The sequence below is a fragment of the Phacochoerus africanus genome, chromosome 7, assembly GCF_016906955.1.
Source record: "Phacochoerus africanus isolate WHEZ1 chromosome 7, ROS_Pafr_v1, whole genome shotgun sequence".
Classification (NCBI taxonomy): Eukaryota; Metazoa; Chordata; class Mammalia; order Artiodactyla; family Suidae; genus Phacochoerus; species Phacochoerus africanus.
In genome coordinates this window covers 55,587,682-55,730,330 of record NC_062550.1, presented here as the reverse complement: position 1 = coordinate 55,730,330, position 142,649 = coordinate 55,587,682, and the positions used below count along the sequence as shown (strand labels likewise).

Below are 142,649 nucleotides of genomic sequence, written 5' to 3'. Positions count from 1 at the left end.
ATATAGTACATCTTTCTAACCTTCTCCTCTGAGCTGAAAGGTTCCAACTTCTACCTTTTTGCTATCTGCATCCTCATAGGAGATTGGACACAGAAGCAGTGTGTCCCAAACCCTTCACCAACTGACACTTTTCCATGGCCTTACCTTTACTAGCTCTAAGGGCTATTAAAACCTCCTCTATCATATTTTTTTTAATCTTTTTACAGCTGCACCTGTGACCTATGGAAGTTCCTGGAGTTGGGACAGAAACAGCAGCAGCTGCCAGCCTATGCCACAGCAACACTGGATCCAATCCACATCAGCGACCTACACCACAGTTTGCAGCGATGCTGGATCCTTAACCCACTGAGTGAGGCTAGAGATCAAACTCGAATCCTCATGGACACTATATCGGGTTCTCAACCCACTGAGCCCCAATAGGAACTCCTATCATATCTTTCCTGACTGACTAGGCTCAACAGCTGGTCCTTCCTTGTCCTCTCCTTCCTCTTTCCACTTATTTTGTATTTACATGGTTTGGAAAAAGCGATTCTTGAGGCTCAAAGCTTTAAATAAAGGATGGTGAGTTCCCGTTTTGGCGCAGTGGTTGGCGACTCCGACTGGGAACCATGGGGTTGCGGGTTCGATCCCTGGCCTTGCTCAGTGGGTTACCGATCCGGCGTTGCCGTGAGGTGTGGTGTAGTTTGCAGATGCGGCTCGGATCCTGAGTTGCTGTGGCTCTGGTGTGGGCCGGCGGCTGCAGCTCCGGTTCAACCCCTAGCCTGGGAATCTCATATGCCACAGAAACGGCTCTAGAAATGGCAAAAAGACAAAAATAAAAAATAAATAAAAAAATTTTAAAAAATCTATAAATAAATAAATAAAGGATGGTGAAGACACTGGCCAATGAGTGAGGAGTTTTATTTTGGATAGCAGGTGTCCACGATGACCCTAGATCTCCTCCTAAAACTGCTAGCCCTTTGGGGAAATGACTTCTTCCACCTGTTTCGTGAGACAACTGGTCTGTGGGGCTGACTGGTCCTGGCAGAGAATAAAGCCAAAGTAGCAACTGAATCCAATGACCTCATCATCCTCTACGGAAAATCCTTTATTTCTGTCACTAAGGATGTAATTTGGATATTTTAGCGCCACGTCCTGCACTGCAGGTCAACGGGAGATCCTGAAAGAGGGACAGTGCGGCATATAAAACAAGACTCTTACATTTTAAAAGGGGTCGACAAGGATGCACTCTGTTTCGTTGAACAAAGGCCCCTAGGCTTTAGCCCACAAGACTTTTTATTAGAGAAAGTGACCTGTTTAGGTTAGTGAGCAAAAGCAGGTATAGGGAGTGTCAAGCAGGCATAGGGAGTGTCGAGGCTATCTCTTAGATTTAGGAAGACTGCTAGCAGTAAAAGTCACAGATGTATACATCTAGGATATATAATGTAGCTGTCTAAAGACAGCATTGTTAATGTATAAGCCCCTTATTTTATTTTGACAGGAGACCCTGCACTTTAAAACTCTGGTTGGCAGACACGCTTATCTGGCTTTTGCCATCACAAGCATTCCTTGGCTTATGCTTTTGCACGTACCAAGTTTGCTTTCTGCAGAGTTCAGCAGTTCAGTGGTCTCCAATATTTTAGTACCTTTTTCTTTTTTTTTTTCTTTCTTGCCCACACCTGCTGCATGTAGAAGTTCTCAGGCCAGGTTCTGACCCTGTTCCACAGCAGCAACCCGAGCCACAGCAGTGACAACACTGGATCCTTAACCCACTGTGCCACAAGGGAACTCTTGATATTTTAGTGTCTTAATAGCCACATTGTCCAGGTAATCTTAACCAAGATAGGAGCTGTTTGAGAAAGACGAATATTCTATCACTTATATGTAGAATCTAAAAAGATATAAATGAACCTAATAACAAGACAGAAATAGACTCACAGACATTGAAAACAACATCATAGTTACCAAAATAGGAAGGGGTGGGGTAGGAGGTATAAATTAGGAGTTTGGGATTAACAGATACTTGCTACTATATATAAAATAGATAAACAACAAAGACCTACAATATAGCACAGGTGAGTATTTTCAATATCTTGTAAAAAGCTACTATGGAAAAGAAACTGAAAAAGAACAAATATATGCGTATAACTGATGCACTTAGCTGTACACCTGAAACTAACACACATTGTAAATCCACTATACTTCAATTTGAAAAATATAAATACATACATAATTTTTATATGATTTTTATTTTTTCCATTATAGTTGGTTTACAAGTGTTCTGTCAATTTCTACTGTACAGCAAAGTGACCCAGTCATACATATATTCTTTTTCTCACATTATCATGCTCCATCACAAGTGACTAGATATAGTTCCCCATGCTATACAGCAGGATCTCATTGCTTATCCTCCAAATGCAATAGTTTGCATCTATTAACCCCAAACTCCCAGTCCATCCCCCTCTCTCTTGGCAACCACAAGTCTGTTCTCCAAGTCCGCAAGTTTCTTTTCTGTGGAAAGTTTCATTTGTACCTTATATTAGATTACAGATATAAGTGATATTATATGGCATTTGTCGGAGTTCCTGTCATGATGCAGTGGTTAATGAATCTGACTAGGAACCAAGAGGTTTCGGGTTCAATCCCTGGCCTCGCTCAGTGGGTTAAGGATCCAGCATTGCCGTGAGCTGTGGTGTAGGTTGCAGACGTGGCTCAGATCCCGCGTTGCTGTGGCTCTGGCGTAGGCTGGTGGCTACAGCTCCCATTAGACCCCTAGCCTGGGAACCTCCATATGCCGCAGGAAGTGGCCCTAGAAAAGGCAAAAACAAAAAGATAATTAGAAAAGATATGGTATTTGTCTTTCTCTTTCTGCCATTGTTCAGTAGAAGTTCTGTGCGAATTGTTCTACATGTAGATGTGGGTTTTTTTAATGTGTTTGTGGGAGAAGGTGGGCACGACCTCTTACTCCTCTGCCATCTGATCCTTTCCTAAATTTTAAAAATAATGTTTTAAAAGATATGAGCTGTTTTCCGTGTAAACACAATAATCACTAGCCTTGTAAGAATGCAGTTTAAATTGTGAGAGTATTGTTTGCGTGGGGCCTGGGAACCCTATAGTCAACCAGAAGAACTAAGATAATCTCAGTAATGCAGGCAAAATGGTCTCCATTGAATATGCCTTTAAAAAAAGGTTTCAGATCTAATATGGTCAATGCCCACTGCCTGGTCATAATGTGAACAGAATAAAATTTAATTATTTGAAGCATCAATTTTTTTAAGCAAATAAGTAATTCTGCTTAGCCCTTCTCTAGGTTTAGACCTATAAAAATCTTAAAATTTTGTAATTTAACAAAAGCATTCTATTAGGAGTCAATGCCCTTTTGGAACAAACACATTCTGGCATGTTTCTTTTGATAAGACTACAATATTGATAAAATGTCAAAGCCATTCTCTTCACTTGTGCATAGTATACTGAAAACGGCAGCTTTGACGTAAAACATCTGCTTGTGAATTCATTAGCTAAACTGTTATAGACAAACCATATTAATTTATTTTTTCCTTAAGATTAGAAATTCAAAACACGGTTTTATTGGCAATTCCTTTTTCCTTTCTCTCTTTATAAAACTTTTATGTGTTTTTTGGAATGGAGAGGGGAAGAAGGCATAGATTTTATGCATAAAATGACATAAAATGTTAGAAGGCATAAATTGTTAGGATAACCTAATAACTGGATTTCATCTATGAGCTCATTTAAAATATAAACACACACATAATCTCCTTTCTTTTGTTCCTGTTTTTTTTTTTTTGGAAGTTGCTACAATCCCTGAAATTAAATTCTAAATCTAAAACCTAATATTTAAAGGAATGTTAAGATTTTTCCCTAGATATGGTGATAACTTTTTGGTGCTTAGTTTTTATCTTCCTTCTCTCCTAAAACTGGAAAACATTACATTAATGGTTCTGGTTCCTTCTTGATTTACTTATTCTTTAAAGGGAGTAAATTGTCCTCAAGTTTCTACCTACAAACTGCTTTTTTATTTTTTATTTTTAGGGCTGCACCCAAGGCATATGGAAGTTCCCAGGCTACGGGTCAAATTGGAGCTACAAGCTGCTGGCCACAGCCACACCCACAGCAACGTGGCATCCAAGCTGAGTCTGTGACCTACACCACAGCTCACGGCAATGCCGGATCCTTAACCCACTGAGCGAGGCTGGGCTCGAACCCAAGTCCTCATGGATACTAGTTGGGTTCATTACTGCTGACCCACAATGGGAACTCCCAAACTACTTTCTATATTGCATTCTCATTTACTAACTAAATGTCAGTTTTCTTGTCTGCACATGATCATCAAGTCCAAATATCAGATGCCCAAACCCCGATCTCTCTTAGACAAGGATTTGCAGTTAAATACAGATAGCATCACCTCAAACTTCAATCCCAAACCAAATTCATCTCTTCTCTCTCCACTATCTCCCTGATATTTCTATTGCTGGCCATTCTCTCAGGATGCAGACTCTAAGCTTTAGTTTTTAGCACTCTTTGTATCCTCTAATCTTTTTTCTTGGCCATGCCCTTGGAATATGTAAGTTCCTAGGCCAGGGATTGAACCCAAGTCATGGCAGCAATCTGAGCAGCTGCAGTGACAATGAAGGATATTTAACCTGCTGTGCCACAAAGGAATTCCTAATATCCTCTGCTCTTTACTACTCAAAATGTGCAAGGATCAGTAGAATAGCATCCATCAGAATCACCTGGGAATTTATGAGAAATGCAGACTCTCAGGCCCTACCCTAGCTGTACTGAATCAGAATGTACATTTAAACAAGATTTCCAGGTGACTCAAAAGCACATCAATACCTGTGGAGCCCTGCTGTAACATTTAGAAGAAAGAGACCATCTCTCCTGACCGTCTCTCTCATCCATGGTACCTTAGCCTATGGTGGCCACTCAGATCCTTTCTCAGTGTCTTCCTATGTGTATAACTCTTTCAACTGGATATTGACATATTTGGGTCCTATTCCTCTTGCCTTCCACAAATTCCCCTTTGCAGTTCTCTTCCACACCATCAATTGTTCCTTCTCTACTGATCATCCCCATCAGCACATGGGTTCTGCAAGTGGTCACCCAGAGAAACCAACAAAGCTGGTTAATTTAGGCAAAAGAGGACTTCATTAAAAGGACACTTCAGGTCATATCATCATTCTCCAGCATTGGATGCTGGAATCTGTCACTAGTGTGTAGCCATCATTGCCCCATAAACTCAAGCGTCCTACAACCTCCGCTGCACCAGTAAGTGTTTCTCTTGACACTTTCTTCCTTCCCAGCTCCAGTCTCCTTCTGAGTAATACATCTGAGTGTGAAGCCCACGTTCCATGCCCACACTCTACTTGGTAGGGAGGCTGGAAAAGAGTATCTGGTATTTTTAGCTTCTACAATAGAAGGAAGACTCTGCCTTCCACCAAAGGTCATAATTTATAGTTTATGGAATTTCAGAAATTCCCCCAAATAAGAGGGTATCAATGTTGCTGAAAAGCTAAAAACCAAACAAACAAACAAAAAAACACCACACTCATACATCTTTTTAAAAGTTCATTTTTCCAGAGTTGCCCTTGTGGCTCAGTGGTAACAAACTCGACTAGTATCCATGAGGATGCAGGTTTGATCCCTGGCCTCCACTCAGTGGGTTAAGGGTCCAGCATTGCTGTGAGCTTCGGTGTAGGTCACAGATGTGGCTCAGATCCTGAGTTGCTGTAGCTGTGGTGTAGGCCTGTAGCTACAGCTCCTATTCAACCCCTAGTCTGGGAACTTCCACATGCCTAGGGTGCGGCCCTAAAAAGACAAGGAAAAAAAAAGTTTGTTTTTCCTTTCCACCTCTTAGTGAAATTTCTTCCAAAAGCTTGTCCATGGTTGTCTTTATTTTCTCATATCCTATTCAGCCCACTCCAATCTAGCTTCTGTCCCCAAAAGCCATCATAGTCCCAAATCCAGGCACACTTCCTAGCTTGCATCAGTTTGACTTTTCTATATTAGTGGATAGTCTCCTGGATCCCATGGCCTCATGGTCTCCTGGAATTTCTCCTTTCTTTCCAATTGCTTCATCTCAACCTCCTTTGGTCTACTCATTCTCTGTAAGTTTGCTTTTTTCAAAATTCAATGAATTTTATTATATTTATAGTAGTATAACCATCATCACAACCTAATTTTAGAGCATTTCCACCCCAAACCCCCAATCCATTTCCCCCCACAACCTGTCCCCTTTTGAATCCATAAGTTTGTGAGTCAGTTTCTGTTTTGCAAATAAGTTCATTGTATCCTTTTTTTAGATTCCACATATAAGTGATGGCATATGATATTTTGTGTCTCACTGACTAACTTCACTCAGCATAATAAATTCTTTGTCCATCCATGTTGCTGCAAATGTCATTTCATTCCTTTATATGGCTGAGTAATATTCCATTGTGTGTATGTACCACATCTTCTTTATCCTTTATCTTTGTCAATGAACATTTAGGTTGTTTCTATGTCTTGGCTACTGTGTATACTACTGCAATAAGCATTGGGGTACATGTATCTTTTTTGAGTTATGGTTTTCTCTGGATAGATGCCAAGGAGTGGGATTACTGGATCAAACTGTAATTCTATTTTTAGTTTCCTGAGGGATCTGCATACTTTTTTCCATAGTGGTTGTGCCTGCTTACATTGCCAACAGTGTAATAGGGTTCCTTTTTTTCCACACCATCTCCAGCATTTATTGCTTATAGACATTTTGATGATGGCCATTCTGGCTGGTGTAGGGTGTTTTGATTTGCATTTTTCTAATAATTAGTGAGTTTCTCATCTTTTCATGTTTGTGTTTTCTTTCTTTTTTTTTTTTTTCTTTTTTGGTCATTTGTATGTCTTCTTTGGAGAATTGTCTGTTTAGATCTTCTACCCATTTTTTTAATGGGGTTGTTTTGTTTTGTTTTCAGTATTGAGCTGCAAGAGATGTTTATATATTTTGGAGATTAATCCTTTGTCAGTCACTACATTTGAAAATATTTTCTCCCACTCTGTGGGTTGTCTTTTCATTTTGTTTATGGTTTCCTTTGCTGTGTAAAGACTTTTAAGTTTAATTAGGTTCTACTTGTTTATTTTTGTTTTTATTGTCATTATTCTAGGAGGTGGATCTGACAAGCTATTGCTGTGGGTAATGTCAGAGAGTGTTTGGCCTATGTTTTCCTCTAAGAGTTTTATAGTATCTTTATTTCATCCTCATCTTTAAGTTTTCAGAATACAGGTCTTTTGTCTCTTTAGGTAGTTTTATTCCTAGGTGTTTTATTTTTTAATGTGATGGTAAATGGGATTGTTTCCCTAATTTCTCCTTCTGGTCTTTTATTGTTAGTATATAGAAATGTGATTGATTTCTGTATATTAATTTTGTATCCTATCACTTTACCAAATTCACTGATAAGCCCTAAGAGTTTTCTAGTAGCATCTTTAGGATTTTCTAGGTATAGTATCAAGTATCGTGTCATCTGCAAACACTGATAGTTTTACTTCTTCCTTTTCAATTTGGATTCTTTTTTTTCATTTTTTCTTCTCTGATTGCCATGGCTAGGACTTCCAAAACTATGTTGAATAGTAGTGGTGAGAGTGGGCATCCTTATCTTGGTCCTGATTTTAGCAGGAATTCTTTCAGCTTTTCACTATTGAGAATGATGTTAGCTCCGCATTTGTCATATATGGGCTTTATTATGTTGAGGTAGGTTCCCTCTATGCCCACTTTCTGGAGGATTTTTATCAGGAATGGGTGTTGAATTTTGTCAAAAGCTTTTTCTGCATCTATTGAGAGGATCATATGGTTTTTTATTCTTCAGTTTGTTAATGTGGTGTATCCCACTGATTGATTTGGGGATATTGAAGAATCCTTGTAACCATGAGATAAATCCCATTTGATCATGGTGGATGATCCTTTTAATGTATTGCTGGATTTGGTTTCCTAGTATTTTGTTGAGGATTTTTGTGTCTATGTTCATCAATGATATTGACCTATAATTTTCTGGTTTTGGTGGTATGTTTATCTGGTTTTGGTATCATGGCTCGCAGGCCTGTCTCTTCCTCTCTTTAACTCCACTCACATCCTAAGCTTTCGTTCAATCCCTAATCCTGCCTTAATATTCTTAGAATTCTCACAAAATAAAAAAGAAAAAGAAATAAAATAATTTAAAAATAATAAAAATTCTTAGAATTCTCAAAATTCTTAAATCTGATCATTCCTCCCCCAATCTCCTTTTTCTTTTTACGGCCTCACCTGTGGCATATGGAAGTTCATGGCAAGGGTCAAATCAGAGCTGCAGCTGCTGGCCTACACCACAGCCACAGAAATACCAGATCTAAGCAGCGCCTGTGACTACACCACGGCTTGCAGCGACACTGGATCCTTAACCCACAGAGAAAATCTAGGAATCAAACCTTCATGTGATGGACACTATATTGGGTTCTTAACCCACTGAGCCAGAATGGGAATTCCCATTCATCCCTTTAGAAGAAATCTATAGGCTGGTGATCTCTCTGCCGAGTGCCACAGAGTTTTGCATCTGCAAGTGCCTACTTGACCCTTCTCCTTGGATGTCTAATATAATTTTAATTTCAATATATACAGATAAAACTCTCAATTTCCCTCTCTTAATTCGTTCCTTGTGAAATGTCTCCAATCTCAATAAATAGCTTCATATTCACCCGGTGTTTAAACCAAAAATCTACAAATCTGACTTGATTTATTTTTCTTAAACTCTCATATTCCATTTATCCACAAGTTCATATTTTCTACTTCTAACATGCATCCCAAATTCATTACAGCTCTTTATTCCCTGAAAGGACTTCTCTTGCCTAAGTCATTATCTTTTGCTTATAATCAATTTCCCCCATTTGAACTGATGCACATCTTCCTCTCCAACCTCAATTCACAGTGCTCTCCTCTGTCATCCATTCAGCTTTGGCTCTGCTGGTCTCCTTCTTGTTCCTCAAGCAAGCTAAACTCTTTGCCATCCCAAGAGTTTGCTTTTTTGCTTCTGCCTGGAATGCCTACAATACTAAATCCCACCCAGTTTATCCCAGGTCTGACTCCACCTTATCCTTCCAGACTCCCTTTGATTTTTAACTTCCTAGAGCCTATCTTATCACATCTTTTTACTTATTTTCCTTTATAAAGCTTAAATATTATATTTAAAATTCTGTAATTACCAGTTTAGAGTGTTTCTCCCCTGACTAGAAGATAAACATGACCAAACCAGAGATCTGTCTTTTTAATACATGGCTGTGTCCCTTGAACTAAAGGGAAGACGGATACACTGTAGGCATTCCATAAATGTTTGTTAAAAAATTGAATGGCTAATTAAGTGAATGACTGATGTCAAATCCACTGGGATTCTCTAACCTTTTTGTTTCTACCCAAATGATTCATCCTTAGTCATCAGTGATAGCTTGATAGCTAGTTCCCAAAGATGAGTTTTCTTACTTTCTTCATTTACTTTTGATTCTGCCTGGAGTTGTTAATCACTTTCTTTAATAATAATAATGTAGTAGTGGTAGTACTAGCAATGCCTTGGGAAGCTAGTAGGAAAAGGAAGGCTATGATGCTAATATATTCAAAATTATTTCCTGGCTGATGTGGGCAGTAACTGGTGTTTACCCATCAATCTTTCCTCTGCTTCTTGCAACTGAATCTCCCTGGAGGAGTCATCAGATCCTCTCAATCTTGAAGACTGACATGAAGTCCCTGTAGACACTCTCATTCAAGGGAAGAAAAGGAGGAGTCCTTGACACTAAGATTTAAAAGCCCCACCCTCAGAACAAGATCAGAAATTTCACAGGTAAATCTATAGGTATTGCTGTTTCCACAAAGGAGAACATGAAGGTAAGTAAAGGTTTTATTAACTTGAGGATTTTTTAGCTGTTTTATAAAAAGCTGTATAGCTTTTTACCTATTTTATTTTATGTTTAATAAGTGTTTCAGGGACTAAAGAGTAGTTAAACATTATGCCTTTAAAATATCACAATCACTTAATTCCGCTAAGAAAAAGATGCACTTATTCACCCCAGTCCTCATTTGGGTTAAATAATGAAAATTATATATTTCTTAAATAATTTTTTAAAATAACTCTTTGAAGATTATCTAGAAGATAAACTGGGAACCCCCCCCCCTTTCCCCCACACACTGAGTGCTGAAACAGAACATAGCAAAAAGTAAGGGGTTTGTAATTGTCCAGGTGCCAAGGAGGGAAGACAATCCTACAGGCACAGAGATGACTTTGATCTTTTCCTGTAGGGATTCAGAAGTCTGGTGGTAACAACCTTGGCTCTTTTCCTGGTATTTTCTTTCATGGGACATTCCAGCAGTGCTCCACAGGTAGTCAAATGTGAAAATTGGGGCTCCTCTTCTAGCTTTGTGACCCCTTCCTTCCTCCCTCCCTATGTCTTCTTTTCCTTCTTTTTTCTTCTTCTTTCCCTTCTCTTTCTTTTCCCTCCCTTCCTCCCTCTGCCCCCTCCCCCAATAGAGAGAGGGTTGAGCAGCAGCGTCTTACTAACTGCTTTGCTCTTCTCCCGGGTTGTAGAGACTCTTTGAGAGAAGAAACTGGACTCCTCAAGCTATGCTCTACCTGAAGGGTGCACGTACGTACGAAATTCTCTGCTCTTCTGAGAGCAGTAAAGGGAATCTTAGGGGTGCTTGAATTTGTGGAATAGATGGCAGAGTTGACGGGAGAGAATGGAGTTTGTTCCCCTAAATAATCGAGGTCATTCCGGTCTCAGTTAATCTTTGGAAAAGGACGAGGGAAAGAAAGGGAGGCAGTGAAAGGGGCGGGGGAGAATTCTGGTTCGATAGCGATCCTCCACCCTAAATCAGAAGGCTGATAGGTCCCAAAGGAAGCTGGGGTTTCCGGGTACACCCCGCCCGGGCTGATGAGCGAGACCCGGGGGCACTTGGCGGCCCCGCGGCGAGAGGCGCGCGGACCTTCCCCGCGGTCTCCTCCATCATCAGCGCCGGGCACCGGAACCACGGCAGCTCAGGCGCGCACCGGACCAGGGGCCCGGATCGCCGGGCCAGGAGGGAGATGAGCCGGTATCTCTCCTTGGCAGAGGGGCGCCGCTTCATCTCCGACCAGAGCCGGAGGAAAGACCTCTCCGACCGGCCGCCGCCCGGTGAGTGCCCGGGAGCCAGGGGTCAGTGGCGATCGAGGGCGGCGCTAGATGGGAGGGCGCGCTCCGCCTCCGGAAAGGCGGGCTCCCCGGGCGGCCCCGGGGAGAAACAGCCCGCCCAGACCCGCAGGCCGCGGGCGGAGCTACGGGTCGTTGTGCCCGGCACTGATGGGTGTCCCGTGGCAGGAGCCCGGGTCCTGTTCCAGGGCGTCTGGACGGGTATGAGAGCTGCGAGGCCGCGCCTAGAAATATGCCTCCAGTTTACGGCAGGATCTTTACAAGGTTTCTCTTAAACGCTGTTGTTGCCAATATTATTGTTATTAAAATAGAGATTTGTCTAAAAACGTCAGACATCTCTATTATATTACTAAAAAGAACTATCAAAAGGTTCAAAATCAGAAATAGTTAAGACATGGCTTTTACGAGAAGAGCCAGGGGACTGTTCTTTTTCATAATAAACCTTTCCATGTTGTTGGTTTTAAAAAAAATCAAATGCCGCTCATGTTGATGAACGTTCAAGACTGAAATGCTAAAAATACCAAGCCTACTCATTTTGAAAAATACCAAACATTGTGTTGGGCACATGGTAGGGCTTATCAAAGTTTTATTCACCTTCTTCAAGCCTGCAGGGTAATTAACCTTATTTACTTTAGAATGGTAAGGTTTATTTTCCCCACTTCAGCAGCTTCTAAATTAAAGCTCATGGTTTATGTTGAATCAGAACCTTTTGTCTTCTGTCAACCTAGATTTGAAATAGTTGTGAATATTTTGCAGATACTCCTTTAGTCAAATAATTGCTTTACACGTGGCCAAGAATGCAGGTTATTATCTCAAACTGCTTGGGAAGGAACAAGAGAAGACATAGTCCAGGCTTCAGGAAGAAGGCCATCTAAACCTTTCTGCCCAAACATCCCATTTTAAGCTCTGAGGGGCAAATTTCTCATGGGTTCTTTATCTTAATCCTCCTTTCTTCCATGAAATTCTCTGTAGTACATGGTTTAAATTCTCTGCTAGTCCCTATAATACACATTATAACCAAGTGTAAGTTATGTCTAAGGGAAGTGTGAAATAGTTTACAAAAATGATTCTGGTAAGGGGGGTGTTCTTTGCTGAGGGATCAAAAAGCTGTTTCGCAGAGGTTTTTCTAGTACTGTAGCATCCTGGAATAGGATTTATCTATATGAATATTAAAATGCTAATAGAATCTCTGTATATTTTTATTTCTTCAGAAAGACGAAGCCCAAATTCCCAACTACTAACTCTTCCAGAGGCAGTAGTTGTGCTGTTGGCTTCCTTGAGGAAACCCCAAGAAGGTACAAGTATAGTGACCTCTTTTAACTGCAGGACAGAGAAGCTTTGAGTGCTTTGGGGATTCTGTGTTGAGTACAACAGAGTTGCTTTTATTTATTCAGGTTTTTAAAAATAATTAACACTGCCCACCCCACCAGAAGTTCACAGAGATGTTTATTATTTAAAGAGTAGCAGAGAGTTCCTGTTGTGGTGCAGAGGAAACAAATCCTATTAGTATCCATGAGGGTGCAGGTTTGATCCCTGGCCTTGCGCAGTGGGTTAAGGATCCGGCATCACGGTGAGCTGTGGTGTAAGTTACTCTGACCCTTCATGGCGGTGGCTGTGGTGTAGGCTGGCAGCTGTAGCTCAGATTGGACCCCTAGCATATGGGAACTTCCATATGCTGCAGGTGTGACCCTAAAAAAGCAAAAAAAAAAAAAAAAAAAAACCACAAACAAACAAAAACCAGCTATAATGATGCCATATTTATGGCATAATTTCAATGTTAAAATGTATTCAAATAATACAGTGAGTGGTCTGGTGGTCAAAAGATAGGTTGCTGGCCTGGTACTCTGACACTTGTGCTAATGGAGAAAACCTATTGCTCTCTGCCTGGTATTGGGTGGGCCAAATGGGCGAGGGGAAGAGAGCAGGAGGTACTTTCTGCCTTCAAGCTATGGCTTTGTTGTGGGGGGAAAAAAAAGCTATGAGTAAATAGAAGAGAATAGGATAAAGAGGTTTTTTGAACTCGGAGCAGGGCCAGGGATGATTTGGTTGAGTAGAGGGGATTATAAGGCTTCATTCAGCAAATATGCATTTCCGCCTGCTATGTGCCAGGCACTGTGACAAGTAGCGTAGAAAGCAGATAAAGCAAAAGCAAGAGTGAGAATGGCCTTTGCCAGAAAAGGGAGGGTGAACAGTCGGGTGAACAGCAGAATGTGAGAGTCATGTTCATGCTAGAGCTATAACTACAACTACTACCACCTCTAGCTAATAACTATGAAGGTTTTGCTATAATGCAATGGTTCAGATACTGTTCTAAACACTTGATATGAGGAGCTTCTGTTGTGGCTCAGTGAGTTAAGAACCTGACATAATGTCCACGAGGATGCAGATTCAATCCCTGGCCTTGCTCAATCGGTTAAGGATCTGGTGTTGCCACAAGCTGTGGCATAGGTCACAGATGCAGCCCTGATCCGGTGTGGCTGTGGCCTGTGGCTGCACTTCTGATTCGACCCCTATCCCAGGAACTTCCATCTGCCACACACGTATGAGGCTGTAAAAGGTTAATTAATTAATTAAACACTTGGTATGTATTAATATATTTATAATCCATAATAAATGGATTACCTCCTAGGGTAGTACCATTATCATCCGCACTTTACAGATGAGGAAATAGAGACACAGACTGAGTAACTTGCCCACTGTCATATAGCAGGTAATTATCAGAACTGGGATGAAGAACAGGATGTAACTTATTCTTTGTCTGAGCATCAATCAGATGGTCTATGGATTTTCAACAGAGAGATGACATGGTGAAGGAAGATGAAACAATAAGAGCAGCAACAGTAACTACAATATGGAACCATCTTCTGTGTGTCAGATATTAATACTGATCTTTATAGCTGAGGAAACTGAACCTTCCTGAAGTGTATATATTTTCCCAAGCTCGCACAGGAAGACCAGATATGGGGAGTTTAACTCAGAGCTGTGGGACTCTGAAGCTTTTTCAGCTGTGCCCTGCCACATCTCAAATTGACTGGGTTGAAGAGGAACGCCTGTGGGAGGGGGTGGAGGGTCAGTGAGAAACTAAGGCAGTAATTCAGGAATGAAGTGATGAGGTCCAGTTAGTCAGTGGGACTGGAAGCTCAGTCCTAAGGAAGAACAGATAACATGGAGTAACTATTTCCTAAATGTGTAAAAGAGAATCCAGCATCAAGCACATTTTTAAAGTGTTGTGTGTGAGAGTTTAAAATGGTGCTGGAGTTCCCTCATGGTACATGACCAAAAAAATTTTTTTAATTAAAAATAAATATAATGGTGATGCTGATAAAGTGTGCAAATTCCTGTGGATATCATTAAGGTTCAGTTGGAGGTGACAGGGACATTTCAGTGGATAAAGGTGTCTAGATCACTGGTTTTCTGCTCTCCCTGTGTGAACTGGTTCCATCAGAGTTCACTGGAGAACTTGCTGAAAATACAGATTTCTTGGTCTTAGGTCCAGAGGTTCTGATTCCATAGGACTTGAGTGAGGCCCCAGAATCTGTATCCTTAAGTTCCCCCACATTATCCTGATGATTCAGGTTTGGGAAGAACTGGAAATTCAGAGTCATTTAATAAAGGTTGAAAGTATGAAAACGGAAATCTCTCCTAGGCCTCAGATACAGTGGGAGAAGGGCAAATAGTAAAAGATTTGCCTTGGAGAATAGCCAGAGATCAAGGGAAAGAGGGAAAATCCTCTCAGTGAAGGGACATTAAAAGGGGCAGGCAGAAAGGTAACAGAACCAGAATAAGACTCTCCCAGAAGTCAAGGATAGACAAGTTTCAAAAAAAAAAAAAAAAAGAGTAATTAGAAGCATCAAACATGGCAGAATGCTTCATACAGAAATCAAAGTAGAAAATGCTTAGAGTACAGAAATCAAAGGGGAAAGAAGATTGTGTAGAATAGGAGGATTAAATCACAGTTTGCACGTCTTTCCCTCAGCCCCTGGCCAGTCGTATGATTTGTGACTGCCATGCCTGTTCTGAAGCCATGTTTAGAGATAATTTTGGGGAAGAAAGTAAGTTAAGGGAAAGTGGATGCTAGCTGGTATGGCTCTCAGAACTCTTGCAATGAAAAGGCGAGAAAGAGACAATCATGGGTAGAAGATGCTGCCTCCAAGGCGATCTTCTAAATTTGACATTCAGCCCTCTTACAGATTTTTCAAGTCAGTGGAAGGACAGCACTGGTGGGGGCTGGGTGATAATCGAGCTTTAGAATTGATGCTGGGAAGACGTGCAGAGCCAGAAAGGAAAGTGAGCTGGAGTGGAGAAGAGAGAGCTAAAATTTTTTTGGGGTGGGGCGGGCAGCACGTAGAAGTTCCTGAGCCAGGGAGCGAACCCGTGCCTCAGCAGCAACAAGGAGCACAGTAATGACAATGCCAGATCCTCAACCCACTGAGCCAGGAGGGAACTCCTGGGAGAGCTAATTTTAAAGAGGAGAGGGATTGTCATTCAGAACTTTACAGAAAGTTGTGACTATATGTTTCCATTTCAGGGTTGTTTTTTTTTTTTTGGAAAATAAATTCAAGTTTTTAACCATTGAAGTTTCTGACGTTCCCAAGTGGCTCATCTCTAAAGATAAAATGAGGAAACAAAATTTTATTAGTCTGAAGTGATGGAAAAGATTTGGATTTTCCCATATGACAGATTAATCACTAGCCATCTCTAATCTTTTTATTGTGAAGAAGTTCACAGAGTTCCCGTCGTGGTGCAGTGGCTAACGAATCCGACTAGGAACCATGAGGTTGCGGGTTTAGTCCCTGCCCTTGCTCAGTGGGTTAACGATCCGGCGTTGCCGTGAGCTGTGGTGTAGGTTGCAGACGCGGCTCGGATCCCGCGTTGCTGTGGCTCTGGCATAAGCTGGCAGCTACAGCTCCGATGAGACCCCTAGCCTGGGAACCTCCATATGCCCCAGGAGCGGCCCAAGAAATAGCAACAACAACAACAACAACAAAAAGAAGTTCTTAGGTATCATTTGGACTTATTTTATGTAGTGCACTCCTATTTTATGGAGTGGATTGTTATTTTAGTGGAGGATATACAGGGATGGTTTCTTTCTTGCTGAATTCTTTTTCCCCTCCCATATTTTTAAAAATTTTCAGCTGTGCCTGCAGCATGCGGAAGTTCCCTGGCCAGGGATCAAACTTAAGCCACAGTAGTAACCCACACCACAGCAGTGACAACACCAGATCTTTAACTACTAGGCCACCAGGGAACTCCTTACTTCCCTTCAAACAGATCAGCTGATTTTCTGCCGGATTTCAAAATCTGCCAGCAATTCAGGTTAGAATATAACTCAGATATTCCAATTATGTTATAACTAACTGGGGGAAGTGGTTTTCTCTAGAGATAAGCTTAGAGAATATCAAAAGCAGCATTTTGCCTCTGACGACTTCTCCCTTCCCCATTGTGAGTTTTAACCCTTTGACCCATTTTCAATCCCAGGAAGCTTCTGTCATCTCAGTCTGCTCTCCCCACCCAGAGATAATTCTTCCTGCTCTAAAGTTTTGCAATTCCATCCAGCTAACAAGTTTCACTTCTTTTTGTCTTACTTCCGCCCCAGGCCCAGCTCAGCTAATAAGAGAATATGTGCAAATGTGTTCCCCTCTCATCTCTCCCAATTCAAATGCATTTTAACTGGAAATATAGAAACAGTACCTTGATGCAAGTGAATGATTCTATGGGTGGGTGTCTTAGACACAAGGTATATTGAGAGCAAGTCATGTGGCCTTTGCAGCTTTCTATCAAACACACTCATTATAGTTTCATTCGCTGTGGAGATTCACATGCCAGATGTGAATTCAATCAAATCAAAATCCAATTTTTTTGTTTATTTCAGTAGCAGAGTGCATGACTTGGCATAACGTAGGGGGGTCCATGTTTATTACCTGAGGTTCTCTTCACCTTATCTTTTCTTCTTGTAAAACACAGGATGTGTGTTGACTTTATGTAATTTTTTTTTTCTTACAGCTGGAGAAGAAAACTTCGATCAAACCAGGTTCCTAGAAGACAGTCTGCTAAACCGGAGAAAATAGACCAGATTCCATTCAATTTCAGTTCTATGCTTGTTGAACACATGAATTATGTGAAAAAAGTCTATAGCCGCCTTTTACCTCCTTTGTGATTTTAGGGACATGCGCTGCCAGTTTTATCCTTCCGGAAGCAAAAGCGATGTCCTGTTCTTAGTGAGCCCATTGTTCCTCCATTGCTTCAGATCCTGTTTAGATCTCCCTGTGTCTTACGCTCGAATTTTTTTGGCGCATTTGTAATTGTAAGGCTGAAGACTCTTTAGAGGGTTCTTCTGTTTTTGATCTAACCATTCTTAGTTGATGGTGTTTTCTTTCTGTTAGCTACCTGCATTGTCTTGTTACTCAGTGGTGAATCCCTCTCCTTTCCCCCTTTGCCCCACCTCCAAGGAGGGTGAGGTGGGGAAGCCAGCAAGATGGGAAAGCGTAGAATGTGATTCTCCTTGAGTTCATCCAGGAGAGCTAAGTTATGAAGGGTAGGGTGAGCCGATGCCTAGGAAGAAACCCGGTGATCAGACCCTGCAGTGTGGTTCTTGGGAGAAGGGACCACTGGGGAGGCTGGAGCTGAAGGTTCTATAGCTGCCAAAGCTCCACTTTGCGCTTTCTGGGGATCTCCTTGAATTCAGTTTAGAAATATGGACCTAAAAGTTACTAGGAAATAAGCAAATGGAGACACACTCCGCTCTTGGGTACATTGTGCAAAAGAAACCAGTTTTTTAGAGGTAACCCATTTTCCATGGCTAAACAGACTTAAAGACTGCTTATTGTAGTTGACTAGAATTCTAGGCTTTCTTTGGCATAAAAACATAACATAAAATGCACCCTGATAATGTAAGTACAGGGTAACATGCCTAATTTATTCTTTTTTTTTAAGTCAACTAGGGTTCAATACTATCTGAAAAATAAAATACATGCACATATGCATGCGTATACACACACACAGATACACCGCTACAGTGAGCACATAGTATTTTTATTTGGAATTACAATTTTATTTGGAATTACAATTATAATTTGAATAATGTTAGTTATTTTTGACTTGAGAATTGTTACTGATAAATGTCATAGGTGTAAAGTATTAATTCTTATTTTTATTATATAGGTATTATTAGCTAAAAAATGTCATTATGTGAACATCTCTGTAACTTGAAATTACAATTTTACTGTGTTAAGTAACCAAAACCAGGCTTATAAGATTTGCTTGTATCCCGTTTCATAATTGAATAATGAAACTCTATTCAAGTTTATACAACATTGATCTCTGCCAAAAAATAATATGCTAGCATTAAAAAAATCTATGTGGCATTATAATAGGCTCCTGTCATTAATTTAAAGTGGATTTTCTAGACAGTGTATATGTCCAGCTTATTGAGAATTATTTACTTACCTGACATAGACTTGTACATATTGGCTAATTAAATATTATGTCTATTTCAGGACACTTTTACAATCTGTCTTATGGAGGTTGTCTTCTCAAAGCTAACTAGAAAAATCTCAGTTATTTCACACTGAAACAGTTTTTAAAAGCTGTCTAAATAACCAATAGCTGGAGTTCCTACAATGGGCTAAGAATCCAACTCTGTGGATGCCTAGCCTGGGAACTTCCATATGCTGCAGGTGCAGCCCTAAAAAAACAAACAAATAAAAGAATCTGACTCTGGTGGCTCCAGCAGGGGAGGAGTTCCCATTATGGCTCAACGATAAATGATCCGACTAGTATCCATGAGGACACGTGTTCTATCCCTGGCCTCTCTCAGTGGGTTAAGGATCCAGTGTTGTGGTGAGTTGTGGTGTAGGTCGCAGATGCAGCTCAGATCCAGCATTGCTGTGGCTGTGGTGTAGGCCAGCAGCTGTGGCTCCAATTCAACCCCTAGCCTGGGAATTTCCATGTGCTGTGGGTGGAGCCCTAAAAAGACAAAAAAAAAAAAAAAAAAGAATCCAACTCTGGTGGCTCCAGTAGGGGTGGGTTAGATCCCTGGCCCTCCCAGTGGGTTAAGGCATCTGGCATTGCCACAGCTTCAGCTCAGGTCACAGCCGCAGCTTGGATCCCTGGCCAAGCAACTTCCATATGTTGCAGGTACCCCCTTAAAAAATAAAGAGAAAATAATAACCAATAGCTGTTCAAATCTGATCGGCTCCAGGTATTAGAAGTACTTGAATTTCTTGAACACTTTCTGCCATACCGATGTGCTGATTAACACAATGGTTGCATAAAGATCCCTGTGCCCAGTTTGCCATAGCTTTCTTTTCTTTTTTCTTTTTTTTTTTTGTCTTTTTGCTATTTCTTTGGGCCGCTCCCGCCACATATGGAGGTTCCCAGGCTAGGGGTCGAATCGGAGCTGGAGCCACTGGCCTACGCCAGAGCCACAGCAACGCGGGATCCGAGCCGCGTCTGCAACCCACACCACAGCTCACAGCAAAGCCGGATCATTAACTCACTGAGCAAGGGCAGGGACCTAACCCGCAACCTCATGGTTCCTAGTCGGATTCGTTAACCACTGCACCACGACGGGAACTCCTGCCATAGCTTTCTATCAATCCTGGAATGTCTTTGCAATTCTCCTTATTTCTATCTTTTTCAAAACTTAAATGAATAAGTGATCAGTGGTCCAACGCTTTCACATTATATGTGTGGTATTTTAAAATTAAAATTGGGGAGTTCCCTGGTGGCCTAGCAGTTAAAGATCTGGCATTGGTCACAGCTGTAGCGGGGGTTCAATCCCTGGCCAGGGAACTTCTGCATTGCATGGGGTGTGGCATAAATAAATAAAGTAAAATTGGAAAATATCTGCCTCCAGGGCATGTCCATATGCTTAGAACCCTCCACCTCCAGGTTGGACATGCAACCATTTCCACACTGTTGCAGTTGCTCTTCCCTGTTTTGCCTCTGTATCCTGCCTCACCTGTGGCTACGTGGCCTCCAGCTACAACTACTCTGCTTCCCTGGGTTTCCCCAATGGATGTGTCCTCTGCCCTAACACCACCATTGTGATTCTGAGAGAGGGGAGATGGTAAAGGGTCCTGATGTGTTAAAACCAGCCTCCAACTAGCATTTCTTTGTTATCTGGTCATGAGAAATGAAAGTCTATGTCCTATCAACCTTGAGCTACATTATTTTACTCTGGCCTCAGGAGAAAGAGGAGTTGGGAATGCAACTTGTTGGTTTCCTCCTACTGGACTGTAAGTTCCTCTAGGAAACGTTCACATCTAATTTGATTCGATCCTTACAAACACAATGTGAAGAGGGCAACTGTATCTCCCACACTTAAATTTAGGCTTATCCTAGGAAGACTCTTTTAATCTCCTCAAATACTTTTTTGGGTTTTTTTTTTTTTTTCAATCTCCTCAAAAACTATTCCACAGCCACAGCAACACCAAATCTGACCTACCACAGCTTGCAGCAAGGCCAATCTTTAACCCACTGAGCAAGACCAAGAATCAAACCCGTATCCTCACGGAAATGTCAGTCCTTAACCCACTAAGCCACAATGGAAACTCCTCCTCAAATACATTTTACAAATCCCTCTTCTGAGATGTCCTTGTGTCCCAGAAAACTATTAGTATAATACTTCTAATATTTTCTATTTCCATTTGTAGATATAAAGCCAGCTCTGTTCACCCTACCTCTTAACAGGAAAGGAAGGGTAGTACAAGTCCCAAAAGAAGTCTTGCTGTCAGCTGGTCAAGCACACACAGTTGTCTATATTTCCTGTCCTTCAACTTATGGATACATATATTCTTTTTGTTTGTTTTGTTTTATACATATATTCTTTTCATCTGGAGGTGGGGCATATAGAGGTTTCCAGGCCAGGGACTGAACCCTCACCACTGCAGTGACTACATTGGATTCTTAACCCACTGAGCCACAAGGGAATTGCCATACATTCTTTTTTTTTTTTTTCTTTTTAGGGCCACACCAGTGGCAAATGGAAATTCCCAGACTGGGGGTTGAATTGGAGCCACAGCCGCCCAGCCTAAACCACAGCCACAGAAACATGCATCTGTGACCTACACCACAGCTCATGGCAATGCTGGATTCATGACCCACTGAGTGAGGCCAGGAATTGAACCCACATCCTCATGGATACTGATAGGATTCACCTCCTCTGTGCCACAACGGAAACTCCCCGTACATTCTTTTAAAGCATCATTTTTTTGTATCTCTATTTTTCTCAATAAAACCATTCATTTATGCAACTACTGTGTATAAGGTGCTGTGCTAGACAGAGTCATCTGACAGTCCTCTTAGTTGTTCCTCATCGGGCTTTGTCAGTCTCGGAGGAAGGACAACTGAGTAACTGGGGCCAGCGGATGAAGTCAGGTGGCAGAAGCTGTCTGAATAGAGGACCAAGTTCAGGGTAGAAACTGATTCCTACACATACAAGGCAAAACCAAGTGTTTGTAAGTCCATCATTTCCATGTGTCCTATACTCATTTCTAATCAAGGAACTATTCTTTCACTTAAAAAAACCTTGAATTTTAAAGCTTTGTATTGAGAAGTTATAGCTTCTGTATATAGCGCATGCTTACAGTAGCGGTGGATCAACCAATTACCCATCAAGAGTGTCACTTGAATAGATATATTGTGCCACTTTACTAGGGATATATTTTCACAGTTATTGAAAGAATGAGACCCATTTTTATCATGAGCTCTTTCTGGCACTTTAGCAAATGAATATTTGTATTATATTTTGTATTTTGTATTATATTTTATATTTTTTTCTTATCTCCTCTGCTCCTCTTTTCAAACTGCTCTGGTTTTAATCCAGTCACTGGGTTTATTGGTAGCCATTGGACATTTTTCAAGGATTAGGCTTTAGGTAATTTACTTTCCTTCCTCCCAAACCTCTAAATGAGAAGAGTTTGCAACCATCTTACATTTTGGCCTGATCTGTTTCTTTAAAACAATTTTTTAAAATTAAAGTACAGTTGGTTTATAATGTTGTGACAATTTCTGCTGTACAGCAAAGGGATCCAGTCATACATACATATATATACCTTCCTTTTCTTATGCTATCTTCCATCATGGTCTATCCCAAGAGATTGGATTTAGTTCCCTGTGCTGTACAGATTTGTTGCTTTTATCTGCCACTTTTCTACTCTTTCATAACAATGGGTCAATAGGAGGGCTGGAGTACAGTTTTTCACTGGTCCTGCACCATCTGACACCCCCTCATTGTTACCCTTCCCTTGCTGCCATCAATAACCCAGCACTGAGAAGACCTCAACTTTTTTTAGAGCCTCTACACACATATGCCAACCAAGGTATTCACTGTGATATAAATGTAACAATACTCAGTTGTTGGAAGAACCATCCCAGAGTGAATATAGGGTTTTGAGGGGTGTTTTGTTTTGTTTTGTTGCCCATTTAGGTTTAACTACATTGACAACATTAATAGGTTTAACTACAACCGTTCAGCAGTGTCTGAGCCACAGCCCTTCATATATTTAAGCAGACTCTATATTTTCTTTTTGCTAATTTTTGTAAAAGATAGATTTAAATGTTCTCCTTCATAAGGCACTATTTTATAGTGGATGTTTTTGAATATATTATCTTAATTAAATTTTTGAAACACTTTTAAACAAGACAGTTTAATGCAGTTAAATCTTTACATATGATATGTTTATTCATTCAAATTTAACAATTTATCATCTATGGAAGATTGACCAAGTTTTCAAAAAGGCTTTCCTTTTTTTTTTTTTTGTCTTTTTGCCATTTCTTGGGCCGCTCCCGCGGCATATGGAGGTTCCCAGGCTAAGGGTCTCATCGGAGCTGTAGCTGCCAGCCTACACCAGAGCCACAGCCACACAGGATCCGAGCCGCGTCTGCGACCTACACCACAGCTCACAGCAATGCTGGATCGTTAACCCACTGAGCAAGGCCAGGGATCGAACCCGCAACCTCATGGTTCCTAGTCGGATTCGTTAACCACTGCGCCACGATGGGAACTCCAGGCTTTCTTTTTAAACAATAGAAAAATTGTAACAGTCAGATCGTACAGATGGTAACATCTTCCAATCGTTAATTTGAGACGTGACCTTGGACAAGTGCATAAATATGCATCAAAATCTCAATTTAGGGTAGTTTTTGTTTTATGGATTTTTGATTGTCTGCAAAACTAGGTATAAATTCATGGCTCTGCTTCATGTGAAAAATGAAAATAATCACTAAAGACCAGGTTATTCGAAATACAAAGGTAGAGTAACTTAATAGCTAAGATCAGGATCCTTTTGGGGTGGTGAGAATGGCTGACTTGTATAGGCAGCAGGGCTAGAAGCTACATAAACTTTAATCAAAGGATTACGGTGATGATAATTAAAAAATAAACATTAGGAACTGAAAATTCCTATGGCTTAAAATAACCCTTTTAAAAATACTTCCAGTCGTCCTCCTTTAGTTAACACTCTTCTTTGTGCCTCAGTTTCCTGGGGAAACAGGAGTTGGGGGAAACAACGTGGATTTTATCGTAAATGGCAAAACTGCCATTCACTTCATCTTCTCCACTTTTTAGGCACAGACTAAATCCTGTTGTAATACTCAGAAGAATAGAATGAAACGTGTCGCCTTCTCACTTCCTTAAATAATCATTCTTACTCTGTTCTCACTAAGCTAGCCTGTTCGACAAGGGTGGAATTCAGTTCTTGTATTCGCCATGCAGTTTCTTCTTCCCCCGAGGAACACGGCCCAGAGAAAAGGGTGACTTGATATTTAACCGATCCCTTTCGGCCTCCTCTTCCTCATCGTATCTCTCATCTTCATTCTCATCCTCCGCGTCACTGCTCTGAGGACTGGAGACCTGAGACCCTGAAGGGGAAGGTGGCACTGAGGAAGGCCTGGGGTATTTAAACCCTTCCGTCTGCCAAAGACAAAAATAAGACACCAAAACATTGTAATGACCTGAATTTTCAATGATGTAAACACTTCACACATCCATTTATAGAAAACACAGTTGGATATTTTTTTGTGGTCTGTTCAGGTCTATTAACTTTGATCATTTTGATTCTGGTGCCATCAAGCTCAAGAGAGATTCATTTATCTAAATCGCTTTCTTCCTTTTTGATTTTTTTTGGCCTCATCCAAGGCATGTGGAAGTTCTGGGGCCAGGGATCAAACCCTTGCCACAACAGTAGCAACACTGGGTCCTTAACCTGTTGAGCCACCAGGGAATTTCAATAAATAGCTTTCTTTATGTAAGCTCTGAAATGGCTAGGTGCTCTCTCTCTCTCTCTCTCTCTCTCTCTCTCTCGCTCTCTCGCTCTCTCGCTCTCTCGCTCTCTCTCGCTCTCTCTCTCATTTTAAGGCTCATATATTTTACCTGAAAACTATACAAAAAAGAGTTGTGAAATTCCTCTGTGGCTCAGTGAGTTAAGTATCCAGCAATTGTCAATGCAGTGGCTCAGGTCACTGCTATGGCACGGGTTCAATCCTTGGCCCAGGAAATTCGGCATGCCATAAGTGCAACAATTAAAAAAAAAAAAAAAAAGAGTTGAGTCTTGCACTTAGGACCTGTCTCAGAGTAGGAACTCAATACTTACCAGCTGAATTTGTGGAATAAATGGATGAATATAACTGAATTATCATCAAGGGCAGTGACCACCTCTATATAAGCTTAGCAAGTTATTCTGTTAGAATAATGGATATGGGAGTTGGAATTCTGAACACTGAAGGATCTACAAAGCCTTTCACTTTCTCTATGGGCTGATTTTTGGGGGGGGGGTGCCATGCATAAGTTTCTGGGCCAGAGATCAAAACCCACACCAGAGCAGCCACTCCAGCTACTGCAATAACAATGCTGGATCCTTAACCCACTGTGCCACAAGGGAAGTCCCTTATGAGCAAATTTTACTTTGGGTTAACTATCTCTTCCCCAGACACCTAATACAGGTGGAATATAAGGGATTAGGCAAAACTGATTATGGTAAAAGTGACTCCTAATTGAAAAATGACATCTGAATTAGTAAGATCTATAAATACTGGATGAAAATCTCTAGCTTTTGGAAATCCTTGAATTTGATGACAGAATTGTTCCTATTCCTTGTGGAGTCCATAGAAGCTTGTCTGTGAAGATTTACATGAGATGTTAGTTTCTGAGGGGCATAGAACTACTAAGCTAAAATGGATCTCATAATCAATAGCATGGGTTTCATCTTTTGTACCTGTTTTCACCTGATGGGCAGAGAGAAGAGAGTTTTGGTTCCTAGACCTCAGTGTAGACTGCCTTAAGGGCTAAGTCCACTGAAGATAAATGCCTGATACTGCCTTCCTTCAAGCTGGGTTTTCTTCTAAGTGAATGTGATGATAACCAGCCTTCTCTAGTGTCAAGAATATAAATGTCTAAGGGAATTTTAGAGGAAGACTGCCTGGTGGGCATTGTTGAATGGAAAATAGATGCTCTTCTAGGCCAGTTCTTCCTGTCATACTTGAATTCACTCTATTACTCTTGCCAAGTTGTCAAGGTATATTTAAACATTTCCTAGGAGAGCAAGTTCACTTCCAATTAAAGCAGGACAGTTGGTTTTTCAACAGCTCTCAAAAGAATGGATGTCTAAAAGAGGTTTAAGGTGCTAAGGCAAGGAGAATTTTCATAGATGTTGTTTCATCCAGGACATGAATTAGCTGACTGCTCATCCTACGAATAGACCTAAGTCTGAACTTAAGACTTCTAGTTGGTCTGATCTGTCAGTTTCTCTACTGGCTTTGTGGTAACACTATGAAAAAATACAATAGTTTGTGCATTTAGCTACTTCCAAATAAAAGTTAGGTTAAGCCTTGCCATACATTAAAAAAAAATTAGCTTTCAAAAGAAATAAACAATACATAAACTATTTACCGTTGGTGGTGATGTGGGTTCCATGTGGAATTTATCTGGAAAAGCTCTGCTTAATGTCAGGTGCCTGGCATGCTGGTAATACTGTGATAGAAAATCAATCCATGGGTTAAAAAAATATTTATAATTATATATTTTTATCTCAGTAACCAAGTTATTACATAAAATCTCATTCTCCCAGTTATAAAAAAAAATACATGTTTTTGAAGTGGCAGATTCTATTCATCCTAATTTTAAGAATCAAAAAAAAAAAGACAGCTTATAGTTTAATTATTTTTCAGTGAACAGGTAAAGAAATAATACCAAAAATTAGTGGGGCAAGCCATGCTGGCCTTCCTGAACTCTGAATTGAGCACCAAAGGGACTGAAATCACTGGTTTCATTTTACAGAGAGGCAATACAGTGTGGGAAAAGATGGGGCCTGAATAATCAGTCGAACTGATGTCAATCCTGCTTCAGACCTTAAATAAGAAACATAAGTTCTTTCCTTCTTCTTCTTCTTCTTTTTTTTTTTTTTTAGGGCCGCACCTGCGGAATATGGCATATGGAGGTTCCCAGGCTAGGCGTCCAATAGGAGCTGTAGCCACCAGCCTACACCACAGCCACAGCGACTAGAGACCTGAGCCACGTCTGCGACCTACACCACAGCTCACAGCAACGCTGGATCCTTAACCCACTGAGCAAGGCCTCGCATCTTCATGGATACTAGTTGGGTTAGTTAACCGCTGAGCCACGACAGGAACTCCAGAAACATAAGTTCTAAGGGCCTGATAATCCTGCTTTCATTATAAAATGAAGACAGTAAAATGAATCTGCCAGGGGGTAATAAGCATCACTACCAGCATTAGAGTGTGTGGATACTCAGCTGATGGCCACATCTGTCATTTGGCAGCCAAAGTTGAGCCGTAGCTAAACAGATATGATATGCAAAGGCAAAGTCAATTCAGTTTTTATTAAATCATCCAGTGCTAAGATATATGAACATCTGAGTGTTTACAAGCTTACTGCAGGATGGAAAGGAGGTACTTCCTGTACCTGTCATTTTGAGAAATAAGATTATTCCCACTCCCCACTGCAGCTGAGGAATATGATCACATCATCTCTCGGAGTGAAACAAAACAGAGACTTTCCTCTTGATGTTTTCCTCATCCTCATGAAACCATACCTGGAATGCATCAACTTAAGCAATGACCATAGAAGACCTAGTGATATCATGGCTAGATCCTGCTGGACTGGCTGTTATGGGCTCAAATTAAATATGAAGAACCAGGGTTAAGACTTGGCAAACTCATATCAGCTTAAAAAGCACTCATATTCAGTACATGAAAGTATCACTGAGATCTTAATTATGATACTGAGGTGACCTTGCAGATAATGACTTGAATCAATCCTTTTACAGTCCAGGGGGATTTCTTAAAAGGATCCTCTGCATGGAACACAAACTTGCTTACTCTGCCTAAGTATCTCCAATCCAGAAGGTCTGAAAGCCTCTCAGTTCGGTTCCTCTGAATAATCCTCTGGCGTCGTGACTGTTTGCAAAATCCATAGAGAAACTGAGTCAGCTGATTGCAAGAATCATCCGGAGAGCGGAACCGCCTGTCAACAATGTAAATACCTGAGGGGCACAAGAGCCAGAGTGCAGGTAAAGGTAGGGCTAAACTTAGAGCATTTCTTCTCCTGTTCCTTAGGTTCCATGATAGACCATGTGCTTACCCACTCCCCAGCTCCCCTATTGCCTCTGCTTTATCTTTTTTCTTCCAAGGCTGCCTTTCTTCTGTGATTTTCTTCTAGTGAGTCACAACTATTACCAACACACAGCCAACAAAATGGATCTTGTGAAAGAAGATTTGGCAGTACAGAGATACCCTGGATCAGTGATCCTCCTTGGGGCTGCCTACTAACCAGAGTCTCCGGGGTGAGACCTGGGTCTCAGTGCTTTTTAGGTTCCTGAGAGTTCCCACTGGGCAGCCACGGCTGAGGACCACAGCTATAGCCCGAGTGATAATGCAACTCTAAAACACCAGGGAATCATCAATGCCCGGGCAGAGGATCCAGACTATTCTAACTTTTCTTGCTGTTGGACAACATGGACATGTAGACGGTGACGCCATCTGCCATCTTCAATGCTTTAAGTGAATTTGGATAACTTGGCACAGTACTGATGAAATAATTATGCTGACCAACTCACATACTCTATATTACATATTCCAATGGTTATTGTAATATCACTTCTAGGTAGCAGGGGGCCAAACCAGTTCAGAAAAATAAAAAGGTGAAAAGGCAAGTTTGTTTAAGTTTAGCACCCCTTTTTAGTTTGTCTTTTGGGCAATATATTCATTAGTAATATTATTCTTATCTTTTCTATGAACCATAAAATGAAATCTACTTTTAATTAAATAAGAAGTATTAACATTAGTTTAATCATCAGGATAGCATTAGAGTTGGGCTCTGTAAAGACCCCGCGTTTTGTTTAGTTAGAGGTCACTTCTCTCCTCATTGAGTTAAGGATGAAAATGCTCACCATATGCAGTGGGGTCAGCCACATGCTCTTGCATGAAACAGCCAAAGCCGGAGAGGTTGGTGGTCACACTGGGGATACCCATCACAGTGCATTCGGCTGTCAGGAGAAATAGACAAAGGCTTGGCTTCAGACCAGCTCCTATATCCTCTTAGGCAGCGAAGAAAAGCCCCAGTCCAGAGTTCCCATTGTGACTCAGTTCAATCCCTGGACCTACTCAGTGGGTTAAGGATCTGGCGTTGCTGTGAGCTGCAGTGTAGGTGGCAGATACAGCTCAGATCTGGCGTGGCTGTGGCTGTGGCGTAGGTTGGCAGCTGCAGCTCTGATTTGACCCCTAGCCTGGGAACTTCCATATGCAACAGGTGCAGCCCCTCCCCTCCCCCACCAAGGAAAAAAAAAAAGCCCCAGTACATCTAGTCATAGCAATGTTTACCTTGGCATAGTACTAGACTTCTTATATGCATGAACTAATTTAATCTTTGCAACAACCCTGGGAAGCAAGGCTCTTATTATCCCCATCTTACAGATGAAGACGCTGAGTCACAGAGAGGTTACATAGCTCACCCAACTTCACAAAGCCAGGGACATGCTATAGCTGAACTTCAAGCCAGGCACCCAGCTCCACAGCCCTTGCTCAGAAATACTACTCTATACTGTCTCTACCATCCCAGTTGGCTTTTTTTTTTTTTTTTTTGCTCTGTTCTAACCTTGGATCTCAGTGTATCTGGTAAGTTTATCGGGTGGGTTAATTGGACTGGACCAGCTCCTTCCATCATCATATTCATCTCTCTTGCCATGAACCTCATCCACTTTCTCTGGTGCTCAGTGAACCTGAGGTTTCTTTCAATCATCTGTTACTTTGTAGTCAAAATCTTTTTTTTTCAGACACTATCAGATGTGTCTTAAAAAATGTTACCATACTCAAGGATGTTTGAATTGTTAACAAGAAATTTATATTTGATTATAGAATTACTCTGGGTTGGCTAGTGAGGATGGGTGAGTAATAAGAGATTTCTTCATTACCTATGAAGCAACACAATTTATTTATTTTTTTCTTTTTATGGCTGCACCTGCGGCATATAGAAGTTCCCAGGCTAGGGGTCAAATTGGAGCTGCAGCTACCGGTCTAGGCCAAAGTCACAGCCATGCAGGATCCAAGCCACATCTGCAACCTACACCACAGCTCGCAGCAACATCAGAACCTTAATCCACTGATCAACGCCAAGGATCAAACCTGTATCCTCACGGAGACTATGTCGGGTTCTTAACCCGCTGAGACACAACAGGAATTCCAAAGTAACATGATTTAAACAGCAGCTTTTCTCCTGTTCTGCAAGTGTTTCTTCCTGGGTTAGCTCCAGAGAGCAGTGGTTTCCAAATTTGGGGGAAGATGGTAGAGGAGAGTAAGATGAGACAGGAATTACTGACCCATTTGAGAATCTGATGAAAACTTTGGAAATCCTTCCCAGAAAACTTTTGCCTACAAGTCTGGGGAACTTCATAGTTCCTGATTAAATACTTATTAACACCAATATAATGCAGGGGCCCATGTAAGCTCAGTATCTGTTCATTGAATGAATTTAATGAAATCACTTTTTTCACTAGGTTTTCTCAAAACACAAAACACAGACTTTAATAAATACTTTTTGGGGGTTCCCCATGTGGCTTAGTGGGTTAAGCTCCCACCATAGTGTTCATGAGGATGTAGGTCCAATCCCTGGCCTCATTCAGTGGGTTAAGGATCCAGCGCTGCTGCAAACTCTGGCACAGCTCACAGATGCAGTTCAGATCTGCTCTTGCTATGGCTGTGGCATTGGCTGGCAGTTGCAGCTCCAATTTGACTTGGGAACTAGCTTGGGAACTTCCATATGCCAAAGGTGTGGCCGTACATAAAAAGAAAGAAAAAAAAATGCTTTCTAAGGGTTCCCTGGTAGCCTAGTGGTTAAGAATTTGGCATTGTTATTGCTGTGTCTTGGATTTGATCCCTGGCCTGGGAACTTCCACGTGCTGCAGCTGCAGCCAACAACGGCGACAAAACACTTTTTGGTGTAAGAGTTAGTACCATATCAAATTATTGTGAAAAATAAATCAGAGCATTATCTAACATGCTAATGCCAAACTTACACCACCAAAGGTTTTGCTATTCCTGTAACTCAGGTTAGGTAAGGAATGGCCAACTTCCTTTGGTTAATTTAAAACAGAGAATGACTCATTCACTATAGAATCTGTATTTCTCACACCCCATTTTCCATTTACTTATCTTTTATAACACCTTTGCTGGTCTTTACCTTAACACACAAGATATATTTCCTTTATGATTTCAGGTTAAGTTTAACTGGTCCTATAAAATGATATTCTGGTGGCAATTCTTCTGTAAGTTATATAACATTCTCTTTATCTAATAGAAATGACTTCCCACATTACCTTGGTCATTCATGCTTTGGTTTCGTACTTTTCTGTTCTCAATACTATTAATATGTTGGAATTATATTACTTACTAGAAATGATAGGAATAAGAGTCAATAACAAAGTTTTAAGTTCATCAAGTAAATTTTTTAATGTATCTTAAAAGATACTGTATTATAAACAGTTTAAGATAACTACAAGGGCATTTCATTTGTAAGAAGATACTGCCTTTACAAAAGTGAAATTGGTGTTAATAACAATTTTTAGAACTACAAAAAGGATAGCTAGAGGAGTTAGATCAATAACTTTACTGTGTCGAATTGTTTTTTCTTTTTATAGCTGCACCTGCGGCATATGGAAGTTTTCATGCCAGGGGATGAATCGGAGCTGCAGCTGCAGTCTAAGCCACAGCCATGGCAGCACTGGATCTGAGCCCTATCTGGGACCTATGACACAGCTTGCAGCAATGCCAGATCCTTAACCCACTAAGCCAGGCCAGGGATAGAATCTGCATCCTCACAGAGACAACATCAGGTCCTTAACCTGCTGAGCCACAATGGGAATTCCTATGATATGTTTTAAGAATGGAAAATTCTTTATCAGTTTTTCCCCTGAAGTTGTAAAGTTTTACAGCTGCCCACAAATTATTTTTGGTGGAAGCTAGAACAATAGAATAGGATCTACGTCAAAAGATGCAGAGCCTTCTATTGTAAAGGCCATAGTGTCACCCCTATTGTAAAGACTATAGTATCCTCTTCATATAGGATTTTAAATTCTATGCTCAATTCGGGGATCAGAATACAAAGATTAGAAAAAATCCTCTTCATAATTCAGCCTATGACTGCTATAAACTTGACTCTGCTGCCCCTTTCTTGGGCAATGATGACACTGAGATGCAGAAGGCGAAATGGATTCATTATGAATAAAAATGTTTCCTGATCTTTTCTTTTAAATCATAAATGTAATTACCAACTAGGAAAATCTCTAATTACTAATAAGATGGAAATTCATCATTGTGTTCTTTGTATTGGTGTTTATTCAAAGTACTTGTCCCCCCCCCCCCCCGCCCTTTTTTTTGGTCTCACCGACGGCATGCAGAAGCTACTGGGCCAGGAACTGAACCTGCGCCACTGCAGTGACCTCAGCTACAACAGGCTGAGCCACACAGGAACTTCTTGTTTCCTTTTTAACTAGGGATATCATTATAAACACAAATTGATTGTTCTTGATGCTAATAGCAGTCATTTTAGTTGGATCCAGAAAAGAAAAATAGATAGTGGATCTAAGAATCCATCATCTGTTTGAAAAGGGGGGGTGGTATGTGAAGAGTTTGAATGGAACTATGTCATTGGGCATAATACCAACCATTGAATTGGCATTTTACCTTGAAATTACCTCTTTCTTGAGAGACAAGGGTATGAATATAACTTTTCAGTATACATCTTTTTGTACTCTTTGTTTCTTTAAACATGTGAATGGGTTCTCTATTAAAAATAGATAAAAATAGATAAAATTTTCTGGACATTTTTTCTCTTATTAATCTTCCTTGCAGTTATTTTCTCCTTTGTATTAATGGATGAGACTGGTAGAGTTAACTAAAATATATAATCTTTATAAAACATTCTTTTTCTTTGGAATGCAAAGAGGCAATAATTCAGGTACCCACTAAAATATGCCCAACCACAACCTCCTATACTTACATAATATCTATCTTTATTCTTAGGTCAGGAGCTACAAAGCATAAAATCGACATCTGATATCGATCCAACCAAAATCACATTTAAAACAAACTACAGGGAGTTCCCATTGTGGCTCAGCAGCTTAAGAACCCGACTTGTATCCATGAGGATACGGGTTACATCCCTGGCCTTGCTAAGTGGGTTAAGGACCTGGCATTGCCTTGAACTGTGATGTAGGTTGCAGATGTGGCTTGGATCTGGCCTTACTGTGGCTGTGGTGTAGGCAGGCAGCTGTAGCTCCAACTTGACCTCTAGCCTGGGAACTTTCGTATACCATAGGTACAGCGCTAAAAAGTAAATAATAATAATAATAATAAAATAAAATAAACTATAAAACCTGAGTAGACATTATATATCAAGTTTGAATATTACGTACATGTGCCTAGAATAACTTACTAACAAAATGTAAAACATTCTATAATCTATACATGTCACATACCTGGAGTATAACCCCAGGGTTCATAGTATGATGGAAATACCCCAAGATGACAACCTCGAACAAACTCTTCATAATCCATGGGTAACAAGGGGCTGGTGGAGGATAGAAACTCTGGGTGCAAAATCACCTAAAAAAGAAAAATTCTAATGAGAAAAAGCGAAAGAAAGAAGAAATTAAAGCAAAAAGTCTCCTACAGTTTGGTTATTTCAATACTATGGAATCATTCTGTTCCTGATTTGGGGTTGTTGGGTGTGGAGAAGAGAGAGAGGTAAGAAAAAAGAAAAAGATCTGGATGATTTCTCCTCTGTCCATTCTGTGTAAATATCTACTCTGTGGACTAACTTTCCTTCAGGTTCCAAGGCCTAGATTGGAAGATAGGCAGTTATTGTGCCATTTTTATCGTCATGTTAAACTCTTCCAATCCAGCCTTTATTGACAATAAAGATTTTACTTGGTTCTCTAACTTCTGGCACCTGCCTTATTTCTCAAGAACTTCTTGGAGAAGAACAGAGGGGAGCTACTCTTACAGGCCCAGGCGCAAGTTAGCCAAGTGAAATAGAACTCAGGGCCAATTTCAAGCTACTGATGCAATGCTACTGGAGATGGGAAGAGCAGTAGGACATCCTTAGAGAGTATTTCCATCATATGTGTACAGTGGTCACGAACAACCTCAAGAGCACAGGTAATAGTCAAATGCAGTGAACAACGAGCATGCAATGAGTTTTGAGCATTATCTTTCTTTTCAGCATAATTAAGTTTTAAGTTTATGTAATTTAATTTTACATAGTGGTTGGATTTAAAACAGGACCAGAACATTTCTGAGAAGTTAGCAGTTGGCTCTTACACGCTGGTATGAACCTCTCCCCAGACTGCACAGCTTATATTTTTCTGTAAAGGCAGAGACAAGAGAGCATAGCTGTCCTTGGAAAGCTGTGAATAGAATGGCTACCTAACTGGTCACCTAGATGAATGAGTTCTATTTCTCCTACTTATTAAAATTATGAATTATTGGAGTTCCCATTGTGGCACAGCAGAAACGAATCTGACTAATATCCATGAAGATGCTGGTTCAATCTCTGGCCTCACTCAGTGGACCAGGGATCCGGTGTTGCCATGACCTGTAGTGTAAGTCACAAATGTGGCTTGAATCCTGCGTTGCTGTGGCTGTGGTGTAGGCTGGCAGCTGCACCTCCAATTCGACCCCTAGGCTGGGAACTTCCATATGCCATGGGTGGCCCTAAAAAGCAAAAAAAAAAAAAAAAAAAATTATGAATTATAATATAATATTAACAAATAAATTATATTATTATCCCAGTACTTTAAAATCAGATTTTAAAAATTTATTCATTAGAGTTTATTAGAATTTATTTTTAGTAATGTACTTAGTTATGGGAGGGAGCTGACAGATAATCTAAACCTGATTTGGTGAGAACTTTAATGAAATGGAGAAATAGGGGAATTATATATATATAATACATATTAATATTATTACATATTAATTATTTTAAATATGTTATATTTTAATTTTATATAAATTTATAAATAAATGTTTGCATATATATATATAAAATTGAAAACATTATTAAATTTACAAAAAAGTTGCAAATACAATGTGAAAAGAATTAATATCTTCCAGAACCATTTGTACATAAATTACTGACTGGATACCCATCATCCACAAGTACTTAACTTTAGTTCCTATAATCAAGAACATTTCTCACATAACCACATAGTAATCATCAAAATCAGGAAACTAACATTGATATATCACTACCATGCAATCCTTAAATCCCATTCAATTTCTTCAATAGATCAATGGCTCTTTTTCTTTCTTTTCTTTTCTTTTCTTTTTTTTTTTTTTTTTTTTTTTGGCCATGCTCATGGCATGTGGAAGTTTCTGGCCAGGGTTCAAACCCATGCCACTGCAGTGGCCCAAGTTGCTGCAGTGACAAGGCTGGGTCCTTGACCCACTGCACCACAGGAAAACTCCCACTGTTCTTTAAACCAAAGGATCCAGTTCACAGTCACAGGTTACATTTAGTTGTTACTTGCCTCTAGTCTCCTTCAATTTGGAAAAGTTCCCAGGCTTTGGTTTTCATGACCTTAACGCTTGAAGTCTACAGTCTAGTTCTTTTGAAATATGGTCCTCAGTTTGGGTTAGCCCTATGCTTCCTCATAATTAGAGTAAGTTATGCATCTTCTGCAGAGACAGCACAGAGTTGATGCTCTGCTCTTCTCACCGCATTTTACCAGGTAGCACAGGATTTACACTTTCCTCATTATTTACGACATTTACTTTCATCTCTTGATTAAAGTCATTTTTTTTGGCTTTCCACTGTAAAGTTTTCTTCTCTTTTTTGCTTTTTAGGACTGCACCCTCGACATATGGAAGTTCCCAGGCTAGGGGTCCAATCAAAGCTGCAGCTGCCAGCCTACATCACAGCCACAGAGCTGAGACTTTGACCTACACCACAGCTCACAGCAATGCCAGATCCTTAACCCACTGAGCGAGGCTGGGGTTGAACCCGCGTCCTCATGGATACTGTCGGGTTTGTTACCGCTGAGCCACAAAAGGAACTCCCACTAAAGTTTTCTTCTGTTTTCCCTTTGTTATTAATAAGGATTTAGGGGAGTATAGCATTTTGAAACCAGATAAATATCCCATTCCTAGGTAAACTTACATTTGTCTTGGATTCAGTGTTCTTTGTGTTATTCAAATGCATTCTAACTTATTACTATCTTTGAATACTTAAATTGTGCCTGATTTGTCAGTGGGAACCCCTTCAGACTGGTTTCTGTAAACTTTTGCCAGGTCTCCATCATTTTTTGAGCATTTCTTTGCTTTTTGACACAGGAAGTCATTTTAGGCTCCTCTTTCACTTTCCCTGCCATATCCCTACAAGTAAGCATTTCTTCAAGGCATCCTGGTTCCTTTCAGAGGAAAGTGATATTTATTTATTTATTTATTTATTGCTTTTTAGGGCTGCAACCGTGGCATGCGAAGGTTCCCAGGCTGGAGTCTAATCGGAGCTACAGCTGCTGGCCTACACCACAAGGACAGCAACAAGGGATCCAAGCCACGTCTGCAACCTACACCACAGCTCACGGCAAGCCATATCCTTAGCCCACTGAGCAACACCAGGGATCGTACCCGCAACCTCATGGTTCCTAGTCAGAGTCGTTTCCACTGCGCCATGATGGGAACTCCTGAAACATTTTTTTTAAACCAGCACACAACACTTGTTATCGTCATTCACGGAATAAGTGCATATTCTTCCCAAGAGATTACCTTGAAGAAAAACCTAATTTTGGATATACAATAATGACAACAACAATTATATAATAATTGATATATTATAAATCACTTTCATATATAATACCTCATTTTACCTTAGCAACATTGTGTGATGGGGAGCACAGACATTCTCATTGTCCTAATTTTATTTTATTTTATTTTATTTTTTTATGGCCACACACATGGCACATGGAAGTCCCTGGGCCAGGGATTGAATCCAAGCCTCAGCTGTGACCTATGCAGCAGCTGCAGCAACACCAGATCCTTTAACCCATTGAGCTGTATTGAACCCATACCTCTGCAGCGACCAAAGCTGTTATATTTGGATTCTTAACCCACTGTGCCACAGCAGAAACTCCTGTCCTAATTTTAGACATAAAGAAACTAAGACTTTATAAGCATTAGGTACAGCCCAGTCAATCCATAAAGAGGAGGTATCTTAAATTCAAGAAGAAATAAAATGGTAAAATGTCCAAAAGCAGTACCTATAAATGATGGTTTATCACAGTGATGTGCCTATAAATGATGGTTTAATCATAAGAGTCACAAATTAGCAAAGTGAAATGGATCAAATATTTCCCTTCACCAAACATAATTTTAGTTCCTATTACATGCAAAATGCTGCACTAGGAAAAAAGACCAAAGACACAGACACTGGCTGAGTTTGGACAACCATCAAGTCAGAAGCCCATTACACTCTGTTGGCAAATTTCAGCAAAGGGAGATTTAAAAGGCTTTGTGCCTACTTTGGGATTTCCAAGCTTAGGAAAATTTGTCCTCTTCAAAGCCCATTTTGGAACTTGAAAGCATCATGGCTCACGCCTTTTGTTCCCAGCCAGAGAGAATAACAGCATGACTAAAATAAGAAAACAGCTGTTCTGGCTGCAAAACAGTCAATGGCAGAAACCCAGGGCTGAGGAAAGGATATTAGAGGTTAGCCCAAGGTTACAGGGAGGATTAAATGAGATCCTCTATACAAAAGCCCCCAGCAAAGCACCTGGCTCACAGTAGGCTCTGGATCAGTAGTGATAAAATAAACAAAAACTTAGACGCTGTTTATCCTGAGAGAGAAGTAAGGTCCCAGAAAGTTAGTTTATTTTCACTGAGTGGGCAGCACAGGTTCCAGACCTGAAATCTGCAGTCTAGACTTTTCTCACTATACCTCGCTCCCAAGGCAGCACCAACGATAAATTTTCATTCAAAATAATCTGCAATGCTTCCTGAATCAAACGGTCATCTTCACAGAAAAAATTTGTCAATCCAGTCTGAGGGTTAGGACCCACTCTATAGCTGACTGTAAACATGCAGGTGATCAAATAGCTACTTATATTATCACAGGCCCTGAATTAGTGTCAAGCTTTTTAAAGGATGCTATTAATAAAATAAAATAGGAGTTCCCATCGTGGCGCAGTGGTTAACGAATACGACTAGGAAACATGAGGTTGCGGGTTCGATCCCTGGCCTTGCTCAGTGGGTTAAGGATCTGGCATTGCCATGAGCTGTGGTGTAGGTCGCAGACGTGGCTCAGATCTGGTGTTGCCGTGGCTGTGGCTGTGGCTGGCAACTGTAGCTCTGACTCAACCCCTAGCTTGGGAACCTGCATATACCATGGGTGTGGCCCTAAAAAGAAAAAAAAAAAAAATATATATATATATATATAGAGAGAGAGAGAGAGAGAAACTATGTGCCAGGGACTGGACTAAGTATTAATAAAAGATAACATTTATTATGCATTTACTATGTGCTAGGGACTACGCTAAATTGATTTATTTAATCCTCACAATAGTTCAATGAGTAGGGCTATCTTACCATCATTTTAAAAATGAGAAGGCTGAGGTACAGGGATATTAAGTAAGCTTATCAACTGAACAAGTGGCTGAGCTTTAAAACCAGGCAGTGTCAGTACAGTTTTAAATGACTTCACATACCTTTATATATGTGTGTGGCAGCCCTGAATTTGCCACTCAGATTTCCTTCAAGAGATCCTGGCCCAGGGATCTTGACTGACAGCCCTAAGGGCCTCCCCTCTTCATCCACAACAGCGACTGCTCCTAGCTGCCTATAGGACCAGCAGATATGGGTACTAGTGCCAACCCATTTCTACCCAATAGGTGATTCTTTTTTTCTTTTCTTTTTCAACCATACCCATGGCATATGGAAGTTCTTGAGCCAGGGACAGAGTCTGAGCCAGAGGTGTGACCTACCTCACAGCTACAGTAACACAGAATTCTTAATGCATGTCCTGGGCCAAGGATCAAACTGGTACCTCCACAGAGACAATGCCAGATCATTAACCCACTGTACTACAGTGGGAACTCCAGTGGGTGATTTTTTTTTTTATTTTTATTTTTAGAGCCACACCTGGGGAAGGAATGGAAGTTCTCAGGCTAGGGGCCAAATCGGAGCTATAGCTGCCAGCCTACACCGCAGCCACAGCAACAACAGATTGGAGCTGCATCTTTGACCTATACCACACACAGCTCACGGCAACGCCAGATCCTTAACACACTGAGCAAAGCTAAGGCTTGAACCCACATCCTCATGGATCGTAGTCAGGTTCATGACCTGCTGAGCAACAACAGGAACTCCCCAGAGGATGATTAATGGGCATCTTTTGCTTGGGGAATCCCAGTCCCTATTAATGGAAATCTCTATTAACACTATTGTATTGAATCATTTATAGAGTAAGGCACACATCTGCCTGCCAACCTGAAATTCCAGGTAGGTGGAAAGTACACATAAAGGTAATAAAGCATAAAAAAATGGTTGTTCAATAAAGGAAAATGTATGCAGGAATACTAATAGACTTAAAATAAGTCAACAGTAAACCAAAATACACATCCAAATGGGAATCTTTTGTATTAAGAAAGAGGCCTTGTATAATAACTTGGAATTTATGTTAGCTATGGATTGAGTGTACTGCTGAAAACAATTTTTCTTTGTTTGTGTGGGCATATGAGCATGCACATGTGTGTGTTTGTGTGTGTGTGTTTCCTTCCACTAACTGACAAGCCATGTGGCCTTGGACCCCTGCTTTTCCCTTTTATGAGTCACTATAAAGAGGGTTGCTTTGTGTGTATATATTTTAAGAATTTGCTAATTTTTATTAATTCTAGTGTTTTTTTTTAAATTACAACTGAGGAGTTCCCGTCCTGGCTCAGTGGTTAACAAATCCGCCTAGGAACCATGAGATTGTGGGTTCGATCCCTGGTCTCGCTCAGTGGGTTAAGGATCCGGTGTTGCCATGAGCTGTGGTGTAGGTTGCGATCCACTGTTGCTGTGGCTATGGTGTAGGCCGGTGGCTACAGCTCCGATTTGACCCCTAGCCTGGGAACCTCCATGTGCTGTGGGTGTGGCCCTAGAAAAGGCAAAAAGACAAATAAAATAAAATAAAATAAAAAATAAAATAAAATTATAACTGACTTTTTTCTGCAGAAAAAAAAAAAAAAAGATGAAGCTTTTTAGAACTGGGGCTGTAACCTATGGCTCTTCCTCTCTAATTCTTCCTTCTGGCCCTCTCTTCCTAATGTCTGGTTGCACCTCCCTGCCTGCTTTTGCTTTCAACCTCTTTACCTGTTACAGGCATTTCTATCAATTAATGTTTTCTTTTTTTCTTTTCTTTTCTTTTTTTTTTTTGTCTCTTTGCCTTTTTCTAGGGCCGCTTCCTGCAGCATATGGAGGTTCCCAGGCTAGGGGTGGAATCGAGGCTATAGCCGCCAGCCTACACCAGAGCCACAGCAACATGGGATCCGAGCTGTGTCTGCAACCAACACCACAGCTCACGGCAATGCTGGATCCTTAACCCACTGAGCGAGGCCAGGGATCGAACCCGAAACCTCATGGTCCCTAGTCGGATTCCTTAACCACTGAGCCATGATGGGAACTCCTCTTTTTCTTTTTTTAGTGCCACATTTGTGGCATATGGAAGTTCCCAGGCTAGGGGTTGAATCAGAGATGCAGCTGCCAGCCTACATCACAGTCACAGTAACACCAGATCGTTAACACACTGAGGAAGACCAGGAATCAAACCTGCATCCTCAGGGATACTAGTCGGGTTCTTAACCAACTGAGCCACAACAAGAACTCCTCCTCTTCCTTTCTTTCCCTGGCTTTTTTTTTTTTTTTTTTTTTGCTTTTTTATTTAGGGCCACACAGGTGGCTTATGGAGGTTCCCAGGCTAGGGGTCTAATCGGAGCTGTAGCCACCAGCCTATGCCACAGCCACAGCAACGAGGGATCCAAGCCTAGTCTGTAACCTACACCACAGCTCATGGCAACGCCGGATCCTTAACCCACTGAGTGAGGCCAAGGATTGAACCCGCAACCTCATGGTTCCCAGTCAGATTTGTTTCCACTGCCCCAGAATGGGAATTCCATCCCTGACTTTCTCGATGTATCCTTGGGTCAGCAATTTTCTTCCTTCATTCAACCTGATCTTCCAGCATGGCAAAGTTATCATTCCTTAGCCTCCACAAATGCCCACACACCTATAGCTCCCTTCACAATGGTCCTTGTAGACCCCAGACCTATGTTTTCTAAGTGCCTATGAAGCATCTCACTGTGAATCTTCTCCTATGTAACAGTCTATAAAAACTGAACTCAATTCATTACCTCAATTCATTTAAAGCCTCCCCTTGGTTTTTAGAAAGTAGTGGTTACACACTGAAGCCTTGTCTCCTTCCTCTTTCTCACTGTCACTGTCCACGGTTGACTAAACATGGTCTTTCCTGCAGGCAACCATCTCTCCCATTGCTCCACCTTCTCCAGCCCTTCTGATAAGGCCTTTGGAAGTGCTCTCAGCATCTCCCACCTGTACTGTTGCAGTAGGTCTTTAATTTGTCTCCATCATATCCACTCATGCCTACATCAACGAGTGAATGAAATACATTTAAGAATAGACTACTTTTTCCTAAGAAATTTTACAGAGAAGAGTAGAAAAACATTTATAAACATCAAGAGGAAGCAGGATTAAGGCAAAGTTTGTTTTTTTCACGTGGAAAGATTTTAGAAATATTTGTAGACAGCAAGGGAAGGAGCTGGTGAAGCTATAATGTAAGTGAACAGGGTACATTTCCGAAGAATATGGGAGGGAATAAGATCCCAGAAAACCCCTTAGAACCTGAAGGGAAAAAGGTAAGAATAGGTCACAATCTATATTTGAGGCCAGTACGAAGGGACATCGTAGGGGTTTATAACTCATACGATCTGCTCACGATGAAAGAAAGGACAATGGGATCTTCCCCTTTGAAAAGACCGGTAAAAGCTTGTGATGACTTGACCTTGAACGCTGGTGGATAGAAGTGAGCAGGGGTAAGCAATTATCTGTTTACATGTTCACCCTTGTCCGCCACCCATAAGAGGATGCCTAAGACATAACAGACCCTCAGTAAACATCATAGAGTTTAAGTTACACAGTGTAAAAACTAGGACTTACTCACGCAACTAACACTATGGCTTGTCGTTGTAGAAACAACAGTCAAAAGAATTAACTGGTCTATAGATCATTACATAAAACCATCATTAGCCACATTCTCTAAAACTGGAAGCTTATACTATGCCATTTATTGGGAAACAACAAAGACAATTAATGTTAATCTCAGAGATTCAGTAATAAAAGCAATTCTTAGACTATATGTGTTTCATTAAAAATGAGGCCATTTCCTTATGCTTTCTGACAGTATTGTACAGTGAAAATGAAGGCTAAATTACAACTTAAAGCCATAAATAGGCTTCTGTTTTTTAGAAGGATACCAAATAGTCATTATTCTTTAATTGCTCAAGACAGGAAAGAGAATTAATTTTCTTTAGAAAACATCATTTAAAATATTTCTGAAAAATGTTAGGAATTTATCAAGGAATGCTTTTCATAAATTCTCAAAAATATATTCCATACTGTTTTGAAGTGCCCCACGTAAACAATTAGTTCTACCTTGACTCTGTCTGTGCGGCTGTTGAAAAGCCCGATCCGTCTAATAGTGCTGAGGATGGGATCAGTGGAGTCATCAATCATGTTGTGAGTGGTCACTGGGGGCAAGGACTGCCGCTGAAGGGACGGAGGGAAGAAAATGTCAGCCGTGAAAAGAATTAATAGGTGTGACTAATTTCAACAATAGGTCGTCGGCACTGTGTCATCCAACTTTGATGCCTTCAGCCTGAGACCACGCTAATGATGATGATAAGTTGTGCACTTCAGAGGGGGATAATGGGCTGAAGAACTTCCTTCACATAATGTGAACACATGATAATTTTTGTTTTTCACCTGCAGCCACCATATGAAAGGGCTGGATTTCTTGACTGTTCTTGGAACTTATTTGGAATGATTGTCCTGAAATCTTGACTCAAAATGAGCTACTCTCCCGGTTGCCACTAGGGGGGCGGTCCTCTGGTGCCTCACTGTTAACTGACAAAATTTCAATAGGTGTCTAACACACTCACCTTTTCTTTTTTACAACAATCCCTCTCAACTGAGATACATTCACTTTTTCTCTACAGTGACTCCGAATTCTACGCTTTTGGAAAACGAAGCATTTCCTTGTCGTCATTGCAATTTTTCAACTGAACATCTTGGTTCCAAATGAATTTTTTAAGTAGATACAGAGACAAGTTCCATGAAATTGTTTAAAGGAGCCCTGAAAACCACTGATGAAAGAGAACTTACAAAGGTATCAATTGCATAAATGCCTAAGAATGACTTTTCTAGTTCTCGGGTTTAAAAATTTCCAAAATTAGCCCATTCCCATAAATCAAGATATTGATCTAAATGGACTTTAACCATTATGGGAAGTGGTGAGCACTTTTTCATTTATTACCTGAGTTGAAAAGATGGCTCTTTTCATAATTGTCAAATCGTCTCGATCCAAAATATTGTTCATGTCAGGAATTTCTCCTCTGTAGGGAAAAAATTTCAATAATCAAAATTAAAACAGCTGGCACTAATTAAGTGCTTTCTGTGTATCAGGCACCATTCTAAGCACTTCAAAAATAAATGAAAGCAAATATGGTTTCCTTATGAAACTCTGAGATAAATTCTTAAAGTGTGAGGAAGTCTGATAAAAGAACACCTTTGATAGCACAAAAGAAAGTTAAAAAATTTTTTTCTATTCCTTTTTTTTTTTTTTTTTTGCTTTTTAGGGCTGCACCCTCAGCACATGGAAGTTCCCAGGCTAGGGGTCCAGTCAGAGCTACAACTGCCAGCCTACACCACAACCACAGCAACGTGAGATCTGAGCCATGTCTGCAATCTATACCACAGCTCACGGCAATGCCAGATCCTTAACCCACTAAGTGAGGCCAGGGATCCAACCCACATCCTCATGGATACTCAGATTCGTTACCACTGAGCCACAACGGGGACTCCCCACTATTCCCTTTTTTAAAAATTTACAATGTTGTAGTAGTTTCAGGTGTACAGAAAAGTGAATCAGTTACACATACACATACGTCCATTCCTTTTTTTCCCCCATTTAGGTTATGAGAGAACATTGAGTAGACCTCCCTGTGCTACACGGTAGGTCCTTGTTAGTTATCTACTTTTATATATAGGAGTTTGTATGTGTTAATCCCATTCTCACAATTTATCCCTCCCCTCCACAGTTTCCCCTTTAGTAAACATAAGCTTGATTTTCTTTTCTTTTCCTTTTTCTTTCTTTCTTTTTTTTTTTTTTTGGCAGCATATGGAAGGGGTCAAATCAGAGCTTCAGCTGCTGGCTATGCCATAGCCACAGAAGACCAGATCCAAGCTGCTTCTGTGACATACACCTCAGCTCAGGGCAACGCTGGATCCTTAACCCACTGAGCAAGGTCAGGGATCAAATCTGCATCCTCACGGACACTATATCAGTTCAGGTTCTTAACCTGATGCGCCCAATGGGAACTCTCATAAGTTGGATTTTGAAATCTGTGAGTTTTGTTTTGTTTTGTTTTTTGTCTTTTGGGGCCACACCTGCAGCATATGGAGAGCCACAAAAACACGGGATCTGAGCCGTGTCTGCCACTACATGCAACTTACAGCAATGCTGGATCCTTAACCCACTGATTGAGGCCAGGGATCGAACCTGCATCCTCACGGATGCTAGTCATGTTCGTTAACCACTAAGCCATGACAGCAACTCCCTATGCATTTGTTTCTGTTTTATAAATGAGTTCTTTAAAGCATTAATGTCGCTGATAAGGAGGATACTCTCATTAAACAGTGCCTACTTCTGAGTAATATGTTCTAAAGTGGCCATAACTTGTCCATCTATAAGCCGATATTTTTACTGGCTAAAAAGAAATGATGCACACCTGCAACCGTGCACCAGGTGACAACACAGCTTTCTCTTCATACTGTAAAATATCCATATACTTTGTATATATTATTATTATTACTTTGTAAAGCATTTTGGTTTGGTTTTATTATTTAGATTTTATTTTATTGATACATTTATATATTATATATTAAAATAATCATGTATTGTTATTAAGTTAATATGATAGTTGACATGAATTAATATGTTAATAACTATATCAATATAATGTAGAAGTAAATATATTTAACGTACATTAAATCAATATATACTTTGGCTTAAAATCTCATGAAATGTCCCTCAGGTTCAGATTAACATATTTGCTCTCAATGAGATTTCCACTGCATTAGAATTTATCTGCCTATATAAATATGTTCATACAACCTGCTTGCAAATATTTGCCAGATGAAGGATAAAACAAAAACTGATCATGCGATATAATACATTTTCAAAAGCTATTAAGTCCTTTGTATTTTGAACAAAATAAATCTAGTGTCTAAATGGTTAAGTCTGAATAGAAAGGCCCTAAAGGTTTGAAGTGTTCAGTGTTCCAAGAACCTACCTTAATAATGCATCATACAGTTTCTTTCCAAACTTTTCCTTCACAGAATGTGCAGTGTCCCTGTGTGAATAGAAAGGTTGACAAACAATGTCATAATTTGAAGACTTTATTTGCCAGGACAGGGCTGTTGTTCCATCATTGCATTCTTTGAAATTACAGGTCTCTTTCGTATAGGCTCTTCTGTTCTTTTCTTCTTTGCCAGTTTAGCCTGAGTTAAAACCTCCGGAGCTGAGGCAACAGAACACACTGACTAGTGCAGAGAGTGTAACTTGTTTTTGCTTGAGGATAATCAGGAGAGGGTGGGGGGGGGGGAGAGGGGGAGTGGATGGGGATATAGATGCAACATCGGGACTTCATTGATTATTGTTGAATCTGAGCTACAGGCGTGGAAGGGATCACGATACTAATCTTGTTACTTTGGCATAGGTTTTAAAATTTCCGCAATAAAATATGTTAAAAGATTCCGTATCGCATCCACGGTAGCTCATTCCGAAGTTTTTCTACTAGCACACTTTACAGACATGACATAATCTAACATAGTAGCCCAAGGAGACGAGAACCAAGTAGTACGTGTGCTATAATAATCTTAAGGAAAAAACTGTTCACAGAAATATATCAGAAATCATGCACTTAAAAAAAATCCCCTAACACCTATTGTTCGAGAACATTTGCAAGATGTGAGGTTACCAGAGCTGTTTTCGTACTGCCTGGCCTTTCAGGGTTTCCACATTGAAATTATTTGTCTTGGCAGGCATAATGAAAAACACCACCACGGTGACATCACTTTTATGCACCTAATGAGGGATCAGAAAACACAACAGAGTCAACTACCAAAGATAAAACAAACCACATGACAGATGGACCTCAAACTGTGAAAATGAGTGCTTTGAAATTATCTTGAGATAAAAAAAGAATACGTATTTATGGTTTACAACAAAATTATACCCACTGTCCTGAGGGTTTTTTTTTTTTCCACAAATTTTAAATATAGCTTTCAATCAAGATTTGTCAATTAACAACTTAAAAATCCACACATAAAATATTTCCATGGCATTGAACATCTAAAAAAGATAGCAATTGCTATTGATATTGCTGTGATTTGCTGTGATTTACTGTGATTAAAAAAATACAACTTAGAAGTTCCTGCCATGACTCAGCAGAAACGAATCTGACTAGCAACAATGAGGACACAGGTTCAATCCCTGGCCTCACTCAGTGGGTTAAGGATCAGGTGTTTCTGTGAGCTGTGGTGTAGGTGGCAGATATGGCTTGGATCCTGCATTGCTGTGGCTGTGGTATAGGCCAGAGGCTACAGCTCGAATTCAACCCCTAACCTGGGAACCTCCATAAGCCACGCGTGTGACCCTAAAAAGACAAAAAACAAACAACAACAAAAAGAACACCCACAATGTAGGAGTTCCCTCATGGCTCAGCAGGTTAAGGATCCCTCATTATCACTACTAAGGCTCTGGTTATGGCTGTGGCCCAGGTTCAATCCCTCTCAGTTTTGGGGAACTTCCACGTGCTGTGGGCATGCTGCCTTCCCCGCCAAAAAAACCCACAACATAAATGTGAGCTGATATTCTTTAAAATTTCAAATTGGAAAGTTAATGGAGATTTTGTCTGGGTTGTTTCTGCTTGTTATAGCTAATTCACGCTGATTTGCAAAAATGATTATTTACATTTTTTTCCATTTAAGGTCTTGATTCTCGTGATGCTGTGTTTTGATTTTTTTAGCCCTAAAGTAAAGGAACAAGCATGTGCCTGGAATTTTTGGTGTAGTAGGCACTGTGCTGGGTGCTTTAAATGTGTAATTTAACTCAAGCCTGGTAATAACTGAGCACAATATTGATCACTCTCCTCATTAATCTCAAAGGAGAAAGACAAGAGTTTCAGTATTTTGTTTGAGCTCTTAACACAGGTTCTCAAAACTGGGATTCAAACTGGTAGGGTTTTTTTTTTTTTTTTTTTTGACTCTACAATTTATTTACTTTTCTTCTGTCAACAAATACCGTTGATCTAAAATTTTTCAGAAGGAAAATGACATGCCAAACAGCTGTGGGAATGAAAGCATAAACTTAACGCAAAACTCCGAACACATGAATGCTCTTGTCTTCTGAAACTAGCTCCCGATCGTGGGCACTTTACCATCTAATCTGTGGTCTCTGCCCTCCAGGACCTGATATTCTATTCAAAACATCTACAGGAGCCAAAGAATAGGAAACTCACCACCCCTAACCCCTACCCCTGCGTAGCCAACATGCTATTAACGAAAAAACGTACTATATGAAAAGAGAATGCCTTCTTTTAATTTCTCCAAGGACTACAATTATTTTCAAGGTCTAGAATATGAGAAACTGAATTTTGCTTCACATCTAAAAATAAAGTAATTATTTAATAAATGTATGGATAAATAAATAATGTCCTTAAACATTATACATGTTTGATATAGTTGTGCATTCCTCTATAAAACTTATTGAATAGATACATACCAGGAAATACTATGAAATCAGATTATTCCAGTTTATTTCTTAAATAATCTTTCCTGTCTTTAGTCCTGTGTGACAGGTTTGGTTTTTAGTCATGTGGTTTTATTAAATCTCTTAGCATACTTGGTCCAGTGTCTGCTCTAAGGCAAGGATAAATCTATGTCTAGGAAATAAAAGTGTTAACTGGAGCCAGTACAGAGCTTGGGAAACTTTAGGTTTATCTTGGTATCTCGGTAAGACTGGACTTCTACACTGGTCTCATATTTTTGTTACTTATTCTCTAATTTTATGTGATGAGATTAGGATATAAGCCAATAACTTCCATCCAGAGCTGTGGCATAGTACTTTTATTGACAGAGGTTTTATTGCTGGATTAGTCCAGAATTTATTTTAAATCCCACCCTCCTGAGCAAAAAAAAGTGATTCCACATTTGGGAATGGGAAACGCCTTTCCCTCCTTTGTGTTTCTTTGTGGTGGCGCATCTCCTAGTTTCACAGCTCAAGATTTTCAAAGGAAGAGGCATGGCTAGTCTGTTGGGAGAGAAGTAGAGTTTGTGTGTGTCTGCCCTGTTCTACCTACAGAGGGCATCCGCTTGGCTGTCAGACGTGTTGTTCATGTTTTTCTGAAGGCTTGCTCCGGTGGGGGAGAAGATGGAAATAGCCAGAGAGATGAGTGGAGGTCTAATACCATAAAGTTTAATACCAAGGGCCAATTAGGAAGCTTACCCAAGACACATCTTCCATTACAGTCTGTATTTGTTTTTGAAAAGGTGAGATTTCATTCTCCATTTGATTTCTCTATGTTTATCTTTCAATTATTTACAAACTCTTGGGAGATGGGTACGAAGGGGGATGCTATATGGTCGTCTTAAGGAGTTCCCGTTATGGCTCAGCAGTAACAAACCCAGCTAGTATCCATGAGGATGCAGGTTTGATCCCTGGCCCTGTTCAGTGTGTTAAGGATCTGGCATTGTCCTGAGCTGCGGTGTAGATCACAGACACGGCTCAGATCCCAAGTTGCTGTGGCTGTGGCATAGGCAGGCAGCTACAGCTCTGATTTGACCTCTAGCCTGGGAACTTCCACATTCCACAGATGTGGTCCTAAAAAGAAAAAAAAAAAAAAAACATAGCACATATAATGTGATAAGCATGTGGCTCTCTTTAAAAATACCTGACAAAATAAACAAATACACAAGTGAATGATGTGGCATCCTAACATGTTAACTGAAAGACCCCAAGCCATTTTAAGTCTTCAAAATTATATATTCTTCAGAAAACTCTAAGAGGCTGGAAAGTTCTTTACTTCCCACAGAAGAAAATCCTCCTATAAAAGCACTTCAGGGCAGACTTACCCGCAGCAGGAAATTTAGCCTGGATAAGGATTCCAGGAAGATGTCAGCTCCTTTATTTGAAAACTCGTACCTCCCAGCAATGAAGAGGAACAATGTTTTTTCCAGATCAAAGTCCAGGTGACTAAAACAAAACAATAACAGATTCAAATGAAATAAAGCAACAGTAACAAAATGTACACACAAGTTCAGTTAAAGTACAAAGGGGGCTGGGAAAGATAAACATTTACTCTAACAATCCTGTTTTCTCCGTACCCCAGATAAATGCTAATTTAAAAAAAAAAAATAGAGTAAAGCATACCCATAGAAATGACCTCGAACAAAATCTTGGATTCTAGCCTTGTACATGGCATGTAGGTTTTGAAATTCATGTACTGCTGAAAATTTCTTAACATTCAAGCCATTTGGTGTAATTACGTCTGGAAAAATAAAAAGAAACCATTATGAAAAAATCTCTTTTGGGAGAGGGTAGTATTGTAAAAAAACAAAACAAAACAAAAACATTTTTTAAATCTGTATTAAGTTAGATGTCAATTAACATTTCCAGTGTCTGACTGTCACAGGATCGAAAATTAAAAAAACTTCACTATAAATTGCTGAGGAAAATTGGGAGTACCTGACTGAAATAACATTGAGACAGGTTATGAAATAGTCTAATAGCAAAAACAGTCATTGTCAGAGTTTTCGTTTATTGCTTGCTTGCAGTGCACCAGGCACTGCTCTAAACACCTTGTAATGTAATCCTTGCACCTGAGAGAGCAGAGGCTTTTATTTGCATTTTCAGAGGCAGAAACTGAAACACAGAGTTGTTACAGAATTTGTTCCAGAACACAAGTGTCAGGAAGAGGAAAACCCATGTTTTTCCTGGGTTTTTCCTAACCCTAACCCTAATCCCTAACCCTAACCATATCTGCCTCCACCAGCTGTGTCCTCCCGTGCACTAAACTACTTGTCACCATATCTTGACCAAGTATGTGGCAAATGTTCTGTCTGTACGGAACACTGGAAAGATAGCCCTATATTCCTAATACATAACTAATTCTTTCCACCTAGAAGATGTGGTTGCTCAGGCAGGAAGATTTTTTTTTTACTTTTGGTTTTCAGGAATATTGGTCTGTGATAAGAAAGCTCTAAAAACTGCTTAGAATACATAAGGGGAATCACCTATTGAGTTGAACACATGGGTTACTGCATTGAGTAGCAGTAAAAACAAAAGTAATAAAAAATTTAGCACATGGCAATGAAAGTTTTTGCAATGGAGATCAGAGCTAGAATTCTAAGTATGCCATCACTTTGAAGGATATTTTATTTTAGTAGGCTGCTCCCTTACAATGGTTCCACAAAATCAACCCAAGCTTCTCCCTCATTTCTTGTGGAGGGGGGGGAGGGAGAAGAACAGCTGTTCTTACGACTTTTTTAACTAAGTAATCAGGCGTTTGCTATATTCATTTACATATCTTGCCACAGCAGAGTCAATATTAGGTTTCATGTGAATAATTCCTAGGTAACTATAGAGTGTCACCAGGATAGCAGGCAACCCTCTTTATACAATGTATTTCTCTTTATATACAAATATATATATATATATATATATATATATGTATATATTTTTGGCTGCTCTGTGGCATATGGAGTTCCCCAGCCAGGGGTCATATCTGAGCCATAGTTGCAACCTAAGCCATAGCTGCAGCAATGCAATACTGGATCCTTAACCCACTGTGCTGTGCCAGAGAGCAAACCTGCATCTCAGCACTCCAAAGACCCCACCGATCCCATAGCACCACAATGGGAACTCCTCTTTCTATAACATTTATATTGGGCTCACTTTATTCCAGACTCTATGGTAGTTGATGAATATTAATTTCATTTTCATTAGACCGTATGAGGTAAGTTCTTTTCACTGTCCCCACTTTACAAATGAAGAAACTGGCCTGAAGAGAGTTATCTGCCCAAGGTCAAGTGACTGCCGAGTAACAGAGGTAAGATGTAAAGCCAAGGCAGCCTGGCTCTGGGGTCTACATCCTTATCCCCTCTTTCAGACAGCTGGACTGTCCAAAAAGATGGAGAAGGCAGGACTGTATATGAATGCCACCTTATTGTGACTTTAATTCTTCTAGAATTTTCTCACAGTTTCACAATTAAAAATAAAAGGTGTATCTTGACAAATACCCTCTGATATCACTTATATGTGGGATTTAAAATACGATGTAAATGAACTAATCCACAAAATACTGACTCACAGACACAGAGAATAGACTCATGGTTGCCAAGGTGGGAGAGGGGTGTTGAGGAGGGAATTTGGGATTAGCAGATGCAAACTACTATATATAGTGTGAATAAATAACGAGGTCCTACTGTATAGCACAGGGAACTATATTCAATATCCTATGATAAACCATAATGGAAAAATATGAAAAGAACATATATGTGTATAACTGAATCACTTTGCTATGGAGCAGGAATTAACATAACACTATAAATCAACTACAATAAAATAAATTTAAAAAATAGGAGCTCCCATTGTGGCTTAGCAGATTAAGAACCCGACATAGTATCCTTGAGAAAGCAGGTTCAATCCCTAGCCTCACTCAGTGGGTTAAGGATCTAGTGTTGCTGCAAGCTTTGGTGTAGGTCACAGATTTGGCTTGGACCTGGCGTTGCTGTGGCTCTGACTTAGGTTGGCAGCTGCAGATCTCGTTTGACCCCTAGATTGGGAACTTCCATGTGCCAGAGGTGTGCTCCCCACCAAAAAAAAAGGGTGTGTCTTGAAATTAATTGTCTCAGTTTATTAGCCTAAAGAATTAGATCAATGAGATCTTCTAACATCCATATTCCTAGTACAGGATAATCTCACACATAGAGGTCTACATAAAGTGGAGTCTAGCGCTCCAGAGAAGAGAGAGAGAAAGGTTTTATTAGGAGTATTTGCCTATTTCCAGGTGTAAATATACTCTCCATGACTGATTTCAAGATACTAATATAAAAACAGAATTAAGAAAGGATATAAAGTAACATTACATAGTATTTCCACCATACAAATGCAATAGATATAAACAAAGTATTTAACATGATAAAATACAGTAAAATAATTAGGAAGTGATGTCTTTTAAGTAGTTATTAATTTTGTTTTTAGTGTAGTATTTAATTGTAAGCTTACATAATTTAATTTCCAATAATGTCTGTGTTTAGCATCCATCTCACAAATTTCCTGAAATTTAATAATAGACTCTTATGAGCCAGGATGATTGGGTTCCAGCACAGCATTGCCTACACTTTTTAAACCTTATGTCTTAAGCCATGTAGGCAACATGTGACATTTAAGGCATAGATGTGTGTGCATGTGTGTTTTCGTGTGTATAGTTCTTAAAAATCAATAATAAAAAAACTAGACATCCTGATAGAGAATAATACACATGGACAAATAGATTCAATACCAATGCCCAACAGGTAAAAAAATATTAAAACTCAGTATTCAAAGACAAACAGATATGCCATACCACTTTCTACATATCTCATTGGCAAAGACTAAAAAAATAAATAATTCATTTTGGTAAGAATGTGCAAGAGTTCCTGTTGTGACTCAGCAGGTTAAGGACTTGACATAGTCTTTGTGAGGATTCAGGTTCAATCCATGACCTTGCTCAGTGGGTTAAGGATCCAGTGTTGCTGCAAACTGTGGTGTAGGTCGCAGGTACAGCTTGGGTCCAGTGTTGCTGTGGTGTAGGCCTCTGCTGCAGCTCTGATTTGCCCCCTGGCCTGGAAACGTCCATGTGCTGCAGGTGCAATCATAAAAAAGAAAAAAGAATGTATGGAAATAGGCACTCTTTTATTTTTGTGTTGGATTTCACCCTGCCACTGATGATAATATATATTCTCTAGCTTCCTTGGCCTCTTTGCACTGCTTTCTCATCATTCAGAAGCATATGACTGGTTGATTCTGAATCCCTCATCTGCTTCCTATCTGCTTGGAAACAGGGCAGGGGTGTGGGTAGGGGTTGGAAATTACATTTTTGTCTTACTTCAGCTTTGCTGGTGGGAGGTGGGGTCACATTTTATGAATAGTGCTGCTTGGCATTGCAACCTCTGGATGGTTATGGGGCTAGTTCCCAGAAAACCTTGCAGGAAAATCTTGGGAGAAGTACAACAGGCTTCTACTGAGGAAGAAGAATGAAGTAATGTTATAAGATGCAGGACTGGGATAGTCTCACACAAATTTCTGCTATTTTTTGGACTTTCACTTTCTTAAAATAGAAAAGTCAGCTCAGTGTCCTTAGACACAGGAAGTCATTCTGACAACCCAGTTCAGAACTAGGGCATCTCGGAGTTTTGGCTCAGCAGGATAGTGTTCATGAGGATGTGGGTTCTATCCCTGGACCTGCTCAGTGGGTTAAGGATCTGGCCTTGCCATAAGCTGTGGTATAGATCACAGATGCATCTCAGATCTTGCATTGTCATGGCTGTGGCGCAGTTCGACCCCTAGCCTGGGAAATTCCATATGCCACCAAGGTGTTGTCCTAAAACAAAGGCATCTCAAGCATAGACTTTTTATTCAACAAGCACAGATTTTGCATGACTATGTTCCATATAGAGCTTACTGTTCTACAAAGGTACTGAAAATGAGAATTAAAATATACTTCAAGATTTGGGTGGTAATAGTGAATGCAATTGTTCCTCTATTTATTATTTTATACATTTTTGTTTAAAACAAAATCCTCATACTCTAAAGTCACTTAGAACTGAAAGGTTGGTGGCAAAGTCAGGGATAATAATTACCAGGCTTTCTCTTCAGCATATGTTCTGCCTCTATTGCTGTTATTTCGGAAACTGTGGTGAACACATGAGCACAATGGACAGAAGCGCGTTCCATGCAGTACCGGTGGTAAATCTGCCTCTCTCCAGCCTCTTTGTCTATGTTAAACTGTTAAAACAAAACAACACACATACACACATATGCGTTTACTTACACCAATCCTGCTACACAAGCAAAATAAAGTCATATGTTTCTCATATCGTTTTTCCTCAAGACTGTGTGAAAAAAAAATTTTTTTCCTGGTGTTTTTAGAGCCACACCTGAGGCACATGGAAGTTCCTGGGCTAGGGGTCGAATCGGAGTTGTAACTGCTAACTTACCCCACAGCCACAGCAATGCAGGATCCAAGCTGCGTCTGTGATCTACACCATAGCTCACAACAACACCAGATCCTTAACCCACTGAGCAAGGCCAGGGATCGAACCCGCATCCTTCTAGATACCAGTCAGGTTTGTTACCACTGAGCAATGACGGGAACTCAAAGACTGAGCGGAAAAAAAGTAATAATAAAATTTTATCAAGCCCATTGCTGAAATGCATACTTTCCACTTTGCTATAATCATAGAGAATTCTTGGGATTTTTTTGTACTTTAATTATCCTTTGACTTATTTTACAATATTTTATATTTGAATATTTTATAAATATTCTTCCTCCAAAGTCTTCGTCATTTTTTTTCCATAAGCCATGAAACAAAGCTGATCTTAAACTTGGTACTGAAAGTAAGGATAATTATTATCATCATCTACCACTGAAAGGATACTGGACAAAGGGAAAAGACACATGCTTTTCCATGCTATGTAACTCCCAACACTGTAAAATTTCAAGGAGTGTACCATTACTTTAATTAGATGGTGTGTTAGATTGTGCAATCATCCAGGATTCTGGGCATCTTAAGTTTAAAAAAAAAAAAAAAGCCAAACCCCCAACAATTACATAATTGGCAACCATTTTGCTTAGTTACAGAATGTTAAGTCTCATATAGCTGCATACGAAACTAGCAGTGTCTAAGAGAAAAAAGAATATAAAGTTTCTGGCATTATATTAGCAGGGTGCTTTTTGAAATAAATATTATTAGAAGTTCACCCTGTGAATCAGACACTCTTCTAAGCATGATATTGTATTTAATCCTCCTAAACCACTGAGAGATGTATTTTGTCTTCATTTTATGGAGGGGGAAATTGAAGCTTTTAGAGGTTAAAAAACCAGCCCAAGGTCACAGTTCTATTAAATATCTTAGCAGAGCCCCCAATTGGCCCCTAATCAATCTGACTCCATGTATGGGTTCTCACCTGCTTTTAAATCAATTAGATTTCACCTCAATCATCAAGTCAGTCCCAATAGTGACTGTATCATATAGAGAAATATACTAAAAATGCTCATTAGATGGCGCAGTTTATTACAACAAGGACCTTCCTAGTGCCTTTTTTCTTGACTGTAATATTTGCAACCATCTCTGAAAATGTTTGAATCAAGGCGCCATATGGCATCCTTAAGTCAGCAGACGTTTTCTTCAAAATTCTGTATGGCTAGTCTCATTCAATCAACCAAATCTCTCATTTAATCTACATTTGCTTAGTAACCTACATATTTCTGTTGCTTTCAAAGAGCTTATGAATGAGTGAGAAAGCAGGTAAAAATGAGGCGGAAATGAATAAGTGCCTGAGTAAAATATAGGACCAGAGAGGGTCTGATTCATCCTGGCTGAGGAGAAGGAAAAGTATTTCATATTATATATGTATTTGTGTTCTCAGCATCACCTCTAGAATGTAAGATTTTCACAGACAAGGAGCATGACTTATTAATCCTTGTATCTCCAAGCTGGATGAATGAAATGGCATTTGGACTGGGGCATGAAAGTTTAATTTGGGGAAAGGTAATTTTGGTCTGAAAAATTTAGTTCCCCTAAAGAAAAGTGTATAAAGTCAGATGGCATGTGCAGAAAATAAGACATCTGATGTGACTGTGGTATTCGGTGCAGAGTGTAGGGGACATAATAGGGCAATATTCCGGTAGGATGTAATAGGACCAGATCCCAGAAGTCCTTGAGGACAATACTAGAAATTTAGTCTTGACAATGACAAGCACTGAAAGGGCTCCTTAGAGGTATGGGAAAGACAGGCTTCTGTTTGGGAAAGACAGGCTTCTGTTTAAGAAAAACGCTGGGGAGTTCCCGTCGTGGCGCAGTGGTTAACAAATCCGACTAGGAACCATGAGGTTGCGGGTTCGATCCCTGCCCTTGCTCAGTGGGTTAACGATCCAGGGTTGCCGTGAGCTGTGGTGTGGGTTGCAGATGTGGCTCCGGTGTAGGCTGGCAGCTACAGCTCCAATTAGACCCCTAGCCTGGGAACATCCCATATGCCATGGGAGCGGCCCAAGAAATGGCAAAAAAAAGACTAAAAAAAAAAAAAGAAAAAGAAAGAAAGAAAAAGAAAAATGCTGGAATGAAATGTTTCCTAACTTATTGAGTTTTTGTGAAGATGAAATAACACCTATCAAATGTTTAGAAAAGTGCTTGCCATGTGGGAAGGGCTCAATGACTTCGCCTATTGCTACTATTTAGTGTTATTTTTTTGTCGTTGCTGTTATTGTAGAGAATAGTAAGATTTCATATAGGGGTAGCACGTAACATTTGAATATTTAGAGGTGAGAAGATGGGATTTCTAAGTGAGTGAACTAAGTGTGCAAAGATACAGGGGAAGGTAACAGAGGCCTGGAGAGCCCCAAAATTGAAGTCGACCAGCTCAAAACTAGGTCAGAGGAAAGAGTTAAAATCCACCAAACAACTGCCTATGGCTTCCTTCATCATTTTCTAATCCCAAACAGCCCTCTCCTCACATTCCCATCCAGGAAATCCCATTGTTATCAAGAAAAGAGAGTGCAGGAGTTCCCATCATGGCTCAGTGGTTAATCAATCCGACTAGGAACCATGAGGTTGCGGGTTTGATCCCTGGCCTTGCTCCGGTGGGTTAAGGATCCGGCGTTGCCGTGAGCTGTGGTGTAGGTTGCAGAAAAAAAAAATAAAAATAATTTCTTAAGAGAAATAAAAAAAAAAAACTCTGAGTATAACTTTGCACTCTCATGATCTGAGTAGTAGTATTCAAATAATACCAACACGCACAAACATACACACGCTCACACAAATACACATTCTGTTTCATAGAATCCTAGAACTTTTTAAACTGGAGGAGTATTTAGAAAACAACTTTATAACTCTCTAATTTTCCTAATGAAACAGAACCTTAAAATGCTAAATTGACTTGACTGGCAATATAGACACTGAAGCTGGAAAACTGACTTTTTGGTACTCAAATGCTTGATATAGATAGATAGATAGATAGATAGATAATCTGACAGGATGAAATGAAAATGTACTTTTTTTTTTGTCTTTTTAGGCATTAAACAGCCTGAACTTCAGTAAGTCTTGGGACCAGGTGTGTGATTGCTATGCCAGGTCCACACCCGTGGCATATGGAAATACCCGGGCTAGTGGTTGAATCCGAGCTGCAGCTGCCGGCCTACACCACAGCTACAGCAACTCAGAACCCAAGCAACGACTGTGACCTACACCACAGCTCATGGCAATGTAGGATCCTTAACCCAAAGACCTGGCCTGGGGATCGAACCCTCCTCCTCATGGATATTATTCTGGTTAGTTATCTCCGAGCCATAAGGGGAATGTACTCCCCAGGTGTGTGATTCTAATTTTAAAAAAGCAGTGGGTTCAAGTCCCAGTGTGGGTTTTGGCCAGGTTTGAGTCCCAGCCCATGGGTTCAAGTCCCAGTCCAAGTCTTGGCTGGGTTAGAGTCCTGGCACCCAGGTTCGAGTCCCAATCTGGGGTGCACGGTTTCAACAGTACATAATGCCTAGAATCCCTGTCCTGTACCTGCATGCGGATCCAGGGACCTCGCAGCATTTCCAAGCATGACCCCAGGGAAAACAACAGCCCCACCTCAGTCCTCAGTGTTTTACTCTCACCACGCCCCTTTGGGTCTTGGATCTGTTGCTCCAAAGTGGACAGATGCCTGGCCTTTCACTGCTACACTCTGCTGCACTCTGAAAAGTTAAATGCTCTGAGTTCTCCGTCACCTCGGGGGAGGCTTGGTCATGAATATTGATTAGTTAAAAGGTCATTTCTGCCACCAGATGGCAGATGAAAGGTGAAGATCAATACTTCCCATCCTTCAGCTTCAAAGAGGGGAGAAGGTGGAGGGACTAATTACCTTATCGAGATGGTTGTAGAAATCTATGTTTGCCGCACAGAGATACCTTCCAAGCAGCGTGGCGTGCGTGGTAAATACCGTAGCGATCGGAAGTTTCCGGGCTCGAGAAAGGATCAGTCCAGTCCCTGCCTGCCATTCATGAAATTGGGCAATGACGTGTTTCCCATCTGCATGATCTGTCACCTACATCAAAAGAGAAGCTTTTAGAATAGTCGGCATGCATCAGAATCACCTGGAAGGCTTGGTAAGCACTAATGTCTGAGTCCCATCCCATAAAATTAAAAAGTTCTGAGCTAGGGGAAGAATGTGCATTTCATACAAGTCTGCAGGCAAAACTTTGAGAACCTCAGACTTAGGCTAAGACCTTTGTACTTTAAGGTACTTCAAAAAGTTCCTCGCAGCTCTTAACCATTGCACAGATCAGCGACAGCAAAGAGGCGACAGCAGAAACGAGGCTTGCCCAGCTGCCTTGGATCCTTTTCAATGTCCTTCCCTTTTGAATCAAAGAAAATCTGTTTCTGGAACTGCCTCTTTTAGAGAAAATTGGGTCTGTCACTTTTCCGCGTCTCTTCCCTCTAATTTCCTGTAACAGAAAGGATGGCCTCAGAAATGTGCAGGCATGCGCTCATGCTCTCAGAAGCTGGCCTCAGTCCTGGGGGCACTGGCTCAGGGATACAGCAGAGGAAGAGGTGGTTTCAGAACGTAATGATAACAAGACTGCCTTTCTGTCATTAGGCCAGATCCTGTTAGGACCCGGACTCTTTTCCAATTCTGTCACCAAGACAAAGCAACAGCACCGCCCCTTCAACTGACCTTCCCTTGGAGGCAATCCTTTATCAGAAGTCATACTGGTCAAGGGGACACATGCCCAAGACACAGTTCTGTGATTTGTCCCCAGACCACACCCCAGTTTGCTAGGGATGCTCTTCATTCTCCGGTTAAGTTAGGCATAATTATTGAGTGCAGGGAGGTCCCGTCGCGGCACAGTGGTTAACGAATCTGAGTAGGAACCATGAGGCTGCTGTTCCATCCCTGGCCTTGCTCAGTGGGTTAAGGATCCGGCATTGCTGTGAGCTGCGTGTAGGTCGCAAATGCGGCTCGGATATGGTGCTGCTGTGGCTCTGGCGTAGGCAGGTGGCTACAGCTCCGATTAGACCCCTAGGCTGGGAACCTCCACATGCCTCAGGAAGCAGCCCTGCGGTGGGGGAGGGGAGATTATTGAGTGAGGGCTTAGCTCATTTAACAAGGACTGATTTCTTTTCCTTTTTTTTTTTTTTTGATGAAATTTTATTGGGGTATACTCGATGTACAATGTTGTGTTAGAACAAAGACTGGGTTTTTTTGGGGGCCACACCTGCAGCATAAGGCAGTTCCCAGGCTAGGGGTCAAATCAGAGCTGTAGCTGCCAGCCTATGCCACAGCCACAGCAACTCAGGATCTGAGCCATATCTGCAACCTACACCGCAGCTCACAGCAACGCCAGATCATTTAACCCGCTGAGCCAGGGATTGAACCTGCGTCCTCATGGATACTAGTTGGGTTCATACTGCTGAGCCACAATGGAAACTCCACACAATGACTGATTTCTAATGCTCTTATTTTTTTAACATCAAGAAGTATTTCACCACTATGGACTCCTTACCAACTGCTTAGATCACTTCAGCCTTTAGCAAATGATGGAAAAATCTAAAAGCCACTGCAGTCCCACAAGCCCTCATGCATGAACAATACCAAATATTTCAAGCCATTTTTCATTCTTCTGATTCTAGAATTCATGTCAATAGTGCATGGCATATACTATTTTTTTGCATATATATTGAATACTATCTAGGTACCAGGCAACATAATTATGATATCCACATCATTCTCATTAAACCTGGCATGATGTAAATATTAAGAAGCATTATTACTGCCCTGTTCCAAAGGATGGCATTTAGTTCCAGGAGGGCTGAACATTTCCTCAGATTCCTTTGAGACGTTTTAGGAGAATGAATAATGGCATCATCTTGAAAGTCGCTTAATCTAAAAATCAGAAGATTATTGCTGGGCACAGAGAACAGCTGTTCTTCTCCTCCATTGTCAACTATACAGTAAACTGTACCTCTTTTAAGAACCAGGCTGTTAAGGATCCAAATATCAGCATATCATTGGCTTCTTGGTCATGATAAGGAATGCCGACATTGCATGCTTCCCAGAGGTCACCTTTCCACTTGTCCAGGTTCCAAGCTGAGTAGCCTATGTCAAAGAGCACCACATAAGGACTCCCTTCTATCAGCCATCTTCCAAAGTGCACCTGTCGTATAAAGAACACACAGCCATGCAGAAATACTAGGCAACGCAAGGGAGGAAAATATATTTGTGCTTAGAAACTATAAACTGTTATTTGGAGCTCAACAGCAGTGGTAACACAAAGCATCTGATGTTTGAGCCTGAAGAGGAAATGGGCTTGCAGCCATTCATCTAGTTCATCTAGTTGCACTTCATTAAATGTGGTCATTTAAAAATGAAGTATATAGATCATGTAATCTCCTTTCTCTGTCCCTCATTGCCCTCCTGTGACCTTGAGCTTATGGTTTTCAGATTTAATATTATGGTTCATGTTTTTATGACAGAGTTTTAAGATGAACTGTTCTGTATCTTTAACAACTTGGAGTTGGCTATGTCTATGGTATCACTTGTTTTCCTTTATGCAGTGGGACTTAATGATATTTCCTGCCACAAAGTTGTTTCTCTAAACAAATGTGTATGATTTCTCTGATTCCTCCCATAAAAAAAAAAAAAAAGTGACACTAAGTGTTTCCCAATATGGTTGCTACCAGAGGTCTTAACTAGTAGCTCAGTCTAATTCTTCTACATTCTTCAAATTGACTTTTATATCTAAATGTTTTAACTTGTGCACGTTTTAAGGCAGTAGCTATCTCAATTTTTTTTTTCTGGTTGTAATAATACAGTCAGGTGTACATCCAAGCTTTAACTTGCCTTTTTTTCTCTATTTTTCTACAGTAATTTATTCATTCTTTTGTCTTGTCTTTTTTTTTCTCTTTTTGGCTGTGCTCGTGGCATCCAGAAGTTCCTGGGCAAGGGGTCTAACCTGAGCCACAGTGGTAACTCCAGCCACAGCAATGACAACACCAGATCCTTAACTCACTTCACCACAATATAAAAGGGAATAGTAGGGAGTTCCCATCATGGCTTAGTGGTAACGAACCCCGACTTGGGTTCTATCCCTGGCCTGCTCAGTGGGTTAAAGATCCAGCATTGCTGTGAGCTGCAGCGTAGTTCGCAGATGTGGCTCAGATCCTGAGTTGCTGTAGCTATGGCGTAGGCCTGCAGCTGCAGCTCCAGTTGGACCCCTGGCCTGGGAACCTCCAAATGCCTCGGGTGTGGTCCAAAAAGCAAAATAAATTAATTAATTAAAAATAAATTAAAAGATAAATAAATAAATAAATAAATAAATAAATGAGAACTTGAGATTCCAGAGGACACCATGAAAACATATCACAGTGAGTGGAGTGTAGACAATTAGGATAATGGAAAAAGATGCATGTTGCACTATTGGGATGAAATAAGTTAGACATTAAACCGACTTGCCTTTGAAGCTCTTGTGAAATAAGAGGGAGCTAAAAGTCATCGTGGAATTGACTGGTCTCAAGATTGTAAATAGATTTCTGATATAAAGATGTTTCCCTATCACAGTCAAGAATGCACTGGAGGTCAAGACAGGCTCGCTAACCTTCTCTGTAGTCTTAACACTTCTCTGTGCCCTTTCCTCACTGCATCATAAGTCACATATTAGGCAAACAGTAGCTATTAGTTAAATGAAAGCCTAAATCAATGTTTGTCCCAAATTAAAAACAATCGAACTGTTGTTTGGGGTTCAGGAAAACTCAATTGGAAAAAGAAAGAGTGCTGTGGTAAATACCAAATTAAAATGGAAGCAAATGACGCATACTGAGGGTCTTGGCCAAGGCATGGATGGGAGAAAGACATCGCCATATATTCCCGAGTCCCATGCAAAAAAATGATGACCAAATGGACTTTCAAGCTCTGTAAGATTCATCCTTGAATGGAATCCAGGTGAGGTCCATGTAAGCAATGTAGAGGCATTCCATTTACTAAAGAGGACTGGATACCCAATAAGAGGGGCTCTTAGCTTCTGCCACTTCCAAAAAGCATTTGCAGTGATTTACGAAGCTGTCATCTTGCCCCATTGCACAGACACTAAAATTAAACAACACTGAAGCTCCAACTATTTAACTTCCTGTACTTTGACTCAGGCTGTTGAGGGCTGCTGGAGAAAGTCACAGTCGTGTACATATGTGCCATTAAAAAGTCATGACTGTACCTTAAATATACCCAGAAATTCTTTTCCTTATTCCTTGAACACTTTTTCAGAACTTTTCTCGTCACATTCTTATTTTAACACACTTGTCTCCTAACACTCAGATGATGACCTTTTGCTCTTAAGATCAGCAAAAACACTGAGTGAGACCATTTTGAATTCTTCACCAACTCATCTCTGTTTGCATTCATCCTTTGTTTCCTGTTTGTGCAAAAGGAGGGAAGAAGGAGCTTTTCAATTGTGCTTTGGATCTTCTTCCCTCTCCCACTCTCAGTGAGATTAGTCTCTTCACTCCTTCTCAACTTTCAACTTCTGTCTGCTAGATACTTCCTTTTGGTATATAAATAAGCTCACTCATATTTAAGAAAACACCAATTCTCAAAACCATGTCACTCTGCAATGACTTAGTTACATTTCCGCTTCATAGAAACATCTCATAGCCACACTTCTGTGTCCATTTTCTCTCCACTCATTCATTTCTCAAGCTACTCCAGTCTTATTTAAACATCCTTTCTTCTCTGAAGCTGAAGGTGACGGTGAATGACCTGACTGTTGCTAACCCAACTGACCCTGTTCCCTTCTTTAGACTTGAAACTCTGCTTCCTTATCTGGACATCTCCATTCCTGTTATGATGGCAACAATCACTGCAAACCTAATAGCTTAAAACAACACAAATTGGTTGCCTTGTGGATTTGGAGGTCAGTGGTCTGAAAAGGGTCTTATGGGTTAAAATCAACTTGTGGGCGGGATTGCATTCCATCTGGGGTCTCTAGAGAGAAATCTGTTTCCTAGCCTTTCCCAGCTTCTAGAGCCACCTGCATTCCTTAGCTGGTGGCCTCTTCTTTTTTTCCTTCATCTCAAAGCTCTCATTACTCCAGTTTCCTCTTCCATGGTCACATCTCCTCTCTGATTCTATTTCTACTGCCTCCCTCTTATAAGGCCCCTTGTGATTACATTGGGCCCACCCAGATGATTCAGGGCAGTCTCCCCATCTGAAAAACCTTCCACAAATGTCCACATCTACCAAGTCCTTCTACTTTATAAGGCAACGTAATTCATAGATTCTGAGGATTAGGATTTGTACCTCCTTGGTTCTAATCATTAGCTGTACTTCTACTTTTGCAATTTCTGGCTTCTTTAGTGTAGCTGCCCTAGCATATTGACATTGGCCAAGGTTAGGCTCAAAACTTTTACTTTCAGTTTATAGTCTTCCATTGAATAATGTTACCAACACCTGTAATGCCAACTACAAGTGAGACACCAACAACTTCCTTGCAAACATCTCTATCCTATACCCTCTGCCAAGTTCCAAACCTACTATACTGCTGGATAGATAATACTATGGTTTTCACAAGACGCCTCAAATGAAACCTAGATATTTATGTATGTATTTACTTTTATGGCCACACCCACAGCATATGGAAGTTCTCCAGGCCAGGGATTGAATCCAAGTGGCCAGATCTTTTAACCCACTGCAAATGGCTGTGGAGTGAACCCTTGCCTCTGTAGTGACCCAAGCCACTGCAGTGGGATTCTTAACCCACTGCGCCACAGCAGGGACTCACAAATGTAACCTATTTAAAATCAAGTTCACCATCTTTCTCATAAACTGAGTTCTTTTCCCTAAGCAGATGAGTGGTTCTTTCTTGTGAGTTCATGTAAATTGTGGTGCTCTCCCACAACAGTTTACTAAGACTTGCTGAATGAAGTAGCAGACAGTACCCTTTACCTGGCAGCCGTGTTTATTCATCGTGTCCACGGCTTTGCTAACAGCGTCATTGACAGGTTCACACTGTTCCACCTGAGTCTTCATATTATGCTCAAAATATGGACCAATCAGAAAATAATTCTCTCCCCATTCATCTGCTGTCGTTTTGGCCTTTGTCTGGATCACAGTATAGATGCCGCCAACTGTTAAAGAGAAAAGATCCCTTTATCCTTTGTGTTAGTAATTCGTTTTAAGTAAAGAAGGGATGGAAATAAGTCCTTTTTTCTTTCTATGTTACTTAAGACATTTTTTTTTAATTGAAGTACAGTTGATATACAATATTACGTTGTTCTTCATTTTTAAGTTAGTATTTGGGCTCCATCAAGCCCAAGGCTTTATTTAAAAAGAGAGTTTTTAAGGAATACTATCGAAATGTTAGCATTTGGTTCAGTGGTGGGCATGTCTTAAAACCCTGCTGGGTGCTCGTCAGAGAGCAGTATTTTGACAGCAACAGAGAAGTACTACTATTTCAAGGAAATCTGAAGAGACAATTCGAATAAAGCAGCATTTGGCTTGTGGCTCTATCCACACGGAAGTATCAGAGTTGGGACCAATGCAATTATCATGACACCTGCCCTTAGTAGCAGTAGTTACCATTCACCCCTTCTCCTCCAGTGGTCCAGGGATTTAAATTATGTCCAGGGAACAGCTGCTGCTCAAATTATGAGCAAATCTCTCAGGATTCAAAGAGCTAGTTCCCTTCTACATACCAAGCAAGTATCTTTTGACAAGAGGAGGAAGCTGACAGATTTGGTCGGGGCGGGGGAGTACTTAGCCCAACCCTCTTGTCAAATCCAACGATTACAAATACAAGAGTTTGTTTTGTTTTGTTTATCTTTTTAGCGCTGCACCTGCAGCATACGGAAATTCCCTGGCTAGGTGTTGAATCAGAACTGCAGCTACCGGCCTATGTCACAGCCAAGCGACTCCAGATCTGAGCTGCATTTGTGAAATACACAGCAGCTCGTGGCAACACCAGATCCTTAACCCACTGAGTGAGGCCTCATCCTCATGGACACTATGTCGGGTTCTTAACTCGCTGAACCACAAAGGGAACTCCACAAGTTTTTATATATATCTCATTTTATCTTTCTGGCATCAGTGCTACCACTCAAAACACAAAGCCAAAAAAATCTATACTCTTGGAAAATATGCATACTCTTATATTCAATATGCCTACATCTAGAAAATTGTCCTGGGGGAAAAATAAGAAGATATATGTATAAGGATATTCATTAAAGAGTTATAGTGGTGAAAAATTGTAACCAGCCCTCTCTGGCCTCCACAGATTTATATGCCAACTACTATTTCTCAGTTTTCACTCTATTTGTTTCCTTTGCCCCAAACTGCCCTCTCAGCATGCTAATTAAAGGTGAGTGTGACAGCCTGGGCAAAGGGTCATTCTGATTTTCAAATTTTGAATATAAACCCAGGGCCTACCAACTCGATCATTCAATTTGGACTTACTCTTCATATTCAAACATGTACTTTGTATTTTATTGATCTATATTTTCCCAAAACAACGTGGGAGTTGTCTAGTGTGAGGGCAAAGTATCAGGCCTTTCGTAAGAAAAAAAAGTGATGAGCTGTCACAACATCTATGTCAATGAGGTAGCCCAAACCCCAAGTTTTCATCTAGAGACACTGCTGGTATTGATAAAAGCAGGATTCCATTGCAGTATGGCATATGGACACCAGCCAAAAAAAATTTGAGAAAAATCTTCATTTTATTTATTTTTTTAAATTTATTTTTATTTTATTTTTACAGACACACCTGAGGCATATGGAAGTTCCTGGCTAGGGGTAAAATTGGAGCTGCAGCCACAGCAACACCAGATCTGAACCACATCTGCAACCTACCCTGAAACTTAAGGCAGCACCTGATCCTTATCCCACTGAGTGAGGCCAGGAATCAAACTCATATCCTCACGGACATTATGTTGGGTTCCTAACCCACTGAGCCACAACAGAAACTCCTTCACTAATTTTCAACGCTTAAAATTTAGAGAATTTGAAAGTCTATGATCCCAAGATGCATAGCTACTAATCTGACCTAAGACAGATTTGCAGAAGCAGAGACAGTCCTTACACAGTTAGATATCATTCCTAAAGCCGCAGATCTGGTAGGAAAGAGAGTAAATGCTACTGGTGATTATGGTCCCCAAATGTTTGTGTGCCTAGCAGGTGGCTGGGTCAGTGGTTCAAGTCAAAGCAGCTGCAGTCTAGGGCTGAGGGAGATGACACACTCAGAGCAAGCCCACAGGCACACCCCACCCTGATTATATCCACAATGGCAGATGCAGACGTGTTACACAAGAGGGGCTCAGACACAGCAATCTGGATGAAAGGGAAGTGGGGAATCTGTGCTTATCTTGAAGCTATGAGCGTGCCAAGCATGGTTCTTACAGAGACTTCGTGTTTTGTGTGATGTGGCTCAGGATGCCTTTGACAAGGCTGCTGCATATCTAACCCAGGCAAAGAAACCCCAACCTCTAATTAGAGTGTCGCCCATGATTGTAGTAACCCTGATCCATGTCTTTTCTTCCCCTTTTTGCTTTTGCATTTAAAAATAGAACTGTGTGGGATTTCCTGCTGTGGCACAATGGGACTGGTGGCATCTCTGCAGTGCCAGGTTTCAGGTTCAATCCCTGGCCTGGCACAGTGGGCTAAAGGATCCAGCAATGCCGCAGCTGTGGCATAGATTGCAACTGTGGCTCAGATTTGATCCCTGGCCTGGGAACTCCATCTGCCATGGGGTGGCCCCCCCCGCAAAAAGAGCCAGTGTTCCTGCTGTGGTGCAGCAGGTTAAGGATCCAGTATTGCCACAGTTGTGGTGTAGGTCACAGCTGCAATTCAGATTTAATCCTCCTGGCCCAGGAACTTCCATATGCCATGGATGTGGCTGAAAAAGAAAATAGCTTTTTTTTTTTGTCTTTTTGTCTTTTCTAGGGCCACACTCATGGCATATGGAGGTTCCCAGGCTAGGGATCTAATCAGAGCTGTAGACACAGGCCTATGCCAGAGCCACAGAAACGCAGGATCCAAGTTGTGTCTGTGACCTACACCACAGCTCATGGCAACACCGGATCCTTAACCCACTGAGCAAGGGCAGGGATTGAACCTGAACCCTCATGGTTCCTAGTCGGATTCGTTAACCACTGGGCCACGATGGGAACTCCAATAAAATTTTTTTAATAAAAATAAAAATAAAACTATACCATTGCTCAAAGTGAAAGCCAGTGTGAAACTGGATGATCTACTTTCACCATTTTTATGAATAAATTTTATAAAAAATAATAATGTTACATGTTATTAAATGCTATCACTGTTCTAAGTGATTTACAATTGGCATTTCTTTTAGTTTTCACCATGCTGTTTAAGGTAGATGCTATGATTGTATTTATTTTTATTCTTTTTTAAGAAAGAATTGGAAAATTTTATTCGAGCCCAATTTGAAAGCTATAACCCAGAAAGAGCATCTCAGAAAGCTCTGAGAACCATTCCACTGGTTAGAAATCAAGGCAGTTACATATGTTTTTTGAGACAGAAAACTGTACATCAAAGGACATATTATTGACAGTTTATATAATCCAGATCTAAACATTCATCCTGGTGGGTCATGCGACCCTTTACAAGCTCAAGAGGAAATCTTATCTTTTTATTTTTCTTTCTTTCTTTTTTGTCTTTTTAGGGTTACACCCGTAGCATATGGAAGTTCCCAGGCAAGGGGTTGAATCAGAGCTATAGCTGCTGGCCTACCCACAGCCACAGCAATGTGGGATCCAAGCTGCATTTGCAACCTACACCACAGCTCAGGGCACTGCCAGATCCTTAACCCACTGAATGAGGCCAGGGATGGAGCCACAACAGGAACTCCCAGAAATGTTATCTTTTAAGGAGTCTATTTTATTTTATCATTACTATTTTTTTTTATGGCCCCACCTGCAGCATATGGAAGTTCCTGGGCTAGAGATTGAATCCAAGTGGCAGCTGTGGCAACCCTAGATCTTTAACCCACTACACCAGGCCAGGGATTGAATCCACACCTCCACAAAAACCCTAGCCTCTGCAGCTGGATTCTTAACCCACTGCACCAGAGTGGAAACTCCTATTTATTTTTTAGCCACTCCCACGGCATGTGGAAATTCCCAAGCCAGGGATCGGGCCCAGCTAGCAACCCAAGCCACTGCTGTGACAATGCTGGATTCTTATCCAGCTGTGCCGCAAGGGAACTCCTAAGAAGTCTTATTTTTTATCTTTATTTTCAGATGGTGGAAACTGAGGCACAGCGAGGTTATGAGATGGGTCCAACATTACACAGATAATGGAGTTGGGATTCCAATCCAAGCGTCTGACTCCAGAGCCCACGAGCTTTAGGTAGCAAAATTGTACCTTTTTCCCTTAAGGTCCACAACAGGTTGGTTTCAGGATACCACTCCCCAGTCACCACTGTGGATACCAAAATCCAAGGATGCTCAAGTCCCTTATATAAAACAGCATAGTATTTGCATATAATCTAGGCACCTCCTCCTGATACTTTAAATCATCTCCAAATTACTTATATCTAACACAAGATAAGTGCTATGTCAACAGTTGTAAATTCAATGTAATTGCTGTGTAAATAATTGCTGGTGCACCGCAGATTCAAGTTTTGCTTTTTGGAACTCTCTGGAATTTTTTTTTTAAATTTTTTTGATCCAGAGTTGGTTGAATCTGCAAATGGGGAACCATGGATATGAAAGGACAATTGTCACTCTATGGAAAAACATGCTGATGAATATTTACAAGAAGTGGTGGGAGGAACAGAGGGAGAAAACGAGCAGTATCACAAAAAAGATAAGTATCTTTAGGCCTTGGAGAGGGTGGTACCAGAGAAAAGCCATTTGGAAAACTATACTTAGAGGAAATAGCTTTTTAAAATTTTGGCTCTAAGCATTTCTGGGGTAATAAAAAGGAACCCAGGGGTTTAGGGAAATTAAGAGCAATCATTCTTACATCAATCATAAAGGCTTTTGGAAATCTGATGGGATCATTCAGTCCTCGTCTCCAAAAAAGCACAGCCACAAATGAGCGGGAAATTTTTAGATATTGTTTTAGAATGTTTACAAACTCCCTGAAGTTCATTTTTAGCAAGATCCCCAACTTTTTGGGTTTTTTTGTCTTTTTAGGGCCACACCCATAGCAAATGCAAGTTCCCAGGCTAGGGGTTGAATTAGAGCTGTAGCCGCTGGCCTACACCATAGCCACAGCAAAGCCAGATCAGAGCCACATCTTCCACCTACACAACAACTCAGGGCCACACAAGATCCTTAACCCACTGAGTGAGGCCAGGGATAGAACCTGCATCCTCATGGATGCCAGTCAGGTTCGTTTCTGCTGAGCTACGATGGGAACTCCCAAGATCCCCAAATTTGAACTGCCTCGATCCAGTAGTGGACCTGACATCACACTTGGTTTCTACCACACTGTTTTAATTAGAATTTTGAGTTTTTCCCTGTGCCATTTATACCATGGGACCCAGAACTATGGTGTCCAGGAAGGAACAGGTAGCACTATTATATCTGGCAATATGCAGATGTGGACAAAGCAAGTCACCTGCCATCCCAGTAAACAAAGGATGTTGCAGCCACAAAGCCATCAGCCACTGCAGCTGCCCTGATCATGTACCCTGAGGTGAATTCAGGATGGAAAAAAACAGGATATTGGCCCTAAATAGTTAAGGTGCATATCAAAGGAATGATTTCAGTAAGCCCAGACTTGGTAGTTCCCATTGTGGCTCAGCTGTAACAAATTGGACCAGTATCCTTGAGGACTCGGGTTTAATCCCTGGCCTCGCTCAGTGGGTTAAGGATCCAGTGTTGCCATGAGCTGTGGTATAGGTGGAAGACAAGGCTCAGATCCACGTTGCTGTGGCTCTGGTGTGAGCCAGCAGTTGTAGCTCTGATTCAACCCCAGCCTGGGAACTTCCAAGTTCTATGGGTTCGGCCCTAAAAGGCAAAAACAAAACAAAACAAAAAAAAACCCCACACTCTCGCATCTTCCGTAGATATAAGAGCACTAAAATCAATAACTTGAGATGTCTGTTTTTGTGATTAGCAGTAAACCACCCTCACAGATGGAAGTTCTCCAGCCAGGGATTGAACCTGAGCCACAGCTGTAACCCAAGCTACAGCAGGGACAACGCCAAGTCCTTAACCGCTAGACCATCGGGGAACTGCACTAGTAAACTTTTAATATTCAACTGCATGGCTCTTTTTTTCAGCAAAAACTCCTCTGTATCTTGGCTCTTCCCTTACTTCTCTGGAACAGTCCTTGAAAGCTCTCAGGCTCTATCCTGGGCTAGAGTCCTCAGTAATTCCACCAAATAAAACATAATTCTCAACTTTTGGGTCGTGCAATTTTTTTTCAGCCAGCACTGGCTTAGGGCTAAAACAAATTGTTTGTAGTCAATTTTCAGTGGGAAGTATCCATTTGGCGACTAAATTTCAGAAGTGTTCACGTATATTAAATCAGCATACATTATTTGTGACATTCATTAAACTCTTTTAAGTGATCCTGAACATCCTCAACATGATCATTGGTCCACAGTCTACAATGATTTGGACAAGTTTGCACAGAAGAAATGATTGTAGCAAAGAAACTTATTTCTAATATTCGGGCAAAATGTTCCATCGTATACATTGTCACAGACTTTTACCTGTCTGTTACTTTCCTGCTAGGCTCTCCCTCAACTAGTAATAGTGCTTTTTAGGAGATATATATATATATATATATATATATATATATACACAGAGAGAGAGAGTGCTTTATATACACATATACATGTGTATACATATATACACGTTTGTGTATGTATATATATATAGTGCTTTTTAGGATATATAAATATGTATATATATGTGTGTGTTCTCCTGTTCTTACACTCATTACATTTGACTATAATTGCATGTTCAATGTCTGTCTTTCTGCAAGTTCGTAAATTCTGGAAGATTGGAGGTTAATTCTGTATTGTTAAACTCGATGCCCCTTATTTCCTAGTGTCTGATACCCAACAGGCACTTCATGAATCTTTGTTGAATAATAAATGGGTGAATGAACAAGAGCAATACATTTCAAGGTTAATGTGAACAAGTAGAAAAGGTTATTTTGAGGTCTGAGACTACCCAATATATTTTTTTAAGCTGCACCCATGGCATCAGAAATTCCTGGGCTGTGGGTTAAACCGATGCCACAGAAGTGACCTGAGCCACAGAAGTGACAATGATGGATCCTTCACCCACTGCGCCACCAGCGAACTCCCTAACAGCCACTAATTGAACTATGACTCTCTCATTTGCTGTACTTTATACATTTTCCTCACTTGTGAGCAAAATTCTGGCAAAGAGGATTTTTTTTTTCCCTCTCTAAGAAATCTTTTGTTTTCTTGGAGATAAACATACATGTTTTCTTGTTTGCCACAAAGTATCATAAGATGGCTAGAGATTATTACATTCTTTTCATCATGAAGGAATATATTCAGATAATTTAAGGGATTTTTTTTTCTTAAGTCTCGGAAAGCCCTCAGTTTTTGACTGCAAGTCCTGTGCCCTTTCACCCATAAGACATTTCCTCAGACACTGGAGTTTTTGATTTTTAATTCTGTGTGCTAATAAAAAGGAGAAGTGGACTTAGAGGAGACCTAGATGCTAGTCCTGATCCTGCCATTTTCTTGATCATTAATGTCCTACAGGCATCCTTTTCATCTCTGAAGCGGAGGAGCTGGATTCATGATCGCTAAGATCCCTTCTTTCTCAGCTATGAGCTGCAGGGAAGTAAAAGTTCAAAATACAATTTTCAAAGAAATTATAGTGTTAATGTCTTGTCAGGGATGAACACAAAAATTGTCTATTTATATAAAAATATCTTTAGGAGTTCCCATTGTGGCTCAGTGGAAACGAATTTGACTAGCATCCATGAGGATGCAGGTTCAACCCCTGGCCTCGGTCAGTGGGTTAAGGATCCATTGTTGCTGTGAGCTGTGGTGTAGGTCACAGACATGGCTCCAATCCAGAGTTGTTGTGGCTGTGGTGTAGGTCAGTGGCTGCAGCTCCAATTCAACCCCTAGTCTGGGAATATCCATACGCCTGTGGGTGCAGCCAAATAAAAAAAATACATATATATATCTTTAGGGAGTTCCCATTGTGGCTCAGCTGGGTAAGAACCCAATGGTGTCTCTCTGAAAATGCGGGTTCAATCCCTGGTCTTGCTTAGTGGGTTAAGGATCTGGTGTAACAGTGAGTTATGATGTAGGTCACAGAACTGGCTCAGATCCCATGTTGCTGTGGCTGTAGCATAGGCTGGCAGCTGCAGCTTTGATTCGAGCTGGGAACTTCCATATGCCATGAGTGCAGCCCTTAAAAAAAAAAGTCTTTAAAATCAGACTGTAATAAATGTTAATGATACCCTGGAGATGATATCTACTTGGGTTAATCGCTTGTGGGTCTCCCCTTGACAAGAAAATTCCCTTCCTCATGCACAGAAAATAAAAGAAAATAAGTATCAAAGGCAGCTTAGAAGCTGAAAAATAAATGTATTCCTGCCTTCATGCGAAATTTAAAAATCCATGGAGAATTTTCTAGGCAAAGGCACTGTTCTAGGCCCTGAGAGCAGCCCATATGTCATCAGAATATAAGATGCATGGGATAAATAGTTTCACCGAGAACCAGGAAACAATGCTCCATTAACATTTGCTAAATGGAGAGAAAAGGAAGGAAGGAAAGAAGTTCTACCCAGTTCAGTCTTCTGAACTGATTCCTGGAGCAAGAGCTCCCCCCCGCCCCCCAATTTTTTCCACCAAAAGCATATCCTTGAGTTCCTTCCTACTCTGTAAAGAAAACTTATCTTTCAAGGCACAGCCTCGGATCTGTGTCTAGTACAGATGGTTCTGTTCCCAGGTGCCTTGGGCATATTTAAAAACCTTGTGACTGGAAAAAGAACATTAGGAAGAGCTACTTGTAGTAAAATACTTCACTTTTCCATATTAAAATTTCTGTCCTCTTTGCTTCTTCCTCACTAAACCACAAAGAGGAAGAATGTGCTTTGTTCTCTTACATTCATTCTGTGCATTTCTGTGTAGAAACAATTGATATTTAATTTTTATTTTATAATGTTATGAATGCATAACATGAAAGATTTGAACACTGAGTGTAAGGCAAAAAATCAGAACAGATGCTAAATATAATTTCTCTGATTTTGAGGTTTTGCTGGCTCTGATTAGCCAAAAGGAAGAAGTACTGTATTACATTCATGTTTATTTCAGAACCTTTAAGTTTCTGAAATAAACATGTCATAAAATTATTTTTAATGAACATGTAATATTACAAGTTATCAATTCCATCCTTTAAATTCCTTTCCCCCATCAATCATTTGGCCTGGTTCTTTATGACCTTGAAAAACTCAGCCTTCAGAACTGTTACTTTTCTTTACCAATATTCCTTTAATATTAGTGTTAACAACCCTGATACTAGACAATATTAATACACAAGGAATTTTTTAAAAATAATTTTACTGATATTTTCACCATAAAAATCATTTAAGTCAGAGTTCTCTACTTTGCCTTCTCCAATCCAATACAAATGAGGAATTATTTAAATTTTGTCAATTTGATTTCTTTTCAGGAGTTCCCGTCATGGCGCACGGGAAACAAATCCAACTAGGAACCGTGAGGTTGCAGATTCAATCTCTGGCCTCACTCAGTGGGTTAAGGATCTGGCATTGCCGTGAGCTGTGGTGTAGGTTGCAGACATGGCTGAGGTCCTGTGTTGCTGTGGCTGTGGTGTAGGACAGCAGCTATAGCTGCAATTGGACCTTTAGCCTGTGAACCTCCATATGCTATGGGTGCCGCTCTAAAAAGCAAAACAAATTAAAATAAAATTAAAAATTAAAAAAAAAATTGATTTCTTTTCTTATTTTATAATTTCTCTGTATATATAGTATTAAAGAAAAATTACAGGCATTCTTCTTCTTCTTCTTCCTTTTTTTTTTTTTTTTGTCTTTTTGCCATTTCTTGGGCCACTCCCGCGGCATATGGAGGTTCCCAGGCTAGGGGTTGAATCCGAGCTGTAGCTGCCGGCCTACACCAGAGCCACAGCAACGCAGGATCCGAGCCGTGTCTGCAACCTACACCATAGCTCACGACAACGCTGGATCGTTAACCCACTGAGCAAGGGCAGGGATTGAACCCGCAACCTCGTGGTTCCTAGTTGGATTTGTTAACCACTGCACCACGACGGGAACTCCCAGGCATTCTTCTTAAATAGAAGCTTCTGAGTTGTTTCTGAGTTAAAACTTTAATTCCATGTTAACCTTGAATTATTATAAATGTCTAATAATTTGTATACTGACTAGCAGCATATAGAGTTAAAGTTTCTACTTGGTCCTGATAAAACACCGTTCTTCCTAAAATATAGTACAAAACTGTGCTGAGAAAAATCATAAAACCAAAAAAAGAAAAAATAACTGTGTATTATTGTTTTGTCTTAATAAGAATTTCAAATTTTTTTTAAATGCACATTCCCTGGCAATGACTCATATTTTCAACTTTCCCTGCAACACATACACACGTCTAAGTTTTCATTGCCTGTTGAAATAGACAAGGTTAAGTGTAATCTAAACATATTCAGTTTGAACATTTTCCTTATTCGCTGGCAATTCATTCTCTCTGGAGAATGTGAAATCCCAATCTTTGTACATTCTCCAGCAGTCTGGCAACTAGTCTCCTCAGGGTGCCGTACTAACCTTTATTGGTCACTTCCCAAGCCACTTCAAAGAGCAGTAAATCTTCCACAGGAAGCTCAGCTTCCCACCGAGGCAGCCCACCCAAGGATGTCACCGATAGGGACCGGCCTCGAAGCATTCTTCCTTCAGTTCTCTGACGCTGGAAGCCCTCTTTCAAGGAACTGCAATCCTAGGTGCACTTGATGCAGGGATTCAGAGCTGGTAGATCACAAGCTTTTGTAGATTCTCAGAGGAATAAACCAGCAGAAAGAAATCTGCTTGCCTTCCCACAGAATTCCCAATTGACGGTGGAATTCTCTGTTCCTTATACAGTCTTTCTGGGAAGGTCCAGTGAGGACACGATCTCCAATCAATATCTACCCAAACAGCCCAGAACAGTCACAAGTAAAAACCCCCCGGTTTTGGGGCTTAGGTAAGCACCCATGAGAAGAATGGAATCCTCAGAGGCTGATCATGACGTGAGTCCAGACCTTTAGCCCTTGTCCTCTTGACCAAAATCCTAGACCCACACAGTCACCAGTGCCTATTTCATCACTTCCAAAGTGATCCAAGAGTAGCAATTCCCCTTATAAAGCTTGCAGATGATTCCATTTTAACTTTTTATTTTTTATATTTTAAAATTTTATTTTATTGAAGTATAGTTGATTTACAATATGTTAATTTTTGCTGTCCAGCAAATTCAGCTAGCCAGCTAGATATAAATATACACTCATTTTCATATTATTTTCCATTATAATTTACCACAAGCTACTGAACGTAGTTCTCTCTGCTATCCAGTATGACCTTGCTACTTATACAGTCTATATAGAGTAGTTCACATCTGCTAATCCCAGACTCCCAATCCATCCCTTCCCTAGCCTTTCCCTCTTGGAGACCACTAGTCTGTTCTCTATGTGCAGACCATTTTAGGTTACACATAGAATTGAGTGAGACAGGAGTTCCCTTCATGACTCAGCGGTTAACAAACCTGACCAGGACTCATGAGGATGACAGTTCGATCTCTGGCCCCACTTGGTGGGTTGGGGATCCTGCGTGGCTGTGAACTGTGGTGTAGGTTGCAGATACGGCTTGGATCCCGAGTTGCTGAGACCGTGGTGTAGGCCGGCAGCTGTAGCTCCGATTTGACCTCTAGTCTGGGAACTTCCACATGCTGCAGATTCAGCTCTAAAAAGCAAAAAAAAAAAAAAAAAAAAAAAAGAATTGACTGACTGAGACAGTTTCTAAGCCTTTAATCCGTTTAGATTTCCTAAATATTTTTTTTTTTGATTCTCGTTTCTAGATCATTAAAAAAATTATTTTGGAGTTCCCATCATGGCTCAGCGGAAGAGAATCTGACTAGGAGCCATGAGGTTGCGGGCTTGATCTCTGGCCTCGCTCAGTGGGTTAAGGATCTGGCATTGCTCATAGATGCAGCTCACATCCTGCATTGCTGTGGCTGTGGTATAGCCCAGCAGCTACGGCTCTGATTCGATCGCCAGCCTGGAACCTCAATGTGCAGTGGGTGCAGCCCTAAAAAAAAAAATTATTTCTAGTTGTTTTATTTTACATTGACAAATTGTATTTTGATAATAGGCATTGATCTTCGTTCCCCTTTCCTTAATTACTTTTCTAAAATATTCCTTCTGAATGGAGTTCCCTGGTGGCTCAGCAGGTTAAGAATTGCATTGTTGCTGCTGCAGCTTGGGTCACTGGGTTCGATCCCTGCCCCAGGAACTTCTGTGTGCCTCGGGCATGGCCCAAAGAAATTTCCCTATGAAAAAGTATAAATGCCAGCATTTCTCTTCTTCTTTTTTTTTTTTTTGGTCTTTTTAGGGCCGCACCCATGGCACATGGATGATCCCAGCCTAGGGGTTGTATCAGAGCTAAAGCCATCAGCCTACACCACAGCCATAGCAATGTGGGATCTGAGCCGCATCTGTTACCTACACCACAGCTCAGGGCAATGCCAGATCCTTAACCTATTGAGTGAGGCCAGGGATCAAACCCTCCTTCTCATGGATCCTATTTGTGTTCGTTAACCATTGACCCACAACAGGAACTCCAATGCCCCCATGACTTTGAGTATAACATAAAAAGAAAGTAATTTTAACAAATCAATGATCATCAGACCACCATTTTAATGAGGTTGTAGAAATTAATTTTAGTCATATTTGTACATTTACCTCAAATATTATCAACTTGATAATATGTGTTTGTATGTATACAAATATGCATGTGCTAATTTACTTATACACAGAGATATATCTTATATTGTTCCTAGAAAAAGACATTCAGAAAGTATGCTTAGTTTTGAAATACCTTACTTTACAGATTTAGCCTACAATCTGTATTTTTACATTATTATTCCAAATAGCAACAGAATTGAAATTTATACAAAATATCCTTTACATTAGAATTACAAGCAGAATTCTCATGGAATAATTTCTTACTTGCTAGTATGATAACCTAATAAAAGATTCTGACTTTTAAGAGTTAGAAAGGTTAGAATCTTTTTTCACATCTTTAGCCATTTTCTATACAGTTGGCCTTACCTACTTAATAAGTATTTTAATAACTCAAGATAGAGAAAACCATATTTCATCATCTAAGATTAATAAATCAATGTGAATTAAGTATATTAAATGTCTTCCATGATTAAGTGACATATTTAATTCTTTGTTTATTAAAGTAAATTTAAGTATATAGCTTATCATCCACTCATTTGAGTGGTAGGAAAAAGGTTAAATAACTAATCAAAAAATTCAAGTATTAAAATAGTAAAAATGGGAGCCCAAATGACTTTCTGCTTCACAAAATGATTCGTTTGTGTTGACATGACCTCTGTGAGTCCTGCAAATAGAAATTCCAATAAAACCAAACAGAAGGACGTGTTGACAAGAAATGAGAATGGGGTGACAGGGCTAAGACAGAGCTTGAAGTTTGCAGTTTCTGGTCTCAGCAATCCTGAGATTGCTTCTTCCAGGATTGAACAAGCCTCAGGAGAGCTGGTGCACATTATCCACATTATCCAATTAAGTAAGACTTAATTCACTATGTGCCAGGTACTATATGCTTTGTTGTAAGTTCATCACTCGTGGGGGCAAAGTTCAATCTCCCACTTATCAGCTATGGAACCTTTAGCCAATTTCTTTACTTGTTTTGATTTTCTTACTAAAATGGAGATGAGATCATTTGTATGAGGGATTTAGTGTAGTGACTGACACTATACTGACTACTTTAATAACTTCCAGCCTTATTTATAAGATACATAGTGGTTAAATAAAATTTCCCCTAATACTAGTGGTTACCATTGGAGAGGAGTAAAAAGGAGGCTTGCTCTTCTTGAATTTGTTAGATATTGTGTCACATGCATATATTATCTACTCAAGTAATTAATTACATAAAAATTTTGGAAGAAATAAACATAGATCAATGAAAATATTCCATGATAGACTAAATAAAAATAAGTAGTATATAAAGTAAAATAAATAGTATGGCATTAATTTGTAAAAAAAAACAGTAAACATACACTTCTACTCATGAAGGATATACAAATAGAAGACTGGACTAGATATAAATAAAATTCTTACAGTGGTAATGACTATGACTAATATTTATAGGATCTTTTTTGTTTACTTGGATTCTACAAATTTTCTGTGGTAAACATGTATACATATAGTCATACCATAGGGAGGATAGGTAAACATTTTTAAAAGTTCAGTCAGATCACCTCCTGATTGTTTCACTGATTTTGAAATTCCTGGTCCTGGGCTCTCACCCAAGGATTTGCTTCAAATACCAACACTCTCAATAACACAGCATCTCCCAACGACCCCTCAAAGTGGACTAATATAAAATCCTTGAACATATTATTTCCAACACGAGGACACACTTTGCCACTTTATTTAGAGGTGAATGCCTTTTCAACATTGCTCGCTGAGTCAACAGAAATGACATAAATGGAACCATGTGAAATATGTCCATGGGATATACCTACATCTATCCATGAGATGTGGATGAAGCCGCTTCCTTCAGATATTTGTGCAAAGAACAGCAATCATTTATGCAGTAATATTTGGAGGGGAATTCAGAGAAATTTCTCTTTCCTACATCCCTGAATATTCTCCTTTAAGAATTGAGCTAAAAGCACAAATTGATGAGCTGGGAGCTGAAAGGGAACAGTTATCCAGACAGAAAGGGAGGTGGGGTTTCCAAGATGGGAGAAAAATCTCTTGAAAGTTCCTGATCTCCAATTTTGCACTAACATTTTATCATTCAGTAAAAAGAGGTGAAAGGACAAATAAAGATTCATATTTGGTTTCCTTGGTAAGTATTCCAGCAGAGGTCACTAGATCCATTTAGAAAATACCCATTAGCTTTACCATTTTGCAGTCTTCTTGGAAGCCTTTAGGATTTCAAAGGCTTGATTGGCCTGCACTTGCATGTCCAGAAAAATTCAGTTAACATATAGATGGAGAACCTACTATGTACAACTATTCTAGGAGCTGAAGATATGTTCAATAAACAGTAGACAAATCTCTGCCTTTGTGTGAACAGAGAGGCAATAATCATGTAAGCAAATAAATCAATTATATTATTTCAGGTGCTGTTAAGTTTCTGAAGAAGAAAAGCTGCAATGGTAGAGAGTGCCATTGGGTAGAACTGGGTGCTTTAGCAGGGGAGGGCAAGGAAGACAGTTCTGAAGAATTGTTATTTGAATTGAGACACAAATAATGTGAGAAAGGCCACACATGAAGATCTGGGAGAAGAGCTGGTAATGCCTTTAACTCACACAGGAATAAAGAAGCACCAAGCATCATGAATGAGAAATCTATAGGGGAGAAAAGCAGGGAACAAGTCATAAAAAAGATGGTTGAGAGTTTGCATTGTATCCAAGTTGTACTGGGAAGTTACTGGACAGTTTTGTGCAAGGGAGTAATGTTATTTATGCTCTGAAAAGATTTCTCAGTTTGCTCTATGAAAAGTGGAACATTGAGAAGGGCCAAGAGAGGAAACTTGGCATTTGAAGTTATGTACGAAGTCTGCATATTAGCCACAAATTCTAGAATGTAATACTTTATCCATCCCATAGATAATCTCCTGTTTTCTTCTCAGAGCTATAATACCAGCATGAACATGTTATTTAGCATTTTATCTTTTTCTTCTTTTTTCATTTTCTTTTTATGGCCACACCTGCAGCATATGGAAGTTCCTGGGCCAGGGGTCAAATTGGACCTGCAGCTGCCAGCCTACACCACAGCCACATCAATGTTGGATCCAAGCCACATCTGCGAACTATACCACAGCTTGAAGAAACACTGGATCCTGAACCCATTAAGCAAAGCTAGGGATCGAACCTTTACCTCATGGACTCTATGTTGGCTTCTTAACCTACTGAGCCACAACAGGAACTCCTGATCTTTTTCTTCTTGAAGCAAAGAGAGTGCCCTTGCTTTCCTAGTCTATAATTCACTTCTGTATCTCACCTGTCCATTGCCTGCTGTTCATTATGCATAGGTTGCTGTTGAGTCTACAGAAACAAGGTTAAAATGGAGAACTACACATTGTGCCTCAGGTACTGTGACCATAATCCTTGACTTCATGAAGTTTACATTCTATCAGAGTAATTAAAGGACTTTGAATGTGATGAATTAAATACATATAACAAAATAGAATTAATGCAACTACATAACCTTAAAGACACCACCAAAAACTGTTAAAACTAATAAATGAATTCAGTAAAGTTGAGGGATATAAAATCAATATTAAAAATACATATATTGTGTTCTTATACAGTAGTAAGGAACTAGCCAAAAGATAAGTTAAGAAAACAATTCCAATTCCAACTGCATGAGAAAAAATGAAATATTAGGAATAAATTTAACCAAGGAGGTGAAAGACCTTTACCCTGAAAGCTATAAGATATTAATGAAAGAACTGAAGAAGACACAAAGAAATGGAAAGATAGTCTGTGCTTATGGATTGGAAGAATTAATATTGTTAAAATGAAAAGAATGTATACATGTATGTGTAACTGGGTCACCATGCTGTACAGTAGGAAAAAAAATTGCATTGGGGAAATAACAATCAAAAAATTTTTAAAAAGAGAATAAATTAGAATTGTCCATGAAAAAAAATTATTGTTAAAAAGCCCATACTATCCAAAGCAATCTACAGATTCCATGCAATCCCTATCAAAGTTCCAACAGCATTTTCACAGAAACAAAACAAACAATCCAAACATTTTCATGGAACCACAGAAGACTCCAAATAACTAAAGAAATCTTGAGAAAGAACAAAGCTGTAGGCTCACCTTTCCTGACTTCAAACTATATTAGAAAGCTATAGTAATCAAAACAGTATGGTGTTGCTATAAAAAGATACATAGATTGATGGAACAGAATAGAGAGCCCAGCAATAAACACGTAATTACATGGCCAATTAATCTATGACAAAGGGGCCAAGAATATACAATGGAGAAAGAACAGTCAATAATATTAATTAATGGTGTTGAGAAAATTGGACATATGCAAAAGAATGAAACTAGGCCACTATCTCATATCATATACAAAAATTAGCTCAAAATGGATTAAAGACTTAAACATAATACCTAGACTATGAATCTCCTAGAAGAAAACATAGGAAACAAACTTTTTAACACCTGTCTTGATGATATTTGTGGATTTAACAACAAAATCAAAGGCAGCAAAAGCAAAAATAAACAAGTGGGACTACTTCAAACTCAAAAGGTTCTGCACAGAAAAGGAAATTATCAACAAGGATTTCCCATTGTGGCACAACAGAAACGAATCTGACTGGTATCTATGAGCATGCGGGTTCAATCCCTAACCTCGCTCGGTGGGTTGGGAAATCCAGCTATTGCTGTGAGCCGTGGGGTAGGTTGCAGATTGTCTCAGATCCCGCGTTGCTGTGGCTGTGGTATAGGCCGACGGCTACAACTCTGATTCAACCCCTAGCCTAGGAACTTCCATATGCCATGGGTGTGGTCCTAAAAAGAAAAAAAAAAAGAAACTATCAACGGAATAAAATGGCCACCTGATGAATGGGAGAACATATCTACAAATCATATATGAGACAAGAGGTTAATACTCATAATATGTAAGGAACACATAACTCAACAGCAAAAAAAAAATCTGATTTTAAAATGGGCAGAAGATCTGAAGAGACATTTTTCTGAAGAAGGCATACAGATAGCCAACAGGGACATGAAGAGATGCTCAACATCACTAACCGTTAGGGGAAAGCAAACCAAAGGCACAATGAGATATCATTAAAAGGATAAGAAATAACCAGTGTCAGGATGCAGAGAAAAAAGACTCCTTGTATACACTTGATGGGATTGTAAATTGATGCAGTCACTATTGGAAAACAATTTTAAAAATTAAAAATAAAACTACGCTAAGATCCAGAAATTCCACTTCTGGGTATTTATCTGAAGGAAATAAAAATGCCAACTGGAAAAAAATAAATGTACCTCCATGTTCATTGAAGCATTATTTACAATAGCCAATACATGGAGACATCCTAAGCATCCTATCACTTATATGGAATCTAAAAACAGATATATATCTTCATTATTTACAAAACAGAAATAGACCCACAGACATAAAAAACAAAACTATAGTTACAAAAAGGGAAAGGGGGAGGGATAAATTAGGAATTTGAGATTAATATGTACACACTGTGTATAAAATAGAAAACCAACAAGGACCTACTGCATAGCACAGGGAACAATACTCAGTATTTTGTAATAACCTATAAAGGAAAAGAATATGAAAAAAAGAACATAGGAGTTACCATCGTGGCGCAGCAGAAAAGAATCCGACTAGGAACCATGAGGTTGTGGGTTCGATCCCTGGCCTCGCTCAATGGGTTAAGGATCTGGTGTTGCCATGAGCTGTGGTGTAGGTCACGAATGCAGCTCGAGGGCTTGGATCTGGTGTTGCTGTGGCTGTGGCATAGGCTAGCAGCAACAGCTCTAATTAGACCCCTGGCCTGGGAACCACCATATGCTGTGGGTGCGGCCCTGAAAAGACAAAAAAGAAAAAGAACATATATATGTATATGTAGAATATATATGTGTGTGTGTGTGTGTGTATAAAATTGAATCACTTTTTTGTATGCCTGAAACTAACACAACATTGTAAATCAACTATACTTCAACTAAATTAAAAAAGAAAGTAGAAACAATTGGCAAAAAAAAGAGTTGACAGGACTTGGAGTTGATTGGGTGTGCAGAAATAAGAATAGTTTTGTACCTTCTTTGGGCAACTAGGCAGATGGTCATGCAGTGTGCTAAAATAAGAAACACTGGGGGAAGAATGGATTTACTTGAGAGATTAGGTAACGATTTCAATTTCAGAAAGGGGGAGTTTGAAATACCAGCCAGAGGTCCAGTAGAAAGTTAGATATTCTCCCTACTCAGAGCCTCAGAGGAGAGATCTGGGCCACAGCAGGTCATGGAAGTGGGAAGAGCTCTGGAAGAGGAGTGCAAAGTGGGTAGGGGAGACTGACTTGAAACAGAGCTCCAGAAGATTCAGCTTTTACAGCAGAGGTTACAATACGGTGCCCCAAATTTTACTTGGTGTACCCAGTGCTTGGTATAGAAGATGCAATTATTTCTCAAAACAAGAGAGATTTCACATAAAACTTGGGACTTCTGTTTTTCCCTTAAAAAAAATCTAGATCCTATTTACATACCTTCCCAGCAACAATCAGCTGGAGCTGGATAAATCTGTCTTCTTAACAGTCACCATAGTTACCTTAGTCTCCACAGGAATCTTTTACTCATTTACATTAACTGGGAATGTGTTCCTAAAACAAAAGAGTCTTAAGCTTTTGATTTAATTTTTTACTGTTCACCTTTGGAGTTGCTGATCAGGAAATGGCCACAGAAAGATAAAGTAGCTATACTTAAATTAACTTCATAATCTAAGTTGACAACACCCACCCATCACATTGAAGGCAATGAGAAGGATTTTTGACTTGATTATTGAGATTATTTTAGTGGCAGCATAAATGGAGTCTCACTCAGATGCCTAGGACTTGTTTTTAGAGTAGAGCTTTTGGTTTCGCTGTGCTCTCTCCTCTGGCTTTATTCTATTTTTATTCTTATTTTGGCCACATCCATGGCATGGAAGTTCCTGAGCCAAGGATTGAACCTACAGCACAGCAGTAAAAGTGCCAGATCCTTAACCCACTGAGCCATCAGGGAACTCCACTGGCTTTATTTTAAACCCTTCTTTCACTGAACAACTGTATAAGACGAAGAAATTTGGAAGTGTAGCTTTAGCCTCTGTGGATGAAGATCTGAAAGAATGAGATTTGGGGAAGAGAGAAGGCAGAGAGATATTTGTCTGGGGAGAGAGTAAGTCACCCTGAGAAGTTCAATCAAATTTTGTGGGAGTTCCCATCGTGGCTCAGCGGTAACAAACCCAACCAGTATCCATGAGGAAGTGGTTCCATCCCTGGCCTTGCTCAGTGGGTTAAGGATCCAGCATTGCCGTGAGCTGCAGAGTAGGTCACATGTAGCTCAGATCTGGTATTGCTGTGGCTGTGGCATAGGCCAGCAGCTGGAGCTCCAATTGGACCCCTAGCCTGGGAACTTCTATGTGCCACAGGTGTGGCCCTAAAAAGAAAAAATAATTGTAATGCTTTTGTCAATGTATATCCCTCCTCTTTTTTCCCATTAAAATTTCAATATAATCACTTTAAAAAAATATCAGTCTGGAGTTGCAGTTGAGGCTCAGCAGGTCTCTGTGAGGATGTGGGTTTGACTCCTGGCCTCACTCAGTGAGTTAAGGATCCAGTGTTGCCACAAACTGTGATGTAGGCTGGCAGCTGCAGCTCTGATTTGACCCCTAGCCCGGGAGCTTCCATAAGCAGCAGGTACAGTCCTAAAAATAAATAAATAAATACATAAAATTTTAAAAATTAAATATTAGTTTAAAAAAGAAGAATCAAAGCAAAAATTGAGAGCAAACACTGCCAAGAGCAGAAAACAAGGTCTGATGATACTATAGGTTTATGAGATTGCTGGAGAGGTAGCAGCGTGAAATCATTTTGGAATCAGGCTAGTCTTAGTCAGAAGTGGAACTCTTTCCTAGCCTGTGGCATGGGGGTGATTATACCTACCTCATGAGAATGTATACATGTCCCTGGTATAATGTCTGCCAGATCCTTCTGCAACTCAGATCCAGGGATTGCAATCCAGATGCATGACGTTGACCCAGGCAGGCCACTAAAGCTGAGAATCTGCCTCTTGCCCTGGTCTCCGCTCAGGAAACCATTGGTGGGTTGCCATTCGAAACTCCGTTTTCTCTGAGCTCTACTTGGATGCAGGGCCACTGGTGTGGAGGTTAGAAATATCAAGTTACAGGCTTACTTTTCTGACATTCTCCATCCATCAAGTTCAGAATATAAAATGTGGCCAAATCTTTTTACACAATGATTTTAGACTAACAGATATAAAAAAAAAATGTGTGCAGAAGCTTATGAAATATACACATGCACGACAAATACAACAAGGGTAACAAGTCAAGTTACATATGTGATAACGTTAAACTAATTTTCCTCCAAAACATTGTCATGAAAATAGTTAATAGAGTAATATTTATTTGTTTGGGTTTTTAAATACTATGAAAGAAACTAGTGTTATCATGGTCATTGTACAAAAGTGACATCTGCCAGGGGGAGTGTGTGTCAGCAATCACCTTCTTTACCTTCTAAGTCAATGCTCAGGGTAGTTAGGCGAACTAGAGAACCAGTCCTAACCAACCTTGATGGGACCAGCCGTCCATGGGACTCCCATTAACTCTAATACCATCAGTGTTCAGCAAATATCCCCTTGAGAACACATATATTTGGACTTACCTGTTTCTAACCACCTAATCAATCTCCATTTTCATGTGCAAAAGACATAAAAGAATGTTGTCATTAAACACAGATCCTGGATGGGATGGTGTGAGATCACAAGGGAAAACAGAATCACTTGGCCCTATTATAAACACAATTTTGTAGGGAAATCAGATTTTAAAATTTAATGTTAGATCATATTGAATTATTTATTTATTTATTTATTTTCCATGTTGAAATGGAAAAAAAAAAAAAAACTGTAACTTTCACAAGAGCGATACCAGGCAATTTCTCAATCACTGTGCTTGAATAAGAAGTATTACTTTATGTGGTTGGCAATTCCACATGCACTTTGACTAGAAAATAAGTTGTTCTTATAACGCTGAAATGATTCTCAAGAAACACTGTGAAATTACTCTCTCGATTTGATTATAAAATTCTCTAGTGCTATGCTGATTTAGAATGGAAGGCTAAGAGGAAAGAGATATTAGAAAATGCCATGGGTAGTTTTTTGGGTGTTTTTTTTTTTTTCTTTTTACTTCTAGGGCCACACCTGTGGCACATGGAAGTTCCCAGGCTTGGTTGAATCAGAGCTGCAGCTGCGGGCCTACATCACAGTGGTGGCAACACCAAATCCTCAAACCACTGACTGAGACCATGGATCAAACCTGAATCCTCACAGGCACCGTGTCAGGTTCTTAACCCACTGAGCCACAGTGAGAACTCCAATAGATTTTTTCCTAAGCCTGTGTACCAGCTGACACATGGCAAATATGTTCTGTTGTTTTCAGAGGTCTTTCTAACACAATGTAACAAAGATAAGTACTGTAGGAGGCAAATATATACTTCAGCATATTGATATCTTAGTGATGAAGAGCATAGTTTTGACTCTTGGGGTTGCCTTTTTATTAGATGCATGATCCCAGGCAATATTTTAAATGAAATCAGTATTTCCCCAAACATGTATATAGCTGCCTACTCAAAACCACACATGAATAAATAAATCAAAGATGAATAAACGAGTGAATGATAAAGATAATTCTTCTCTCTCTACTAAGGACATGTCAACATCATTATGATTGTTAAAAGTTTTTCTGTCTTTCTTTTTTTAAGGAGACAATACTGAGAAATGTTAGCTTGGCTTGCAAAACCAAAAGTTTAATTCTTGAATAGAAGCAAAGTTTAAAAATGCTTACTTTTTAGGAATTCCCATCATAGTGCAGCGGAAACGAATCCTACTAGGAACCATGAGGTTGCGGGTTTGATCCCTGGCCTTGCTCAATGGGTTAAGGATCCCACATTGCTATGAACTGTGGTGTAGGTTGTAGACATGGCTCAGATCCTGCACTGCTGTGGCTGTGGTGTAGGCTGGCAGCTGTAGATCTGATTGGACCCTTAGCCTGGGAACCTCCATATGCCACAGGTGCAGTCCTAAAAGAGAAAAAAAAAAAAAAGGCTTACTTTTTAGATTATATACTAAACCAGCTTTCCCATTCATCCTGGGAATATGGCCACCTGGCTGAGACACATTTCCCAGTTTTCTGGAGACGAGGTGTGTAGACACAGTACTAATTTTTTACCAAAGGAATGTGAACAGAATGGATTTATGCCCCTGGCTTCAGAAAATTCCTTAATTCATGAAAAGTTTTATTCTTGGAAATATGTCCTATAACATCATCATTAGCTAAAGAGCAGTTCTTTTGTAAGGGACAGCGTATTCCTGAGGATGACCCAAACAGGGAAGATAAACTAACTGCAATACAAGCAGATACCACTCAGGCAAGTTCAGGAAATGAATAATCAGGATATAAGCATGCAGTGTCTTCTAAAATAACCAAGGAAGAGTTAAAATTAAAAGGTTTATTATCTCTTTGACAATTAGCTTAGTAGTTCTTACCCTCAGAGGAGAGATGGGCAGATACACAGGGACACCAGGTTAGAGGTTTGCAATTAAAAATTGATGTTGAGTCCCTCAATCTTACACCAAATTAACTTCTGGATTGAAGTTCAGAGATACTGCTTGTTCAGAAAGCATTTATGATCTCAACTTTGCACCTTATTAAAATGATTAGGCCTTGATTCAGGAACAAAACATGCAGTTTTCACATTACTTGTGGAAAAACAGAGAAAGACCTTGAAAGTTTTTCTTAAGGTTTATTTTGTCTTAAACCATAAAAATCTTGATTCAGAATTGTAAGATATCCGAATACTTCTATAAGAAAAAAAAAATCTAGGTTTGAAACTGGATGATTTCTATTAAATAACAAAGAACGTCTTTGTCTTTTTTTCTTTTCTTTTGTCTTTTTAGGGCCACACCCACAGCACATGGAGGTTCCCAGGCTAGGGGTCTAAACAGAGCTGTTAGCTGCCAGCCTATACCACAGACACAGCAATGCCAGATCCAAGCCTCGTCTTCGACCTACACCACAGCTCATGGCAACGCCGGATCCTGAACCCACTAAGCATGGCTAGGGATCAAACCCACAACCTCATGGTTCCTAGTCAGATTTGTTTCTGCTGCACCACAATGGGAACTCCAAGAAGGGCTTTTTAAGTTTGCATGAAATATTGGTTCATACCTGGCATAGTTCATCACCCCACAGGAGACTGGGTACCTGCCAGGGCATGTGTACCAGTCTGTGAGCATCTATATGACATTAAGAATTTTATCTTAATTCAGTATTCTATGATAATCTATGGGGGAAAAGAATCTGAGAGAGAATTGATATGTATATAACTGGATCACTTTCTACAGCAGAAATTATCACAGCCTTTTAATTTAGCTATACTTCAATGAAACAAAATAATTAAGGATTTTATCTTAGTTATGTAGAATTTTAGAAATTCACCTCTACCAAAATACATCATTTAAAATGAAAATGTTGGAGATCCTTCAAGCCTCAGTGGTTAACGAACCCAAATAGGATCCACGAGGATGCAGGTTCCATCCCTGGCCTCGCTCAATGGGGGAAGGATCCAGCCTTGCCCTAAGCTGTGATGTAGGTGGTAGATATAGCTTGGATCCCGAGTTGCTGTGGCTGTGGCATCGGCAGACAGCTGCAGCTCCAATTCAACCCCTATCCTGGGAACTTCCATATGCCCCAAGTGCAGCCCTAGAAAGCAAAAAAATAAATAAAAGAAGAAGAAGAAGAAAATATTGTTTCCTTCAATGAGGAGTAGATCCGTTTGTAGAATAACAGGAAGAGAAAGTTGTTATCTGTTCTAAGCATCTGTTTCTTTCTCTTCTGATTTTTTTTTTTTTTTTGAGGGATTCAGAAGACATTTACTCATGTTATTGATGGTAATTCTTTGTCAAAAGGATACTTTTGAAAAACATCCTCATGCAGAGTTCACCTCCTTAAACCTGCCTGAGAAGTCAGGAGAAACAGATTGTTCCTCCCCTGGGGCAAATAATTCATTCTCCAGGAGTTCCTGCTGTGCCTCAGTAGGTTAAGAAACCAATAGTGTCTGTGAGGATGCTGGTTCAATCCCTGGCCTCACGCAGTGTGTTAAGGATCTGGTGCTGCTGCAAACTTCAATTTAGGGTGTAAATGAGGCTCGAATCTGGTGTTGCTGGATGGTGTATGCCAGCAGCTGTAGCTCTTAATTTGACACCTAGCCTAGGAACTTGCATATGCTGCAGGTGCATTCTCAAAAAGATAAAAAAATTCATTCTCTAGAGTCAACATAGCATACAGAAATTGGACTTGGTAAAATAACATTCAGTGAGAAATACTAACCTGGTTTCCTTACTCTGGATAGCAGAAGTTTGAGTGCAATTCAGGTAGCATTCACCTGGTTGAGATATTTAATGCATATCAGTCTCTGGAAAATTTTATTATTTAGGATTTCATGAAGACAACACTGTTAGGTGAGCACGACTGAACTGACATTATGCCTTGAGTAATACAAACAATTGTTAAACATTTAAGCATAATCTATGCAGCAGAATACAAATGAAAGTTCTGATATCAACTTGTAGTTTCTTCTTTGCACGGAGCAAGGCCAGAGATCGAACCTGTGTCCTCATGGATGCTAGTCAGATTTGTTTCTGCTGAGCCATGTCAGGCACTCTTTCTGTATCTTCTTTTTGAGATGCCCTAGGTTTTACTGAAGCTTTCCCTAATGCTTCCTAGCAATCTGTTTCAAGACACTCCCTATGGGAAATCATTACCTTGTGTCAGGGCCCTTATTAATACTTCTGAATTTTTCATTCTGCATCTGGAAATGTTCATAGTTTAAGCCCTGAGTCCTATCCGTTTTCTTTCTGTTAATGATATCTCAAAAGATTCCATTTCTCTGTCACCACTGTGGTCCATTGGGTAACACTCAGAACAGGATTTCAATGCTCCAGTGCCAACAGCCTGCATTCACAGCCCCCACACAAAGTTCTGAGCTGCTTCTCTTGCTGGGCAACCATTGTCCTCTCTGCAGGAATAGTCTATAGGCCACTCATTCAGTGTCCTGGGCCAACTCCTCTCTGCTTCTCTAGGTGTCACCTGGACCAAGACTTTCTTAAGCTCTACCCTTCTAGGTTAAGTTAGATTTCTACTTTAATGTTTCTTTATTGTCTGGGTGTATCTCTGGCTACTTTTGTCACATTGCATTTCGTAATGATTTTCCGTTTGCCTCTATTTCTTCTCTACAAGATTGTTGTAGGTGGAATTGTGTTGTTTTCAACTTTTTTTTTTTTTTTTTTTTTTGGCTGCTCCAGCAACATGCACAAGTTCCCAGACCAGGGATCGAACCCACCCCACAGCAGTAACAATGCTAGATTCTTAACCTGCTGAGCCACCGGGGGACTCCTATTTTCATCTTTGAATCTCAACTCCCTAGCACAATATCTGGAACGTGACAGTCAATAACAATTTGGAAATTCTGCTTGTTACTGTATTTTGTGTAGTGTCATTTACTTGAAGCATACATTTTTTTAGATAACATTTCACATGGCTTACAATTATCCATATAGTAGTGCAAAGGCAGTACAATTTTGAAGTAGGATTAAAAAGAAAAAAAAAACAAGGGGGGGATATAGAGTATCCACTAAAAAAAAAAAAAAAAACTGGACACAATCATGTGTAAAACTCCTTATGGCATGGATAAGTCTCAAAAAAAACTGGACACAATCATGTGTAAAACTCCTTATGGCATGGATAAGTCTCAAAAATATCCATGTAAAACAGGACCTCATTTCTCTTATTCTGTTCTTTTTGTTCACAAGATAATAAGCAAAATCAATTTCTCGGGAGATTTTTATTTTTACCTTTAAAAAATTTTAGAGTATCCAAATATATTTTTATTATTAAAATTAAAAGAAAAAAGGAGTTCCCGTTGTGGCGTAGTGGTTAACGAATCCAACTAGGAGCCATGAGGTTTTGGGTTCAATCCCTGACCTTGCTCAGTGGGTTAAGGATCCAGCGTTGCCGTGAGCTGTGGTGTAGATTGCAGACGTGGCTTGGATCCCGAGTTGCTGTGGCTCTGGCACAGGCTGGTGGCTACAGCTCCAATTCGACCCCTAGCCTGGGAACCTCCATATGCCTCAGGAGCGGCCCAAGAAAAAGGCAAAAAGACAAAAGATAAATAAATAAATAAATAAATAAATAAATAAATAAATAAATAAATAAAATGAACTTACTTCTTAGTGTATGGGTCGAGGCATAGAGGAAAGCATTTAAAGGCACAATTTTAAAATGAAATATAAAAGGAGTTGCCTCCTGGTGGCTCAGCAGGTTAAGGATCTGGCGTTGTCACTGCTGTGGCTTGGGTCACTAATATGGCGCGGGTTTGATCCCTGACCTGGGAACTTCTGCGTGCTGTGGGCATGACCAAAAAAAAATGAGATGTAGGAGGTCTCGCTGTGGTGCAGTGGGTTAAGAATCTGACTGCAGGAGTTCCCATTATGGCTCAGCAATAATCAACCAGACTGGTATTCTTGAGGGTGCAGTTTCCATCCCTAGCCTCACTCAGTGGGTTAAGTATGGGTGTTGCCGTGAACTGTGGTGTGGGTCACAGATGCAACTCAGATCCTGCATTACTGTGGCTATAACGTAGGCTGGCAGCTGCAGCTCTGATATGACCCCTAGCCTGGGAACTTCCATATGCTGCAGGTAAGGCCCTGAAAAAAAAAAAGAAAAATCTGACTGCAGCGACTCAGGTCACTTCGGAGGTGTGGGGTTTGATTCTTTAGCCCAGTGCAAAATTTTTAACCTAAAAATTTGTTTTTTTTTTAATATACAAGTGAATTAACATTCATTATAAGCCTGCTTGTGCCAAGCTTTTAGCACAAGCTTTTTAGCACACTTTTCCTCTCTCTCATCTGCCCCCCTGCCCCATTATTATTAGGGATAGAAACAGAATGTAATAAATCTAAAAATTCTAAGTACGTTTATGATGTTTCCTTGTAAAGCCCTCGGCTAATCTATATGTGTTATTTCTGCCTACAGTTAAAAATATCCTGTGCATTGTTTTAGAATTATGTAGTTGATTAGAAATGACCATTTATATCTTCAAGATGAATTGAAAGTACCAGCTGCCCGGTATCAGGTGGGAGTCATAATTTCCAGCCAGCCATCTAGTTCCCCATTGCTAAGAGGATGTGCCAGGCAACCTTGAGTGTTTGGTAATTTGGGCAGTCAAATACCATGTAGTAGAACAAACATGAGATAACCTGGGAAGTGAGTTGTCATCACCCTCAGATTGATTTTTTTTCCCTTGGGAGAAAAATTCACTGTGTATTTAACCCTTCTAAACCTCGGGGTTTGGTATATCTCTTGGAACATAGACATCAGATTTATTTCATGATAATCTCATTACATGAATTTGAAGTAGAATAATCACTTCCATAGCTTTGGAAGTGTAACATTTGAACATAAGTGTAGTGTTCGTGCACTAGACTAAACATATAAATGTCATATGACTACATCCATATTATGTTTTATTTCTCTGATCTCTAGTAATAAAATTTCGAGAATTCCCATTGTAGCTCTGCAGTAATGAACCCAATTAGCATCCATAGGATGCAGGTTCAATCCCTGGTCCCCCTCAGTGGGTTAAGGATCTGGCATTGCTGTGAGCTGCAGTGTAGTTTGCAGATGAGGTTCAGATCTGGTGTTGCTGTGGCTGTGACATAGGCCGGAAGCTCTGATTGGACCCCCAAGCCTCAGAACTTCCATATGCTGTAGGATACAGCCTTAAAATAAAGAAAAAAAAATTCTAGGTTGTTTTAAATTAAATCTTTCTTCTAAGAATGAAAGAATTCATTTTTCCTCCATTTTGCCCAGGGAAATCTATTGGTTTAACACAGTAAGATTTGTCCTCTATTATCTGAGCATAGATAAAGTAAAACAGAATATTTAAGGAGAATAGTGGCTCTTCAATTATTAGCTTCTGTGGGTTTCAAGCTAATAACCTAGAAATAAGAAAATTTGGGTCTCAATTCTAGACTCTGAAACACAGTGTCTATTAAGAAACAACCTGTTCCAGGGGCTTGAAAAAAGACACAGAGTTTATGTCTTATAATAACGTTTATAACCTGTCATACAATGAAAATATTTTATATACTGTAACATTTCATAGAATATCAAAAATTCTTCAAAGATAATTATTAGCTTTGTGAACTCTGATTTCTGTAAACAATAGCAAGTAACTCTTACAATCCAATGACCTAATTAGCATGGGTTGCTTTATTTTGTAAACTAGACAAGAACATTAAAAAAATCATCACTAGAGCCTTCAGCATCCAAAGGACACTTCATAAAAGATTAAGTTGTTTTTGCTATTTTCCCACAGTGTAGGACACTGGAGAAAAAGTGAAACAAGAAGACAACATTAATTTGTCAGAATTTCTGAAGATGTTAATGTCCTTGATATTATTTTTAACATTTAAAGTAATTTTTACATTTTTAATTCAAAAAAATTAATCAATACATTCACCTGCTTCAAAAAGCCATAAAAATATACAAATTTTACCCTAAAATTCTCCCTTTCATATGTCCAGTTCTTACCACATTCCCTCTCCCCTAACCCCTAACCATCACTCTTTTTTTAAATGAACTTAAAGTTTCTTAATGTACATAACACCAAATATCAATTTTTTTCCTCCCTCCATTTTTCTGCAGGCTGTTATTTTCACCCATCAATCCATCTTCCTATACTGATATTTGGAGAGCATGCTGATTCATTCAAACATGGAATAATATGCCACTGACTGAAAAGGCAGGCTTTAACAGTCTTTCTATTGAAAGACATTTCAATTGTTCACCATCTTCTGGTATTATAAATGATGCCGCCTGACTAATCTAACACATGCATCATGCTGCTCTTTGCTAGTATGCAGGGTTAAGTTTAAAAAATGGAACTTCTGAATCAAAGGCATATATGCATTTACAACTTGAGAGATGTTACTCAATTGCCCTCCATAAGAGTGCATCAATCTGTATTCCTTCCAGCAATATATGACTCCCAATTCCCCACAGGGAGTTATTAGAGAGTGTCAACAAATGTTCGGATTTTTCCTAGTAGGTGAAAAGTGAAACATCAGTTTCCTTTTAACCTGCACTTCTTATGAATGAAGCTGGGAATTTTTTCACCTTCTTCATAGTAATTTGCTTTCTTCTTTGTGAACTGTATATGCACGGCCCTTTGATTCTTTTTCTATGGCATTTAAATAATTAAGTTCTATTAGAATGGACATTTAGAATGCATAAGCAATGATGTCCTACTGTACAGCACAGAGAAGTATATCCAATCTCTTGGGATGGTGGAAGATAGTATAAGAAAAAGTGTGTGTGTGTGTGCGCGCATGTATGACTGGGTCATTGCTGTGCAGCAGAAATTGAAATAACACTAAATCAACTACACTTCAATAAAAATAAAATTTAAAAAAAAATTTAAAAGCTTAAAAAGTTAATTCCTAAGGAGTCCTTATGCATTAGGGAGACTAACCCTTAGCCTGGGATTTGATATTTTTCACCAGTTTTTTATTTTCTTTTGACTTTGTTTGCATTGCTTTTTCAGGTAAGCAGTTCTTTTTTTCTGCTGTTGAACTGGGCCAATCTTCCCTTTAATGACTCTAGACTTGGAGACTTAATTAGAAAGGTCCTCTCTAGTCCAAGATAATAAAGGAATGTTCTAGGAGTTCCCGTCATGGCTTGGTGTTTAGCAAACCCGCCTAGGATCCATGAGGACGCAGGTTCAATCCCCTGGCTCCGCTCTGTGGGTTAAGTATCCAGTGTTGCTGAGAGCTGTGGTGTAGGTCACAGATGCAGCTTGGATCCCTCGTTGCTCTGGCTGTGCTGTAGGCGGGTAGAGGTGGCTAAGGCTTCGATTGGACTCCTAGCCTGGGAACCTCCGTATGCTGCAAGTGCGGCCCTAAAAAGACAAAAAGACCAAAAAAAAAATTAAAATAAAGGAATGTACCATATTTTCTTTTACAACTAATTTTTTTCTTCTTTCTGCGTTTAAACTATTGATTCATTTAGAAATTATCCCGTTTTAGGATGTGAGACATGAAGACAATATTTTTTCCAGTCATGCTGTTGAGTTATTCATAATCCTTTCCACTTATTTAAATATTATATGCTAAATTATGTCCATAAAGGGTCTCTCAGTCCATAAAGATTTACTTTTCAGAACTGTCATGGCACATGGGATTCTACCACTGTACAATTATTTTAATGATAATATTGCACATATGTAGGTTTTGACAGTTTATGAAGTCTTTTCCTACATGTCATCTCATTTATAGCCTTAGTCACTACAACCAAAAGGAAAGAGCCATGACTCACTCTGCAACATTTAGAAACAAGTATAATTCTCTGTGTACTGTACTAAACATCTAAATGCCCCATTACTACACTTTTATATGTTTTATTTCCCTGAAGACATGGGCTTTGCCTTCTGACTCTCACCATGACAACTAGAAGAATTATTTATACCAGAGACACAAGAAATATTTGTTTATTGGCTAATTGAATGTATTATGGCTTCCTTTTTTAATTCTCTGCTTCTTTTTATTCACATAGAACTGTTTGCTCCAAAACTGGAAGCAGGAGTCCTACTTGCCTTTGATCTTGCAGTTTTTTTTAAATAAAATCTTATGTTTCTACAGGAAGCTTCAGTAATATCAGGAAGCAAATTGAGTCAGATGCTAGAATAGAAAATGTAGTGGTTTCCCCTCAAAAGATCTGCATTTGATGTTCATTGCAGCAATGTTTACAATAGGCAAGACATGGAATCAACTTAAAAGTCCAACAACAGAAGAAAGGATAAAGAAGATGTGGTACATTTATACAATGGAATATTACTCAGCCATTAAAAAGAAAGAAATAATGCCATTTACAGCAGCTTGGATGGACCCAGAAATTATCATACTAAGTGAAATAAATCAGACAAGGACAAATATCATATGAGATCACTAATACATGGAATATAATAAAAATGATACAAAAGAACTTATTCACAAAACAGAAACAGACTCCAAGATTTTGAAACCAAACTTAATGGTTACCAAGGAGGAAGTGTTGTGGGGAGGGATGGATTGGGAGATCGGGATTGGCATATACGCTCTGCTATATTGAAAATGGATCAGTAACAAGGACCTACTGTATAGCTGGTGGAAATCTATTCAGTACTCTGTGATAGCTTATATGGGGAAAGAATCTGAAAAAGAATGGATGTGTGGGAGTTTATGTTGTAATGCAGCAAAGATGAATCTGACTAGTATCCATGAGGATGTGGGTTTGATGCCTGGCTTCGCTCAGTGGGTTTAGGATCCGATGTTGCCATGAGCTGTGATGCAGGTCGCAGATGCGGCTTGGATCCCACGTAGCTATGGCTGCGGTGTAGGCTGGCAGCTGCAACTCCAACCCCTGCCTGGGAAATTCCATACGCTTCATGTGCAGCCCTAAAGAGTGGGGGGGGTGGGGGGGAGAAAGGAATGGATGTGAGTACATGTATAACTGAATTTGTTTTACAGCCGAAATTATCACAATGTTGTGAATCAACTGTACTTCAATGAAAACTTAAAAAAAAAAGTAATGCATATTTTGGTAACTGCATACCTTAAATAAAATCGGATCAATTTTCAATAAAAATCTCACTTAGCCAAAAATACTCCTAGAGGAAAAAAAATCCCCCTGTGGAGGAAAAAAGTTAACCTGGTCCAAAAAGAAGAAACGTTTGCCACTCAAAACTTTCTTTTTTAAAGCCAACTTGCTGCTTTCCTTTGTTATCTAATACAATCTTGACGTTAACAAAATTTTTATCCCTTTTTATACCCATCATTTCTTCCACTTTTAGAGGTTTAGTGTTTCTTTCTATTGATCTTCTCTCTCACCTTCTCCTTTCTGTCCTCCCAGAGTCAAAACTCAAGGCTATTTTTAATGCCCTTAGTATTCAATCCATTGAAAAGTAGACGTATACATTTCTAAAGTTTCTGTTCACATTGCATTCCCTTTGAAAGACACTGAAAGACAAAATCTCTTTATTCTATTTTATTTTTTGGCTTTTTTTTTTCTTTTAGGGCTGCACTTGTGGCATATGGAGGTTCCCAAGCCAGGGGCTGAGTTGGAGCTACAGCTGCTGTCCTACACCACAGCCACAGCAACCCAGGATCCAAGCCTTCTCTGTGACCTACACCACAGCCAGATCCTTAACCTACTGAGCCAGGCCAGGGATCAAACCCTCAACCTCATGATCACTAGTCAGATTCGTTTCCATTGCATCACAAGGGGAACTCCAGGACTAAATCATTTTCACTGACCCCTGCAAGACCTTAGCCCTGACTGTTCCTCACCTCTTACTAAACCCAGTTGTCCCACCAATGACTGCTAACCCACGGCCCCTTGATAAGCCTGCCTCTTGTGCTGTGATTAACATGACCTCAGATTTCTCACACCTTTCAAGAACTTGAACAATGAAATTTGACCTTCCTTAATAGAGCCTAAAATAGCTGTGTCTTTTCCCCCTAGAACTCTCACCTTGAGCACTCATCACATTGTAATTTTAAAAATAAATGCCTGACTTAAAAAAAAAAGAAAAAAGAAGAAGAATCTGAAAAAGGACAGATATATAGTTTCTGTATGGCTAATTCACTTTGCTGTATACCTGAAATGAGCACAACATTCTAAGTCACCTGCCCTCCAATAAAATTGTTAACAAATCTGTATTTGATCTTTAAAAAACCTTCACTAAGGCAGAATCCAGATATAACTGAAAGCATTTATTACACAGCTATTGGAACACAGTAATACCAGACAGGAAAATGGGGTGATGGAAAGGATCACAGTTTGGATGGCAGGATTTGAAGACGTGTACTGTTTTCACATTTGAAGATGTGTACTAGGAAAGAATAGACCATCTATTCTTTCCTAGTGTCTCGTAATAATACCTGAAATTTCTTTCTTTTTTTTTTTTTTGTCTTTTCGCCTTTTCTAGGGCCGCTCCTGTGGTATATGGAGGTTCCCAGGCTACGGGTTGAATCAGAGCTGTAGCCACCAGCCTATGCCAGAGCCACAGCAACACAGGATCCAAGCCGCATCTGCAATGTACACCATAGCTCACGGCAACGCTGGAGCCTTAACCCACTGAGCAAGGCCAGGGATCGAACCTGCAACCTCATGGTTCCTAGTCAGATTAGTTAACCACTGCGCCACAACGGGAACTCCAATACCTGAAATTTCTTCTGGATCACACCCCTCCAGCAAGCTCAGTTCATGGGCTCGGTTCCAGAAAAAACAAGTCATTAGTCAGTGAGAGCACAGCATCTCCCAGGCCATGGAGGTAGGTCCAGGTTTGTGTACTTGACTCGGTCAGAGCCAATGGGATGCAATGAGATATCTTCTGGAGTTTCTAGGAAAGCAGTAAGTACAATTTCCTACCAGACCTGAGCATGAGAGGAGGTGAGACTCAAGTTGTTGTAGACAATTTGCCACCATCTGAAAATCAAATACTCATACAGAGAAGAGAAAAGCTAGAGAGTTGGAAACATACTTGATAATTCTGGTGACACTTTTTGTTCCCGAATTTAATCTTGCTTACGGTTAATGCCACTACTAGGCTTTTCAGTTCGGCACACCAAGAAATCCTCCCACCTTTTGGTTTTGTTTGTTGTATCTAGTTTGAAAGAATACTAGCCCATAGGTCAACTCCATATACTAGCTTGGTTGTATTTAGGCAAGTCAGATTAGCACTTGTGTCTCAGGTGGTCTTTTGTAAAGTAGTGTGGGGACAAGGTTACTTCCGATGCCAAAATTATGAGACAAAATTATTTTTATGGGTAACTTATCTATGTCAGTCCCCAACAATACATTATTTTTGTATTTTGGATATTGATCTATGGAACGTCTGAATCCATGTATTAACTGGTAAGGTGTTACTGGGCATTTGATCTATTTAGGGCATATTAGCAGTTCTATTTTCCATGTTTCCCCAGAGCACAAGAAAACAATCCAAGTGCTCAATATGTGAAGACTCAGTTTTTCCTCTTAGTTTTTACAGCATCTTGTTTTGCTATTTGTGGTTCGTGTCTATCTCCTCGATTAGACAAAAATTAATTTGCTAACAGGTGCTTTGTCTTATGGTCGGTTATCCTAATAAGTCTTGGAGAATGTGTCACTGAATTAAATTTGGCTGCCGAGACACATGCCCGAAAATAACAGCGATAGGCATTGATTTCCTCCTAATGCAACTACACTTTGAAAGTAGGCAGTCTGTAGCTGGTCCAGCAACTCCATGAAAACCAAGGACCCAGGCTTCTTCCAGCTCTTGGCTCCTGTATAACATGGGTTTTGCTTTTCTGGTCCAAGACAGCTGACAAATTTGAGATGATGGTTTTCTCCTTCTTTTGGCATTAAAATGTCTATTCTTCTGTATAATGGTAAGAACATGTGGTCTTTTTCTTCTCCGTGTCTTTATTTGGCAAAATAAGAAGTTGGCAAGCTTATGTGGAGGCCACCTGCCTCCTTCCACGCAAGAACTCATTCCCCACCCCTGACAAAGTTTAAGACATTGTAAGCTGCTCCATGAAAGTCAAGCTTGGAAACCAATGGCTTGCTGTAAATTCAATATTCACAGAGAAATTGGAACAATGAAGTACAGACATAAATTAAAATAACTTTTCTCCTAAAACAAACACCATATGATATCACTTATATGTGGAAACTAAAACATGACACAGATGAATTCATCTAAGAAACAGAAACAGACTCACAGGCAGAGAATAGATTTGTGGTTGCCAAGGGGGAGGAGGATGTGGGAGGAAGGGTTGGGAGTTTGGGATTAGCAGAGGCAAACTATTATATATAGGATAGATAAACAAGGTCCTACTGTGTAGCACAGGGAACCGTATTCAATATCCTGTGATAAACCATAATGGAAAAGAATATGAAAAAGAATATAAGAGTTCCCATTGTGGCTCAGTAGGTGAAGAACCTGACAGTGTGTGTGTGTGTGTGTGTATGCAGGTTCGATCCCTGGCCTCACTCAGTGGGTTAAGGATCTGGCGTTGCTGCAACTGGAGTGTAGGTTGAAGATACAAATCGGATCCCGTGTTGCTGTGGCTATGGTGTAGGCCAGTGGCTGCAGCTCCTAGTCTGGGATTTCCATATGCCGCAGGTGCAGGCATAAAAAGAAAAAAAAATAGGGAGTTCCTGTCATGGCACAATGGTTAACGAACCTGACTAGTATCCATGAGGATTCGGGTTTGATCCCTGGCCTTGCTCAGTGGGTTAAGGATCCGGTGTTGCCGTGAGCTGTGGTGTAGGTTGTAGACTCGGCTTGAATCCCGAGTTTCTGTGGCTCTGGCGTAGGCCGGCGGCTACAGCTCTGATTCGACCCCTAGCCTGGGAACCTCCACATGCCTCAGGAGTGGCCCTAGAAAAGACAAAAAGACAAAAAAAAAAAAAGTTTATAACTGAATCAGTTTGCTATACAGCAGAAATTAACCCAACATTCTAAATCAACTACACCTTAGTAAAATTAAAAAAAATTTTCCCTTATATCTAGCTAGATATGGTCATTATCTCAAAAGATTGAGTTATTTTGGAAATGGTACCTGAGCAACATACTTAGTACCTCTGGCTTAGTCCCTCTGTAATACAGGGATATCCTCTAGCATTAAATGAAAGAATGACTTACACATTATTTTATAAACACTAATGAGACAAAAATGTAACAATACCTAACACTTACGGAACAGTAGTGTTTTTAGGAGAACAAGTTAAGAAGCTATAATGCCTAGGCTGAATCCCAAGTTTGCTACTTAGTGGCTGTGTGACCTGGCATGTCTGTTTCAGTTTCCTCATCTGTAAAATGAGGAAGTGATTCTGTCCCTTTCTCTAAACTATGGATGTTGGTGCATTTAAGGTTGTCCCAGAGTTCTCTGAGACTCTCTTCATTTGTTTCCAATCTTTTTTCTCTTTTCTGTTCCGCATCTGTGATTTCCACTTATCTGTCCTCCACCTGGCTTATTTGTTTTTCTGCCTCCTGTATGCTGCTGTTGGCTGTTTCTAATGAATTTTTTATTTCAGTTATTGTATTTTGCATCTCTTCTTGCTTAAGTTTTACATCTTGTATCTCTTTGCTCAGTGTTTCCTGTACATTATCCATTTTTGCCTCCATTTTATTTCCAATGTCTTGCATCATCTTCAGCATCAACAGTCTAAAGTCTTTTTCCTGGAGGCTGAGAATCTCCTGATCGCTTAGCTGTTTTTCTGGGGTTTTTTTCTTTCTCTGATTTATAGTTCTCTGTCTTTTCATTTTTATACGTTTTTGGGGTGGTGACCTTTTTACAGATAATAGAGTTGTAGCCTTTCTTACTTCTGGGGTCTGTCCCCCTTGTGGCTGAAGTTGGTGTGTGGGCTTGCTGTAGCCTTCCTGATGTGAGGGACTGGTGGCTGCCCACTGGTAGGTGGAGCTGATTCCTATCCCTCTGGTGGGTGGGGATGAGATTAGAGGCATCTGTGTGCCTTGGGGAGTCTTTAGGCAGCTTGTTTACTGATGGGTGGGGCTGTGATTGTTGTTTGGTCTGGGGCTTCTCAGTGCTGATAGGTGGGGCCACATTTTCCCTAAATGGCCACGTCTAAATTCCCAAGAGCTTTGCTTCCAATGCCCTTCCCCATAAGCCACATTCACACCCTGTTTTCCCAAAGAGGAAGTGATTCTGAAGCAGGGTGATTTTTTTCGAGACATTTGGCATGTATGCAGACACTTGAGTTGACACACCTGGGGAGATAGGTGTGTAACTGGCATCCAGTGGGTAGATACCAGGAATGGTGCTAAACATCCTATTACTCCAAGCCCAAACCAATCACACCAAAGTTGAGAAGCACTGCCTTATAAAACAGGAAGATTTAGGTGAGTAACCACGTATGGAAAGCACCTGGAACAGTAAGCACTACTGAAGTTTTTAGTTACTTTTACAATGAAGCCTTGTACTGTTTTTTTTTTGGGGGGGGGGGGTCTTTTTAGGGCCACACCCTTGGCATAGGGAGGTTCCCAGGCTAGGGGTCAAATCTGAGCTGTAGCTGCCCGCCCTACACCACAGCTCACAGCAAGGCCAGACCCTTAACCCACAGAACAAGGTCAAGGATCAAACCCTGCAACCTTATGGTTCCAGTCAGATTTGTTTCTGCTATGCCACGATGGAAACTCTGTTTTACATTTTCTCATTTAACTCACACACCCATATTGAACAAGCACCATTACCTCCACGATATAGGTGAGAAAATTAAGGCTTGGTAATTAAGTAGCTAACTTTCCCCAAACTGCAGTTAATCGATGAAATTCAGGTTTAAGTGATAACAAGGTTCATGATTTTAACACTACCTAAACTGACCCCTAGGTATTACATACATTGGAAACTTTTGTTCAAGGAAGTTAACCCCATTAGGCTATCAATAGCCTGGCTCTGAATAATTCAACCCAAATTTTCATTTTTCCTCATTATCAAGTGGAACCAACTCTAACAAAGGTCACTTCAATTTTAGAAGCTGATTTAGAGGCTCCTCTTTTTAGAGAAATAAAATGCATTCCCTTAGAAATATCACCCACTGGTTCTAGTTCTTTTTTCAGTTGTAACCTTAAAATGGTAAACTCAGTATTTAGAGCAGTGAAAATCTTGATATTGTGATGATGGATACATGTCATTATACATTTGTCTAAGCCCACAGAACTGCCCCCATACCAAGAGTGAACTGGAATGTAAACTAGTCTTTGGGTGATGGCATGTCGACTTCGACTGTAACAGACAGGACAGTCTGGTGAGCAATGTTGATGATGGGGGAAGCTATGCGTGTGGGGGACAAGCAGTTCATGGGAAATCTCTATCTTTCTCTTGAGTCCTTTAAAAAAAAACAAAAAACTGGCAACAACAAAAAAACAGCGGTTCATGGGAAATCTCTATGTTTCTCTTGAGTCTTTAAAAAAAAAAAACAGGACAACAACAAAATCGTAAACACATTGTGACAAAGAATTGTGCTGTTTGGTGGAAGGGGTGGAAATGATGGAATGCAGATGACAGAATTTAGGAAGATTCATGATGTGGGGGAAGAGTTATTAGAAAAGCTAAGATCGGAGTTCCCAATGTGGCTCATCGGAAACAAATCTGACTAGCATCCATGAGGACGCAGGTTTGATCCCTGGCCTCACTTAGTGGGTCAAGGATCCAGCACTGCCCTGTGGTGTAGGTCGCAGACGTGGCTCAGATCCAGTGTTGCTGTGGCTGTGGTGTAGGCTGGCAGCTACAGCTCCAATTCGACTCCTAGCCTGGGAACCACCATATGCGGAGTACGGCTCTAAAAAGACAAAAGAAAGAAAGGAAGGAAGGAAGGAAGACAGACTAAAATCTTTCAGGAACCATTCAAGAAAGAATTTGAGAGACAGAAGCACACTATGATAGTTAACTTTATTTGTTCAAGAACTCTCTTGAAAGCATTAAACTAAGCATGGACTTTACTCTGGGAGCCCACATTCACATATTTAAGGAAGATAAAAGCAAACTGTGCTCCACATACATGGATGAAAACTAAAGGCTTGTGGGAAATCACACTGTAGTTTGTAGGTTACTACAACCTAGAAGCAGGGAGTCACAGGTCCTTCAGGTCCTTCTGGATGCCCCACAGAGTGTCAGCACTGTTCTTGAGCTGGGCAACCTCATCATCCTTCAGCTTCTGGTTGATAACACTGGTTAGTCCTCGAGCATTCAGGACACATGGGAGGCTCAGGAAGACCTCATTCTCAATGCCATACATGCCCTGCCAGAGCAAGAAAAACATCAAGGTTAAGAAATGAAACCAGATGGAGTTCTCTGGTGGCCTAGTGGTTAAGAATCTGGCATTGTCACTGCTGTGGCTTGGGTTCAATCCCTGGCCTGGGAAAGTACACGTGTTGAGGGTGTGGCAAAAACAACAATAACAACAAAGAAGAGGACTTTTGACGACAAACCACCACAAAATGGAGTTCCTGTTGTGGCTCAGGGCAAACGAATCCAACCAATATCCACGAGGATGCAAGTTTGATCCCTGGCCTTGCTCAGTGGGTTGAGGATCTGGCGTTGCCGTGATGTGGTGTAGGTTGCAGATGAAGCTTGGCTGTGGCTGGCAGCTATAGCTGCAATACGATCCCTAGCCTGGGAACTTCCATATGCAGTGAGTGTGGCCCTAAAACAAACAAACAAAAACAAAACCAACAAGAAATGAAACAACAGATCAAGATAATCACAGGTCCTAGGTTTGAACAAAAAGAACTGCAGGAAATTTGTTAAGTATAAACGCACTCCTTAGTTTTTAATCACTTACATAAGGCCTATATATCCCTAATATTTGTGTTTCAAATTGGATTTTATACATGGAATATACAAATATATGCCACGATAAAACTAGAAACTCAAGGAGTTCCTGCTGTGGAGCAACAGGATTGGCAGCATCTTGGGAGTGCTGTGACACAGGTTCGATCCCCGGCCAGGTGCAGTGGGCTAAAGATCCAGCATTGCCGCAGCTGCGCTCAGACCTGATCCCTGGCCTGGGAACTCCATATGCCAAGGGGTGGCCAAAAAAGAAAACAAAAACATAACTAGAAACTTAAGCAATAAGTGCTTTTATTGAGAAAGAATGGATATGCGTACATGTACAGCTAAATCACTTTGTTGCATAGAATAATCACAACATTGCAAATCAACTACTCTTCAATAAAACTTTGTAAAAAGAAAAAAAAGTAAGTTCTTTTACTCATTGACACCGTATTGAACTTAATGACACCTCTGTTTTGATTCACTTTAATAGATTTTGATATATACATCTTTGAATTAAATCACATTCCAATGTGGTTCTTATTAAGCTTCTTTTCATGGAATTTTAACTTTTTAAAAATCCTTTAGTTAAGGGGCAAATTTCTGGCAGTAGTTGACCTACAAGGTACAGGATACCAGGTGGAGGCCACTCTAAGGCAAGATTCTTACAACGCCTAAGAGTTGCTGAAAAAAATAGTACTACTTTCAAAACAACTTATCCATGTGTATTAATTTCTCACAGGGGCAATTTAACTACATAATTAACTGATTATTTAAGTATACTAATCAAGTTACTTGTAGGAAATGAAGGAGTTATCTTAGACAGCGTTTTAATACAATTTTAGCTTTATTTAAAAATAATCTCAACTGTACCACAGCTTCTGAATTAAACTGAATTTGCTAAGGTATCAAGTGCTATAGCAAAGCCATTTATAGTTTTATATACTAGCTTAATGAAACTATTAAACCTATTCAAATGATCAGCTGAGAATGATGCTAAATAAGATCAGAGTTAATATTTAATTGGCCACATCAAAGAAGGAACAATTGTAAACAGGTATGTGATGTCTCAGCCTCTGCAGATTTTTTGCTCTTGGTGTTTGAAACTCCTGTTGCAAAGGAGAAAACTGCCCATAAAACCCTGAGATGAAAAAATAACTGTGGACCGAGACATTATCTTGTTCTTAAAATGACTCTACTGGAAATCATATAATATTTTAGAACAGTTTACCTGCACCATTGTTGACACTGGGTGAATCCTGGATAGGTTTTTCAACATGGATTCAATAAGATCAGCCACACTTAAGCCAATTGCCCAGTTGGTGTAGCCTTTCAGCTTGATGACTTCATAGGCACTAAGGGAGGAAAAAAAAAATCGTAAAAGAGATCATTGAAACCAGACTCTTTGGGTTTGACTCCAGCTCCATCTCTTTACCGTGTAATCGTGAGTAAATTATTTCACTTATCTGTGTCCACTTCTGTAAAATAAGAACAACGGCATCCACTTCATAAATTTGTGAAATGAGTTAATATAATGTAACATGTTGAAAATGTAAACACTACATGGTAGGTGTTAAGTAAATGCTTTGACACATTTAAAGAGTTTACTCTTTGACACATTTTAAGAGTTTACTGTACAAATGACTACCTATAAAGTCGCAGTGGGAAAATGTACATTTTCCAACCCATCTTCTTATTCCTAAACATAAATATTTCCAAAGATATTCATGAAATCAGGAGATAATGAACGTAAAAGGACCTTTACATTCAAAGAACAAAACAATCCTTGATTTTCAGGTCCCTTTGTGGTTACTAACCATTGTCCCCATAAAATACCACGGCCAACTAACTTAAGAGCAAAGTGATGGCAATACTCTGCCTGGCAACTTTCTGAGCACAAATTGTACACTTTGGAACCCACAAAGGCACTTGGACTTGAGAAGTAGGTAGCAGGAGTATTATTTAATGCAATCTATCACTGACTGAAAGACCTTGAGCAAGTCACATTACCTGGGTGAGCCCTGGTTTTCTCATTTGTAGCATAAAGGGTTTATGCTAATGAAATTCTTTCACTTCCTTCTCTTTCAACTTTTTTTTTTTTAAATGGCTGCACCCTTGGCATAGTAAAGTTCCCAGGTCAGGGATGGGGTCTGAGCTGTGGCTGTGACCTGCACCACAGCTGCAGCAATGCCAGATCCTTTAACCCACTGCACCAGAGTGGGAACTCCCCTTTCAACTTTCTAAAGATATACAGGTCAAATTCCTGAAAAACAAGTCATTAAAATGGAACTAAACTAAATGATTCCATATTTGAGACATCAGTTAGTCTGTTACAATGCTCTAAAAATAAAAGCTAACATATATTAATGCTTATCAATGACAAGTGCTGTACTTCAACTCAATTTTTACAATAATTCTAGCACCTTGTGACTTTATAGAGGTGAAAACTGAGATTTAGCTTAAAGGTTAAATGGCTTCCTGAGACTACAGTTAACTTCAGTGCCATAATCTGAATCTAAGCACATTCTTTACACTTGTCCAAAATGACACCATATTTGATGATACGAAGGCCATACAAAGAGAGGATGGTTAGTAACAAAAGATAGTGGGACTTGCACAGCAAGTCTGACCAGTACAAAGTTAGCCTTTTCTGTTTCAGAAGCTATCAGCTGCCTCTTAACTATATTAAGGTTTATCTGAGCAGGCAGCCATGCAAAGTATTCACAATTTTGTCTAAGTAACAATGCAATTAATTATCTTAAATCGAGCCCTCTCCCACTTACCTTTCAACCACCATCTTATGCACTTCTTTCCAATTTTCACTATCATTGTCCGTTCCCATCTCTGGATTCAGTTCCTGGAGAGACACACCTGCCACATTCACCCCACTCCACACAGCCACTATGGGGGGGTAAAAAAAAAGATACAACATTTTACCTATGCCTGACATTATTTTTAAAAATTCATTTCTTCTCTTAATTCAGATTTATTTCACCACGTTACCCACTTTAACTGCTCCAATGACAGCTGTGTACAATACACCCCCCAAAGGCTGACATTTGCCCTCAAATAACCACATGCATCTGACCTTGTAACTTTCAACCGTTTTGGTGCGTCATACTCCCAGACAAGATGGAGTTCTTGCCTTTCTCTAGGTTTGTGAAGTCATAAGGGATTCTAATTTGGGACTATCCTAAACACTGGGTTTGAGGAATTCTTTAACTTTTTGCCTGCTTATTCTTCAAATATAAGCCGTGTTTTTTTTTTTCTTAAAGGGAAGTGAAAAAGTTATTCTTGGAGAAAGCCTAGAGTCTATCTCTTCCTATGTCCTAAGTTTAGTCCCATTTCTCGAGAAAATGAATTTCTCATGAATGAATTTCTCTGGTCTTAAGACCTTGAAAAGTAAGTGTTCCTCAGGGATCTTTGACAGAGAACACTGTAGTCTCATGAAATCTGAGCAGAGGCAAGGGGGTAAAGCCTAGAACCAGCTATGAAGGGCAAAGCTGCTTCCCAACTTTCATGAATTCAGGTTAATTGCTGAGAAAACGAGGGCATTTTCATGGTCTTTCATGAAGACTATGAGATAGATCTACATAATCAGGCCTAAGTGAGCATAGTTTGTTTCTTTTTATGTACACAATATAGAAAGAGGGGGAAAAATGACACAGTCATGAGTGAATAAAACACTGGCTAGGACTCAGAAGACAGAAGTCCAGCTGCAGTTATGCCACTAACCAGCTACAGAATCTTCAACGAGCCACCAGGTCTGCTTTGCCTCAACTGTTTCTTCTTTAAAATGCAAACCCTGAACTAGAGGACATGTGACAGCTCTTCCACTTCTGTGGTTCTAATAACTGCGTAACTGATAACCAGCACTTATTGAGCTTTTATTGTACACCAGACATTGTACTAAATAATAAAATTCAGACAAATCCTGGATGAGAAATTCTTGAATAAAGTGGTACAATGTGTCAGAAAAAAAAAAGTCAGCATCATTATATAAGAAAGCACAAATTGCAATAATTTTAAGATCAAATTCTTACAGTACCAAAGTAAACTCTACTCAAAGCTTTTGCCACCCAATTCCTTCCTCCTTCAGGATATATGAATACAATAGCTCTGTCCACTGAAAGGGCCTGCAAAGACATACCAGGAACATGAGCATAGCTATGCCCAGGTCTTAGTTTCTAAATACGATGCCCGTAGAAGGAGATAGGACCCTCTGGAGAAACAGACTATTCTAGTACTGAGAAAAGGAGAGTATGATATGAACCTTGTACATGCTGCTGTCCTAAGGAAAGGGTCAAAAAATGATGAGACATGTCAACAAGACAAAAAAGCCAGATTAGGGGCCTGTTACTTGCCAAATTCTAGACAATTTACACATTACGACATTTGTGGAATAAAACAAAAATCTGAGACTATATTGACATAAATAAGAAAGAAATGAAAAATCAGAGTTCCTGTTGTGGTGCAGCAGAAATGAATCCATGAGGATGTGAGTTCAATCCCTGGCCTCGCTCAGAGGGTCGGGGATCCAACTTTGCCATGAACTGTGGTGTAGATTCCAGATGTGGCTTGGATCTGACATTACTATGGCTGCAGCTCTGATTCAACCCCTAGCCTGGGAATTTCCATATACTGCGGATATGGCCATAAAAAGCAAAAAAAGAAAAAAAGAAAAAGCTCCTCCTTCAGTTGAATACGAATAACATAGAAGAAATGATGGAATCAGAATATCATGTTTGGGATGTTCCCTTATAACACAGTGGTTAAGGATTCAGGGTTGTCACTGCTGTGTGTGGCACAGGTTTGATCCTTGGGCCCGGACGTGCACAGGCTGTGGGCATGTTAGGAAAAAAATAAATGTTTGACAACTATCATAGTAATAATTTATTTAACTAAAAATCATTACTGAATGGTCAACTTAGCAGGCAAAAAACTGATGAGGAATCAGATGTTTACCCAGTTAGTATCAAAGTATCCTCCCCAAATTCCTTATTTGTAACGTAAAGCACATTAAAATTATAAAAATAAAATGGAGAAACAAACAAAAACTCAGAACGGAAAGAGTAATACCATAAGTGCACAGGAAATCATGTGTGTGTGTGTGTGTGTGTGTGTGTGTGGTGTTTGGTTTACCGCTTGAGTCGCCATGTTCTCCCAAAATCCACCCGTGGCAGCTGCTGGGATGAACGCCAAGCTTTTCAGCCATAAGATAGCGAAACCTTGCAGAATCCAGGTTACATCCACTTCCAATCACACGGTGCTTGGGTAATCCACTTAGTTTCCAGGTAACATATGTGAGAATATCCACTAAAAATTTAAAAAATAACAAACATTAAGTACATTAAAAATGATTTCAGGAGTTCCCGTCGTGGCACAGTGGAAACGAATCCGAATAGGAACCATGAGGTTGTGGGTTCAATCCTTGGCCTCGATCAGTGGGTTAAGGATCTGGCGTTGCCATGAGTTGTGGTATAGGTCACAGACGTAGCTCGGATCTGGTGTTGCTGTGGCTCTGGCGTTGGCCAGCAGCTACAGCTCTGATTCGCCCCCTAGCCTGGGAACCTCCATATGTCGCAGGTGTAGCCCTGAAAAAAAAGACAAAAAACAAAGCAAAACTGATTTCAACTGCTAAGTCCATTGGTGGGTGCCCTGCTTTCCTCCTCTTCCACGGCCCCATTCCCCAAATGTGATGTGATCAGAAAAATGTAAATACTTGACTTTCATAGTGACGATGTCAATGGGTTAGAAAGACAAGAGAACATATTTAAGCTTTAGAGTAAAAACGATCGTAAAAACAAAAAATGCAACATTGTGGGGTTTTATTTACATCATTACTTGAGGCAAGAATACCGAAGGCTCTTGCGGATTAATTTACTTTATGCGAAAAGAAAAAAGTTGAATTAGATCATCCCTTAACGTTTCTTCCAGTTATAACATTCCATGGTTGTAATGACTGTCATCATAAACCAAAAACTACCGGTTAAATTACAAACACACGCTACTATAAATTTTCCTGGGAATAAGACCCTAGCATTTTCTAGTCTTTAATGATAGGAATTCTATGACAGAGCCTTTGCTCTGGTGCAGCACAGCCCGGAGACAGCACAGGGGTAAAACCTGTTGGTCTAGAGAACAGCATTAGCACTTACGGGCTCTGCTGTAAAAAGCAGGAAAATGTGCACACAAGGAAGGCAAGTCCCCCCCCCCCCCCCCCCCCCCCGCAGATAGACACCAGCTAAGATATTTTAAGGTCGTTTTGGCCCGGATGTTGTAAACTCTTCCTTGGTAACTTTGACTCAGTAGGAGTGACTCCCTGGTGAGTTAAGACTTTGAAGCTATACCTGGAAAGTTGTATAACCAGTTCATAATATTTGCCTTAAACACAGGATGTGACAGCTTCATCTGTGCCTGCTGTTTGTCATTCATGTTCTACCCTATCTGCCCCTCTACATTTATGAGAAATTTTAGATGCAAGACTGAACTATTAAGGAAACGCCAACCCAGGGTTGCAGAGAATATTAAAATCATCTCTGGTCTTGCTGGCTTGCATCCCTCAATATCTCATAAATTTTAAGAATTCTCCTGGCTCTTATTTATCACTTTTCTCTATGGGGTGTATCAGAGATCAAAGGTTTTACCATTTCATTAATATATCTACTCTGCTCACCAGTAAATGGTAAACTTGGTGACAAATTGTAAGGCAAAAGAAGTGTGAAATAGAGAGTGAATTTTGACTGTTTAGGCTAAAAAAATGCAATTCTTTCTAGCCAGAAGTTTTAAGTTACAACATTTGGTGTTTAACATGTATTTGTCCATAAACACAGTCTATTTCTATCTGTAAGCCTAGACTAATGGTTTTCTTAAACTCTTCAAATTCAATCAAATCCATTTCGAAGAAATTTAGAAATAAGGAGACTAGAATGCATTTCCTCTAAAACAGAAGGTCAAATACGCTAAAATATTCCAAATGGAGACCTCGTTCAAATGTTTCATTATGCATCCCAGGAGAGGCTTGACAGCAAATTTTAAGAGTTTTTAGACTCTGCAACAAACCCAGATAAAACAAGCAGATGACACTGCTTGATATAAAACGCTTCTCCCATTTTTAAGCATTTGGCTTAAAATGCTGGGATGGAGCCACTGGTGTTGCAAACACTCTTTTGTGGCCAATAACTGAAGATATGTGAATCGCTTCTGCCAGTGAACACTTTTTTTTTTAAGTTCAGAGAAAAAAAGAAAAAACAAATATTCAAAATATTGAATTTAACAGAACTTAAGGCATTATAATACCTGGGTTCGAAACCACAATTATGATGCAGTCAGGACTGTACTTGACAATCTGAGGGATGATGAACTTGAAGACATTGACATTCCTCTGCACCAGATTGAGACGACTCTCTCCTTCCTGCTGGCGAACGCCTGCCGTCACCACCACAATCTTGGAATTGGCGGTCACAGAGTAATCTTGAAGGAGAGGGGAAAAGGTAAGGCACTTGACATACAACTCATCACCAAAACACGCCATTGGATGTGCTCTAGAAAGCCAAACATACGTAAGTGTCCTGAACTTCTGTGAGAATTATGTGTTCTATATAAGGTGCTGCACTGCAACACCAGTGTTCTGTGGTGTTTTCCTCCTTGAGCCATATGGACACATGCCAACCACACACTGGCTCAGAAAGTGGACCCAGGAAATAAAGAAGGCCATAAATTGTTTCCAGCGAACAACCTCAAAATGCTATTGGCTTTAGAGAATACTGAACTGGCAGTAATAATACAAAGCATAATCAGCGAGTCCATGGGGAGTTCCCTTGTGGCTCTGTGGGTTAAGGATCATGGCTGTGGTGCCAGTTTGATACCCAGCTTTGGAACTTCTTGATGCCATGGGAGTGGCTGGAAAAAAAGAAAGTGTGAGTTCAAAAGGTCAACAGACAGCCCTTCAACAAAAAAGCAGTTTAGGGAGTTCCCGTCGTGGCGCAGTGGTTAATGAATCCGACTAGGAACCATGAGGTTGCGGGTTCAGTCCCAGCCCTTGCTCAGTGGGTTATCGATCCGGCGTTGCCGTGAGCTGTGGTGTAGGTTGCTGTGGCTCTGGCGTAGGCTGGTGGCTACAGCTCCGATTCGACCCCTAGCCTGGGAACCTCCATAGGCTGTGGGAGTAGCCCAAAGAAATAGCAAAAAAAAAAAAAAAAAAAGAAGCAATTTAAAGGTAACCGCAAAGAATGTACATATATGTGTATGACATTTATCTGTACAGCAGAAATTGGCACATTTTCAATCAACTATACTTAAAAAAATTTAAAGGGAACTGCAGACTTGCAATATAAATTCAATCCACGAAGGGGAAGAAAGGCAGTGAAGTGTTTGTTCTGTGCTAGAAATTAATTCTAACACTCAATATATTAAAAAAGTTTCTTCATTTTTACCAGGGACCTTCTTTAGAGAATACTGCATTTTTCAAGTATGTACATCCTTTCCCAATTCATACAGACATTGCCTTGTGACACGACCATTAGACTCAATAGCTATGGATGATTCATATAATTAAACCATGTTGCTAAGTGACTTTTGATAGCTAATCAGCTTCCTCTCCTGTAAGATAGAATAGGACCTACCTCTCACAGGGATTACTGTGAAGATGAGACATGTAAAAAGTTTCACACAGTACCCAGAATGCTACCAATTCAATTAGCAATAGCTATTATCAGTAGCAGAATTGTTAGAAATTATTTTGGAGTTCCCTATTTCTATATCTATAGGTACAGCCATGCTGTGGGGACAGAACCTGCCTAAAGATACCTAGAATATGAATTTATTTAGTTTCTTCAAAGCACGCAAATTGCCTTGTGCCAATACGTCTTTGGATCTGAAACATCCCTGTTCTCAGATACATGTAAACAAGCATTATAATACAATTTCCCCCAAATGTTATCATGTCCGTGGAAGCCATGGGGGGAGTTTATAGAGGTACCACTTGTGTCTGTCCTTAAGGATGAACTGGACCCAAAAGGAAGGAACTGCCAACACTAGATTCACTAGGATGGGAAAATCCATTTTCTATCAGGGAGGGAGGATATCCATTTATTTGACCACTTTGGGCATGAAATGAGACTACCTTTATCTGCCACAATTTTGGGTGTCTGAAGGAACAAGCTTCCGTGCTGGAGATCCATCATTTCTCCTTTGAGTTTATCTTCCAAAACATCCACCAGAGCAAGCTCATCCGTCAGAGACTGTAAACACAAAATCAGGTGTTAGGACACCTAAGCCACGCCTGCACAAGCTAGAGACAAGTACCAAACATCTAAAGATCTAGAGAATTTTTTCACCATGGAGCTAGGTGTGCTCTTTCAACAATTTCATGACAAAACGTCTTGAATAACCAACTGTTAATATTTACACCAAATTTTCAAATTTCACCTCCTAGCATTCCATTAATTGCTTAAAGAAGATGTAGGTGTGAAACCAACTTGGTTCAACAGTGGCCTCAGAGTGTCGGGGATGACGGTGAAAAAAGACACACAAACCCACAAACAACCTTGGGCAGTGTGTCCATCCCTGAAGGTCACCCCCAATTTAGAAGGGTTGTGAGAGGGCAGATTTGGCCGAAACCATCAAGAGGTTGAGTTCATTTTATAGCAGGATTTGAAGCCCTGGTTGAAGCTTGGAAGCCTCAGGTTGGCTCCAGCCAAGGTCCTGGTGGAGAATAACAGTCTTATGGACACCAGGCATCCAGTACTAGTAAATTCTCCATACATGATCAACCCAAACTTGCCCAGTCTCAGAGTTCTTGTTTTCTATTCTGATGTCATCCTGTGCCACATGACCCAAGTAAAACCAAATCAGTAATCATGTGCATTCATCGGCATGGCTTCGATCTTCTAGGAAAAATGACGGGGTGTGTGTGTGAATCTACCTGCATGTAATTAACTTTTCAGCTTCTAAAGTTCTTTAAAAAGCACTTCTCCTCCCCCACTGAAATATGACCAGAATCCTTGCCTTTATGGGTTCTAGGGTTGTTAGCAAAATAATTAACTTAACATACCACACTTAAAAAAAAGAATACTTCTAAGCATAGTGTGGTCGGTTCTGCAGGTGGTGGGTGGGTTGCAGGGAAAAAAAGACTAAGTAATGGGGTTCCGGAAGCATTCCGAAGACCAAGAATAATCTAAGAGCTGGGTTTCCTGGTGACCTAACAGTTTAAGGATCCAGTGTTGTCACTGCTGAGGACTTCATATGATGGGTGCAGAGAAGAAGGCACTGAGCAACAGAGAGAAGCAAAGAGAGGGAGAATCCTTAGCCACGTTCAGCTTGCCAACAAAGCAGATCCCACTCCTCACAGGAGCCTAGGAATGAACACTGTCTCCTGTTTCCAGAATCCCAGTGGCAGCTGGCCTCAAGGTGTGAGCTATCATAGGCTGGCCTGTGAGGGTTTCCCTGAGCCTCCCTGTGACTGAATGTGCTCTTAGTTCCAAGCAATCGATTCACTTGCAAACTTCTGAAACAATCCTTTTATGAGTTGGGGAGGACTTGGTAAATATTGTCTCATTTCCATATATGTCAAATACTGGTGTTTATCGTCACCCGTTTTCAACTACAACACCTTTGAACACTTTTAAAATGGTTTCATTCCTGACGCCTCTAACAAGGTCACACCAAACCCTCATCTGTGTTTCTGAAGCCCTAAACTCATACTCAGTAGCTCGAGAGTTCGGTCAAGGTCCCGAACAGCAGGAACATCACTCTTATTTTGGGACCATCACGTGCGTGCCACTGAATCAATGGGGCTTAATTTGGGGCTTAAGTGCAAAAGGATGTCATAGGATCTTAGATCCTGTCTTTTGTTTCAGTGGGTAGAGAATTGGCTGAGAAGTGCATAGTCAGCTGGCAAGGAAGGAAGCGATCCAACACTCTGAGAAAAAAATTGCAGCGCTGAATTTAGCTGCATCTGTGCGACTGAATATCCTCCCAGTTGGTGGCAGGCAAATAGATGTGTGACTAAGTACCGACACTTTGGCTTAAATAAATCTCTGTAGTCATACTGTATACTAGCCTCTGAATTTACCATATGTACATTCCACTTAAGTTGTAAATATATTTTAAAAGGTTTGATACATCAAGGTTTAGATTAATTGCAAAAGCAGTAACTTATTAGGGGTCCGAGTCAGAGAAGCCAAGAGCATCACTGTTGAAATCTTAGTTTAACCTATTGTAAAAAATATCTGAAATCCTGTGTGGACCAAATACATCCAAAATTATCTACCTCTTGACCTTCTTAGCTAATAAATTTCAGCCTTAATATTTTATGGCTGCCTCCCCTCCTCTCCTGACCTGCACATGTGGCATGTGGAAGTTCTTCGGCCAGGTATTGAACCTGCACCACAGCAGGGAAATGCTGGATCCTTAACCCACTGAGCCACCAGGGAACTCCTTGATGGCTGCATTTTTAATATTCAGGTGTTTAGTCTGCATGAAATTTATGGGAGGAAAAAGTAACTTTTCTCAAATAATTAGCTAAATAAATGGACAAGCACCATGTATTCAATGTCATCTTCTCCTCTGGAACGCCACTTTTTATTCAATACTCTTTGGGCCTGTTTCTGGGCTTTTAGTCTGTTCCATTAACCTGTCTATTCTTATACAAATACAAAATTTTAATTTAAGTCCCTCTTTTAAGCCAGGTCCTGCGCTGCAAAAACTACTTTGCGGTATGTCTGTAATTACACTGCTCCTTCTATGCGACATCTTTTGCTATGTCTATACCACAAGGGTGTGGCCACAGCTGACTAAATCAAAAACAGACACTTGAACCAAAAACAGCTGGACAATGGCTAAGGATAGAATAACTGCACGGAAGCTCTACGGGACCTTGACAATATGATGGGACCCTGGCAGCTAAAACACGGGGCTTGAGGGTGGTTGATGGGGGGGCAGAAGCCATGAAAATGGAAAAGCTATGATCAACCGTTGACCAAATGGAAATGCATTTTTTTTAGTAACGGCAGGGATATTCATTTATTTAATACAAAATTATACTGAATGAGCCAGGCACTATTCTACTAATGAGGGCTGCAGTACTGACCAAATCTGGCACTGGCAAAGTTCCTGCTCTCAGGGAAGGTACCAGGAAGGGAACAGCCACGAAGCACACAATTTAAGATGATTCTGATAATGGGAATGCTATAAGCAGCATAAGGCATATGAAGTTAAAGGTACTACTGGAAGGAAATTTACTTGGCATTGGATAGTCAGGGAAGCCTGCCAGCAAAGCCAATAACATGAAGGATGGAAAGGGGTCAACTCTGATGCTCTAGGGCAGACACCGGGGAGAGGGAAATCAATTATTAAAAGGGCTTAAGCAGCAAGCGAGCTTGGTATTATTTTGAAGGGCGGAAGGTAAGGGAAGAAGTCAGGGGCAGCATCACCACACAGCACAGGAAGGCTCTCCTGACACTGTGAATGGTGCCCCCTAGAGGTGTGCACCCCTTCTTGCTCTAACAGACAGGCAGGGAGAGATCCTTGACCCTCACCCAATTTTATGTTTGTGGCTAGAGCACTGTGACACTATCAGAAAGTTTGAAGTAGGGGAGCTACTTTAATTTTTAAAGCTCACTATGGTAATGAGGATGGGGATGGTGGGCAAGAGAAGCAGAAAACACCTGAGTCTTTTTTTTTTTTTTGGTCTTTTTAGGGCTGCACCTGTGGCATATGAAGTTCCTAGGCTAGAGGTTGAATCAGAGCAAGCTGCTGGCCTACACCACAGCCACAATAACTTGGGATCCCGAGCCACATCTGTGACCTACGCAGCAATTTCGGCAACACTGGATCCTTAATCCACTGATGAGGCCAGGGATCGAACCTGCATCCTCATAGATATTAATGCGTTCTTAACCCCCTAAGCCACAACAACTCCCCTGAGTTTTTGTAACGGTGGAACACTGTACTCAGTAAGGAGTCCCAGCTATCTCCTGGGGCTGACCCAAGGTGTGGGCCTTCTTGACCTCCATCTCTGGTGGCCTGGCTCACTTTCTGAGCCAGGGCAGTGTGTGAACGACCTCCGAAAAGAACACCAGGAATAGACTCAAGAGGCCGGACCTGCCACCTACCAGCTATGATCTTAATCAAGGTGCTTTATCTTTCTGAGTTTTTTTGTCTGTTTTTCATTTTCCAACAGTAATAATATATGGCTGACAATACTCCTTAGCGCATTCGTGGAAGATTAAGGTAACTTGCAGGCACCTGACAAAGTCGCACTGTTAGTTCCCTTTCTTATTAAAGGAGTGGGGCTTATAGTCCTTATCAAACATTAATAACAATTTTGACTTTTAATCCTCCCCTTGAAAATAAGATTTAAATATTTTTAATTAGTAAGATGGTCTTTGAAGAAGGCAGTCCTTCCTTCATGGCAGCCCAGCTGGAAGATTCCTACTGTGTTAGTAGCCTGGTCTGTTCTCAAGCACTTGAATTAGGCCAAAGTATTATATAACTGCTGAGAGAGTCTCAATTAAATTATTTACCAAAGAGGACTTTTAATTTACAGTTAAAACGATCGGAGAGGTACTCCTTATAGAATCATGATAGCTCAGATGTAGCTTCCTTAAAAGTCCCAATTTTGAGATTAGCAGGAGGAATAAAAAATCTTTACCGAGCATTTTATTAATACATTTATACCTGGGTGGTGAGAGATAAATTAAGAGTTTGGGGTTAACATATATACACTACTACTATGTATGAAACATGTCAACAACAAAGACTTACTGTATAGCACAGGGAATTAAAGTATACTCAGTATCCTGTAAAAACTTGTAATGGAAAAGAATCTGGAAAGGGATATATATTTATGTGTGTGTATATACATATATGAATGTACACACGCATACATACACACATATGTATAACTAAATCACTTGGCTGTAAACCTGAAACACAACTCTAAATTAACTATACTTCAACTTAAAAAAAAATATTTATGTCTCTAATTGCCCGAATATGTGTATAGAATAAAAAGAAATTGCAGAGTCACTATGTTAAGAGTTCAGAATCCTGGGCTCAAAATGTAGCTGTGACTGTTATCAGGCCACTTAATCTATTCAAGTCTCAGCTACCTCATCTGGAAACAGGATGTGAACAATTTCCATTTCTTGAGGTTGTTTAAAATGAAGCACTTGAGTCAAAATACTTCAAACATGGTACCTACTCAATAAATAGGTTAAAAAAAAGGTAAGGTGGAATACTCATTTTAACTAGTACAGCACCAAACTGTGATTACTCACATTCCCAATAATTTGGGAAGCAGCTGTCCAAATCGAGAAAACTAGTCAATTAAACCAGCAGGGAAAAGTACAAAGGAAAACTTGCATTGGGAGCTCCCATTGTGGTACAATGGAAACGAATCCGACTAGGAACCATGAGGTTGTGGGTTCGATCCCTGGCCTTGCTCAGTGGGTTGTGGATCTGGTGTGGCTCTGGCGTAGGCCGGCAGCTGTAGCTCTGATTCGACCCCTAGCCTGGGAACCTCCATATGCTGCAGAGCAGCTCTAAAAAGCAAAAAACAAACAAACAAACAAACAAAAAAACTTGCATTGGTGTGTACTACATATTTTAGTTGGATTTTTTTTTATTTTGTTTTTGTTTTGGCTCTGTCTTTTTGGGGCCTCACCTGCAGCATATGGAGGTTCCCAGGCTAGGGATCTAATCGGAGTTGTAGCCCCCAGCCTACACCACAGCCACAGCAATGCGGGATCCACGTGGCATCTGCAACCTACACCATAACTCACGGCAACGCAGGATCCTTAACGCACTGAGCAAGGCCAGGGATGGAACCCGCAACCTCATGGTTCCTAGTCGGATTCGCTAACCACTAAGCCATGACGGGAACTACTATTCGGATTTGTTTCCGCTATGCCGCGATGGGAATTCCTAGTTGATTTTTTTTGATGACTTTTTCCTAGTGAAGATTCATTCAGAATTTGTGCCTTTAGAATTTAAACTGTGTAAATAGAAATATCCTGGCTAGGAATTATTCAATGCAGTCTAGAGGAGCGGAAGGTGCTAGTAGCATGGCATTAGTGTTAATCTCCTGATGTTGATAATTGCACTGATTATGTGAGAGTTTATCGTCTTCTGAGGAAGTGTACTCTGGCAGACAGAAGGAAAGGAAGGGCATGACTGCACTTATTCCCAAATGGGTCAGAAAAAAAAAAAATATATATAAATATAAATATATATATATATATATGGAAAAAAATGTTAAGAATTGGTAAATCTGGGTGAAGTGATATAAAAGATTACTCTGTAAAAAACTGTTCTTGCTAATTTTCTGAAATTATTTCAAAATCAAATGACCGAGTGGAGGTTTGAGAATAGGATATTTGCATGACTTCAAAGGCAACTATGCAGATTATTATAGAGGGTAAAGAGACCTCTGCAGTGGAGAAATCTTGCAGTTACCACTTTAATCAGAGGACTCTTGGGCACCATCAGTAACAAGACAGACATTACATACCTCCTGATATGATGCTTCACGAAGAACCTGCCATTACCTGGTCATAACCCCACCCCTCAATCTAACCTGAACCCAATTACAAGGAAACATCAGACCAACATAAATTGAGGGACATTCTACAAAACTGATGGGAGTTTCTACAAACATATCAATGACACAAGACAAAGAAAGGCTAAGTTCCAGATTAAAGAATAAAGAGATATGACGAGTATATAAAAATATGATCTTAGATGAGGGGTGAAAACAGCTATAAAAGGTTTTTGACAGCTGGAGAACTTCTAATCTGGCTACTGTATACTAGATAGTAGTACTGCATCAGTGTTAAATTCCCTGAGTGCAGTAACGGTACTGTGTCAGAAAGGAAGAATGTCATTCTCCCAGGAGATACACACTAAAGTGTTTAAAGGTAAAGTATCATGATGTTTACAACTTATTTCATATTATTCAGGGGAATAAAATCTTTTAAAGATACAATAAAATTCCCAAGCACCTAAAGAGCTAAGTACACACACTGAAATTGTCTATCAGGTATGGTGTTCTTGAAATGTACCTTTCCCAGAATGCTGATGGCACATGCCATACCGACTTGTCCAACACCCACTACAGTGATCTTATTGTTTGGGATTGTTGTCTCTTCTTCTGCAACTGGTGCAATCAGTTTTTCCTTAAGAGTTGCCATTGTGCGCTGAAAGAAAAGAATCAAAATATTATGCATGCATCCACAGAAGAAACCTGAATGGGAAACTGTAATGCTACTGTTCCAAGTCTGACCTAAAATACATTTTGAAAGAGCCGAATGATGTTCTAGAACACAGAATATATTTTTAAAAACCACCTGACCCATGTAACAAAAAATCTAACCAAGGCAAAATACCTCCAGGAAGCCTTACTATAACATGGGTTCTTCTCTTCAGTCTGTGATTCTCTAGTAATATTTAACAAAGTTGTGAAATTTTGCCTTATGACTATTCATTCACTGGCTAAAAAATATGAATACTTACATATAAATTAGCTGATTTGTTTTGATGCCCCCTATAAAATATTTATGTGTAACTACTCAAGTTAGAGCCTGGTGTCAACCCATACTTAAGCTTGGTTTAAAAGAATGGCCAGTTATGAATATAATTTCTGCTACCAATGATCAGTATCAATCTTAGAAGATAGGGGCCAACTTGGTTCTTTTTTATTCTTCTCTCACTTAAAATTTGTCAGTGTACTGGATATACAATGTGCGCTTAAATAAATACAGTGACGGTAACAATGAAAAATGTTGTGTAAAATTGGCAAAAAATTTGACTCCTTTTAATGCACCTTGTAAGCTTATAAGCTTATTGGAAGGTGAGTAGATACATGTTTTTTTTTTTTTTTTTTCCCAGGGAGTCACATTAGAAGAATATCAGCCTTTGAGTCAGTTTCTTTCCAGCCATTAAAGACTAGTCCAAAAAAAAAAAAAAAATTTCAGAGTTTCCAAACATGTTAGAAAACATTTATGGAGTTAATACCAAATTGATCTGTATGACATTGGATATCAGATAAATTTTCAGGAGAACTAAAATAAATGGTAAAATTTATTGTATTATCCTGCCTTCTTAGGGAGGGTATAAGATGATAAATAAGCCTTTTCGTTGGAAGTTATCACTTGTAATTATAACCCATTGTAATGACTATTGTTTGCCTTGTGCTTTTAATGCTAGACTGTGCATGAGGAAGACAATGTCCCTGTTTCAAACTGTACTCCTGCTTCCCAGTCTTGTTATTTGTTTCTCATCTGCAAAGGACTAAGTAACAAAACCTAGTTTAGTAACTGTATATATAAAGTTAAGAGTTAGTAAGGCTCTGAGTTGGAATAAAGTACTTAAATTTGGAGACAACTAGTTAACTATTTCATTCTAAGCTATTTTTTTCCCCCAATTCTTAGGGACTAAACTAAGATGTTATTTTGCCTTTACAAACACATTTGCATTTTTCTTATGGATGCTGTTGAAAAAAAATATATACAATGGTGTGCAACTGTCTCCACACAGATGACCTTACACATGTCCTACGTTTTGAGTAGAATCAGAAGAATGCTGCGTCTCCCACTCGAACAGAAATACAAATGCAAAGTTTTTCTCCATTATGTTATTTTTGCCAGATCCTTCAGGTATACAGAGGAGCCAGAAAAGCAGTGGAAAACGAAAAGCCAGAAAGACTGTTAGTAGAAATACAGATTATTTGTTCAAATAAGACCTTTTAAACTATCTGGGGGTTTCAGAAATGACAATTTAGAATTCTGAGCCAGTGCAGATTTTTTCCCATCTTTCTTGAGAAAAAGAGATTTAAAATTTTTTTTTCCTTAGTAGGGGTTATTTAATTGCAGCTAGGTAAAAACATCCCCACCCTCCTGCCCCTTCTGTGCTTATAAATCATTTGAAATGAACCCATGCCTTAAGTTCAGGAACAGAGATCCACTTTGCCGACTGCCTCTCAACTCTAACCTTTTAAAGGCCCACCACGTTTTGCCCTCCAATTCATCCACTAAAATGTGCACGCTCTCCCCGCCCCCTCTCTTCAAGGCCCCAACCACAGACTGCAGTGCAGGCCGCCCAGGGGCCACCTCTTCCTCTTGGCGCCCGCAGCGCAGACGCAGGTCAAAAGGGGAAGCAGCAACCATGAATCTCCTAGAGGAAGGTATCTAGGGGAAGAAGTCTAGGCTTTCCTTACTCTGGACACCGAGAGCTGGCAAATAAACAAAGCACCTGAAGCATCAAGAAAAGAGGCCAGAGGAGTTCCCGTTATGGCTCAGGGGTTAGCGAATCCGACTAGGAACCATGAGGTTGTAGGTTCCATCCCTGGCCTTGCTCAGTGCGTTAAGGATCCTGCGTTGCCGTGAGTTATGGTGTAGGTCGCAGACGCGGCTGGGATCCTGCGTTGCTGTGGCTGTGGCGTAAGCCGGCGACTACAGTTCCGATTGGACCCCTAGCCTGGGAGCCTCCATATGCCACGGGTGCGGCCCTAGAAAAGACAAAAAAAAAAGAAAAGAGGCCAGAAATGAACCGGCCCAAAGCTCCGGGAGGGGATGCGGGTGCCGCAGTCGGATACAGCCTGGAGGGCAGGGTCAAACCCACAGATCACCCTTTACCCTCATTCCGGAAAAGCCGGGCACTTTTACATTCCCGAGGTAGTGGCCGCCTACGACCCGCCAGACCTCACGGGTCATCTGGTCCCTTCCCCCCAACCCCCAGCTCCTCCAGCACGTGTCGGGGCTCTAGCCAGCAGGCATCGGGGAGTGATGCGGCGCCATGAGCCCATCAAGGACACGTAGGAGCCGGGATTTAGCTGCAAAAGCAACAAGTCGGTCCCCCGGGAGAGCTCAGGCTGGCGGCGAGCCCAGATGCACAGCGGACAAAGCCCGGGGCTTGGTTGCAGCGCCCCCGCACCACTCCGCACTCCAGCCGGCTGCCCCCACCCGAATCCGGATGCTCAGGGAGAGAGGCCCGGGAGCGCAGATGCCCTTCCTGGTCCTTCCCTGTCCTTGCTACACAAGGATTCCCCTCCACATCCCACCTGGTCTGCCCGAGAGCCAGGATTCAGGATTCCGAGTGGAAACCTACCAGAGGAGTGAAAGTTCTTGAGACGGCTGTAAGGGTCGCCCGAAGGAGACAAAGTCGGCAGCGTGCGTCTGCTCTGGCGCAGGATCTGCAAGGAAGGAGGAGGAAGCGGGGCCCGCCTCTCGTCAGCCTCCGAGCTTTCTCTATTGTGATTGGAAACCCGAGCACCGCCCACCCCTCCCCTCCGCTCGCTCAATCCGGTTCAAGGACGTGGGCTCAAGCGTGCCCAGCCCTCCCTCCGCCCGGTTGAGGAGGTCACCTTCTGGCGGCTAAGGCGGCCTCTCTCTCAGCTAGCTTCTGGGCCGAGAGGCTTTTCCACACAGAGGCTGCCTTATTTCTAAAAACCTGGCCATCTTAAACTCTTCTGGACGCTTCTCCTCTTGTTCGGATAAATTTAGTCAGAATAGAAGTACATTTCTGTTTTGCGTTCCAGGTCAATTTTAGAGGACCACTGTTCTGAGCGAAGATGCTGGTGGTGGGTTCCCCTGGAAGAGTGCTGCTGATTCTGGAGTTTTTTTTTTTTTTTTAATAAAACTTAATTTTCTTTTCTCATCATTTCGATATAAAGTTCATTCGGTGCAATAATGACTAGTGGGTTTTTCCCACCTTATTCAGTTCAGCAAAAATGCAACCGTTAACCTGCTAGTTGCCTATGAAACTAGTGAGGCCGAGTGCCTGATTTCTGAAGTTCTCTACCAATCTGTATGATCTTCAGGGCAGATAATGGGGCCACCAGAAAGATGGAGTTTCTCTGTTGGTTTCTGAGTTACTCCAAAGCTGCATGTTGCCAATTTATCTGTGTTTCCAACATTCAGCCCAGTGCTTGGTACCTCAATGAATGAATGAATGAATGATGAATGATGAAGCAGTTGAAGGTATCCTATTGTGGCTTCAGTAGTGTGTGTTTAATAAAATGCTTTCAGGTATAGCAATCTCACAAACTCCCTGTATTTGAAAGGAATTTTTTTGCTAGTGTTTTTTTGTAGTTATTTATTTTTGTTAAATGGCCGTTAATCTTATGCTTTAATTTAATCTCAGTGCCAAGCATGGGAGGTTCAAAATGAATATATATAGCAGTGTGTTGTTGAGGTGTTCCAGTCCAAGGAGACAGACAAGTAGGTACATTCTTTCAATTGTGGTACAAAGTGATAATAGATATTTGGCTAAAATATGATAAAAATTCAAAGAGCCCTAAGAAAGGGTGTGTCTAGAGGAATTGATAAACCTCAAACTCCAGGATTACAGAGTCCAATTAGTGGGAACATTGATGACTCTAAAGGAAAGTCTAATTACAAATTGAAACATGATCAGGGAGAAGAAGAATTTGATGGATAACCTCAAAAGTATTATTATGTTTATCCTGAATCCAAGTTTGAAGCAAGACCAGCAAGTCACTCTAGAAAGAAATCCAGAAGCCACCCTAGACCTTACTTACCTGCTTTCCAAAAAAGTTGACCTATATCCCCTGTCGACTTTTAAATATCTCCCCATTTTGCCCCTTTCTTACCATCCCTGCTACTCTGTCTTTGGGAGGAAGGAGGGACAGTTAAAAAAAAAAAAAAAAAGAGAGGAGTTCCTGTCGTGGCTCAGTGGTTATCAAATCCGACTAGGAACCATGAAGTTGAGGGTTTGATCCCTGGCCTTGCTTAGTGGGTTAAGGATCTGGCGTTGCCGCGAGCTGTGGTGTAGGTTGCAGCTGAGGCTCGGATCCCGAATTGCTGTGGTAGTGGTGTAGGCTGGTGGCTACAGCTCCGATTTAAGCCCTAGCCTGGTAACCTCCATATGCCTCAGGAAGCGGCCCTAGAAAAAGGCAATAAATAAATAAATAAATAAATAAATAAATAAATAAAATAAAAAAATAATAAGAGGTTCTTATTTCCTTTACCACTAGAATTTTAGAATGGAATAGGAGTTTGACATAATGAAGTCCAAATGACTACCCAGCGTGGAAGTAACTGGCCTCAAGTTACTCTGAGTTAAGAATAGAACCAGAAAGAGCTTTGTTCTGGTCGCTATCTGTGTGCCTGCCTATGGGAATTCTTTTAATTCTATTTTTGTTCTTCCGTGGTTGTGAAATTACCAGATTAATCTTATTAGAATTAAAATTCCTTGAGAGTATTTGACTCCTGTTTTTATCTCCAAGTAACATAGTATCTGACAAGATACATGTGTCTCTCCCAGCTAGATACGTATGAAACTTGAGGCATCATAGGAGAAAATAAACTCTGTAAATTAGGATTTAAGAGACATCCCTTGATTTGGACTCTTTTATACCATATATATAATTGGGGGGAGAGGTTAAAGGAAATTTCCCAGTTCTTAGGTATGTTTCAGATGGTTGTAGCTCCTTGAAGCTGAGTTTCTGGTGGGCAAATTGCTACTCAAGTCGAAACAAAAAAGCAATATTTGCTTATAAATGAAGAAATGATATTGCTAAGTATCCCTAACTACAGGAAACAAATATGGGAAAGAAACCAGTGTCAGTGGGAAAAGAAGAGAATTGAAGGTTTTATTTTCCAGCCATTCACTGGATGGCTGTAACTTGGAGTGCTTTTCTTTGTATATATGTCTGAACCATAGAGGTTTAGAAGTTATTTTGTTGTAACAAATTCCTGGGCTCTGACCAAAGAGTATGCATGAGGTTTTTTGTTTGTTTGTTTTTACTTCTCTTGTCCTTGGAGATTGTTTTCTCTGAGAGTTTGGAAAACAACAATGGATAACTCTTTGAGTAACTATGTCTCACTCATGGAAAAATGCCTCTGTTGGGAGAGGTGATACATCTTTTTTTCTGTCTTTTTGTCTTTTCCCGGGCCACACCCGAGGCATGTGGAGGTTCCCAGGCTAGGGGTCTAATCGGAGCTGTAGCTGCTGGCCTAGCCCACAGCCACAGCAATGCTGGATCTGAGCCACATCTGCGACCTACACCACAGGTCATGGCAATGCCCGATCCTTAACCCACTGAGCAAAGCCAGGGATCGAACCCACAACCTCATGGTTCCTAGTTGGATTCGTTAACCACTGCACTACGACCAAAACTCCAAGGTGATACATCTTTGAAAGGTCCCTGTGGTGAGCCTTGCCTTGGTAAATGTTTATTCCAGGTAGAGGGATATTGAGAAGAAAATACACAGAGCAGATTATACACCAGATTAGAATTCACAATTTTACCTGAAGGTGAACTTTCAGGCAGCTGGCTCCTGCAGAGCCAGTCAGATAGCAGAACTTTCCTACTGCTTACAAGGTGGTGCCCTTAAGTTTGCCTGAGCACTGTTTCTGTAAGAAGGGTTCATCCCACATGCCCCCAGGGCATTGCAAATATCCTCATTGTGGGGAATCTACTATCAACCATTCCTGGGAGTTCTCACTGTGGCTTAGTGGGTTACGAACCCCACTAGTATCCATGTGGACTTTGGTTTGATCTCTGGCCTTGCTTGTGAGCTAAGGATCCAGCATTGCTGTGAGCTGTGGTATTGGTCACAGATGTGGCTTGAATCCCACATTGCTGTGGCTGTGGTATAGGCTGGTGGCTGCAGCTCCAATTCAACCCCTAGCCTGGAAACTTTCATATGCCCTGGGTGCACCCCCCCCCAAAAAAAAAAAAATCCTGTTCGTGCAATCATGGCCTCTTATTCTTTCTGGTGCTAAAGTTTTTCTTCTATAGCTTCAAATACTTTTTTTTCTTATTTTAGAGACTCTAAAGCAGATGAGTAGTTTTTCCGTGTTTTGGCCCTACACATTTGAATGTATTATAATTATTTTTTTTTGGAAAATAAAAGATAAAGAATGTCAACAAAAAACTAATGAGTCGATCTAAGAAAGGATTGGAAAATCTTATTTGAGTCAAATGTGAGGGTGATAACTTGGGAAGAGCATCTCAGAAAGCTCTGAGAACCGTTCTACCCATTAGAAGTTGAGACATAGTTATCTATATTTTTTGGGACAGAGGGCTATACATCAAATGATGTATTGACAGTTTACACAGCCCAGATCTGAACATCATCCTGGTGGGTCATGAGACCTCTTACAAAATTAAGAAATAATGTTATCTTTAAGGAGTTGTCTTGTTGATGATGAGAGAATGTTGCTCTTTATGGTTAAGCAGATATTCCTGCCAATGGAAGAGGTCTAGTCCATGTACAGGGCAGATTACACAGTGCACAGTGGGGGAGCGAGGAGACCAAAGGGCAGAGAAGAATTTTCATGTTTAAATTTTCCTTATCTTGCTATAACATACAAATTGTACTTGATAAGAATCAAATGGAATGAAAATGCTTATAATAAAATAAATACACCCCCACTACTTCTCCCCTCTCATGCCCAGTCCAGATGCAGCTACTTCTTCTTCCCAAATGCCTCTTGAATTTTAATCCTAAAGCCTAACTGCTGTTTCCCTTCTTTGCTTGTATTCATTTAAAATATGTTCCTGTCCACAAAACAGAAATCATGGACATGGAGAGCAGACTTGTGGTTACCAGGGGGAGGAATGGGGGATAGACAGGGAATTTGAGGTTGTTAGAAGCAAACTATTACATTTATTTATTTATATATTTATTTATTTGTGTTTTTGCCTTTTCTAGGGCCACACCCGAGGCATATGGAGGTTCCCAGACTAGGGGACTAATCGGAGCTGTAGCCACCAGCCTACGACAGCACCGCGGAATCCAAGCCACGTCTGCAACCTATACCACAGGTCATGGCAATGCCGGATCCTTAACCCATCAAGCGAGGCCAGGGATCAAACCCGAAACCTCATGGTTTCTAATCAGATTCATTAACCACTGAGCCACGACGGGAACTCCACAAACTGTTACATTTAGAATGGATAAGTAAGGGGGTCCTACTGTATAGCACAGGGAACTATGTCCAATCTCTTGGGTTAGAACATGATGGAAGATAGTACGAAAAAAAAGAATGTGTATATAAATATATATATACACATGTGCATGACTGAGTCGTTTTGCTGAATAGCAGAAATTGAAGAAACATTTTCAATCAACTATTCTTTACTAAAATTTTTTTTAAAAGTAAAATAAAATAGGAATGACTATGCAGTCCTTTAAAGAACATCTATTTTACAAGGTGGAAAGAGTTATCATGGAAATTTTTAACTGGAAAACGCTGGGGTTCACTTGACTAAAGTTTTCTTAGACTATAAAGCAAAACACAGCAAGGAATTTGTTTTCTATAATAAAAAAGCCCCCTCAGGGCCCCAGTGACCGCCTCACTCTGGCTGTTTACTGACAGTTTCTATCTGGGTCTTTTATTTATTTATTTATTTATTTTGTCTTTTTGCTATTTCTTTGGGCCGCTCCCGCGGCCTATGGAGGTTCCCAGGCTAGGGGTCGAGTCGGAGCTGTAGCCAATGGCCTACACCAGAGCCACAGCAATGTGGGATCCGAGTTCTCTCATGGCACAGTGGGTTAAGGGGTTGTCCTGCAGCGACTCTGGTCACTGGATGTGATTCCTGGCCTGGAAACTTCCACATGCTGTAGATGTGGCCAAAAAAAAGGGGCTTTCATTTATTGTGAAAAGTACTGTATGCCAGGTATATGCATATACATTGAAAGCATGTAATGTATGTGGTTACCTGAATGAACAACATGTAATATTTATTTTACTTGCAGTAATTCATTTATTTCTCATTTCGGGACTATAAGGCACTATAGTCCTTAGTAAGATACTATCCTCATTCTACAAATAAGAAATCTGAGACCCAGAACATTAATATTCTGCCCAATGTCACACAGCTAGTAAGCAAACTGTTTTAAAATTTGAGGCTCAGGAGATCCTGTTGTGGCACAGCAGAAACAAATCCGACTAGTATCCATGAGGATGCAGGTCTGATCCCTGGCCTCATTCAGTGGGCTGGGGATCCGGCGTTGCCATGAGCTGTGGTGCAGGCTGCAGACGAGGCTTGGATCCCACATTGCTGTGGCTATGGTGTAGGCCAGCAGCTGTAGCTCTGATTCTACCCCTAGCCTGGGAACTTCCATATGCTGAGGATGCAGCCCTAAAAAGCCAAAAAAAAAAAAAAAAAATTGATCTTTTCTCAAACTCAGGTTTACACACATTTGTTTCCTTTAGAAAAATACTACTTTAAATATTTCAAGAAATCAGGAAAGTTACAAATATTCAGCTATTCAGAAACACCATGTTTTTATTAACTATCCCCAAATATTTTGAGACGTGCTTTTTTTTTTCCTTGTCTAATTTTTATTTATATAATTTTTTTTAATTTTCCCACTGTACAGCAAGGGGGTCAGGTTATCCTTACATGTATACATTACAATTACATTTTTTCCCCCACCCTTTCTTCTGTTGCAACATGAGTATCTAGACAAAGTTCTCAATGCTATTCAGCAGGATCTCCTTGTAAATCTATTCTAAGTTGTGTCTGATAAGCCCAAGCTCCTGATCCCTCCCACTCCCTCCCCCTCCCATCAGGCAGCCACAAGTCTCTTCTCCAAGTCCATGATTTTCTTTTCTGAGATGTTCATTTGTGCTGGATATTAGATTCCAGTTATAAGTGATATCATATGGTATTTGTCTTTGTCTTTCTGGCTCATTTCACTCAGTATGAGATTCTCTAGTTCCATCCATGTTGCTGCAAATGGCATTATGTCATTCTTTTTTTATGGCTGAGTAGTATTCCATTGTGTATATAGACCACATCTTCCGAATCCAATCATCTGTCGATGGACATTTGCGTTGTTTCCATGTCCTGGCTATTGTGAATAGTGCTGCAATGAACATGCAGGTGCATGTGGGAGACGTGATTTTACTATGATAAATAATATTGCATAAATATCCTTGTTCATAATCATTATCCATATTTTTAATTTCCTTTCTTAGGATCACTGGAAGTGAAATTACTGGGCCAAAGAGTATGAACACATTGTTTTTCAGAAGGATTACACCCGCTTACTCTTCCTAGCCCTTGTCTATTTTATCTAATGTTTTATTTCTTCTAGTTGGTCAGATGAAGATGGAATTGTGTTCTAAACTTTGTTCTAATTTTTTATGTAATTTTAATTATTGGTAAAAATATATATCTTTTGGATGTTTATAGAACACTTGCCTCTTTCCTTCTTTTTTCTTTTTCTTTTTGGCTATGCCCATGGCATGTGGAAGTTCCTGGGCCAGGGATCAAACCCACTCCACTGTTTCAAACTGCACCACAGCTACAGTAACACTGGATCCTTAACCAGTTGTGCCAAAAGGGAACTTCTTTTCTTTTCCTTTTTTACTTTCCTTATCTGCTCTGCTTATCTACGGCAGTAGATATTTGTTTTGTTTTGGTTTTTTTTTCCATTAGCAACTATTTGATTGTGAAACCAGCCCTGTGGTTTCTCTCCTGCTCTTACCACTTCCTCCCCCAGGATGCTTAAGAGAAGAGCCTGTCTGAAACTGGAACCAACCAAGAGAAACAAGAATTAGGCGATGGCAAGCAACAGAAAAACCAGGTGATGGTATTTGAGTCCCTTCCCCAGACTTTTTCAGGTAAACAAACCACTGACCAAAGAAGGGGTCCTTGCTGACAGATGCTTTGGTCCATTTTAATCACACTGACTTTATTTGTCTCAACACCAAAATATTAAAAGTGTAGATGATTTTTAAAACCTTCTTATTTTGAAATTATTTCATTTCATTTTATGTTATTGTATTTTATCTTTTTTTAATTTTTAGCTGAGTCTGTGGCATGCAGAAGTTCTTGGGCCAGCGATAAAACCCAAACCACAGCAGTGACAACACCTATCCTTAACCTACTAGGCCACCAGGGAAGTCCTTAAAATAATTTTAGACTCACAAAAAGTTGAAAATTATTTGGAAAGTTCCTATGTACCCATCATTTGGCTTCCTCTGATATAACATCTAATTTAACCTTTGTACCTTATTAAAACCAAGAAATTAAGATTGGTACACTACTATAAATTAAACTATGGATCTCATTCAGGTTTCAACAGCTTTTCTATGCATCTGAGTATATGTTAAAATAAACATTTCTTTATATCGAACAATCTGCACAATGTCCACAGATACTTTCTCTAACTAGAAAATAAATATTATAAATAAAATATATCAAGCACTACCAAGGTTTTTACACAATGTCAATGGACTCAAGGAATGTCTTTCACTTTTAAAGTAAAAATGTTGCAAAGAACATATGCCTGAGGCATTTTGGCTGTGGACTGTGCATTTAAAGTTAGTTATTATGTCTTGCTGATAACTTAAGGCAGGTTAAAATGCAACTTTCCGCAGTGTTCCTGTGCACCACAGAGAAAGTTATTTCTATCCCTCATCCATCACCAGTGGCTGACCTTAATGGGTTTCTGAAAGCGATTTCCCTGAAGCTGTGTTTACCCTCCACTCCAAATGCTCATTGGTACTTCCTAAGCAAAAATACGATAGGAAATACTTTCCTTGTCTGCATTTCAATATTTGAGAAGCCTTTTAAAACATGTCTCATTTTGCTTTCTCTGATCTTAGCCAATAGAAAAAAAAAAAAGGAAAAAAATCAACAACAACAAAAAACTAACACGAGAAAAAAATTACAAAAAATCAGAAGCACCAAAATCAACCTCTAAAATCCAGAATCTTGATTTGTTCATTATACTGAAAAAAATGGGTACTGTTTGGGAACCAGTATTTATTGAGAACTGCTATGCATTTATTGAGAGCTTTACTGAGTGCTCTGAGTGGCACAATATAATTTTGGCAATATAGTCAATAGTGTACTGCTGCTATTGACCTTGAGACAATGGTCTAATAGTATTTAATAAAGAAAGGTAACAATCTAAGAAAATGATAGAATCATAGTAAGACCAGAGGCAGAGGAGTTCCTGTCCTGGTTCAATGGTAATGAACCCAACTAGTATCCTTGAAGATGTGGGTTCGGTCCCTGACAGTTGCAACCTAAGCGGCAGCTGTGGCTACACTAGATCCTTAACCCACTGTGCCAATGTTACGGCAGCTGCCCAGCAGCCCCTGAGCCCCTGTGTATCAGCTCTATCGACAGCCTTGTAGCTGTAACGTACCAGCTCCAGCTCTGTGGCTGCATTATATCAGCAGCTCTTTTACCCAGCGAGAAACCAAGCAAGCACTGGGAGAGTTGGAGACCTCAGGTTTGTTATGCCTGCGGGCTCAGAGAAGATCGCTTGCCGGAGTCTGAGCCCCAGAGAAGGGTTTCACATTATGGGCTAGCTCCTCCGGGTTGGTGCTTGGCTGGTGGACCGTAGTGAGAACAGGCAGGGTCGTAATTGCGGAAGCAACTTTACAGAAGCAGATGTGTGGTGGGGAGTGGTGGTTAGGGGCAGGTGGCTGGACTTTGCTTAGTCATCATGGCCGGGGTCTCTCCTTTCTACCTTTTAATAGGGACATTTTCTCCTACACCAGGCTGGGATCGAATCCATGTCCCAGCACTCCCAGACACTGCCAATCCCATTGCGCCATAGTGGGAACTCTTCAAATGTTAAAAATCTTAGATTACAAGTTAGGAATAACTTACCATGATCATCAATGTATTTTTCATCCTTTTTGCTGTTGTTGTTATTTTGTTGCACTCATGGCATGCAGATATTCTCAGGCCAGAAATCAAACCCTTGCCACAGCAGTGATAATGCCAGATCCTTAACCTGCTGAGCCACCAGGGAACTCCATTCTCTTCCCATTTTGGAATTTAATAAAAATTGTTAAAATTCATTGTGATTACTGTGGGATACCTTTTATTATTTTAACATATATAAACATGTTTCATCCCCATGAGAACCCTTTAATCCAGGTGCTATTACTCTCCCAATGTGAAAAGTTGGGGAATTTGGGGCACAGAGAGATCAAATCACTTGTTCACAAAATTACTAAGTGTGATGGTAAGAATCAAGCCCAGGAGGGTGTGCAATCATCTATGTTAGCCACTTGATGGAGTCCCACAAGTCAGTTTTTGTCCTCTCTGTGCCTCAGTTTGTAAAGCTGCTCTTTTACTTCACTGAAATTTTCTTCTATAGTTTCTTACCTGCTTTCAAATCCATAAGGTATATTTTCTTTTTTTTTAATTGCTTAATGATTTATTCTCTTATGACTCCATCAGTAGATAAAATGGAAGACCCCACCCACCCTGATGCTTTGGGTAATCAAGGCATTTTACTCCTTTGCTGCCTGCTCTGTCTGGAGGACCCGAACATCAATGCCCTTTTCTTTTTTTTGAGGTACCTCAAGGCCTCACTCATCCCTCGGCCAATCACAAGGATCTGCATGCCTTTCTCAGCAACTCCCACCACATCTGCAGTCTGCACACCAGGGGAATGCTCAGTTCCTATTTCTCTCCAGTCCCAAGCCAAACTTCTCCGAGGACATACTTTGCAGTATGTCCTTATAGGTTTTAGTAGAGCCATGTACTCTCATTTGCCTCCACAAGAGGGAAGCAATTTCAGGGGAAGACATAAGGAATTTAACTGAAGTCCAACACCCTCTCTCTAAGGAGCTGCAATCTCAAACGGGTTCCAATCTTTATTTCTCCCCATCAGGTATATTATAAATTTTAGAAATGATATTTTCAACTTCAGAAATTCCATTTGGTTCTTTTCATAGTTTCAGTTGCTCTCTTCTTTATATTCGTATTTTCCTTTTTGTCTTTGAATGTGCACATGTGTGCGTATGTGCATGTAAATCAACCATTTTTGTCATTTCTATTTTCTGTTTGTATTGACTAATTTTTTCCCCTTGCTTCTTCCTATATCTAGCAATTTTTTGTTGGATGCTAGACACTATAATTGCTAGTGCTACCATATTAAAGTGTCTAGATTTTGGTGCATTCTACAAAGGGTGTTTGGTAGGCATTTAAGTTACTTGTGGATCAGTTTGATCCTATTGAGGCTTGTTTTAAGCTCTGTGAGAGAAGTTCTAGAGTAACTTTATTCTGGTCCATTTACATGTATTAATAGGGTATTAGGGAGTTCCCACTGTGGCTCAGTGGAAACAAATCCAACTAGTATCTAAGAGATACAGGTTCGATCCCTGGGCATGATCGGTGGGTTAAGGATCCAGCACTGCCATGAGCCGTGGTGAAGGTTGCAGACATGGCTTGGATCTGGTGATGCTATGGCTGTGGCATAGGCTACCAGCTGTAGCTCTGATACGACCCCTGGCCTGGCAACTTCCATGTGCCGCACCTGCAGCACTAAAAAAAGCAAAACAAAACAAAACAAATAATCAAAAAAAAAACCCCCAAGATATTAGATTTCTAAGTTATAGACTGAGACCCTGGATCTTCAATAACACTTCTGTAAAATGGCTGATGAGAATTTGAATATCACCAAATCTCATTGGGGTTCTAGGAATCATCCAGTTACATTTCTTGGCAATTATTTGTTGCCATCCTCAAATCTTATGGATGTCATGTATTCCTTGACTTTCTGGAACACCAATCCCTGTCTCTTCAACCCAGTGAGATGTCAGTGCTTTGCTTAGACTCATTTTTGCTAACATTATGATGCAACAAATTCTTTCAGGAGCAAAGTCAGATCAATTATGAAGCTCATTTTCTCTACCCTGCCCCCAGGATCATGGTCTTGTCATGCCTGCATTCCAGTGTTTAAAACCTGTTGTTTCTCCTATTTTGTTTAGTTTCCAGTTGTTTACATTTGTCCATCCAGTATCATTTACTCTTCAGTGGCTCCAGGTCTTCTTTTCCTAAGCAAGCAGTGAGGAAAATTCTCAATTTCTTACTATTTCAGAATAAAACACGTTATTTAAATGGTTAAGATCCAGGCTGACTTTCCTGGCATCATATATTCCCAAGTATTTTGGAAGATTTTTGAATTTTTCTTTAAAACTGCACCACATTCATCATTCCAGAATTATAGCTGAGGGATTTTAAAAAATATTTGAAGTGTCATGCTTGAAATTAATATTTTTCAGATATTCCATAAAGAAAAATTCCATTTCAGTAGGAAAGGGATGGAGTTCAAGAGTCTCTGTATTTAGTAAATAGCCAAGCAACTCTGATAGAGGTTTCCAAAACACACATTTTGTGTAAAACTCTTCTAAACCTCTAAAGAGTCTCAATATTTATTCACCTTTGACTCCCTAAACTTACCTCCTTTACTCCACTCCTGAAAGAAGGCATATATGGTTCAATGCCAAATGCTTTGATCAAGGTGGTAGGTAAATACGGGAGGCGGTGAGGAGCAAGATCACAAATGTCCGTTCTCAGATCGTCTGGGTTTGAATCAGGGCTTTCCCATTGTTTGCTATGTCAAAGTTAGTAATCTCCTTGAACATTTCTCATCTGTGAAATGGACTCAAGAATGACACTGGCTTGTTGGGGAAATGCAAATAAGATAAAATAAGTGCGGGATAGGCCCTAAAACTGCAACCAAGGCAGAATCAATAATTTCTTTTCCCAACCTTGCTCGTGGGTTAAGGATCCGGTTATGGCTGTGAGCTGTGGTGTAGGTCGCAGATGCGGCTCAAATCCAGCGTTGCTGTGGCTGTGGTGTAGGCTGGCAGCTGTAGTTCTGATTTGACCCCTAGCCTGGGAACCTCCATATGCTGCAGCTGCGGCCTAAAAAGCAAAAATAAATAGATAAAAGAAAAAAGAAAAAAAATTAATAGAATAAGATATTGAAGATATTGCCTCTGTTCTGGTCTCTCCCTCTCTTCTCGCCTTCTGGAACTGCAATTAGACCTATGTAAGGTCTTATTGAAACTTCCTTAGCTGTAACCTTTTCTTCTATATTTTCCATCCTTTTCTTTTTTCATACTTCTTCTTCTTCATTTTTTTCTTTTCTGGCTGCCCTGTGGCATATGAATTTCCTGGGCCAGGGATCAGAGTTGAGCCACAGTTGTGACCTATGCCACAGTTGTAGCAATGCCAGATCCTTTAACCCACTGTGCCGGACTTGGGATTGAACCAGTGTCTTGGTACTGCAGAGACACTGCCAATCCTGTTACAGCATAGCAGGAACTCCCGTCTTTCTACACTTCTTTCAGGTTTGTTTCTTCTGACTAGCCTTCCTGTTCTCTTTATTTTTTTTCTTTTTTTGGGTCTGCACATGGGGCATATGGAGGTTCCCAGGGTAGGGTTGAATCGGAGCTGCAGCTGCTGGCCTACAACACAACTGCAGCAACTCAGGATCTGAGCGGAATCTGGCTCCTTAACCTGCTGAGCAAGGGCAGTCTTGCTCCTGTTCTTCATCCTCACAGACACTATGTCCAGTTCTTAACCTGCTAAGCCACAATGGTAACTCCATTTAATTTCTTGAACATAGTAAGTGTAATTTGTTTTATAGTCTGGAGTTCCTCCAACTCTATTTCAATTGACTATTATTTCTGATGGGTTTTGCTCAAAGAATCCTGCGTCTAGTTCATTTGTTTGTTTTTGTATGTTGAATATGGTACTTATGAAATGATTTGTAGCAATAATTTGAAATGAGGTGGTTTTGTAATTCACCAAGGAGAATTTTCTATTGCTTTTGCTAGGTGCCTGGAGGGATTAGCAAACTGAGATCATGTCAGTTCATACTTTAGGGCATGATGTTTTCTGGGGCACCTGGATGACTCAGAGCTTGACTACCATTCAGGGAAGGGCTGGTTTGTTTTCAGTTCACCTTTTACTTCTGGGGTGCAGTTCTTTGAGGCTGAGCGTAGTGTTGGGCTGGTTTATCAGTCTCTCACCCATGGCAGGCCCCTTACTCTGATTTTTGTCTCCAGCCATGCAAGGCCACTAGATGTGAGCTTGGCCTCTCAGTCATTTATTTCCAATTGGCGAAAGCTTCTGGGGCAACCATTGCATCAAGTATCAGGGTCACCTCTTTTGGAATCATGTTCTCAATTAGACCTCTGCACATCAATTCCTCATTTTTATCCTGTTATCTCTTTGATGCTTTTAAGAGAGTGTGTGTATGTGTATGAATGTTATAAACATTTTTTTAATCATTAAAAAATAATAATAATAATTTCTTTTCTTTCCTATTATTTTAAGGATTTTTATTTTTTCCATTATAGCTGGCTTACAGTATTCTGTAAATTTTCTACTGCACATCAAGGAGACCCAGTCACACATACATATATACATTCCTTTTTCTCACATTATCATGCTCCATCATAAGTGACTCGACATAGGTCCCAGTGCTACACAGCAGGATCTCATTGCTTATCCATTCCATTCCAAAGACAATAGTTTTCATCTATTAACCCCAAATTCCCAATCCATCTCACTCCCTCTCTCTCTCCCTTGGCAACCACAAGTCTGTTCTCCAAGTCCATGATTTTCTTTTCTGTGGAAAGGAGGACCAATAATTTCTAATCTAAAATTCTTGGAATCTTTTTTTAACTCCAACAGGGTGAAGCAACTCTCTTAGTACTTCCTTTGCCCTGGCACATATATCCAGGTGGCCGAATTATCATGCACCTGAGCCTGTGGAAAGGCTTTCTGGAAAGGTGTACTGCTCTATAGTGACTTATCCACTGGCAGAATCTGTTAATTTACCTGTGAACCCAAACTTTTGGAGGCCTGTCTTCCATCTCTGTATTTTCAGAGCCTAAAGCAAAGTCAGGCATAGAACAGAAATCATTTAATGATTTATTTTCCTTTTAAATGGTTGAATGAATGAAGATTATATCAAAACTGTGGATGGGAGTTCCTGTTGTGGCTCACTGGTTAATGAATCTGACTAGGAACCATGAGGTTTTGGGTTCGATCCCTGGCTTTGCTCAGTGGGTTAAGGATCTGGTATTGCTGTGAGCTGTGGTGTGGGTTGCAGATGCGGCTCCGATCCTGCGTTGCTGTGGCTCTGGTGTAGGCTGGAAGCTACAGCTCCGATTAGACCCCTAGTCTGGGAATCTCCATATGCTGCGAGTGCAGCCCTGAAAAGACATTAAAAAGAAAGAAGAAAGAAAGAAAATGTGGATACCTGAGACCCTCTTGCTGGTTCCTGCTGTGGCTTTTTTTCCCTCCTCCTTTGTTTTCATCTTTGTCTTTTTTTTTTTTTTTAACTTTGATGTGTTTTAGCAAACTTCCCCTATTGTATTCATAACCTCTTACATACTGGGCGCAGGTTTTGAGCAGATTGGGCAATAAATATTTACAGGGCTTTTCAACCCTCCTAAGGTCAAGGGGATAATTTATGTGTATCAGGGCAACCCAAGACTGGTGTCTCTACTTTGAAAGTTCCACCGGCATGATGAGGAACACCTATCTTAGGGCATTCTCTTAGAGTTACAGTTGTACAAAGACATGAACCTGCAAAAGGACAGAATAAGAGGAGTTCCTGCTGTGGCATAGGGGGTTAAGGATCAAGTGTTTTCTCTGCAGTATCACGGGCTTCTGTGGACCCGTGGTCCATTCCCTGGCCCAGTGTTGCCTCAGCTATAAGGTAGGTTGCAGCTTAAGATTGAATTGGATCCCTAGCCTTGGAACATGCACATGCAATGGATGCAGCAAAATAAATAAGTAAAAAAAATAAAAGGACAGAACAAGAATTTGTATTGTTCATTGTTGCATTCTCACATTCATGGAGCATGGTAACTATTCAATAAATACTTGATGGATAAAATTTGTTCAAGTCTCTCATGTGCTATGAACACTTTCTTTTCTTGTCTTTTTTTTTAGAGGCACAGTTGCAGCATATGGAAGTTCCTAAGTCTAATCGGAGCTGTAGCTTCCAGCCTACACCAGAGCTACAGCAACACAGGATCCGATCCGCATCTGTGACCCACACCACAGCTCACAGCAACGCTAGATCCTTAACCCACTGAGCAAGGCCAGGGATCAAACCCACATTCTCATAGATACTAGCCAGGCTATTAACCCACTGAGCCATAACAGGAACTCCTGCTATTAACACTTTCTTGAATCCCTCTCCTCTCAGAATCCTATGGCATTGGCCTTTCAGTATCCTATAGTGCCTTTAAATAGTGTCTGGAGTACAAAATTTGCTCTTACTTTGATGTTTCAAAATCTACCAGTATTTATTCATCCCTGTTATAGACTGCCTGTTTGAGTCCCTCCAGAATTCATGTTGAAACTTAATCCTCCTTGTGATGGTATTTGGAAGTGAGGCCATTGAATGAATGGTGATGAGCATGAGCTTGGAAGCTCTTGTGAAGGAGACTTTTTTTTTTTTTTTTTTTTTTTTTTTTGCTTTTTAGGGCCGCACCTGCTGCATATGGAATTTCCCAGGCTAGGGGTCAAATGGGAGCTGCACCTGCCAGCCCACACCATAGTCACAGCAATGCGAGATCTGAGCCACGTCTATGACCTACACCACAGCTCATGGCTACGCCGGATCCCCAACCCACTGAGTAAGGCCAGGGATCCTCATGGATACTAGTCAGATTCATTTCTGCTGCACCACAACAGGAACTCCCGGGATTTGTGTCTTATAAAAGACCCACCCCAGAGTGCTCCCTTCTGCTATGTGAGGACACAAAGAGAAGACAACAGCCCTGTATGAACCAGGAAGTGGGCTCTCACTGCTGGCACCCTGACTTGGATTTCCCAGACTCCAGAGACTCCAGAACAGTTAGATATGAATTTTATTGTCTACAAGCCACCCAGTCTACGGCATTCTCCTATAGCAGCTCACTCTAAGACAGCCCTCAACTGATCCTGCCTGGGCTTGGCCAACAGCTTTTCTTGCATCTGTCTTTCTGTGACTGCTGTCCTTGATTCCGCTGTGGTGCCAGGCTCTTCCCTCCCTCTATTTATGCTGCCTGGGTATTACGTCATCCAATGGTATCAACAGTTTCCTAATCTTGATTTCTACCTCCTACCCAGCACTCTCTCTAAGCCTCAGACATCGGTTTCCAACTATTTCCTGGAGAGATTTGCCTGGAACCCTTAGAGCTGCTCCAGGTGGAAGTACCTCCTGGGCATACTGTTCCTTTCAGCAGTTGTCAGAGGTTGAAAATATTTTAGCCACAAGCAAATACTTTATCTTGAATAAACGTAATGAAAGATATTTTTATATGCATAGACTATGAGTACTGCTAATGGTGGTTGCTCTGGGGGAGGGAGTTGAGTAACTGGGGTGTAGTTGGAAGGAAATTTACTTTTCACTAGATATCTTTTGGGAGCACTTTTTTTTTTTTTTTTTAGGGCTGAACCCATGGAAGTTGCCTGGTTAGGGGTTGAATTGGAGCTACAGCTATTGGTCTATACCACAGCCACAGCAACGCCAGATCTGAGCCTCTTCTGTGACCTACACCACAGCTTGTGGCAACATCAGATCCTTAACCCACTGAGAGAGGCCAGGGATCAAACCTGGATTCTTAACCCGCTGAGCCACGACAGGAACTCCTCTTGGTAGCTTTTTAAATTTTATACCATAAACATGTATATTGATTTAAATAGTAATAATGGAAAGTGTAAGGAGAGGAGATGGGAAATATTTGCTATAAAAATTCACTTATCAAACACTGACCATTCAGGAACCCATCAGAAGGAGCTGCCCCATTCCCTTTATTTTTTTTCCCTCACTTAGCATTAATTTTCTTTTATTTTTTTTATTTTATTTTTATTCTTTTGTCTTTTTGGTATTTCTTGGGCCGCTCCCACAGCATATGGAGGTTCCCAGGCTAGGGGTCGAATCGGAGCTGTAGCTGCCAGCCTATGCCAGAGCCACAGCAACGCGGGATCCGAGCCGCATCTGCAACCTACACCACAGCTCACGGCAATGCCGGATCGTTAACCCACCAAGCAAGGGCAGGGATCGAACCCACAACCTCATGGTTCCTAGTTGGATTCATTAACCACTGTGCCACGACGGGAACTCCAGTTTTCTTTTAAATGCAAACATGTACTAAAAGACAACATAGTAACCCTCTCAATAAAAGCATAATAAAATTACCTACTTTTTGTTTTTACTATAAAACATCACTCAAATAGAATTTTCAGAAAAAAATATTTTTGCTAAATCATTATGCTTCTAGCAAGTATCTTTTGAACCATGTGATTTTTAAAAAAGTTTTATTGAAGTATAGTTGATTTACAAGATTGTGATAATTTCTGCTGTACCACAAAGTGATTCAGTTATACATGAACACATATCCATTCTCTTTCAGATTCTTTTCCCCCATAGATTATCACAGAATAGAGGGTAGGTAGAACCATTCTCTATCAGAGTACCCTTTGCTGAGAAGATGGGATAATCTTTTTTTTTTTTTTTTTTTCTTTTTAGGGCTGCACCTGTGGCATATGGAAGTTCCCAGGCTAGGGGTCGAATCAGAGTTGTAGCTGCTGGCCTACGCCACAGCCACAGCAATGCCAGATTGGAGCGCATCTGTGACCCACACCACAGCTCACATCACCACCAGATCCTTAACCCACTGAGCAAGGCCAGAGATCAAACTTGAAACGTTATGGTTCCTAGTCAAATTCATGTCTGATGTGCCACAATGGGAACCCCATTAATCTATTCATGAGTACATGCCCCTCGTAAGCAAACCTGTGCAAAGGGAGTGATACTGTTTCCAGTTCTCCTGAAAACAGGCTCAAAGGAATCTGAACTTTGAGCCACCTAAACTTAAATACTGAGTGTATGTATCATCTGTGTGTGCATACTTAGTCATTCAGAAAATTTCTAAGTTCCAGGCACTGTGTTCAGACTTGAGGACCCAAAGTTAAATGGCTCACAGCTCACTCTTGCACTCAAATCGCTTAGCCTCTAGAGTTGATATGAAATGATATGCTCACCATCAGGGGACACTTGGGGCATCTGGCCTCGTCTAGGAGCATAGAGGACTCAGGCAGTCAGGGAAGCCTTCCTGGAAAACGGGGGTCTGTGCTCACTCCTAAGACTGAGCTGAGTAACCTTGAGCTCAACCTGAGGAGAAGAGAGGAGAGAGGAGAGG

At 40.3% G+C, this 142,649-nt stretch overlaps 3 protein-coding genes and 1 pseudogene across 3 annotated transcripts; 1 reads left to right on the top strand and 3 right to left on the bottom strand.

Annotated features, from left to right (window-relative positions):
- The first annotated feature begins 10,271 nt into the window (after positions 1 to 10,271).
- SPX (spexin hormone) lies at positions 10,272 to 18,535 on the top strand. The gene is made up of 5 exons (XM_047787432.1): positions 10,272 to 10,366; positions 10,572 to 10,629; positions 11,095 to 11,157; positions 12,384 to 12,467; positions 17,176 to 18,535. The coding sequence occupies exons 1-5, from the start codon at positions 10,340 to 10,342 to the stop codon at positions 17,238 to 17,240; spliced, it is 297 nt and encodes a 98-aa protein (XP_047643388.1). The 5' UTR covers positions 10,272 to 10,339; the 3' UTR covers positions 17,241 to 18,535.
- Positions 18,536 to 23,172: 4,637 nt separating this feature from the next.
- GYS2 (glycogen synthase 2) lies at positions 23,173 to 75,642 on the bottom strand. The gene is made up of 16 exons (XM_047788543.1): positions 75,059 to 75,642; positions 64,244 to 64,425; positions 60,273 to 60,464; positions 58,172 to 58,354; positions 53,914 to 54,058; positions 49,442 to 49,559; positions 49,144 to 49,264; positions 45,990 to 46,096; positions 45,303 to 45,362; positions 43,265 to 43,343; positions 42,385 to 42,498; positions 33,162 to 33,288; positions 28,581 to 28,676; positions 27,511 to 27,674; positions 26,063 to 26,143; positions 23,173 to 24,088 (listed from the first exon to the last, which is right to left on the bottom strand). Exons 1-16 carry the CDS (start codon positions 75,174 to 75,176, stop codon positions 23,867 to 23,869), a joined length of 2,109 nt encoding a protein of 702 aa, XP_047644499.1. The 5' UTR covers positions 75,177 to 75,642; the 3' UTR covers positions 23,173 to 23,866.
- Positions 75,643 to 103,795: 28,153 nt separating this feature from the next.
- Positions 103,796 to 123,925, bottom strand: LDHB (lactate dehydrogenase B). Its single transcript, XM_047787431.1, has 8 exons — positions 123,804 to 123,925; positions 120,761 to 120,895; positions 113,821 to 113,938; positions 111,996 to 112,169; positions 109,839 to 110,012; positions 107,480 to 107,597; positions 105,928 to 106,051; positions 103,796 to 104,163 (listed from the first exon to the last, which is right to left on the bottom strand). Exons 2-8 carry the CDS (start codon positions 120,887 to 120,889, stop codon positions 103,996 to 103,998), a joined length of 1,005 nt encoding a protein of 334 aa, XP_047643387.1. The 5' UTR covers positions 120,890 to 120,895; positions 123,804 to 123,925; the 3' UTR covers positions 103,796 to 103,995.
- A 9,955-nt stretch (positions 123,926 to 133,880) lies between these two features.
- On the bottom strand, positions 133,881 to 134,237 carry LOC125130408 (mth938 domain-containing protein-like; annotated as a pseudogene).
- Between the last annotated feature and the right edge of the window lie 8,412 nt (positions 134,238 to 142,649).

Bases quoted from the DNA above. Each gene is read 5' to 3' on its own strand.
- SPX (XM_047787432.1), top strand. From the start codon at position 10,340: ATGGGACATTCCAGCAGTGCTCCACAG. The intron at 10,630-11,094 runs GTACGTACGAAA...TCTCCTTGGCAG, and splicing joins GCTCTACCTGAAGGGTGCAC to AGGGGCGCCGCTTCATCTCC. The intron at 11,158-12,383 runs GTGAGTGCCCGG...TTATTTCTTCAG, and splicing joins CTCCGACCGGCCGCCGCCCG to AAAGACGAAGCCCAAATTCC.
- LDHB (XM_047787431.1), bottom strand. From the start codon at position 120,889: ATGGCAACTCTTAAGGAAAAACTGATTGCACCAGTTGCAGAAGAAGAG. The intron at 107,598-109,838 runs GTAAACCAAACA...ACCCCCCCATAG, and splicing joins AGAACATGGCGACTCAAGCG to TGGCTGTGTGGAGTGGGGTG. The intron at 106,052-107,479 runs GTAAGTGGGAGA...TTCCTCCCTTAG, and splicing joins CATAAGATGGTGGTTGAAAG to TGCCTATGAAGTCATCAAGC.
- GYS2 (XM_047788543.1), bottom strand. From the start codon at position 75,176: ATGCTTCGAGGCCGGTCCCTATCGGTGACATCCTTGGGTGGGCTGCCT. The intron at 64,426-75,058 runs GTTAGTACGGCA...TCTCTTTAACAG, and splicing joins TTGGGAAGTGACCAATAAAG to TTGGCGGCATCTATACTGTG. The intron at 33,289-42,384 runs GTAGAACTAATT...TTTCTTTTTTAG, and splicing joins GCCGCACAGACAGAGTCAAG to GTGATTTTGCACCCAGAGTT.